Source organism: Aotus nancymaae, unplaced genomic scaffold (assembly GCF_030222135.1).
Source record: "Aotus nancymaae isolate 86718 unplaced genomic scaffold, 86718_ANA_hifiasm-v0.15.2.pri h1tg000003l, whole genome shotgun sequence".
Taxonomy (NCBI): domain Eukaryota; kingdom Metazoa; phylum Chordata; class Mammalia; order Primates; family Aotidae; genus Aotus; species Aotus nancymaae.
This window is the reverse complement of record NW_026988414.1, coordinates 18,665,124-18,809,302: the sequence shown is the minus strand read 5'-3', so window position 1 is coordinate 18,809,302 and position 144,179 is coordinate 18,665,124. Positions and strand designations below refer to the sequence as shown.

General features: G+C 43.4%; 3 protein-coding genes and 3 pseudogenes across 8 annotated transcripts in view; 3 read left to right on the top strand and 3 right to left on the bottom strand.

Annotated features, from left to right (window-relative positions):
* ZFP37 (ZFP37 zinc finger protein) overlaps positions 1-18,534 on the bottom strand; it is a 21,727-nt gene extending 3,193 nt beyond the window's left edge. Inside the window, exons 1-3 of one of the 3 annotated variants that reach the window (XM_064378883.1) lie at positions 18,328-18,534; positions 4,592-4,718; positions 4,165-4,299 (exon numbers count right to left, since the gene is read on the bottom strand). In XM_064378883.1, coding sequence (XP_064234953.1) covers positions 4,165-4,299; positions 4,592-4,718; positions 18,328-18,459 — 394 coding nt within the window. In that variant the 5' untranslated portion in view covers positions 18,460-18,534. Of the gene's footprint in view, positions 1-4,164; positions 4,300-4,591; positions 4,719-4,798; positions 4,855-10,250; positions 11,285-18,327 lie in introns of those variants that run through there. The other 2 variants (XM_012461851.2, XM_012461848.3) reach the window with 2 other exon arrangements.
* An 8,544-nt stretch (positions 18,535-27,078) lies between these two features.
* Positions 27,079-27,737, bottom strand: LOC135275213 (uncharacterized; annotated as a pseudogene).
* Positions 27,738-37,137: 9,400 nt separating this feature from the next.
* On the top strand, positions 37,138-38,247 carry LOC135275210 (uncharacterized; annotated as a pseudogene).
* Positions 38,248-71,247: 33,000 nt separating this feature from the next.
* On the top strand, positions 71,248-85,226 carry SLC31A2 (solute carrier family 31 member 2). Of its 4 annotated transcripts, XM_064378871.1 has the most exons (5): positions 71,248-71,335; positions 79,104-79,170; positions 82,314-82,503; positions 83,848-84,019; positions 84,130-85,226. In XM_064378871.1, exons 1-4 carry the CDS (start codon positions 71,330-71,332, stop codon positions 84,014-84,016), a joined length of 432 nt encoding a protein of 143 aa, XP_064234941.1. In that variant the 5' UTR covers positions 71,248-71,329; the 3' UTR covers positions 84,017-84,019; positions 84,130-85,226. The 4 variants fall into 4 exon arrangements, with proteins under 4 accessions (XP_064234941.1, XP_012317278.2, XP_064234947.1 ...); XM_012461855.2 differs by lacking the exons at positions 71,248-71,335; positions 79,104-79,170 and having other exon boundaries at positions 79,181-82,503; XM_064378877.1 differs by lacking the exons at positions 71,248-71,335; positions 79,104-79,170; positions 83,848-84,019 and having other exon boundaries at positions 79,181-82,503.
* A 1,687-nt stretch (positions 85,227-86,913) lies between these two features.
* On the bottom strand, positions 86,914-143,540 carry FKBP15 (FKBP prolyl isomerase family member 15). Its single transcript, XM_012461853.3, has 28 exons — positions 143,422-143,540; positions 133,864-133,979; positions 127,046-127,130; positions 126,519-126,588; positions 123,050-123,124; positions 122,616-122,714; positions 120,212-120,361; positions 118,948-119,016; positions 118,113-118,259; positions 115,566-115,708; positions 115,030-115,087; positions 112,002-112,109; positions 109,627-109,729; positions 109,034-109,140; positions 107,497-107,611; positions 105,947-106,056; positions 105,239-105,346; positions 104,693-104,787; positions 103,714-103,816; positions 98,944-99,115; positions 96,873-97,009; positions 94,549-94,704; positions 93,576-93,728; positions 92,424-92,546; positions 91,684-91,791; positions 90,398-91,119; positions 89,718-89,814; positions 86,914-87,565 (listed from the first exon to the last, which is right to left on the bottom strand). Exons 1-28 carry the CDS (start codon positions 143,472-143,474, stop codon positions 87,488-87,490), a joined length of 3,660 nt encoding a protein of 1,219 aa, XP_012317276.2. The 5' UTR covers positions 143,475-143,540; the 3' UTR covers positions 86,914-87,487.
* On the top strand, positions 129,880-130,977 carry LOC105731878 (dihydrofolate reductase-like; annotated as a pseudogene).
* Positions 143,541-144,179: the final 639 nt, after the last annotated feature.

Below are 144,179 nucleotides of genomic sequence, written 5' to 3'. Positions count from 1 at the left end.
TCATAGTAATTAGCAAACAAACTTTACTCAGTCTGATTTATAGTGTACATCCAAGCTTGTTTTGTTTTCCAACAGTTTGCTATGGAATATATATTTGTTCTTTTCAGGTCTAAAGCTTATTCCCAGCTCTAAGTGGTTGCTCACATTCTTTCTGCCATACATTATACACTTACACATTTTGAGATATCTTCTTAAACCCTGCTTCCCTCCTCTGAGACCATTATCCACACTAAAAGCTCTGGGCCACTATGTACTACATAATCCAAATTCTGGCTAAAAACAATTGATTAGACAGTGATAAACACTAGTTAGTGCAATAATATTCTTTTGCCTAAGAACCTGAAATTGAAATTTATAGACTTCTGTTAGCTAGCTATGGCTACTACATGTATAAAAACCTATAATTCTAAGAGCTGGGCCACCATTTAGGGATGTCGTTTTTCAGCTACATGCTATATGCATGAAAAAGCTTCAGAGTGAGAATTAAACAGTCTTAGAAGCAGATACAAAAATCCTCATGACTTCAAAAAGAGTCAGAAAGTAAACAGCCACCTTGATGGTAAAGGAACATTACATTGAGAAAGTAAAAACTGGACTCAAACCAAAAAGAGTTACAATATCTGAATGGAGAGACAGGAAATATTATTACTTTTATAAAGGACATTAAAGATACTAATTCCCATGGAGCAGATGATCAGAAAGTGTGTGTGTGTGTGTGTGTGTGTGTGTGTGTGTGTGTATACATATCAGGTAGTTTAGAGAAGTGCAGTTGCTGGCTGCTTTTTCATGTAGGAAATTTTAAGTGATGCAGAGAGTATAACAAACTTTTAGGTACTATGACAAGGCTGTGTCTTTCAACCAATGCCCAAGGATGATGGATAAGATGGAGGAAAATTTCCTTCTGGAAAGAAAGGAATCAAAATGGAAACCTTTCCCCTTGACATGTAATATTATAAGAACCTTTGCAATGATGAATAGGGCTGGCCCCAACTGATATCTGCCAGCAGAAAAAGACATAAGGTACTATAAGAAAATATCTGTTTGTGTCCTCTCTTAAAACAGTGTGGCAATTCCTCAAGGACCTAGAAATAGAAATTCCATTTGACCCAGCAATCCCATTACTGGGCATATATCCAAAGGATTATAAATCGTTCTACTATAAGGACACATGCACACGAATGTTCATAGCAGCACAGTTTACAATAGCAAAGACCTGGAACCAACCCAAATGCCCATCGATGATAGACTGGACAGGAAAAATGTGGCACATATACACCATGGAATATTATGCAGCCATTAAAAACGAGGAGTTCGCATCCTTTGTAGGGACATGGATGAACCTGGAAACCATCATTCTCAGCAAACTGACACAAGAACACAAAATCAAACACCACATGTTCTCACTCATAGGTGGGTGTTGAACAAGGAGAACACATGGACACAGTGAGGGGAGCACTATACATGGGGGTCTGTTGTGGGGGAGTGGGGGGGACAGCGGGGGGGTGGGGAGTTGGAGAGGGATAGCATGGGGAGAAATGCCAGATATGGGTGAAGGGGAGGAAGGCAGCAAATCACACTGCCACGTATGCACCTATGCAACAACCTTGCATGTTTTTCACATGTACCCCAAAACCTAAAATGCAATAAAAAAAAAAAAATTAAAAAAAAAAAAAAGAAAAAAGAAAATATCACCATGAAGGAAAGGAGGAGAATTTGAACAAATAAATTGGTATAGTAATATGGTAATACCAGAGAAGAGTTGGGTCTGGAAGAGCAATTGACTAAGGCTGGAAGGTTTTCTTGAATTTGAGACAGTAACTAAGACATAAATTCTAAGCAAAAACGTTCTAAAAAGTTCTGTAACTTAGAAACAAATATGGAGCTCACTTGGCCCAGCAAATTATTAGAGAGAATAGAACAGCCCTATTTGAAGATTCTCCTAAGTAGTATATAAGAACCTGAACCAAGAAGACAGTCATTGTAGCAATGACAAAGATGTATTAAATGACTCAGGATTGTTTTTCAGCTGTAATTCAAAGTGTCAACAAGAAAAGTAAGGCTAGTCAAAACTGCAGCCATTAATGGATGAATCAGAAACTCCATTGAGTCTCTTCATTTGTCATTTCAAAGAATGGTTCCTCTGGTCTCAGGGAATTCATACAGTCTTGGACAATTCAGGGTCAAAAGAAACTTAAATGACACAGCACATATTCTGTTATTAATAATTTGGGGACTACAGTAACATAAATAATAACTGAATATTTTAATGTTTGGTGGTAATATCTAAGATCAATTAAAGCTGGGCATGGTGGCTCACACCTGTAATCCCAAGACTGGGAAGCTAAAGAGGGAGAACTGCTTGAGACCAGGAGTTCAAGACCAGCCTGGGCAACATAGCAAGACCCTGTCTTTATGAAAAAAAGAGAAAGAATTAGGAAAAAATAGATTTAGCAAATTTACCTAAGAATTGGAAAATTTTAAGTATGAGATAATATGAACCTGATTTGTGTGATGACACTGAAAACTGAGAGAAAAAAACAGAAACTGAAGATAAAATAGTAACTCTGGGAGACAGTCCTATAATCAGAGTACACCCTGATAAAAACAGGGAGGATGAAAAGAACCTCTAATTTAGAAAGAAAGACAAAGCTTCCAATTTCTGACATCCTAAGAAGAAGCTGTTGTGTAAGTAGGTCAAATATGAGTGTAAGACAAAGGAATTGGAGATGTCCATTTGGAAGTCACCAGTGTAGAATAAATAGCTTTTATTTGCACAATGACTAATCAATCACTTTGAAGGAAATATAATTTTAAAATAGAACAGATGGTAGAAGACAAAACCTTAGGGACACCTCAGCAAAATGAGAAGGAAGAGAAGTTAGTGAGTAAATGATAAAAATGCACTTAGAGGATAAGATCTGATTCGAGTTGTACAATTCAAACTGGGTGAGCAAGAACTTCAAGCTAATCAAAACTATTAAAATATGCACTGAAAAGTAAGCAGTGGTGACTTTAAAGTCAGAAATTTAGACAGAGGCATGAATTCTGTGGAATTTGACTGCAGGGGTTAAGGAGAAAATGGAAATGATGATGTGCTACAGATCATGGGTCTAGAGAATTTCATAGTGAAAGGAGGGAAACAGAAAATAACTCAGGGCAGGAGCATCATGCCAAGAGAATTGAAAAGATAGCAGATCTAAAAATGTCCGAATACATAGGAAAAAATTTGATACCCTAGGGTCTTAGAGTATGGGTAGAGAAAAGCTGAGGATATTAGGAAACGGGAGGATGCTTTTTTTAAAAAAGCACTGATTTATATAAGGTAAGCAGGAGTAGAATCGAGAACAGCTAAGAGGGTCATTGCTCCTTCTGAAGATTCAGCAATTGAGCATAGGAATAAGGATACATGGCAATATAGAAGGGTCAGTTAGGCATCTCAGGGGCTGGTATCAAGTTTCAGAGCCCTGGTTTTCACCTTGACAGGTGGCATTATTGTTTTCTGTGGCAAGATTATACCTCCCAGCTCCTCCCAAATGCATAGCCTTTTGAATTACAGCACCTTTCCCAGTGGAAGGATTATACATTCCTACCATGTTGAACTCAGGAGTGGTCAGATGTCCTGCTCTGACCAATAAAATGTGAGCTGAAAGGGATATCTACAATTTCCAAGCAGCGACTTTAACAGTTATGTGGTTCCACTCACCCTTTTTTTCCCTCTGCCATGAGACCAGAATTTGCCAAATGGAGAATGCTCTTTCAGCATAGGTCCCCAAATAAAGATAATATGGAATAGGGCTGCAGCTTAAGCATGAAATAAATTTTTTTTATTGTAAGTAACTAAGATTTCAGGGAGTCATTCCTTCATGTAACAACACTTAGTGGAAACTGACTGATAACAAGTGGTATAACCAAACTCCCGTAGTTAACACTACTAGCTCACTATAGCAAACCTCACATAGAATCTCTCATGTGAACAAGTCCATAAAAGGAAGAGCTATTAGAATCTCTAAGGTTAGAGAATCTTTGTAGTTTGAATTATTCTTCCCCCAGGAAATCCTGATATTTTTCTACTGCTATTTTCTAGTTAGGAAAGAAAGGTCTAGGATCTTTAAGAAGAATTTCAGAATAAATTATTATTTGGAAAATGTCAAAGTTACAACTTACTTCCATTGGTTTCTTTTTGCTTGGATCTTGCTATTTTACTTGGACAACCTTGGCTCAGTCTTTTCCCCTTTCCCAAACATGGTGCTTCTCCTTTTTCCAACTTGGAGATCAGGTCTGGTTTGGGAGCTTGACACCCTGCCCATGAGAAATAGTAGAAACAGTGTTAGAACAACCAGCCCAGAAATGAAGCCCCAGCATTTGTACTTCAGGGCCTAAAGAATACATGGCTTCTGGAGTTTCACAATGTGAATGCCAGGTCAACTGAGTAGACCTTCCATTTTGGAGGCAGGGGCACAAATATCCTGCCTAGTCCCCAGAAGGGAAGAAAACCCTTTGACCTACTAAAACCAAGGCCAAACTTATCAAGGATTCCAGAAAGAAGGTATCACAGTGGACACATTTTGAATTACAAAGGAATTATTCTTACCCATTGAGGCTAGGTTGCTGTAGTTCTCTAGCATCACATCCTTATACAAGTTCCTCTGAGCAGGATCCAGTTGCTCCCATTCCTTCTGGGTAAAGGCCATAGTCACATCTTTGAATGTTACTGAACCCTGTAATAGCATATTCCTGTTCATGCTGATGTTATCCACATTTGGTGAGTGATTTGGACAAGATAATAATTTGTTCTTACCTTGACTACTCGCTGTTGATCATGATGTTATAAAGGATACCTATTCTCTACTCAATCTTTCATTTTTTTGAGAAACAAAAGCCATATTAAGAAATGTCCCTACTGAGCTGGGCACAGTGGCTCATGTCTGTAATCCCACCACTTTGGGAGGCTGAGGCAGGAGGATTGCTTGGGCTCAGGAGTTTGAGACCAGTCTGGGCAACATGGCAACACTCCATCTCTACAAAAAAAATACAAAACTTAGCTGGGCATGGTGGTACATGCCTGTAGTCCCAGCTATTCAGGAGACTGAGGCAGGAGGATCACCTGAGCCCAGGAGGTCAAGGCTGCAGGGAGCTGAGTTCACACCACTGTACTCCAGCCTAGCTGAGAGAGTGAGACCCTATCTCAACAAACAGAAATGTCCCTATTGTGAATTTCTTTATTCAGGAGGACAGAATCACATGAATATCAGAGAAAAAGACAAATAACCAAGGAAAGAAAGAGGAGAGAAAGAAAGAGGAACAGAATCAATCTTTATCTTTTCTTCTATAACGGGGGCCGCTAAAAGGGTACGGAGCAGTATTTATAGTTTAGAGTTCTGAAGTAGAAGAATTGAGACCCTTGATTTTTATAACCAGTCAAAAAAAAATCATTTATGGGCCGGGCACAGTGGCTCATGCCTGTAATCCCAGCAATTTGGGAGGCCAAGGCAGGTGGATCATGTGAGGTCAGGAGTTCAAGACCAGCCTGCCCAACATGGTCTCTACTAAAAATACAAAAATGAGCCGGGCGTGGTGACAGGTGCCTGTAATTCCAGCTACTCAGGAGGCAGAGGCAGGAGAATTGCTTAAACCCAGGAGGCGGGGGTTGCAGCGAGCTCAGATCAAGCCATTGCTCTCCAGCCTGGGCAACAGAGACTCTGTCTCAAAAAAAAAAAGTCATTCATTTATGTTTGGCAGCAAAAGTAAGATATTTTAGGCATGTAAGAATGCAGAAAGTATACTACCAATGTTCTTTAGAAATATAGGAGAAAGTTGGGGAGAAACAGAGGAAGGGGAAAAGGAAGAAAAAGAGGAAAAAAAGGCAGTAAAAGACAATGAATGATTTTTCAAAAGAAGAAAAACTAAATCAGAATAAAGATTTCAAAATTGGGAAAGACTTAATATACAAGAGAGAGCTATGAATAATACAACCAGTAAAATGTCTAGTTAAATCTAAGTAACTTGATAATATGCTTGTGCAACTGTTTAAAGTGTCCTTAAAATCAAGGGGTATGATATAAGAAAAATAAGCAGAACCCTAACTAGGGGGGTGGGAGTAGGGAATAAATTAAAGTACGTTGAAGTCTTCTTATTAGGCAGGTGAAAGGAGGATGGCACAGCTATTGGAGAATTTTGATACTAACAAATATACATTCAAACATGTTTGTCAAACATTTAAAGATAATCCCTTACCCTCACAACCAACCTTTTTGTTTTCCTTTTTTTTTTTTTTTTTTTTTGAGATAGGGTCTTGCCTGTTGCCCAGGCTGAAGTGCAATAGTGCAATCATAGCTCACTGCCACCTTGAATTCCTGGGCTTATGCAATCCTCCCACCTCAGCCTCCAAAGTGGATGGGACTACAGGCATGCACCACCCATGCCTGACTGATTTTTTTTTTTTTTTTTTTTTTTTTTGAGACGGAGTTTCGCTCTTGATACCCAGGCTGGAGCGCAATGGCGCGATCTCGGCTCACCGCAATCTCCGCCTCCTGGGTTCAGGCAATTCTCCTGCCTCAGCCTCCTGAGTAGCTGGGATTACAGGCACGCGCCACCGTGCCCAGCTAATTTTTTGTATTAGTAGAGACGGGGTTTCACCATGTTGACCAAGATGGTCTCGATCTCTTGACCTCGTGATCCACCCGCCTCGGCCTCCCAAAGTGCTGGGATTACAGGCTTGAGCCACCGCGCCCAGCCTGATTTTTAAATTTTTTGTAGAGACAGGTTCTCACTATGTTGCCCAGGCTGGGCTCAAACTCCTGGACTCAAGCAATCCTCCCACCTCAGTCTCCCAAAGTGCTGAGATTACAGATGTCAGCCACTATACCTGGCCAGACCACCAATAAATTACCTCCAAAAGTCATCAATTTAACCCCACAGACCTCCAGTCACTGATTACCAATAATCTCCCATCATTGATTGTCACTGGCCTTCCAATCACTGAGCTGATACAGCTTTGCCTAATTACTGGGCTTATAGTTCCAAAACGACTGGGTAAAGCAAACCTCCCAATCACTAGCAGCAGCAGATCTCCCCAATCACTTGCCCCCACAGACACTCCAATCACATATTCCCACACGTTCCTCAACCAATGAAACCCATAGGACACATGGCAACCTATCTCCCATTACCCTAAATCCCTCATCCTATCAATCGCCAATCACTGACACCAACAGAATTCTCAAGCAGTGGCCTTTAAAGAAACTCTCATTACTGCCAGAAAATTCCACTCCTCCCTCAAACTCTTCAGCCATTCCCTTCATTTGCATGCTGTACCTGAAATCTACCTGTCTCCTGAGGATCCTGCTTCCTTACAGGAGCTTCAGAGGAGTGGAGGCTGTCTTTCCTGCACCCCCTCTCCTCATCATGACCCATGTACCTCAGGGTCTAAAGATGAGGTAAATGATTACTTTCAACCATTTCTCATTCTTCATTCAAAATTCATAGCTTATTTATAGTATCACCAGATTTTCATCCACTAACTCTCCTGGGTCTAGTGATTTGCTAGGAGGACTCCTATGACTCAGTATATAATTGTACTCCTAACTATTATTTATTGTAGTAAAAGTATACAAAGCAAAGTCAGTTAATCAACATGGGATGAAGTCCAGAGGACATCAGGCACCAGCATCCATGAGTCCTCTCCCGGTGAAGTCACAGAACATGCTTAACTCCTCTGGAAGTGAGTTATAATAACATATATGATATGTTGTCTACTAGGGAAGCTCACTGGAGACCAGTACTGCTCAAGGGTTTCACTGGGGATTGATCATGTAGACACTCTCTACCTGCATGTACAAAAATTCCAGACTCCCAAAAGAAAGCAGGTGTTCAGCATAAACCACATTGTTTATATTCTTTAAGCACTGGGAACTACTCTTAACCAGTTCTGGGAATGGTGGGCTCCTTCCTGAAATCTAATTTCCCACATGCCAGCAAAAAGCAAACCTTGCAAGCAGGACTGTCTAAGGATAGCAGTTTTTGACCTCTATGTTAACTCTGTTCTGCAGTCATCTCACCCCCTTCACTGAAAACTTTAGCACCAGCTAAATTCCTGCCATCATTCTGCACCATCTCTGTATCAATGTGAAAGAGCCATTCAACACCCTTGCCTCTTTTCTTTCATGAGGCCAACAGTCTTTACTCCCACTCAAATTTGGCCACCTATTCATCACTCATCTGCACTACACCTTGCCATCACTATACCACCTCTAAAAATCTCTAAGACTTTCCACTCTCTGTCACTTTCTCTAGTATTTTCACTCCAATAATTCTCCAAACTCATTGAGCCCTCTGAACCTAACCACTTTTTCACCATCTTCCACCTTTACCTAGCCTTTCTTTCTTGTTTAGATTCCTTGTTCTAGCACTATACACATTCAATTGAAGACTATGAAGCTTTAACTTCCTTGCTGCTCTTCTCCTCCACTGTACTCACCAATCAAAGCCTCAACCTTGGTTAATCCAACTCTCTTCTTAATATCTGCCTGCAACCTTGCAACTGAACATTGCAAGAGAAAAATCAAACTTTGCTGAGTGGACTGACTTCAAATTTATAACACATATGCCAAATGGGCATCTAATACTGTCAGCAGTCCTACTACCTAACCCTAGAAAATACACTTTACCTTTTCCTAGACGATTATTTTGAACCTTTTCCTTTTTAACTCTGAAATGTCCAACATCTACTCCTTCCCATTCTCAGCTGATGAATTTGCCTTATGCTTTCAAGAGAAAATAAATGCAAATGGACAAGAATTACCTTGCCTTGTTACCACTAATTCCACCAATCTGTTTCCAAATTCATATATAATATACCTTCTCTTCTGTTAAAATGGAAAGTCTTTCTTCCTTCTCTCAACTAAGGTCAGTTTCTCCATTTATACTCTCAATCCCATCCCCAATTGCCTTCCCAAAGACTTCACTCCTGCAAGTACCTCTTTCTCTTTCGTTATATCTTTTTCTCCCTTTTATCTGGATAATTCCCACTGACACACAGAGTTGCCTTAATATCATTCATCTGAAGAACACCTTCTCTTGATTTCATATCCTATACAATGTCTATTTCCCTTCTCCCTTTACCAGCAAAACTCCTTGTAACTGTTGCCCATACTTGCTGTTTCTACTTCATTACCTCACATTCTTTCAACTCACTCTAACAGGATATTATCCCCTTAACTCCACTAAAGGAGCTCTAATCAATCAAAATAACCATTAAGCTACATATTGACAAAATCAAATGATCTCTAGTCATGCTTTGGGACTCACAAGACTATATGACAATTGATTACTCCTATTGTCTTGAAAGGCTTTCTTCTCTATGCTACTTTGACACCCACTTGCACACTTTTCCTCTTACTTCAATGGGCACCCCTCATTCTCCTTGTTATTTTTGTCCTCTATTAGACTTTTAAATGCCAGAGTGACCCAGGCCTCTCTCCCTGGCCCTCCTCTCTTCCCTATCTGTCTTCTCTTCCTAGGTGACCCCAGTCAATCTTAAGGCTTTAAATACCATCTTTGTTGTGATACATTTCAAATATGGTTCCCTAACTCACACCTTTCCTAAGTTCCAGATTCATATATATAATGGCTACCCAATATCTCTAGGTAGATGTGTAATGAGCATTTTGACATGGCTAAAATAGAGCCACTGACATCCACCCCAGATCCCATTTCCATCCACCAAATCTGGTCTTTTCCACCATAACCCTTTCCATTCAGAAAATGGAATCATCATCCATCCACTTCCTCAGGCTAAAAGTCTAGATGTAAATCTCAATTCTTCTCTTCCCTCATACTCCATTTCAATACAATAGTAAGTCCTAATGACTTATCTCCAGATGTATTCTGAATTTGATTTCAGTTTACTGCTATAACTCTATTCTAAATCACCATAATCTTTTGTCTTTGACTATTGCAAAAAGTTGTTAAGTAACCTCCCTGTATCTACTTATTCTTGCCCCTCTGAAGTCCACGAGGTAGCCATGGTGATCTTTTCAAGGTATCAATCAGATCAGATCAATCCCCTGCTTAAACTCAGTGGCTTCTCACTGTATCTAGAATAAAATCCAAATCCTTATACTAGCCAGTAAAATCCTATATTATCTGATACCTTCCACCACTATGACTTCACATCTTTCTGTTTTCCCTCTTACTGTGCTCCAACAGCACTAATTCCTTCTCTTTTTTAAGCACATCAAGTTCACTCCTACCTCAGATCCTTTGCAGTTGATCTTTTTTCTTCCTGGAACACTCTTTCTTCAGATCTCTGCATGGCTGCCTCCTTGTGATGACTGATGCCTCAACCCAACTGTCATTTCCTAAGGAAAGCTTTCCATGTCTAACCTGGCTAAAGTCATGCACTCCTACCCTCAACCACTCTTTGCCACATCATCCTCTTTTACTTCCTTCATAGCACTTATTAGTGTCTGGAATGATTTTATTTATTTATGTGTTATTGTATCTTTCATATTTCTAGAATGTAAAGTCACTAAGGGAGAAATTCTGGCTCAGTTTCCTGGTGTCTCTCCAGCATTTAAAACATTCCCTGGTTCTGAGGACAAAGCAGGGACTTTAAAACAACAACAAACAAAACCAAATACACTCCGTGGCATAAAATTGATGCTCACCTTACAGTCTGTCTGTTTCTATAAGTTTTCAATCACTGACGCCCAAATGCTCCCCAGTCACTAACTTTCAGAAACTTCTCCCAATTATGGAACTCTACAAGTTCCCAACTATCACTATCCACAGAACAATAATTAACCTCCACAGACCTCCAATCACTGACCGCTAAAGAACCCTCAATCAGATTGTTGGCAAGATGGCTGAATAGGAACAGCTCTGGTGCACAGCTCCCAGAGAGACTGACGCAGAAGGTGGGTGATTTCCTCATTTTCAACTGAGGTATCTGGTTCATTGCACTGGGACTGATTAGACAGTGGGTATAGCCCGAGGAGTGTGAACGGAAGCAGGGTGGGGTGTTGCCTCATCTGGTAAGTGCAAGAGACCGTGGAACTCCCTCTCCTAGCCAAGGGAAGCCATTAGGGACTGTCCCTTGCACTCTGGCCCAGGTACTGCACTTTTCCCACTGTCTTCACAACCCACAGACCAGGATATTTCTTCCAGTGCCTGCAACACCAGGGCCCTGGGTTTCCAGCACAAAACTGGGCAGCCATTTAGGAAGACACTGAGCTAGCCACAGCAGTTTTTTTCTTTCATACCCCAGTGGCGCCTGGAATACCAGTGAGACAGAACCCTTCACTCCCCTAGAAAGGGGGCTGAAGCCAGGGAGCCAAGTGATCTGGCTTGGTGGGTCCCAGTCTCATGAACACCAGCAAGCTAAGGTTCACTGGCTTGAAATCCTGGCAGCCAGCACACCAGTCTGAGCTCTACCTGGGATGTTTGAGCTCGGTGGGGGAGGGGCATCTACCATTGCTGAGGCTCCAGTAGGTGGTTTTAACATCACTGTGTAAACAAAGTCACTGGGAAGTTCAAACGGGGGGGTGGGGAGGGTGGCCCATGGCAGTTCAGCAAGGCCTCTGCAGGCTGACTGTGTCACTAGACTCCCTCCTCGCTGGGCAGGGCATCTCTGGAAAAAGACAGTAGCCTGTCAGGGACTTATAAATAAAGCCCCCACCTTCATGGGACAGAGCACCTGGGAAAAGGGGCAGTTGTGGGTACAGCTTCAGCAGACTTAAATGTCCCTTCCTGGCAGCTCTGAAGAGAGCAGTGTCTCCCAGCACAGCATTTGTGCTACGATAAGGGACAGACTGCCCCCTCAAGTGGTTCCCTCACCTCCATGTAGCCTGAGACACCTCCCAGTAGGGGCCAACAGACGCCTCATATAGGAGACCTCTGGCTGGCATCTGGTGGGTACCCTTCTGGGACGAAGCTACCAGAGAAAGGAACAGGCAGCAATCTTTGCTGTTCTGCAGTCCCTGCTGGTGATTCCCAGGCAAGCAGGGTCTGGAGTGGACCTCCAGCAAACTCCAGCAGACTTGCAGCAGATGGGCCTGTTAGAAGGAAAACTAACAAACAGAAATAAAGGGTTTCAACATCAACAGAAAGGACGTCCACTCAGAGACCCCATCCAAAGGTCACTGATTTCAAAGGCCAAAGGTAGATAAATCCACAAAAATGGGAAGAAACCAGTGCAAAAAGGCTGAAAATTCCAAAAACCAGAACACCTCTTCTCCTCCAAGGGATCACAACTCCTCGCCAGCAAGGGAACAAAACTGGATGGAGAATGAGTTTGACAATTGACAGAAGCAGGCTTCAGAAGGTGGATAATAACAAATTTCTCCAAGCTAAAGGAGGATGTTCTAACCCAATACAAGAAAGCTAAGAATCTTGTAAAAAAGTTTAGATGAAATGCTAACTAGAATAACCAGTTTAGAGAAGAACATAAACGACCTGATGGAGCTGAAAAACACAGCATGAGAACTTCATGAAGCATACACAAGTTTCAATAACTGAATCAATCAAGTGGAAGAAACGATATCAGAGACTGAAGATCAACTCAATGAAACAAAGCGAGAAGACAAGATTAGAGAAAAAAGAGTGAAGATAAATGAACAAAGCCTCCAAGAAATATGGGATTACATGAAAAGACCAAATCTACGTTTGGTTGGTGTACCTGAAAGTGACAGGGACAATGAAACAAAGGTGAAAAACACTCTTTGGGATATTATCCAGGAGAACTTCCCCAACCTAGCAAGACAGGCCAACATTCAAATTCAGGAAATACAGAGAAGACCACAAAGATACTCCTCAAGAAGAGCAACCTCAAGACACATAATCATCAGATTCACCAGGGTTGAAATGAAGAAAAAAAACGCTAAGAGTAGCCAGAGAGAAAGGTCAGGTTACCCACAAAGGGAAGTCCATGGGACTCAAAGTGGATCCCTTGGCAGAAACCCTACAAGCCAGAAGAGAGTGGGGGCCAATTTTCTTTCTTTCTTCTTTCTTCCTTCCTTCCTTCCTTCCCTCCCTCCCTCCTTTCTTTCTTTCTTTCTTTTTTTTTGAGATAGAGTCTTGCTTTGTCACCAGGCACCAGGCTGGAGTAGAGTGGTGCAATCTCAGCTCACTGCAACCTCCACCTCCTGGATTCAAGCAATTCTCCTGCCTCAGCCTCCCGAGTAGCTGGGACTACAGGCATGCACCACCATGTGGGGCCAATTTTCAACATTCTTAAAGAAAAAGTTTTCAACCCAGAATTTCATATCCAGCCAAACTAAGCTTCATAAGCGAAGGAGAAATAAAATCCTTTACAGACAAGCAACTGCTGAGAGATTTTTGTCACCAACAGACCTTCCTTACAAGAGCTCCTGAAGGAAGCACTAAACATGGAAAGGAACAACTGGTACCAGCCACTGCAAAAACATACTAAATTGTTGAGACCATGAACACTATGAAGAAAAGGCATCAATTAATGGGCAAAACAACTAGCATCATAATGGCAGGATCAAATTCACACATAACAATATTAACCTTAAATGTAAATGGGGGCTAAATGCTCCAATTAGAAGACACAGGCTGGCAAATTGGATAAAGACTCAAGACCCGTCAGTGTGCTGTACTCAGGAGACCCATCTCATGTGCAAAGACACACATATGCTCAAAATAAAGGCATGGAAGAATATTTACCAAGCAAATGTAAAGCAAAAAAAAGCAGGGGTTACAATCCTAGTCTCTGATAAAACAGACTTTAAACCAACAAGAATCAAAAGAGACAAAGAAGGGTATTACATAATGGTAAAGAGATGAATGCAACAAGAAGAGCTAACTATCCTAAATATATATGCACCCAATACAGGGGCACCTGGATTCATAAAGCAAGTTCTTAGAGACCTACAAAGAGACTTAGATGTCCACACAATAATAGTGGGAGACTTTAACACCCCACTGTCAATTTTAGGCAGATCAATGAGACAGAAAATTAACAACGATATCCAGGATTTGAACTCAGATCTGGACCAAGCGGACCTAATAGACATCTACAGAACTTTCTACCCCAAATCAACAGAATATACATTTTCTCAGCACCACACTGCACTTATTCTAAAATTGACTGCATAATTGGAAGTAAAACGCACCTCAGCAAATGCAAAAGAACGGAAATCATGACAAATAGTCAATCAAATCAGAACTCAGGATTAAGAAACTCACTCCAAACCACACAACTACATGGAAACTGAACAACCTGCTCCTGAATGACTACTAGATAAATAATGAAATAAAGGCAGAAATCAAGATGTTCTTTGAAACCAACGGAATGAAGACAAAACATACCAGAATCTCTAGGACACATTTTAAGCAGCGTGAAGAGGGAAATTTATAGCACTAAATAAATTTATAGCACTAAATCTCCACAAGAGAAAGGAGGAAAGATCTAAAATTAACACCCTAATGTCACAATTAAAAGAACTGGAGGAGTAAGAACAAACAAACTCAAAAGCTAGCAGAAGACAAGAAATAATGAAGATGAGAGCAGAACTAAAGGAGATAGAGACACGAAAAACCTTTCAAAAAATCAATGAATCCAGGAGTCGGTTTTTTGAAAAGACCAACAAAATAGACCACTAGCCAGACTAATCAAGAAGAAAAAAGAATCAAATAGATGCAATTAAAAAACAGTAAGGGGGATATCACCACTGATCCCACAGAAATACAAACTACCATCAGAGAATACTACAAACAAACTATGCAAATAAACTAGAAAATAAACTAGAAAAATAAACTAGAAAATGCAAATAAACTAGAAAATCTAGAAGACATGGATAAATTCCTGGACACTTAGACCCTCCCAAGACTAAACCAGGAAGAAGTTCGAATCCCTGAATAGACCAATAACAAGGTCTGAAATTGAGGCAGTAATTAATAGTCTACCAACCAAAAAACTCCAGGACCAGATGGGTTCACAGCCAAATTCTACCAGAGGTACAAAGAGGAGCTGCTACCATCCCTTCTGAAACTATTCCAAACAATGGAAAAAGAGGGAATCCTCCCATCATCCTGATACCAAATCTAGCAGAGACACAACTAAAAAAGAAAATGTCAGGCCAATATCCCTGATGAACATCGATGCAAAAATCCTCAATAAAATACTGGCAAACCAAATCCAACAGCACATCAAAAAGCTTATCCATCACAATCAAGTCGGCTTCATCCCTGGGATACAAGGCTGGTTCAACATATAAAAATTGATATACGTGATCCATTACATAAACAGAACCAAAGATAAAAACCATGTGATTATCTCAATAGAGGCAGAGAAGGCCTTTGACAAAATTCAACAGCCCTTTATGCTAAAAATTATCAATAAACTAGGTATTGATGGAACATATCTCAAAATAATAAGAGCTATTTATGACAAACCCACAGCCAATATCATATCGAATGGGCAAAACTAGAAGCATTCCCTTTGAAAACTGGCACAAGACAAGGATGCCCTCTCTCACTACTCCTATTCAACATAGTATTGGAAGGTACTGGCCAGGGTAATTAGGCAAGGAAAATAGATAAAGTGTATTCAATTAGGAAAAGAGGAAGTTAAATTGTCTCTATTTGCAAATGACATGATTTTATATTTAGAAGCCCCCATTGTCTCAGCCCAAAGTCTCCTTAAGCTGATAAGCAACTTCAGCAAAGTCTCAGGATACAAAATCAATGTGCAAAAATCATAAGCATTTCTATACACCAATAACAGATAAACAGCCAAATCATGAGTGAACTCCCATTCATAATTGATACAAAGAGAATAAAATACCCAGAAAAACAACTAACAAGGGATGTGAAGGACATCTTCAAGGAGAACTACAAACCACTGCTCAAGGAAATAAGAGAGGACACAAACAAATGGGAAAACATTCCATGCTCATGGTTAGGAAGAATCAATATCATGAAAATGGTCATACTGCCCAAAGTAATTTATAGATTCAATGCTATACTTATCAAGACACCATTGACTTTTTTCACAAAATTGGAAAAAAACACCTTAAATTTCATATGGAACCAAAAAAGAGCCTGCACAGCCAAGACAATCCTAAGAAAAAAAAAAAAAGATGGAGGCATCAGGCTACCTGTCTTCAAATTATACTACAAGGCTACAGTAATCAAAACAGCATGGTACTAGTACAAAAACAGAGATGTAGACCAATGGAACGGAACAGAGCCCTCAGAAATAACACCACACATCTGCAACCATCTGGTCTTCAACAAACCTGACAAAAACAAGTAATGGGGAAAGGATTCCCTATTTAATAAATGGTGTTGGAAAAACTGGCTAGCCATATGCAGAAAGTGAAAACTGGATCCCTTCCTTACACCTTATACAAAAATTAACTCCAGATGGATTAAAGATTTAAACATAAGACCTAACACTATAAAACCCTAGAAGAAAACCTAGGCAATACCATTCAGGACATAGGCATGGGCAAGGACTTCATGACTAAAACACCAAAAGCAATGGCAACAAAAGCCAAAATAGAGAAATGGGATCTAATTAAACTAAAGAGCTTCTGCACAGCAAAAGAAACTATCATTAGAGTTAACAGGTAACCTTCAGAATGGGAGAAAATTTTTGCAATCTACCCATCTGACAGAGGGCTAATATCCAGAATCTACAAAGAACTTAAACAAATTTACAAGAAAAAAACAAACCCATCAAAAAGTTGGCAAAGGATATGAACAGACACTTCTCAAAAGGAGACTTTTATGCAGCCAACAAACATATGAAAAACAGCTCATTGTCACCGGTCATTAGAGAAATGCAAATCAAAACCACAATGATATACCATCTCATGCCAGTTAGAAGGGCAATCATTAAAAAATCAGAAGACAACAGATGCTGGAGAGGATGTGGAGAAATAAGAACACTTTTCACTGTTGGTGTGAATGTAAATTAGTTCAAGCATTGTGGAAGACAGTGTGGCAATTCCTCAAGGAACTAGAAGTAGAAATACCATTTGACCCACTAATCCCATTACTGGGTATATACCCAAAGGATTATAAATTATTCTGCTGTAAAGACACATGCATATTTATGTTTATTTTGGTACTGTTCACAATAGCAAAGACTTGGAACCAACCCAAATGCCTATCAATGATAGACTGGATAAAGAAAATGCGGCACATATATACCATGGAATACTATGCAGCCATAAAAAAAAGGATGAGTTCATGTCCTTTGCAGGGACATGGATAAAGCTGGAAGCCATCATTCTCAGCAAACTAACACAAGAACAGAAAACCAAACACTGCATGTTCTCACTCATAACAGAGTTTAACAATGAGAACACATGGACACAGGGAAGGGAACATCACACACCAGGACCTGTTGCGGGGTGGGGGGCTAAGGGAGGGATAGCATTAGGAGAAATACCTAATGTAAATGACAGGGTGATGGATGCAGCAAACCACCATGGCATGTGTCTAACTATGTAACAAACCTGCATGATCTGCACATCCAGAACTTAAAGTATAAAGAAAAAGAACCCTCAATCATTAAACCCAGCAATTCCCTCAAACTCCTGACCCCCTTAGGTTTCTAGTCACAGAATCATAGAGGATCTTCAATCATTACTTCCTACTAATCACCTTATTACTCAAAGCACAGTTATTACTGCTAGAGACCACCTAATCATTGACCTGCATACATCCCCAATTACCTTTTCTCCCCAGATGACATACAAATCACCTACCATCCCCAGAGACACCTCAACATTCACTTCCCAAACTCCAACAGTCATATTCCCCCCTTCACTGATCCCCAGATTCCTCCATTACCCACTGACTCTCAAAGATACTGGTAATCGAACTTCTACAAACATCACTGTCACTGACTCCCAAGTCCCAATCTCTGATGTTCCCAGATGCTCCCAATCACTGAATTTCTCAAATCCCAACGCTGACCCTCTTTAATTATCCGAATCACCACAGCCACCCATAATAGCTGGCTCCCACAAACATCCCAAACCGCCAACCCCCACGGTCCTTCCCTATCTCTGACACACCACAAAGCCCCCACTTCTGATCCCCTTCCAAACCCTGACTTTCAGTGACTGCCACAGATGCCTCCTCATCGTCGTCTCTGCAGATCCCTCGAAACATTGCTATCCTAAAACCAAATCACTAACCCCACAGATAACTCAGAAACTAGACCCTCTAGCATCGATTGCACCAATTTCCAAATCACCTATCGTCACAGACGACCATAAACCTCCAATTACTGCCCCTCAATTAGACCATCTTGACCGCCAAACCGCCCTCCCTCATCACAGCCCTCACCGCGGCGCTGGCCTCGGGCTCGGACACAGCCATCTCTAGTGGTCGCCTGGTCTCTTTGGTCGTTCCCGTACTTATCCTACGGTCCACAGTCTGTGGCTTTGTCAGAATCTGGTCGCCGCTGGAGACCGACATAGCAGCTACTCGGAGCGCCGCCTCAGCGGGTCCGGCAGCTGCGATGGCGGCGTCCTTCGTAATAGCCCACGGGCGCGTCCATCTTCACAAAGGCCCAGCCGTACAGCGGAAGTGCGGGGGCTTCTGGGACAACCGGATCGAGAGACCAACACGCATGCGGACGCGAGAGGGCGTTACTTGGTGGGTGCAGGAGTGATGCGATCAGAGGGAGCCGGAACGCACTGCAGGAGAAAGATGGGCCTGACAACCCCTTGCTGGGGTCCGAAGGTCGCTTCGCCTCTGGAAGATTGTTTACAGAATTTGGAATTGCTTCTCCGAATACATGTCAGTGCAGCCAGCGGCTAGAAGTCCGGGAATCACAATGCTTAGTGCGGACTTCAGAAAGCTGGTATGCTAGAAATTGGAGGTAGAACGGAGAAAAGCCTGATCGAGCAGATAACATTGTTTTATAGGAAGAAGACGTTAATCTTTGAGATATACGATAAATCTTTTCCTATACAGTTTAAGAACTATGAGGAAAAAAATGAAACAGCAAGTTAAGAGAACACACCACTCCTCCGTGAGAGCCGGCGTTTGGTGGAGATATTTCAGCAGAATAATCAAAGCATTTGGAGCAGAAATAATTCCACAATGCGCTATTTCACGCATTAATTGCATTCATGGAATATGAGCAGGTTAGGTGCTGTGCTATGCGAGGTACTGGCAAAAGAGTGGAGAGAGGTAGGGATGATGTAAGTCAGTCCAGAGTCCAAAGGCCAGAAAACCAGGGGGCTCCCATGTTAAGGGGCAGAAGATGAATGTCCCAGCTCAAGAAAAAGGAGAAGGTGGGAGGGAAGTGGGGATGGTTAACGGGTCCTTTGATAGCACTACAGGTGAATATAGTCAATAATAATTTAGTTGTACATTTAAAAATAAAAGTTGCCGGGCGTGGTGGCTCACGCCTGTAATGCCAGCACTTTGGAGGGCTGAGGCGGGCAGATCACGAGGTTAAGGGATCGGACCATCCTGGCCAACATGGTGAAATCCTGTGTCTACTAAAAATACAAATATTAGCTGGGCGTGGTGGCGCGCGCCTGTAGTCCCAGCTACTCGGAAAGCTGAGGCAGGAGAATCGCTTGAACCCGAGAGGTGGAGGTTGCAGTGAGCCAAGATGGCGCCACTGCACTCCAGCCTGGCGACCGAGTGAGACTATGTCTTAGGAAAAAACAAACAAAATATAATTGGATTGTAGCACACACAAAAAAATGCTTGAGGGATGGATACACTTTGCATACCTGTATCAAACTATTTCATGTACCCCATAAATATATATACTTACTATGTACCCACAAAAGTTAAACATTAAAAAAAAAGAAAAGAGAATTCATCCTTCCTCTGCCTTTTTGTCCTATTAGACCCCCAGTGGATTAAATGATGGCTACCCACGTGGGGTAGGTGGCTTCTTTACTCAGTTTGCTAACTCAAATGCTATCTTTTCCCAGAAAGACATTTACCCATAAATAATGTTTTACCAGTTTTCTGGGCAGCCTTTAGCTCAGTCAAGTTGACACATAAAGTTAACCATCACACCAGCCATGCCATACACAGACTTCCAGTTTACAGAAACTGTGAGATAATAGGTTTGTGATGCTTTAATCCACTAAAGCTGGTGATAATTTGTTATCTAGCAATAGTAAACTAAGGACTCAGAGAAGATTGAAAAATAATTGATGGGTCGAATAATAAACACAAGGCAGGGGGCTGTGTCCTAAGTAGGTGAACCTTAGGACACAGCCCCCTGCTCTGTTTCTGACAAGAGTATTCTTTGAGCCTCACCTTTCCAGGTGTGGTTAATTGCTTTGTTTCCTCCTCAGATATGGTCCTGACTTAAATTTTTCCTGATAATACAATCCTAATCAGGTTCAAAATTTAAAAACAACAACAAAAAAAACTCTCAGTTCCTTACTTCCTCGCAGATCAGAGAAGCAGGTCATTTTCTCCAGGATTTTCTTAACACAAGTATTTCTCACACATCCAAACAAATTCCAACATATTCAGAAAGAAAATACTGTTTTAAATCTTAAGATTTCCAAGCTACCTTGATTCTAGTAATTGACCAGTCATTTGCAGACGGGCTTTGGAGTGGTTAGGGCATCGAGAGAGAAGGTATCAAAAAAAAGGACTGAGTGGAAACCTTAGGAGAGATAGAGTAAGGATTTCTGCCCTGAAGAGGAGGAAGAGAAGCAAGGAAGAAGGAAGTAGAAAAAGGAGGCTGGTGAGAACAGAACATGGGATAATGACCAAAAACTTTTCAATTTACCAGCAGTTCTATCACTTCTTCATAAGGCAGCCAGTTGCCTAGTTCAGGATAAATAGGAAAACAGAAACTTTTGTATTTGAATCTATCTTGTTAAAAAAAAAAAAAAAAAAAACTACAGGCTCACACCTGTAATCCTAGCACTTTGGGAGGCCAAGGCAGGAGAATGGCTTGAACTCAGGAGGCAGAGATTGCAGTGAGCTGAGATCATACCACTGCACTCCAGCCTGGGTGACAGAGCAAGTCTCATCTCAAAAAAGAAAAACTACTGATTAGTGTGTGTGTTATATATTTATTAAAATATGTAAGTTTTATTTTAAGACATTTTCAAGTGAATAAAGAAATTACATTTAATAAAGAATATTAAAGAAGCCCCTGGAAAATCATCTCCACTTTTAATAAACTCTGTTATCTTGCCTGGAGTCAGCTGACTATGACATATAGAATTCTAGGAATCTGAGTTTCCAACTTCATCCTCCAAATTATCTTGTATTTTGGCTCTTGACTATGGGGGACTTTTTACAATAATCTCTAGGAAGTGTCCCACAAACTGATTTTGTGTAAGGTTCCACCAGAAAAGGGGAGAAGGCTGTGTGATTCCATATATTAGTGCTTTCTCATTTATTCATTCATTCAGTAACTCATTACACAATCAATAAGTATCTATTAAACATCTACTATGTGCCAGGAACTATGTTAGGCATTATGGATACAATGAGCAAAAAACTAAAACATGATCCCTTACATGGAGGTTGAGATCAGGGAGAAGTCAGGCATTATTCAAATGAACACAAGGTTAATAGAAAATTATTATGAGAAGTGCTTTGAAGAAAAGATACATAGTGCTATGATAGCTTGCAATATAATCTAAGAAACTTGGGAACATTTCCTAAAGAAAGATATTTCAATTAACATCTGAAACATGAATGAAAGAAAGTTAGCTAAGCATTCAGAGAGAAGGAACTGCAAAGGCTAGTGCCACCTTCCAGCCTTAATCCCCACCCCACTCCCAAATAATCTGGTACCTTACCTAGTCTCCTTTTAGAGCTCACCCAGGTCTTGACCAATTCATTCTTTCTCCATCCTTAATTGGGTCCTCACTATTCTCCACATTTTCAAAGGACAGCTTTCCCTTGAATAAAATGCCTTCATATTCCTTGTGTAAAGGACCTTGTCTCTGAGGTCTCTGAGTTCACATGGCCAGTGCACCTTCCAATTTATCCATGACTATAACCCTACTAATAAAAGATAGTAATGAAGTAAATTGAAAAGGAGTGTTATACAGTGCAAGAAGAACATGTTCTGAGTAGGCACAAATTGAGAAAATGAGATATAAATCTCAATGTAACCATCAAAAAAATTCCTTTAAAGAAGAGGCATGTGGTCAATACTTTGTTAGAGAAGTGTAATAATGATTGCTAAGTGACATGATACAAATTTCTATGTCTTAATTGGTGTGCTGGATACATGGCTGTGTACGTTAGTCCATTCTCATACTGCTATAAGGACATACCTGAAACTGTGTAATTTATAAAGGAAAGAGGTTTAATTGACTCACAGTTCCACAAGGCTGAGGAGGCCTCAGGAAACTTACAATCATGGTAGAAATGGAAGCAAACATATCCGTCTTCACAAGGGGCAGGAGAGAAAAGAATGAGAGTCAAACAAAAAGGGAAGCCCCTTATGAAACCATCAGATCTCCTGAGAACTTACTATCACCAGAATAGCATAGAAGAACCTCCCCCACCACATGATTCCATTACATCCCACCAGGTCCTACCACGTGATTCAATTACATCCCAATGGGGTCCCGCCCACCACAAGTAGAGATTATGCAAACTACAATTCAAGATCAGATTTGGGTAGAGCCAAACCAAATCAGTGTGTATACATTTGTAAATATTAGTATTGATGCATAAAATACTGTCATTAGAAATATACATATTTATAACTTAACTTTAAAAATACCAAGGGCATTACACATTGGTGGATTAAACTTGTACTAACAAAGGAAAACTATTTTAGAAAACAGTGTTGAAACAATGCAAAAGAACCAGTAAAAACAGGATAAATTAAAATTAAAAAATAGATAAAGTTACACAAATTTAAACTCTTGAAAAACTTTTGATTCATATAAAAAAATCTACTGGACTATGCATAAGGAAGCAGGTGATTTTAATTTAAACAAGGAAAATAGTATTTCCCAAAATGATGATCTGCTCTCCTCAACAAATTTAAAGTCCTGACTGAAAAAAGCTTTAAGATGTTCAAAGGAAGAAACCCAAATGCAGGTAAAATGCAAAAAACTGAAATATAAAAAAAGGAAATTCGAACATATATTAGTATACATTGACATATGTATATGTAAAAATTAATATATATTACTTCTATATTTACCTATTTTATTATTCCATTGTGAGAACATAATTTGTCAAATGAAACCCTAATTCTTCCACAGTTAAAAACACAAAATCAATTGAGGTCCTAGAACATGTAATATTTTCTACAATCCCATGCAAAAAAAAAAAAGAAAAAAAGAAAACTTCCTTACAATGACTATAGACATATATTACATTCAGGAGACACTAAACAATTCTCATGACTGAGAAAATACTCGGAAAAGAAACTACACAATACTGATCCATTGCAGCAACATGTAGATTTCTACTCAAAGGGCAGAACTCAATGTCAAATAGAGTTAGAATTCTCCCTAAATGGAGAGAATCCTCTCTCTAGACAGAATAAGCCAAGGTAAAGGCAGGAAGCTCCAGATTGCAGACCCTCACCTCACCTTCTTTCAAAAGCCTTGCCGCCTTGCTGGTCTCCATCATCCCCTGCTTTCCACAGGAAGTGCTGTCTTCTCCTTTCTCTTCAAAGGAAAGATTCCCATCAAGGACAAACATCTCTGTTCCCTGCGGGGAGGCTCTACCCTCGGGCAACATGAAGAGCACAAAGAGGAAAATGAACTACTGAGCAGAGCCCGTGGGTTCCTAAAAGGCGCCAGACACCCAACTGGGTTTTCCCAGGAGTGTTTGCTGGGCCACGCCCACAGCTGCAGGCTCCCTGGATTAGGTTAGGCGCCTTAAAGAGATTAAACTTTCTCCCTGAGTCCCTGCCACTCTTTTTCTAGCAACTGAAGAGCAATTTGGCAGAGTGGCAGAACAGAGACAAAATTAGCTCTGGGTTTCCCGGTAATTTCAAAGGAAGTGCTTTACTTCATTGCCCATTTCGAAGTCCTCTCTACCTCTGCGTTTCACAATTTCTCCACTTCCTGGTGTGGGCCTGTGTGTGTGTGTGTGTGTGTGCATGTGTGTGTGTGCATGTGTGTGTGCATACACACAGAGGGGCCAGAGGAGGAAAACAGCAAAGCCCAGAGGACGGAAGGGTCTCGAGGCCCGAAAGGCTGGTGCATTGCTCTTGGCTGATGACAGCAGAGAGGCCTGAGGTTCATGGGTCATTTGTGGCCCTCTTCATGCTTATGGACCCTTTATGACTATCCACAGCTCTGAGATGGGGGCCTTCAGAGCCAGAACCAAGCATGCGCTCGGCCCGTCCCTGAGGCAGCACTTGGGACTGTGGGGTGCGGACAGCTGCCAGGCTCGCCTGTCCCCGGGACACTCAGGTTGCACTTCGGGCCTCCTGTCTCCTGCAGGCACCTGCACAAGCCTCCTTTTGAAGGTAATTGCAGGAGTTGTTACAGTAACATCTGTGCGCTAAGGCAGGTGACAGGACTATCTCAGAAGTGACACTCTTTGAAGGGAGGGGAGAGGGGAGACTCCTCTAGTTTTGCTTCCTGGGCCCCCAGGGAGTTTCCACTCACGGTGGGTTCCACCCGCCCCCAAACCCCGCATGTTCCCTGTCATCCTCCAACAGCCACTGCCACCGTGCCCAGGGCCACACTCGCAGCTGAGTCCTACACAGACCAGCGACCATCGGCCACCCCATCACTTTCAGTTTCCTTCTGTCTGGTCCACATCCAGATTCTGGGAGGTTTTCCACAGGCACACCTCACTACATCTTTGATGTGCTATGGCCTGAATGTCAGTGTCCCCTAAATTTATATGTTGAAGCCTAAATCCCAATGGGGTAGAATGAACAGCTGGGGCCTTTGGAATTGCCCTAAAGCCAGACCAGCATTCTCAACAATCCTCTGCTGGAGAAGTTAGTGCTCTCATCAAAGAGGCTCCAGAAACCTCCCCTGGCCCCTTCAGCCACATGAGGACAGAGCTAGAGGCACTGCCCTAAGGAACCGGCCCTCACCAGGCTCTGAATCCTCAGGCATCTTGATCCAGGACTTCTCGGCCTTCAGAACTTTGACGATACATTTCTGGGGCTTATAACTCCCAGGCTAATGCACTTTGTTGGAGCAGCCCATTGGACAAGGACACGCCCTCCCTTCTCACCTGATGTCCCAAACGCCCAGGATGCGCCCCTCATGATCATTTCCCCATTGCGGGAATTCCATGGGTGAAGGGGCCAGGAGGGGCCCCTCTAAACTGCTCACAGGCTCTCAGAGGTCCCTCAGAATGGAGAGGACAGCAAGCAGGATGGGAATCTATCAACGACGCATGACACACAGGACCCAAGCAGACCCTTACAGGAAACGATCAAAGAGGGCAGGCGGGAGGCAGGAGACGGGAGGCGGAGGTGGGACCCCCCACCTGAGGGTGAGAGCCTCCTGCCCAGAACAGGGCAGTGCCAGAGGACGCAGGGAAAAGAGCCAACGAGACCAAACCGCAGGATGCATCTCACAGAGCCCAGAGTGGCGCCTGCTGTGTGCAGAGTCCAGGAGCACCAGAAATCAGAGCTGTGTCAAGAGGGATATTGACACCCTGAAGAATGCGTCAGTCATTGACCACATCCTACATCATGAAACAGCATTCTCTAGAGTGAAGGCAAGGAGAGAAACCCACCAGGGAGGTGGGGAGCAAGTGTCCAAGGCTCCCGGGACTGCCAGGCCCCCTCTTATCTCACAGAGGAAGAAGATGAGGCCGCATTCTGCAGGCTCCAGCAGGCTCCCAAGTTAAGGGATGTGATCAAGAATAGGAAGGTCACACTCAGGGCTGGAAAGGCTCAGAAAGCTAGGAAGTCCCCGGGGCAGCCACTGTGCTCCAGGCCAGCCCCATCCACACACCACACTGCCTCCTGCCCCAGGGAGAAGAGTCTCTGGGCCCAGGATCTGCAAGCTTCTGCAAAGTCCACAGAGCCCAGGCTTGGCAAGCTTCATCCAAGGGTAAAATACAAACCAGGATGAGGCATTTGATTCAGGGTCCTCCCGCACTGAGAAGAGGGAAGGACGAGGAGACTGACAGCCAAAGCATGGAGAGTCAAGAGGTGGGCAGAGGCCGAGCTGCGGGCAGAGCCACCCCGTGGCCCTAACCCGGGGATGCCAGGTTCCTCCCGCCACCCCTCCCCTTACTCCCCAGCTGGCTTGGGAGGAAGCTTTCCATCACTGTCCCAAAATTCTGCTCCAACACTACCCACATGGAACTTCTGACTCTCTGGAAGCAACGGTGTCTGCATAGACCGAGACAACGCGAATGACCCCCACGGAGCGTGGCTCTTTAGTGACACCCTCTGGCAACAGCTGGGCTTCCAACCAACAGCGTTTCTTCTATCAGCGATGCTAGCTGGTGTCCGGGCAGTGCTTGGGTTGAAGGGATCCCAGGACTTTGTGCTCAGAGCATGCGAGCCTCCACCTCGCCCTTCCTGAGCGCCTGCCAGGGATACCCACACACTACTGTGCTGGGGAGGGCAGAGGTGCCACACCCACCCACATCTACCGCCTTCTCTAGACCTTTCACAGGCTGGTAACTCCAAAATGCCACCCTTTCTTCATACATTTCCAAAGGAAGAAATGTATGAAAATACAGCAGCATGTTCAGAAACCTATCTTCTGGAGGAAACACAGAACTCTGGCCAAGGACATACATAAATCAAATTTCTGTCATGCTCCCAGACAGTCCCTCACTTTCTGCAGCCGAGTGCAGGGTGGGCATGGGCCACGCCACTGCGGCTCCTATGACAGGGAACCTCTCATTCAGCTTCCAGGATGAGTAAGAGCCACGGAGCCTCCCATTTCACCAAATGCAGAAGGGACGTTTGGGGGTGGCAGACCCTGCATTTACAGGGCAAAGAAGAAACAGAACCCACTGCTGGGACCGGTGGCCGGGGCCCCCAGGAGTCCCTGGGCATCAGATGGAGGCGGCGCCCCCTGCACTGCCACCCACAGGCCAGCAGCCCCACTTTTCCCTGCTGTCCATCGGGACCCAAGGAACCAGGCGCCTGGGGTGTAAAGAGCACACGGGGGGTCTGGCTCTTCCTCACCCGATTCCACAGAAACGTGTCTGACTCAAGGCACATTTAAAGGTCTTGACTTTCTTTCTTCTCCCAACTCCAGAGAGGGCACAGATGCCCAGAGTGAGGGAACAGTTACTTGATCACCAGGCGTGGAGTGGCCCTGGCCAGCTTCGGGGATCCCTGCAGAGCGAGGGTGGGCTGGTGCAGGGGGAAAGTGACATCCTCTCCTCCTCTCTCCTGCCAAAAGTGGGACAAGGAGAGGGGGGCCAGGGAGTGGTCCACTAGCAAAACCGAGTGGAGAGGAGGGGTGACGTCACGTTTTCTACACAGAATCCCTGCATGTCACAATAGATGTCCCTGCTCCTCTTCAGGGCACCTACTTCCATGCTGGGAACACAGTATTAGACCTTGGCATGGGCCACATGTCCCTCCCACCCCACGCCCAGAAGGGAATCAGGACCAGGAAGGAGTTTCCATGCCATGGACAAGCGCTGGGTGAGCACAGGGTGGGGGATCCTGCGCCGACCGGAGCGGGGCGGAGAAGCAGGCGAGGTGCTGTGCAGTCTGCAGGCTAACTCTGAACTTGAGAATGAGGACTCCCCGCTGGGCGCATTCCTGGAGGAAGGGAAGCACCTTTCCCCGGAGTCTGTCCCCGTTGCCTGACGATGGCATTCGTGCCCATCCAAAGGACCAGCTGCCACCACTGCTGGCTGCAAGTGTCCTTTCAGGCAAACACGGCACCTTGAGAAAACGAGGCAGAGTGAGGGAGGGGTTGGGTCGGAAGGTCACCTGGTGCTGACAAGGACGCTGAGGGAACAGCGGTTCCACCTGAGCAGAGCTGTGTGCTGGGCCTTCTCCTGGAGCATAAAGCAGTGCTGCAGGGGTGGCTTCTGGCCTGGACACTGCCTTTTTGGAAAGTGACCTGTGGCTCCGTGTAGCTGTTCTGGTGTGACGGTGCTGAATCTTATCCTTGGTGCACCCTCTTGTGCTCAGGGATGAGGAGACCTCTGTGACCTGACTGGACCAGGTAGTGCCACGGAGATCCCCTTCAGGGACGCAGGTGCTCATGCGCACAGGCCTGCCCGCCATCTGCAGGAAGCATGCGGTGCTCCCGGCTCTCCCGGACACTCTCATCCGCTGAAGTCAACTCGCCAGCATCCAGGGCAGGCTTCTTCCTGTGCCTCCGGGTCCTGTGGTCAAGGCCAATGCAGGGCCCGGGAGTGACCGCTGGAAAAGAAGAGCCCAGGTGAAACATACTCACCTACCTGTGGCCTGGGAGTCCCCAGGAAGTAAGCCTAGGAAGAAACCATCAGAGCCACCGATGGCCCCTGGATCCCCAGTGGGGTGAGAAAGGGCTGCATGCCTCATCTTCGTGGAGCGATGGCTGCGGTGCTGCGATTTCATCACTTCTATTTTCATTAGTTACTATTCCCATGAGAAAGTAAGCTATTCATGCAACATTTTATTTTTATTTTTGAGATGGAGTCTCTGTCGCCCAGGCTGGAGTGCAGTGACGTGATCTCGGCTCACTGCAACCTCCGTCTCCCGGGTTCAAAAGATTTTCCTGCCTCAGCCTCTCGAGTAGCTGGGAGTACAGGTGCCTGCCACCACCCCTGGATAATTTTTGTATTTTCAGTAGAGATGGGGTTTCCCCATGTTGGCCAGGCTGGTCTCCAACCCCTGACCTCAGGTGATCTGCCCGCTTTGACCTCCCAAAGTGCTAGGATTGCAGGAGTGAGCGCCACTGCACCCAGCCTTAATGCAACATTTTAAAAATCAAAATTCATGCTAAACCTTTCACCGTGAGCAAAACATCCACGTTTTAAAGCAAGCCATGGTCAGACCCTGTAACAGCAACACTCTGAGGGCTATACGAGTGTTGGGCACGGTGGGAAACTAAGTTTTGGCACGTTCCATTCAACCTACAAAATTGTCACCAAAGAAAAGGGAAAGGACTCACTTGCAGAATGTTCCACGCAGCTCCCAGGTGCACGGCACTGCCACAGAGCAGGAGTCTGCTCCCCGAGGACTGGGGCTTTAACCACGAAGACCATTTCCCACTTTCGTCTAAAGGGACAGAAAGACTAGGTGAAGTGTCCGGCTTTTTCCTAAGGGAAGGAGGTGCCTACAGCGTTGCTGTCACTGCTGCTGGCCACAGGAAGATGCAAAATACTGCCCACCTTACTATAGTGTTCTCTCTTCTTTTTTTTCTTTTAGAGATGGAGTTTTGCTCTGTCGCCAGACAGGAGTGCAGTGGCACAATCTTGGCTCACTGCCATCTCCGAGTACCTGGTTCAAGCAATTCTCCTGTCTCAGCCCCCAGAGTAGCTGATATTACAGGCATGCGCCACCACACCCAGCTAATTTTTGAATTTTTAGTAGAGATGCGGCTTCACCATGTTGGCCAGCATAGTCTCGATCTCCCGACCTTGTGATCCGCCCGCCTCGGCCTCCGAAAGTGCTGGGATTACAGGCGTGAGCCAAAGTGGGCAACTTAACTGGGGATGCAACTGCAGAAAAGAGCTGATGGGATTGGGGAGCGGATCCCAGGAGTCTCCAGAGCGGCTCGGGCGCCGCGGGAGCTCCGAGTCATCAAAGGCCGGCTCCAGGGAGCCTGGAAGAGGAAGGGCCCGCTCCGAAACGAATTCATTAATTTTATGGAACTGAGGCTATTTCAGGACTTTTTACTCACTCTTGGCGCCGCTCCAGCGGCTTCCAGGCCCCGGACCCGCCGCAAACATAGCTGGGCTTGGACCCAAACCTCTGTCCCGTCCCGCCCGGTCCTGTCCTGTCCGGTTGGAGGCGGTGGTTGGGCTCAGCGCCAGGCGCGCGCCCTCTGCTGGCCGTTGGGGCGCAGCGAGAGGAGAGGTGAGCTTGCGGCCGAGCGGTAGTCGCTCGCCCCTTGGCGGCCTCTCGCGGAATCGGTGACATTCTCCGTCCCTTGCTCTTGGCTCCTGGCTGGGGGATGCTCTGCTTCAGCCTTGCCTGCTCCCTTTACTGGGGCACGCCTTGGAGCCACGGCTTAAAAGTACGGAAATCTTCATGCCTTTGACAAGACTGAATAGGATCCCCTCTCATTCGGGTCTGAATGCAAAACCTGCTCCAAGTTGTCTTGGGAAACAGGACATAGCTTCAAAATCCGGAAGATGCAAGACACCTCCTGTTTTATAACCACATTCTCCAGGCTTCAACCATCTGGACACGGAGGGCCACGGTGGTGCTTGAGATAAGATCTCCTGGAGAAACTACCCTCCAGCCTTGATCACAGACTGGATGATGAAAGCAGAAATTCTTCTAGTGTATCTGTTTGGGAATCGTTGTCTACAGATTCTTCTAAGAAATCACCACCTGAAGACAAAGATGGGGAGGTGGTCAGGGGTGAAACTGAAGGGTGCTTTCCCCTCATTTGACCTTCCCCACAGGAAAACCATAGAGGAAGTTACACCCGTGACTTTCTGATCAGTTATACAGATTACTGTTTGCTCAGCTAAAAAAGAAATCCATTCTCTTCTGTCCCAGCTATTAATAGTCTTAAAATAATGAAAATGACACTTTCTCCTTGTTATTCCCATCCACTCTAGTCAACATATGGAATAGTGGGCTCTATTCCCATTCGAACTTCCAAAATTAGGACATGTAGTTCTGGACACCATTTCAGTTGAAAACCAAAACAGATAGGCACGTGAGTGCCGTGTGCACTCTGTTGCGTGCCAGCATGTTCGCCCTTCTTTATCCACGAAGCATGGCTGTGTTCTCTCTTTTCACTGCCAGGCGTATTGTCTTTGATGGCCTGATCTCTTTTTAGAATGACTCTCCAGGGGGCCCAAATATGTCTGTTGGTGGAGAGTGTACATCACCTGGTTTCCCTGGTACCCAGCCTAGAGCCTACCATTTCAGGAACTCTTGTCAGTATACTCGAAGTTAATAATGATGGCCATAGTAACAGAAAAACACACGTACCAGTTATAGGTGATTTGAGAGGATGATAGTTGATCCAAAGACACATTTTAAAGGATCCATGGCTCTAACTAGGGAAGTTACAAATGAAAAATGTATGAGATATTTAAAATATAATCATTTCATTATATTTTCTTTTTTTTTTTTTTTTTTAAAGAGAAAGAGAGAGAGAGAATAGGAAGGAGGAAAAAGGAAGAGAAAGAGAGAGAGAGAATGGGGAGGAGGGAGAAGGAAAAGAAAGAGGGAGAGAGAATGGGAGTATTGCTTTCTTGCCCAGGCTAGAATGCAATTTAGTAATGGGTATTGAAAACCTCTTTTATACTGATAATTATACTTAATGATGTAGTCAGGAAGGAATAAGGGAAGAAGATAACAAACAAACAGCCAACCAATATTTAATTTAAACCTATGAAATGCTATGCGATTACTGAGGAGTGATTTACTTCCAATTATATAGTCACCTTTGGAATAGGTGTGAGGTGGTAATGTATGTTTTGTGTATTTGAAGTGGAGAGTTCTATAAATGTTTATTAAGTTTACTTGTTCCGGGTCTGAGTTCAAGTTCTGAATATCCTTGTTAATTTTCTATCTCGCTGATCTATAGAATCGTTAGCTCTTCTTGCTGCATTGATCCTTTTGCCATTATGTAATGTCATTCCTCGCCTCTTTTGATCTTTGTTGCTTTAAAGTCTACTTTATCAGAGGCGAGAATTGCATCTCCTGCTTTTTGTTTATTAGTTTATTTTTACTCTCTGTTTGATTGGTAAATCTTCCTCCTTCTCTCTGAGTCTTTGTGTATTGTTGCATGTAAGATGGGCCCGGATGCAGCATACCGATGGGTTTTGGCTTTTTATCCAATTAAAATATATATAAGTTTAATACCGGCGTTTGATGCTAGCTGGCTGTTTTGCCCATTAGTTGATGTAAATTTTTTATTGTGTTAAAGTTCTTTGCTTTTTGATATATTTTTGGAAAGGCTGATATTGGTTGTTCCTTTATATGTATAGTGCTTCTTTCAGAAGCTCTTGTAAAGCAGGCCTGGTGGTGGTGAACTCTCTAAGTACTTGCTTGTTCGCAAAAGATTTAATTTTTCCTTCGCTCATAAAGCTTAGTTTGGCTGGATAGGAAATTCTGGGTTGAAAGTTCTTTTCTTTAAGGATGTTAAATATTGGTCCCCACTCTTTTCTGGCTTGTAGGGTTTCTGCTGAGAGATCTGCTGTAAGTCTGATAGGTTTCCCTTTATGGGTAACCTGACCTTTCTCTCTGGCTGCCCTTAGTATTTTCTCCTTCATTTCAACCCTAATAAATCTGGCGATTATGTGCCTTGGGGTTGGTCTTCTTGAAGAATATCTTTGTGGTGTTCTCTGTATTACCTGGAGTTGAGTATTACCCTGCCTTGCCAGGTTGGGAAAATTTTCCTGAATGATATCCTGAAGAGTATTTTCCAACTTGGATTCATTCTCTTCATCACATTCAGGTACACCTATCAAACGTAAATTAGGTCTTTTCACGTAGTCCCATATTTCCTGGAGACTTTGCTCATTCCTTTTCATCCTTTTTTCTGCATTCTTGTCTTCTCGTTTCATTTCACTGAGCTGGTCCTCGACTTCTGATATCCTTCCTTCTGCTTGATCAATTCGACTGTTTAAACTTGTGCATGCTTCGCGAAGTTCTCGTGTTGTGTTTTTCAGCTCCATCAATTCACTTATATTCTTCTCTAAATTGTCCATTCTCGTTAACATTTAGTCAAACCTTTTTTCAAGGTTCTTAGTTTCTTTGCATTGGGTTAGAACAAGTTCTTTTAATTCACAGAAGTTTCTTATCACCCATGTTTTGAAACCTGCTTCTGTTATTGGAACACACGTGTAATCTATTAAGCCTTGTTCCGTTACTGATGAGGAATTGCAATCCTCTGTAGAAGGAGAGGCATTCTGATTTTGAGTATTCTCTACCTTTTTACGCTGGTTTCTTCCCTTCATTATATATTTGTCCGTCTGTCGTCTTTATAATTACCGACTTTCTAACTGGGTCTCTGACGTCCAACTTGTTGATTCCCTGTGCCGAAATCTGAGCAATCCACTGAGCCGGCCAAAACAGCGGTGTTAAGACTGATGGTGCTTTTCTGCCCGGGAATCTCCGGACTCCGCACCAAGATCTGGCGTGCTAAGGCACCAGCAAAACCGCCACACCAGCCACAAGAGTCGCCCTGGCGACCCGTGGAGCTCCTCCACTGGGAATCTCCTGGTCCGTGAGCAACTAATATTCGTCTGAAAGTGTGGCGTCCTCTCGTTCTTTGCGCTTTCACTGGGAGGTACGTGCCCGAGCTGCTAATCATCAGCCATCTTGGATCTCTCTCCTCATTATATTTTCTTAAAGATTGGATTTGCCCAACTTGGAGCATCAGGATAAGAAAGGAGGGTGTAGCTGTTACTGGAGGCCCCGGTCTCCACTGTCCTGCCAGCCCTCTTCGGGATCCTGAATAACTGCACGGATCTCCCCAGGCATGCTTAGTCTTCCTCCAGCAATATAGAAACAACTGAATCTAATAACGTATTCAAAGACCTTGGAAAACCAGTCATTCTCCAATTCTAGTCTCTGCCATTGGGAAAAAAACCATGAATTTCTCTTTTGAAGGACCAAAAATGCTGAACTTTACTGAGTTCCATCCATGCCCTCTTCCTTGAGTTGTTTCCCTGAGTTCAATTTTTAAAATCAGGTTTCAGGTTATATCTTTGAGTATAAAAAATGTGCAAACAAGGAAATTGGTTTGTTGTGTTTTTAAAGAGTCTTATTACACACAGTATAAAAATGAACAGGAGACTTATATGCCAAACACGTACCCTCTCTCCCACTACTCACTAAATGAGACACTCTTTCCAGCATCGTAGGCATTATCTGTGGCCAAGTAAAAGAACCCTGGTCCTCTATGTGTGCCTGGAAGGGATAGGTACTGTGCACAGATCTGGCCTGTGAAATCATATGCACCACTATAGTTTCGTATTGGTATATTTTCACGCTGCTGATAAACACATACCTGAGACTGGGCAATTTACAAAAGAAAGAGGTTTAATTGGACTTACAGTTCCAGGTGGCTGGGGAAGCCTCATAATCACGGCAGAAGGCAAGGAGGAGCAAGTCCTGTCTTACAAGAATGGCAGCAGGCAAGGAGCAAGAGAGTTTGTGCAGGGAAACTCCCATTTTTAAAACCATCATCTCTTCTGAGACTCATTCACTATCATGAGAACAGTACAGGAAATACCCGCCCCCATAATTCAATCACCTCCTAACAGGTACCTCCCACCAGGCTCCTCACACATGGCAATTGTGGGAGTCATAATTCAAGATGAGATTTGGGTAGTGACACAGCCAAACCATATCAGCTTTCGTCCCTTTACAGGGATTAGAATAACCTAAGCACCACAATTACACAGTCATACATTAATGATATCAAAGCCTCAAAACACCAAGTAACTCATGTTCTGAATCACTCTTTGGAAGACAGCCAAACAGGTGAGTCCCTGATGAGAAATACCTGCACCAGCCTTTTATATGAAAGAAAGATAAATTGGCAGTAGAATCAAGCTACCGATCACTGTTATCTTTATAATACCTACCAGTCTTAACAAAATACTCCTCTGAAGAAAGTGTCACAAGTTAAGTTCAAATATAAGAACAGCAAATGCTATTTTATATCATTATAATAGATGAAAGAATGTTAAAAATAATAAAGTTATTCAAAGAATACAGATTTTCTTCTCTCTAAATGTAACTCAGAATGTACAAGATATTGTCAAAATAATTCCATGATTTTGGTAATAATAGTTGCCAGTAGGAGCTGGGTAAACAATCTGTATAATTGATTAGAAAGAGCCACAAGTATAACTTCCCTTACAGTTTTCCTGTGGGTAATGTCAAATGAAGGGAAACAAACCTTCACATTTTCATTTAATGTAATTTTTTTTTAAGATGGGGTCTTGTTTTGTTGCCCAGCTGGTCTCGAACTTTGGCCTCAAGGGATCCTTCTCCCTCAGCCTCTCATCTCTCTCACCTTCTGCCTCTCAAATTCCAGGATTATAGGTGTGACACGCTGCACCTGGGGAAGAAAGCACTTCAATTTCACCCCTAAAAATCTTCTAGGCAAAGACTGAATTTCTTTCTCTTTAGATGGGGGCGAATTTTTAGAAGAACCTTTAGACAATGATTCCCAAACAAGGACAAAGTAGATTTTCTGCTTTCATCTTCCTAATTGTGATCAAGGCTGGAGGGTGGTTTCTCCAGGAGTTCTTATCCCAAGCACCACCGTGGCCCTCCGTGTCGATGGCTGAAGCCTGGAGAATATGGTTGTGAAAACAGGTGTCTTGTGTCTTCTGGATTTTGAGGCTATGTCCTGTTTCCCAAGACAACTTGGAGCAGGTCTTTGCATTCAGGCCTGACCGAGAGGGGATCCTATTCAGACATGTCAAAGTCATGAAGATTTCCTTACTTTTAAGCAGTGGCTCCAAGGTGTGCCCCAGGAAAGGGAGCAGGCAAGGCTGAAGCAGAGCATCCCCCAGCCAGGAGCCGAGAGCAAGGGACGGAGAATGTCAGCGATTCCGCAAGAGGCCGCAAGGGAGCGAGCGACCACCGCTCGGCCGCGAGCTCACCTCTCCCCTCGCTGCGCCCCAACGGCCAGCAGAGGGCGCGCGCCTGCGCTGAGCCCAACCGCCGCCTCCAACCGGACAGGACAGGACCCGGCAGGACAGATGGAGGTTTGGGTCCAAGCCCAGCTGTGTTTGCAGCGCGTACGGGGGCATGGAAGCCGCTGGAGCGGCGCGAAGAGTAAGTAAAAAGTCCTGAAACAGCCTGAGTTTCAAAAAATATATATTAGTCACTTTGTTTCTTGCCCCTAACTCATGGGCCCTCCTGGGACACCCAGGAGCAGCGGCCCTTCCTCTTCCAGCTCCCTGGGCCCGGCCTTTGATGACCGCGGCCCCCGAGCCGCTCTGGAGACTCCCGGGAGCAGCTCTCCGATCCCATCAGCTCTTTTCTGCAGTTGCATCCTCAGTTAAGTGGCCCACTTTGAAAACACGATCTTCGGGCGGGACGGTTTGTTTGCATCTTCCTGTGACCAGCAGCAGTGACAGCAACGCTGTAGGCACCTCCTTCCCTTAGGAAAAAGCCGGACACTTCACCAAGTCTTTCTGTCCCTTTAGACGAAAGTGTGAAATGGTCTTCGTGGTTAAAGCCCCAGTCCTCAGGGAGCAGACCCCTGCTCTGTGGCAGTGCCGTGCACCTGGGAGCTGCGTGGAACATTCTGCAAGTGAGTCCTTTCCCTTTACTTTGATGACAATTTTGTAGGTTGAATGAAACGTGCCAAAACTTAGTTTCCCACCGTGCCCAACACTTGTACAACCCTCAGAGTGTTGCTGTTACAGGGTCTGACCATAGCTTGCTTTAAAACGTGGATGTTTTGCTCACGGTGAAAGGTTTAGCATGAATTTTGATTTTTAAAATGTTGCATTAAGGCTGGGTGCAGTGGCGCTCACTCCTGCAATCCTAGCACTTTGGGAGGTCAAGGCGGGCAGATCACCTGAGGTCAGGGGTTGGAGACCAGCCTGGCCAACATGGGGAAACCCCATCTCTACTGAAAATACAAAAATTATCCAGGGGTGGTGGCAGGCACCTGTACTCCCAGCTACTTGAGAGGCTGAGGCAGGAAAATCTTTTGAACCCGGGAGACGGAGGTTGCAGTGAGCCGAGATCACGTCACTGCACTCCAGCCTGGGCGACAGAGACTCCATCTCAAAAATAAAAATAAAATGTTGCATGAATAGCTTACTTTCTCATGGGAATAGTAACTAATGAAAATAGAAGTGATGAAATCGCAGCACCGCAGCCATCGCTCCACGAAGATGAGGCATGCAGCCCTTTCTCACCCCACTGGGGATCCAGGGGCCATCGGTGGCTCTGATGGTTTCTTCCTAGGCTTACTTCCTGGGGACTCCCAGGCCACAGGTAGGTGAGTGTGTTTCACCTGGGCTCTTCTTTTCCAGCGGTCACTCCCGGGCCCTGCATTGGCCTTGACCACAGGACCCGGAGGCACAGGGAGAAGCCTCCCCTGGATGCTGGCGAGTTGACTTCAGCGGATGAGAGTGTCCGGGAGAGCCGGGAGCACCGCATGCTTCCTGCAGATGGCGGGCAGGCCTGTGCGCATGAGCACCTGCGTCCCTGAAGGGGATCTCCGTGGCACTACCTGGTCCAGTCAGGTCACAGAGGGCTCCTCAGCCCTGAGCGCAAGAGGGTGCACCAAGGATAAGATTCAGCACCGTCACACCAGAACAGCTACACGGAGCCACAGGTCACTTTCCAAAAAGGCAGTGTCCAGGCCAGAAGCCACCCCTGCAGCACTGCTTTATGCTCCAGGAGAAGGCCCAGCACACAGCTCTGCTCAGGTGGAACCGCTGTTCCCTCAGCGTCCTTGTCAGCACCAGGTGACCTTCCGACCCAACCCCTCCCTCACTCTGCCTCGTTTTCTCAAGGTGCCGTGTTTGCCTGAAAGGACACTTGCAGCCAGCAGTGGTGGCGGCTGGTCCTTTGGATGGGCACGAATGCCATCGTCAGGCAACGGGGACAGACTCCGGGGAAAGGTGCTTCCCTTCCTCCAGGAATGCGCCCAGCGGGGAGTCCTCATTCTCAAGTTCAGAGTTAGCCTGCAGACTGCACAGCACCTCGCCTGCTTCTCCGCCCCGCTCCGGTCGGCGCAGGATCCCCCACCCTGTGCTCACCCAGCGCTTGTCCATGGCATGGAAACTCCTTCCTGGTCCTGATTCCCTTCTGGGCATGGGGTGGGAGGGACATGTGGCCCATGCCAAGGTCTAATACTGTGTTCCCAGCATGGAAGTAGGTGCCCTGAAGAGGAGCAGGGACACCTATTGTGACATGCAGGGATTCTGCGTAGAAAACGTGACGTCACCCCTCCTCTCCACTCGGTTTTGCTAGTGACCACTCCCTGGCCCCCCTCTCCTTGTCCCACTTTTGGCAGGAGAGAGGAGGAGAGGATGTCACTTTCCCCCTGCACCAGCCCACCCTCGCTCTGCAGGGATCCCCGAAGCTGGCCAGGGCCACTCCACACCTGGTGATCAAGTAACTGTTCCCTCACTCTGGGCATCTGTGCCCTCTCTGGAGTTGGGAGAAGAAAGAAAGTCAAGACCTTTAAATGTGCCTTGAGTCAGACACGTTTCTGTGGAATCGGGTGAGGAAGAGCCAGACCCCCGTGTGCTCTTTACACCCCAGGCGCCTGGTTCCTTGGGTCCCGATGGACAGCAGGGAAAAGTGGGGCTGCTGGCCTGTGGGTGGCAGTGCAGGGGGCGCCGCCTCCATCTGATGCCCAGGGACTCCTGGGGGCCCCGGCCACCGGTCCCAGCAGTGGGTTCTGTTTCTTCTTTGCCCTGTAAATGCAGGGTCTGCCACCCCCAAACGTCCCTTCTGCATTTGGTGAAATGGGAGGCTCCGTGGCTCTTACTCATCCTGGAAGCTGAATGAGAGGTTCCCTGTCATAGGAGCCGCAGTGGCGTGGCCCATGCCCACCCTGCACTCGGCTGCAGAAAGTGAGGGACTGTCTGGGAGCATGACAGAAATTTGATTTATGTATGTCCTTGGCCAGAGTTCTGTGTTTCCTCCAGAAGATAGGTTTCTGAACATGCTGCTGTATTTTCATACATTTCTTCCTTTGGAAATGTATGAAGAAAGGGTGGCATTTTGGAGTTACCAGCCTGTGAAAGGTCTAGAGAAGGCGGTAGATGTGGGTGGGTGTGGCACCTCTGCCCTCCCCAGCACAGTAGTGTGTGGGTATCCCTGGCAGGCGCTCAGGAAGGGCGAGGTGGAGGCTCGCATGCTCTGAGCACAAAGTCCTGGGATCCCTTCAACCCAAGCACTGCCCGGACACCAGCTAGCATCGCTGATAGAAGAAACGCTGTTGGTTGGAAGCCCAGCTGTTGCCAGAGGGTGTCACTAAAGAGCCACGCTCCGTGGGGGTCATTCGCGTTGTCTCGGTCTATGCAGACACCGTTGCTTCCAGAGAGTCAGAAGTTCCATGTGGGTAGTGTTGGAGCAGAATTTTGGGACAGTGATGGAAAGCTTCCTCCCAAGCCAGCTGGGGAGTAAGGGGAGGGGTGGCTGGAGGAACCTGGCATCCCTGGGTTAGGGCCACAGGGGTGGCTCTGCCCGCAGCTCGGCCTCTGCCCACCTCTTGACTCTCCATGCTTTGGCTGTCAGTCTCCTCGTCCTTCCCTCTTCTCAGTGCGGGAGGACCCTGAATCAAATGCCTCATCCTGGTTTGTATTTTACCCTTGGATGAAGCTTGCCAAGCCTGGGCTCTGTGGACTTTGCAGAAGCTTGCAGATCCTGGTCCCAGAGACTCTTCTCCCTGGGGCAGGAGGCAGTGTGGTGTGTGGACAGGACTGGCCTGGAGCACAGTGGCTGCCCCGGGGACTTCCTAGCTTTCTGAGCCTTTCCAGCCCTGAGTGCGACCTTCCTATTCTTGATCACATCCCTTAACTTGGGAGCCTGCTGGAGCCTGCAGAATGTGGCCTCATCCTCTTCCTCTGTGAAATAAGAGGGGGCCTGGCAGTCCCGGGAGTCTTGGACACTTGCTCCCCACCTCCCTGGTGGGTTTCTCTCCTTGCCTTCACTCTAGAGAATGCTGTTTCATGATGTAGGATGTGGTCAATGACTGACGCATTCTTCAGGGTGTCAATATCCCTCTTGACACAGCTCTGATTTCTGGTGCTCCTGGACTCTGCACACAGCAGGCGCCACTCTGGGCTCTGTGAGATGCATCCTGCGGTTTGGTCTCGTTGGCTCTTTTCCCTGCGTCCTCTGGCACTGCCCTGTTCTGGGCAGGAGGCTCTCACCCTCAGGTGGGGGGTCCCACCTCCGCCTCCCGTCTCCTGCCTCCCGCCTGCCCTCTTTGATCGTTTCCTGTAAGGGTCTGCTGGGGTCCTGTGTGTCATGTGTTGTTGATAGATTCCCATCCTGCTTGCTGTCCTCTCCATTCTGAGGGACCTCTGAGAGCCTGTGAGCAGTTTAGAGGGGCCTCTCCTGGCCCCTTCACCCATGGAATTCCCGCAATGGGGAAATGATCATGAGGGGCGCATCCTGGGCGTTTGGGACGTCAGGTGAGAAGGGAGGGCCTGTCCTAGTCCAATGGACTGCTCCAACAAAGTGCATTAGCCTGGGAGTTATAAGCCCCAGAAACGTATCGTCAAAGTTCTGAAGGCCGAGAAGTCCTGGATCAAGATGCCTGAGGATTCAGAGCCTGGTGAGGGCCGGTTCCTTAGGGCAGTGCCTCTAGCTCTGTCCTCATGTGGCTGAAGGGGCCAGGGGAGGTTTCTGGAGCCTCTTTGATGAGAGCACTAACTTCTCCAGGAGAGGATTGTTGAGAATGCTGGTCTGGCTTCAGGGCAATTCCAAAGGCCCCAGCTGTTCATTCTACCCCATTGGGAATTAGGCTTCAACATATAAATTTAGGGGACACTGACATTCAGGCCATAGCATGTCAAAGATGTAGTGAGGTGTGCCTGTGGAAAACCTCCCAGAATCTGGATGTGGACCAGACAGAAGGAAACTGAAAGTGATGGGGTGGCCGATGGTCGCTGGTCTGTGTAGGACTCAGCTGCGAGTGTGGCCCTGGGCACGGTGGCAGTGGCTGTTGGAGGATGACAGGGAACATGCGGGGTTTGGGGGCGGGTGGAACCCACCGTGAGTGAAAACTCCCTGGGGGCCCAGGAAGCAAAACTAGAGGAGTCTCCCCTCTCCCCTCCCTTCAAAGAGTGTCACTTCTGAGATAGTCCTGTCACCTGCCTTAGCGCACAGGTGTTGCTGTAACAACTCCTGCAATTACCTTCAAAAGGAGGCTTGTGCAGGTGCCTGCAGGATACAGGAGGCCCGAAGTGCAACCTGAGTGTCCCGGGGACAGGCGAGCCTGGCAGCTGTCCGCACCCCACAGTCCCAAGTGCTGCCTCAGGGACGGGCCGAGCGCGTGCTTGGTTCTGGCTCTCAAGGCCCCCATCTCAGAGCTGTGGATAGTCATAAAGGGTCCATAAGCATGAAGAGGGCCACAAATGACCCATGAACCTCAGGCCTCTCTGCTGCCATCAGCCAAGAGCAATGCACCAGCCTTTCGGGCCTCGAGACCCTTCCGTCCTCTGGGCTTTGCTGTTTTCCTCCTCTGGCCCCTCTGTGTGTATGCACAGACACATGCACACACACACACATGCACACACACACATTCATTGCAATTTCTCTCTGTTTCCCTGTATTCCCCAAAATTCTATGGGTTCCTCTTTACTCCTCAAAGATATAGGCCTGGGCCGCATCTCAGCCTGCGGAGGCCTGAACCTTTCCCAGGACTGTTTCTAATTCTCAGGTCCTGCTTTAAAATAAAACACTGAAGGGCTTTCCAGAAGGAATTATACAGCAACATAAAGCGCGGGTGTCCTAAGCATGTGGTGCGTATGTTGTCTTAAACTGACTACGCTGTGAAACCACCATCCGTGTCAAAACCCAGTGTTTCCCCAGACGTGGAGGTGCTCCCCAGTCACTAATTGTGATCACCTGTCCGGATCACCACTGAGCCCTGAAGGTCACCCTCTCCTGACCTCTTACAGCACTGATTGCTCCTGCCAGGCACAATTTTATACCTTTGCTGTTGAACAATCTAATCATCCCCATAACCCTATGAGATCATCATTCCCATATGACAGAGGAGAAAACTTGGGGACATGGGAGCTGTGTCCTGGATGAGGCCTTGCTGGCAGGAAAAGGCGGAACTGGAGTCCAGCCAGGAGCCCCAGCATGGTCCTGTTCATCCCCCACTAAACTGGGCTGTGTAACGTGTCATGGCAGTCTGGAAAGCAAGTTAGCTCCGTGCCGATGGAGGTGTTGACGGATGCCCACCACTCTCCACTTGGTGGGAGGAAGCCTTCATGTCCCGCTCAGGTCTGCCTCTCTCAGTGACTCAGAGCCTTGAGAAAGTGGGAGGCTCAGAGGGGGAAAGGGACTTACCTGCCCAAGGCCCACAGCTGTTAAGTGGCAGGTTAGGACCATTATTCTCCTGTCCCTTTCACAGAGGACAGGAGGAAAGTGAGGCCAGGTGGGGTACATGAGCTTAACCTCCTTCCTGCGGCAGGCCCGGATCAGCTTTGGACATGGTTGGTGCTGACCTCGAACGCAGCGCTAGAGGGCGCTGTCTCTGTCCTGAGTGTTGAGGTGCAGGCTTCTTCTCCTTTGTTCTGTCCACTGCCAGAACCGTGAACACACCTCCAGTGTGTTTCTGTGGATATTCTTGTGTGCGTAGATAACTACCGTTGTAACATTTTATGCTGATTTAAAATGCTCTAATGTATTGAAACCTTAAAAGGAATTGTGTAATAAAACATTTTAAATTAATATTTGTGTTTTTGTCATTGGATATAATCAAGTTCTCTGTTCAATATTATGATTTAAAAGGTAATATGGACATTCAAAATGTTTCCTCAGCAGGGATGATGGAGAACGCTTCAGTTTTCCTTTAGGGATTAAATTTTTGAATTTCCACCATGGGTAAGATCTTCTTGGGATAAAATGTTTGCACAGTGGAAAGTGGGCTATTTTTTCTAAAACTAGCATGAGTGATTTTAAAATCACACAAAAATGATTTTGTTTTGAATTTAAAAGATAAAACAAGAAGTATGTCCTGCTCTAGGGACCTGTCTTCAGTTGCTTTCACCAGCTGTAAATGAGTCCCTTCCCACCTCCATTTGAGGATCCTTCCTCTGCCTCCTCAAATCTGAGACTGCATCATCAGAACAACCTCGGAAGCTCGTGGAAACACCGATCACATGGCCCTCTCCCCAGGGGTTTCTGAGCAAGTAGTTCTGATGGAGCTGAGTAGTTGCATTTTTTTTTTTTTTTTTTTTTTGAGGTGGTGTCTTACTCGGTAGCACAGGCTGGAGGGCAGTGGCATGATCTCAGCTCACTGCAACCTCCGCCGCCTGGGTTCAAGTGATTCTCCTGCTTCTGCCTCCCAAGTAGCTGGGATTACAGGCATTCACCACCATGCCCAGCTAATTGTTTTTTGGATTTTTAGTAGAGACAGGGTTTCACCATGTTGGCCAGGCTGGTCTCAAACTCCTGACCTCAGGTGATCCGCCTGCCTCAGCCTCTCAAAGTGGAGTAGTTGCGTTTTAACCGATTCCAGGCAATGCTGATGCTGTAGGTCCTGCATCCACACTTGTGAACCGCTCACACACTTGGTAGAACTGGAAAGCCAGGCAGGGCACCATGGCTCATGCCTATAATCCCAACAGTTTCGGAGGCTGAGGCAGGAGGATCCCTTTAGGCCAGACGTTCAAGACCAGCCTGGCCAACATAACAAGACCTCATTTCTTCAAAATTTTTAAAATTAGGCAAGTATGGTGGCGTGTGCTTGTCTATCTACTCAGGCAGAAGGCTGAGGTGGGAGTATCACTTGAGACCAGGAGGTCAAGGCTAAAATGAGCTATGATTTTGCCACTACACTCCAGCCTGAAGGACAGAACAAGAGCCCAAAAAACAAACAAACAAACAAACAAACAAAACTAAAGGCACTATTTCCTTGGGGTTCCTCATCTCATGTGTTCCTTTAAAGACCTGGAAGAAGTAAGCATCTTACATGGGAGATGTTTGCCAAAGACAGTTTGCTGTTGTTTACTCTCTGCACATTGGCACAGATAAGATGGCCTTTTTTCTACCTAGAGAAGCTGTATGTGGAGGCTATTTTAAAACAACGAAACCAGATGCTCCCTTATCAATTTAAAGATCATTTTTAAAGCCTTTTAAGGAAAATAGTCAAAAGATTTTTTTTTCCTAGAAGAGTTTCTGGTGCTCATGCATGTGGTTGAGTGAAATCAACATCAGCCGTAGCAACAGTGATGGGGAATGATATTGTGGACACAAAGTGAACCACAATTCTGAAAGGCAATTTCAGCGTGAATGATGTATAATGATCCAATAATTTTGTGGGAAGTATAGGTGCTTGGCAAAGGGAAAGATGTTATAGGTCATAGTACCTATACAGATGGTCCCCAATTTACCATGGTTCCACTTATGATTTTTTTTTTTTTTGAAATGGAGTCTTGCTCTGCTGCCCAGGATGGAGTGCAGTGGTGTGATCTTAGCTCACTGCAACCTCTTCCTCCTGGGTTCAAGCAATTCTCATCCCTCAGCCTCCCAAGAAGCTAGGATTACAGGCACACACCACCACCATGCCTGGCTATTTTTTTTTTTTTTTTTTTGAGACGGAGTTTCGCTCTTGTTACCCAGGCTGAAGTGCAATGGCGCGATCTCGGCTCACCACAACCTTCGCCTCCTGGGTTCAGGCAATTCTCCTGCCTCAGCCTCCTGAGTAGCTGGGATTACAGGCACACGCCACCATGCCCAGCTAATTTTTTGTATTTTTAGTAGAGATGGGGTTTCACCATGTTGACCAGAATGGTCTCGATCTCTTGACCTCATGATCCACCCGCCTCGGACTCCCAAAGTGCTGGGATTACAGGCGTGAGCCACCGCGCCCGGCCAGCCTGGCTAATTTTTAAAATATTTTTAGTAGAGACAGGTTTTCACCATGTTGGTCAGGCTGGTCTCGAACTCCTGACCTCAGGTGATCCACCCGTCTCAGCCTCCCAAAATGTTGGGATTACAGGAGTGAGCTACCATGCCTGGCCAACTTAATTTTTTGACTTTATGATGGCGCAAAAGCAGTTTGCATTCAGTAGAAACCATACTTCAAGCGCCCATAAGACATTTTGTTTTTCACTTTTGGTACAGTATTTAATAAATTACATGAGACATTCAACACTTTATTATAAAATAGGCTTGTGTCAGATTATTTTAGACCACTGTGGGCTAATGTCAGTGTTCTGGGCATGTTTAGAGTAGGCAAGGCTGAGCTACCGTGTTCAGTAGGTTAGGTGGATTAAATGCATCTTTGACTTAAAATATTTTCAACATGGTGGACTTAACAGGATGTAACCCCGTTGTAAGCCAAGGAACACCTGTACTAAAAGACATTGAACTGTGCACTTTAAAAGGATGAATTGTATGGCATGGTATTGTTAGGGAAACAGGAGAATAGGAGAGCCAGGGTGACACCATTTTAAAATCAACTCCATCTTATTGCTTTTCAGCCTTTTGTCTAAGACCAAATGTAAAATCAGCTCCCTCTTAAAACTAGCAAGCCACATTCCTTGCCGGTCACCACCCATGGTCTTAAGATGTTTATGGCTGAGTAAACAGCTTAATAATACCCGCAAGGACAAACTCCTAGGACAGCAGAATGTCCAGTTCTCCCAACATTGCATAACGGTATATGCTTTGTAGATGATTACAGACATGCTTTGATGTACTTAGCCACTAAAATGCCAAAGATAGTTTTCTTTAAATCAGAAAAATAATAGTGTCACACTGTCAGCCCACCCACATGTAGACATAGCTTAGCTTTTACATAGATAAGACCCCTGTATAAGGAAAACCAGCCAGGCACCATGGCTCACATCTGTAATCCCAACATTTTGGGAGGGCAAGGCAGGCAGATCACTTGAGGTCAGAAGTTTGAGACCAGCCTCGCCAACAGGGTGAAACCCCATCTCTGCTGAAAATACAAAAATTAGCCACACTTGGTGGTGCGCACCTGTAATCTCAGCCACTAGGGAGGCTGAGGCAGGAGAATCACTTGAACTTGTGAGGTGGAGGTTGTAGTGAGTCAATATCACACCACTGTACTCCAGCCTGGGTGACAGAGTGAGACTCTGTCTCTCTCACACACACACACACACACACACACACACACAAAATGGTCATCAACAGAGGCTATGACTGTGCCAGCTATGGGGCAGGACACATTTATTAAGTAATCTTGCTGGCTTAACCAAATGCTGATACTTAGCCCCATGGATGCCTAAGGGAATACTCATAGTTAAATATGAAGGAGAATACAAATATACAGCTGTAACATAGTTTTTAAATGTCATATTGACCCAGTTTTGAGGATCTGTGTAGAGGCCAGTTTCCCTTTCTGAGCAGTCCACATCCCCAGCCACCTCTGTTACAGGGCTGTCACACTCCATGCCTCTATACACCAGCCCTAATTGGCCCAGAGCCAGGTACCAGACAACCACGGACTCCCCTCTATCCCAGCGCCCACTGAAATTATTCCAGCAGACCAGCCCTAAGCCTGCTAACCCTGTATCCCCTCTTCCCTCCCGTGGACACCACAATAAAGGCATTTACCTGATGTCCCATCTCCCTGGCCCAGTGACCCACCCTGGCTTATCCGAGTGGACCTTCAGTGGCCAGTGATTTCCCCAGGGAATTGTCAGCAACAAAACTAAAACTTTTTCTGGTTTCTCTCTGTTGATCTGTGTCTGGTCCTACCATGACTACAAATGAAATATCCAGAATAGGCAAATCCATAAAGACAGTAGATGAACGGTTGTCAGGAGAGGGGGAGGGGGAGTAGGGAGTGACTGAACATCAGTAAGGATTTTTTTATGATGAAAATAATTTGGAATTAGTGTTGATAGTTACATCACATTGTGAATGTACCAGAAACCACTGAATTATACACTTTAAAATGATTAACATGACGAATTTTGTTATGTGAATTTTGTCACAATAAAAAAAAACTACCAAAAGAAAAAGGAATGACTCCAAGTTGTTTTGCTCTTAGCAACTACAACAATGGAGGTGCCACTTTCTGAGATGAAGAATTATTTGGATGGGGGAATTCAGGGGAAGGGAGTGTTTCTGATAGATGTCTGCTAGACACCCAAGAGGAAATAAACATAAGAGTCCAGAGATCCTGGGGAGAGGCAAAATGGTCGTGCTTTCAGTACGTAGATGGTTTTTGATAGTATTCAAAGCCATGAGTGCATGAGATCACCAAGGAGTGCGTCTACATAGAAGAGTGGTCCCAAGAGTGAGCCCTGTGGTGCTCCAAAAAGAGGTAGGGTCGGCCAGGTGTGGTGGTTCACACCTGTAATCACAGTACTTTGGGAGGCTGAGGCAAGTGGATCACTTGAGGCCGGGAGTTCGAGACCAACTCCTGGCCAACATGGTGAAAATTTTTGTATTTTCTCTACTAAAAATATAAAAATTAGCTGGGTGTGGTGGCACATGCCTATAGTCCCAACTTGAGAGGCTGAGACAGGAGAATCCCTTGAACCCGGGAGGCAGAAGTTGTAGTGAGCGGAGATTGTGCCACTGCACTCCAGCCTGGTGACAGAGCGAGACTCCGTCTCAAAAAAATAAATAAATAAAAATAAGGGGAGCCAGAAGGACATGGAGACAGGCAGGCCACCAAAGAATGTCGTAGTGACAACTCCTGCTTATCCTTCCAAGTTGTAGACCAGTCTTCCTTAGATTGGGGAAATGTCTCCCATTTTTTTTTCCTGTAACCTCAACTACATTTGTTTATGGCACTGTAAAAATTAATGTCCCTTTTTCTAACCTCTTGGAATTCCCTGAGGACAGCATTTCTGTGTCCCAAGCACCTAGCATCTATGAGTGGACAGGCATTTTCTGGGCTCAGGGCCCCTTATTACTCTCTCATCCTTAAGCATTATCCACTGGCTTACTTAAAGAGGAACCATCAGACTGAAGTGGTTGTAATGCCTTGAGTTCCCACAGAAACAAACCTAAGTCAAATGCATGTCTCATAAATGACTGACTGAGAGGAAATGAAACTTAAGCTTCACCAATCCAAAGCCTCCAACTACCCTCTAATTACATAACTAGGGGACTTCCTATCCAGATAATCCAAATAAGGCAACAACATAATTGTAAACAATTATTTTCCCTGTTTGCTTCCTCATTCTCCTTACAAAATCCTTTCCTTCAAGCCCTTCAAGTGGAGCCCCAATCCGAGGTTGGGTGCTACCCACTCCATGGATCTTTGTTTGCTCAAATAAGCTCTTCGAATTGTTAATTGTGCCTGTTTAATTTTTAACACAGTCAACCTTCTTCAGTCTTTCAGTGAGGTAGAAGATATGGAAGAAGAAGTCCAAGGAAGAATTACCTAGGCTCCACACGGAAAGTAAAAGGAAATGAGAATGCACAGAACAGTTCCCTTTGAAGTATTAAGGGAGCTTCCTTAATCCTACTTGGACAGTGAAGATCACTGAGGCCATCAGTGAGGACATCTTCAGACCACCCCATATTATTATTATTTTTTGAGATGAAGTTTGTTGCCAGGAGTGCAGTGGTGCAAAATATCCAGCTTACTGTAACCTCCGCCTCCTGGGTTCAAGTGATTCTCCTGCCTCAGCCTCCCAAGTAGCTGGGACTACAGGCATGCACCACCACACTCAGCTAATTTTTGTATTTTTAGTAGAGACAGGGCTTCGCCGTGTTGGCCAGGATGGTCTCAATCTCTTGACCTCGTGATTAGCCCGCCTCGGCCTCCCAAAGTGCTGGGATTACAGGTGTGAGCCACCGTGCCCAGCCCCCATATCATTTTTATTTTTAAAAAAGTTTTGAGACAGCATCTTGCTCCGTTGCACAGGCTGGAGTGCAGTAATGCAATCATAGCTCACTGCAGCTTCAACTTCCTGGGCTCAAGCAATCCTCCCACCTCAGCCTCCTGAGTAGCTGGGATGACAGGCACACTCCACCATGCTTACCTAATTTATATGTTGTAGATGTTGGGTCTCACTATGTTGCCCAGGCTGGTTACAAACTCCTGGGCTCAAGCAATACTCCCCTCTCAGCCTCCCAAAATGCTGGGATTACAGGTATGAGTCACCATGATCGCCCCTCCCCTCCGTATAGTACTGACATGCCATTTCCTGACACAGATTCTGATTATTCTCTCATTTCTTCAAAAGAGAAACTGTGTTTCCATTATGTCTTCATACATAACTTTTTTCTTTTCAACTTTAGACATGCACAAATCTTTCTGTTGTATCAATTAGGATTAGGTATGAATGCTTACAACAGAAAACCAAATTTATAGTGACTTAGGTTTTATTTTTCTGAGGTAACGAGGAGAATAGAGGCGGGCAGTCTAGGACTGGAATGATGGCTCTGCTGTGCCACCAAAAGTTCTGCTCCTTCTCTTTCTGCCTGCCCAGCCTGACCTTGTGGCTTGAGTCCTCATGCGTACCACCTTCTGGTTACAAGATGCCATGACCTTTCTGGGTACATGACGCCGGCCCCATTTATCTTTCTAAATGTCTGTCCTATTCCTGGCCTGCCTGGACCGACCTCTAGCATAGGATTCCACTTCTAACCTGAAAGGAAAGAGAAGACAAAGGGCAAAAATCTTGCTCTGAGTTAGCCTCCTTGTAAAGAACTTTCCTAGAAGCCCCACCCAACAACTTAGGTTTACATCTCATTGGCCAGAACTGTGTCATGTGGCCAGTTAGGGCGCAGGGTAGGCTGAGAAGATTTAAGTTGGACACGTTGCTATCCTCAATAAAATCAAGGTCTGTCCCTAGGGAAGAGGAAAGAGTAAATATTGTGTCGACAATCAGCAGTATCTGCCGTAACTGTCCAAAAAAGAAAATTTGGGTCGGTATTAGATTGGCATAATCTTCCTGGAAAATAGTTTGGCATTATGCACAAGGGCCTTAAAAATAGCTCCACTCTCACCTAGCAATTACATTTCTAGAAGCCTGTCCTAAGGAAAGAGTCAGAAATACAAATCGAGAATTCTGTGCATAATTTTTGTCTTTAAATTTTAACTAAAATAAATTCTAACTTTTTGAAGAGGTCATACATTTACATGCTTCAGAATTCAAAAGGTACAAAAGACTTCAAAGAATAACCTCCCCTAATTTAGTTTCCCTCTTCTGGAAGTAAGCAGGGTTATCACTTTCTTAGTCTATTTCTGAAAGTACTCTTTACATATACAGCAAATACGTGAGTGTGCATTTATGAGATACACACGCATTCTTTTCTGTTTCACACAAATGCTGACATGCTATTCATGTGACTATGTGTCTTGGTTTCTTTCACTTAGCAAGGTATTTTGGAGATAATTTCAGTTAGAGTTTCCTTGTACTTATGAAAATATGGACCGTAATTTATTTAATCAGATTCTTATAATCAAACATTTAGATCGTTTGTAACAGCAAAACTATACTGCAGTATACAATCCTGTATATAATGCCACTTTGTAAATGTGCCAGTTTTATCTACAGGATAAATTCCTAGAAGTAAGATTGTTGGGCCAAAGGACATGTGCATTCACAGCATTATTTATAGTGGGGAAATATGGAAAGTAAATTAATTGTCCTACTTAAGGGAGCAAATTATGTTATATTACATTCATATGGTACAATATTACACAGTCTGGGAAGATGCTTATGAAATATGTTAGGGAATTGTGAGGCACACGCACACAGACACTTGTGCGTACATATCCATAAAGCTCTAACTATAACTGAAAGAACATATCACTGCTAATTGTGGTTTATTTGGTAACAACTGTAGGATTACAAAGGTATGAAAATCCCATATTTTGTCCCATACTGGTATGTTATTAAAATAATAAAGGAGTTTGTGGATTAGCCAAGTGTATTGTCTTCTCGGGTATCTAGATTCAATATCATCCCCCACTACTTTCAAGACTAGAATCTGCAAGAAGTCTTTAGAGAAAAGAGGGATGCTTTTTTGACATTCCATGTATTTTCTAAGCTTGAGCAATTCACCTCTTGTATGTCTACCTTGCATTTATAGTTACAAATAGGAACAGGCAGGTCACAGAAAAAAACTTAACGTTCAAGCTCAATAATAAAGAAATATCGGCCAGGCATAGTGGCTCATGCCTGTAATCCTAGCACCTTGGGAGGCCAAAGCAGGCAGATCATTTGAGGCCAATAGTTCAAGACCAGCCTGGCCAACATGGTGAAATCCCGTTTCTCCCAAAAAATACAAAAATTAGCTGGGTGTGGTAGCACATGCCTGTAGTCCCAGCTACTTGGGAGGCTGGGACACAAAATCGCTTGAACCTGGGAGGAGGAGGTTGCAGTGAGCCAAGGTCACACCACTGCACGCCAGCCTGGGTGACAAAGAGAGACTCTGTCTAAAAAATAAATAAATAAAAAGGGGGAAAAAGTAATACAAATTAAGGGAATAAGATTCATTCACCTATCAGATTGGCAAAGTAAGTTATGGTATATCTATATAATAAGATGTGGACATGCAATACAAGGCAAGTCTTTAAAGATACTTTAATCACTATTAATGGGCTTGGAAACTGGACCACAGTGTGTTAAATGGAGAAAGCAAAAATTGCTGTTCAATAAGTATGATATGTTCCCATTTTCTATAAATACATTTTGTCTCTGTGGCTATAAAGAAAAGATTCCTGAAGACCATGCATTGGACGTTAATAGTCGTTTCATCTAGGGAATGGGATGAAGGGTGATAGTCTAAACTTTTTACTTTTCTTTTGCATTACTTGATTTTTTTTCTACAGTTTTACAGCAAGCATGTATTACTTTTGAATTAAAAACAAAAATGTAAAATCTTATTTTACATGATGAGGTTGTTTTCTAGTCTCTGCCTGGAGCACGTTTCCTTCTCAAAATGCTTTTAAAATGCTTTGTGCACATTGCCATAACTGTTTACTTTTTTAACTTTCCAGCCTGACTGTAATCATCCTGAGGGGATGCTGTCTGTTTGGTCTCTGCTGATTCCCTAACACCTGGCACTGATCCTGACATTAATAGGGGCCAGTTAATATTTGCTGAAAAAACACATCATCTCTCCTTAATATTTCTGGACTCTCTCCTGTTCTACCTGTACTCCCTGTTGTAGTCCCAGCTACTTGGGAGGCTGAGGCATGAGAATCATTTGTGCCTGGGAGGCAGAGGTTGCAGTGAGCCAAGATTGAGCCACTGCATTCCAGCCTGGGTGACAGGAAAGGTGACGGGCTGTCCAAGACTACAGAGTGAACAGGGCTCCTTAGATTGCCTTTCTGTAGCTTAAAAATAGGTACTTCCTTGGGACAGACTTGGCTTGTGTGAGTGGCACACCTGAGCACCGCCTTACACAGGGACTAAGGATCTGACATAAGTGAGATCAGCTGCCCTATAAACCAAGCGAGCCTGTTCTCCTTCCACTGATGCTTGCCATGCCTTGAAGAGCAGCATCCAACTCCAAAGATCAACCAAACCCTCTCCAAAGCTTGACCTTCCTGTCTTAAAGACACACTCAGGGACTAATTCTGCCCTACATTGTTTTTTATCTCCTTAAGGATTTTCTTTTCTAACCTTAAAAATCGGAAATTCAATAACCTAAATCTGTCACATTGTTCGGTAGCTTTCACTTTTTCATTTTGTCATTATGACAGTGGTGTGAACAACCCAGAAAATCACACTAGGAGTCAGTAATCTTTGTTTTCCACATTTGCCAAAATCATGCCTTGGTGTGCTTTTTTAAGACTGTAAGAAAAGGGGTCAATATCAGAAATGAGAGAACTCTTCTTGCTGACCTGCCTATAAAGGATTTGATCATGGAAGCCTGTCTGTATTATTGATTCAGTAGCTCCTCCAAATCTATTTACTCACAACGTTTATTATGTCCCTCATGTGTGTCACACACCATGTTAGTAACTGGGGACACGTGACCTAACTTTAGGGAAGCCTACAGTTTAGCAGAGGAAGGTGTAGAAACAAGTGCAATAAAGGATTATAGATGTTGTGGTGGTGTGAAGTGTGTGTGTTTATGGTGTGGGACAGAGGAGAGAGTGGTCAGTTCTATCAGGGATGAGGAATTGCCAGAAGTTCTCTTTTTTTTTTTTTTTTTGAGATGGAGTTTCGCTCTTGTTACCCAGGCTGGAGTGCAATGGCGCAATCTCAGCTCACCACAACCTCTACCTCCTGGGTTCAGGCAATTCTCCTGCCTCAGCCTCCTGAGTAGCTGGGATTACTGGCACACGCCACCATGCCCAGCTAATTTTTTGTATTTTTAGTAGAGACGGGGATTCACCATGTTGACCGGGATGGTCTCGATCTCTTGACCTCGTGATCCACCCGCCTTGGCCTCCCAAAGTGCTGGGATTACAGGCGTGAGCCACCGCGCCCGGCCAGAAGTTCTTAATAGAGGATATGATGCTTAAACTTTGTCTAGCAGAGGCATTGGGGAAAGAGCAGACTTTGAAGCCAATATTCTTTTCCAACCTTGAAGCCCAGAATTTTCTAGCTGTGTGATACTGGGCTGGGGAACCTTTGAGCCTGCTTCCAGATATGTAACATTAGAATAATAATCGTAATCTCATGCTGTAGGGATGAAGCTTACTTTGTTTGGTTAGCTCTGAAAGTGCATCATCAACATGAAACTGCCATTTCTGAAAGCAACCACTTTCTGGTTCTCAAAAAAGAGCCTCTTGTAGGCGGAGGTTGCAGTGAGCCAAGATCACTCCACTGCACTCCAGTCTGGGTGACACAGCGAGACTCCGTTTCTAAAAAAAAAAAAAAAAGCCTCTTGTAAGGGGCAAATGGGGAAGATTCATACTGGCTGCCTCAGACGGGGATCTCCACACGGAAACATTAAGAGCAGACAATTCCTGGCGGGGCAGGTGAGTAGGGGAAAAGATATTCAAATCCACACTACCTGTGCTTAAAAGAACTCTAGTTCAAAGTGTCTGAAAAGCCAGCGTCCTTGGAGCTGTCCTTGGTCCTGATCTCGCCAAGGCTTAACTCTTGTTATCTTTGCAAAGCCTGCTTGGCTCTCTGCCATGTCACTTTGCAGGGGTCTGAACTGTTGCCTCCATCCAGCAGTAACTTGGTGGATTTTTCCATGTTCTCCAGCTGCCTGATAGGAGTGCCAGGCTCGCATTCTAAACTTCTGCCATGGAAACACATCACTCCCACAAATGCATAGGAAATATTTAGCTCTTGCTAGAGAAGTGGTTCTCAACCTCAATAAGGGCCAATTCCACCCCTCCCCACCCCCCAGGGAACACTTGGCAATGTCTGGAGATATTTTTAGTTTTCACAACTCAGAGCTAGGGGACATTTGCTAGTGGCTCCTAGAAGACAGAGGCCAGGGATGCTGCTAAACATTCTACAATACACAGGACCGTTCCCCTGTCAAAGAATTCCCCAGACAAAGAATTATCTGACAAATTTAACCCAATACATCAGTGGTACCAAGACAGAAACCCTCCAAAGGAGCTGAGGCAGTTGGTGTGGCGATTAGAACTTTGCTGGACAAAAGTCTGGCTCAATAATCTGGATTTGCCAGCTAAGACCTTGGATACGTCACTGAACTGTTCTAAACCTTATTTTCTATGTGTGAATGTTTAGGCTCCTGAACTAGATGACCTCAAAGCCCCCGTCTGTTCTAACTCACCATGTCTTCAGTCCATAAATACTGAGTGACTAGCATGCTCCTAGCAACTAACATTCTGTGAGACTATGAATATAAAATGTATTGGAATGCATAGGACATTAAAAAGAAATGAACAGAATGGGTAAAAGTTGTAAGAGCTGAAATGATAAAAGGTTACTACTCAAATATACAACAAATTTATACAAATATGAATGTTAGACAAAACACAGGTTGTAGATCTTCAAGTGGTGAGAAGAATGACACCTTCACCAGCAGTTAAAGAAATATAAAATAAAATATGCCACTTTTCCTAATATTCTAAAAGGACCAACTCAGTGGCATTGGGATCGTGAGGAAGAAAATGCACTTAGATGTTCTTCTGTCTCTGAACAAACTCACAATCTGGCACCATGAAATAGTAGCAACGAATGTGGTTCTTCAGCTCAATCAAATTATTCCATTATAAAAAGTATACTTGAAGTTCATCTTTACATCTATAAAATTCATGGGAACCTAACATTTTAAAGTAAAGACATACTAGATTACCCCCTCCAACACACACACACACACACACTTTATCCACTAAACTGGATATCCTGACTTCAGGAGAAAGTCATTGGATTTAGAGAGTTAGTTTTCAGAATTAGGAATAATCCTTTGTATTATGTCTTCCTCTTAAATATCTTAAATATCAGCTTTAGAGTTCATGGGGGCCAGGGAGGCACACAGGTTCTAGAAGGACAGGAGCCATCCTGGATTGTGGGTCTGGTCTTCAGGAGAGGAAGGTGAGAAGCTCCTGGTGCAACTTTCCATGGGGAGACCCCTGTCTGAGGCAGCCAGTGTGGATCTTCCTCATTGTCCCCTCACAAGAGGCTCTTTTATAAGAAGAGTCAGATAGAGGTGCTTCCAGAAATGGCAGTTTCAAGTTGGTGATGCACTTTAAATATAGAGACCCCTACCACGCTGGTTCCAAGTAACTTGGCAAGGACATGCCAACCTATTTGTGCCAAGGAGAAAGCACACATCTCAGGAACTTCTTTTAAATCCATCTTTTCATGGCCTTCATTGCATCTCCCTTGAGTTTAAGGAAACGACATCTTTATCCTTCCTATAGATCAGGGATGGAGAAGTAGCTGCCACCACCACCACCACCAGCACCACACAGGAAAAGGTACAACTGTAGGAGTGAATCTAGGAAGTATTCCTCTTCTCCCTGAAGTTTTGCTTGACCCTACAGCATTTTCAAAGGATCTTCAAAAGAGAATTCAAAGACAGTCAGATGTAAGCAGTGACTGAAACAAAGGCAATGAGATGAGAGGTGGGAAGGAGAACAAATATAAAAGAGAGCAGAAACTTGAGTGGACCTGTGGCACAGAGCAAGACCAAAGGACAGCAGCTGTCCCCACCCTGGGCACAAGAGGTTGGTCGCATGACTATATGGTAGTGGACCAATGCTGTATATTGCAAACACTGCAGGTATGCACATGGTCAATTGCATTTGCCTGTTTACATATGCATTAAGATGTCTTTATGAACACAAATGCATATGTGTAATAAATGCATGTGTGTATATGAACATGTAGACAAAAGGATGCACATATATCCATATCTACAGTGTCACATACTGAATGTTATATGGAGAATATTTTGGTAATTTTAGGCAGCCTAGCATCCAAGGGACAATGTGCTCCTCAAAGCAAACCCATTGGTGTGTGAGGGGAACCTGTTCATATCTTTGGTCATAAGCAACTGGCTATTGGTTGGATGATCCCTGGAAAATCCTCAAGAGAGTTGTTCCCTGATTGATGTGGAGAAGGAGATGGCTGCCTGGGGTGGAGGCCATCACTCCCTCTATTAATCCAGGGACCAGCAGCATCAGTGCCCAGCAATCTAGGCAGGGCACTTGGCATACACAGTTACCAGGCCCCTAGGTTGTGCCAGAGTGTTACAAGCTACAGCAGTGGTCTTTCCCTTTTGTAAGACCTCCATGACTTTGATCTAGAAGTTTTCCTTCCTGGAATGTCTGCTCAATGTTTGGGGCCTGGCTCCAGCGACACTGTGGCATTCAGGAAGCCTTCCCTTGTCTCCACCTCCTCTTCTCCCAAGTTGAATGTATCACTACATTCCCAATGCACAGTTTTCATCTTGTTGCATTGTAATGTAGTCACGTGAATACCTGCCTCTCACGTGTATGAGAAACAAGATCTGTCTATCTTTGCATTTGCACCATCTGGTATAGTACAAAACATTTAATACTCAGTGTACTCAGTGTACTGTTGATCTGAAATGGCTCCTCAGCCTTGGGCATTCACGCCCCTGTATTTGGGGTTTGATGAGTACACACATCCTTCCTCTGATTAAGGCAAGTAACATTTAGTCACTGCTGGGGTCTCATAGTGTAGGGAAGAATACAGAAATTTAAAACATCATTTTAATGAAGTGGTGACAGGGTACAGGCGCAGAAGTTGCACGTATTTGGGCCTCAGAGTGACAGTGCAGGCGCAGTTGCTCACTATGCAGTCCTTTAGCTGGCGCGTGAGTCAGGGAATGGCCTGGCAACTGGGAAAGGACAGAGAAGCCTTGCCAGCCAGCAAGGCCAAGTGGCTTCCCCATGAGCTGCTGAAACATGCCAGGGCTTGGAGCTTCATTCCTTTGCCAGGATAAAGCACCCAGATAGGGACACAATCATTCTCATGGGAACCAGGTAGGTCATTCATGTTCCCGGCCCAGCTCCAGCACCCAGCCCAGTGCCTAAGGGAGGAAATGCCCTTCCTAACCAAACCTGGTTTCAGCTTCCAACCATGATGGGAATTGTGTTCTCTGGCCTTGCAAATACGTAACGGAGACAATCTGGAGTTTTTTGACTCCATCTGCCTCAGCCTGACCAGAGGAACCAATACAGGGATGACCCACCTTTGAAGGATGCCCGTCTTTACCAGCAACCTTGTGACCTTGGACCAGCCATTTCTCCTCTGGGGTTTCTTCTCAAGGCTGTGAACCCACAAAGACAGGGACTGTAAATGCCTCATTCACCACTGAATTCCAATCACTTCGTACTGTGCTTGGCATGTAGGTATGCTCCATGGATATTTTTAAAGGATGTGAATATATCTCATCTGCTCTAGAATACTGTTTTAGAAATAAAGGACACTTTTACTCATAAAACTAAGTGGGTTCAGCTAAAATCATGATCTTATTTTGTCTTTTTTCTCCATTGGGGATATTCTCACACCTCAGAGTTTACTCACACATTCCTCAAATTACACGGAAAGTAGAGGGGTGACATGAAAATTGAGATCAAGGGCCATTCTTCCAACTGTTGGGCTTACTCAAGTAGTTTAGGGAAGACACTCCAGAAGGGTAGTTTGGTGGGAAGGGAAACTCTGTGGTCTGGGAGCCAGGAAACTTGTTGTTTCCAGGTGGCACCAGTAGCTGTGTGAACTGAGATAGGCACAGGACACAGGCTCTGTGGCCCTTCTCACCTCTCCCTTTCCAGGTGCCCATCCAGAGCATGCATACGAAAACATCTCTGTATCAGGGCCACATGCAGTCCCTCTCCATGTGCATGGGAGATAACTGCTTAATATTAATGAAAAACTGCCACTGCCATGCTGGGCACTCAGGCTGAGTGTCTCTTTTAACTCAGGAGTGTTCCAGACACCTCAATAGCAAACCCTGCCAGAGGTCAGTCCCTCCTTGGATATCTCTTATGTAAGAGAAGAGTTGCTTCAGCTTCACAATCAGACAGGAGGGCCAGCTGCAGCCCAGCGCAGGAGGATGAGCCCAGGTCTCAGAGTTGGAGTCAAAAGATTGTTAACAGTAGCAGGAGATCAGGAAATTGGTCGTTAGAAATTGTGCAACCTAGAAAAGCCATTTAGCCTCTCTGGACTATCATTTTTGGGAAAGTCAGTGAGACAATGCAGTTGAAAAGTAGATTCCTAAACTGGGCAGAGTAATGCGTGTTGTAATCCCAGCTATTCAGGAGACTGAGGCAGGGGGATCGTTTGAGCCCAGGAGTTCGAGACCAAGCTAGGCAACATAGCGAGACCCTGTTTTTTAAATAAGCATGTTTTTTTACTAAACAGCTGTTGAAATTTAAATACTTACACCCTGCCTTTCACAAAGCCCATTTTTCTGAGAAAAGGAAACTAGTAGAACGTCATTCTTCTTTGAAGAATTGTCAAGATGATCTTTCTACAACCCTCTGAGATCATTTCTCTCCTTTCCTCAGAGACCCTTAATGCAGAAATTATTGCCATTTTCTTTTTTGTGAATCTGATTAAAACTATGGATCCTCTGGAGAGATAAATCCCCCTGCATGTAAAGTTTTGCGTATAACTCCTGTGGCTGTTTTACACCGGGAAGTCTATGAATCCGGGTTGTACAAATCCAGAAAAGGAGTGTTTGAACTCTGAAGCATCTCAGAAGCCAGGATTATGATCCTTTACTGGCCAAGCCAGTCTAGACAGTGCCAGTAGCCTGCCCTGTCTCTCAACTTCTGGATCATCTCCAGGGAATGTTCAGTTCAGACCCTCCAAAGTTGACAATCCAGGCAAAAGTCTGCCTTTGAATAGCTCTTCCCTCACCCTCCGTGCTCCTCAGACACTCAGCTGCCCTCAATTCATGGCACTGGTATGGGAATAGGTATGACGGTGAAGCAGTCAGAGGCAGGTGGAGGTTTTTTGATGATGAATCGGGGCTGGTTTCCAGCTCTGCTCTGCTACCAGTGCTGCTGGGTCCTTGATCCCAGGCCAACGCTCCTCCCTCCCTCTGCTGCACCACTGCCCTGGGCTCATCTGCAGAGCCATGCCTGGAACGTCACACTTGAGGAAACAGGCTGCCTCCTAGGAGAGATCACAGCTTGAATATAGGCTCCCACAAATCCAAGAAACTCAGAGAGGGGCAACAGGGCAGATGTGGAGCTCACACTGTGCTTTCTCTCACAGAGCATAGCAGATGTTCTGTACTGTCCCTAAAAGGGGACAGGAATGGAAAATCACCCCTGTCAGTCTTCCAAAAGTTTGGAGTCAAGGTATTGTCCCCACTATGGTGATTTAGTTAGAGATTTAGATCTCACACTGGGTCAGTGTCTGGAGGGTAAGAAGCTTCAGCTGGACACAATAGCCCACACCTGTAATACCAGCACTTTGGGAAGCCAAGGTAGGAAGATTGCTTGAGCCCAGGAGTTTGAAGTTATAGTGAGGTATGATCATACTGTCATACTCCAGCCTGAGTGACATAGGGAGACTCCGTCTGGAAGACAGTAGAAGGAGGAGGAGGAGAAGAAGGAGGAGAAGGAGAAGGAGGAGGAGGAGAAGGAGGAGGAGGAGAATGAGGAGGAGAAGGAGAAGGAGGAGGAGGAGGAGAAGGAGGAGGAGGAGAAGGAGGAGGAGGAGGAGAAAGAGGAGGAGGAGAAGGAGGAGGAGAAGGAGGAGAACGAGAAGGAGGAGAAGGAGAAGGAGGAGGAGGAGAAGGAGGAGGAGGAGAAGGAGGAGGAGGAGAAGGAGGAAGAAGAAGGAGAAGGAGAAGGAGAAATAAGGAGAAATACCTGAAGTCAATGATCCAGGGCTGTAGCTCCAGCTCCTCCTTTGCCCTCTAAGTGGATCCTCTTGAGAGAGAAATGACCCTTGATGTAAATAAAGTTTTGTATGTAACTTTGGTGGCTGTTTTACACCCGGAAGTCTATGAATCCAGGTTGTACAAATCCAGAAAAGGAATGTTTGAACTCTGAAGCATCTCAGAAGCCAGGATTATGATCCTTGATTACACTGGCCAAGGGAAGGCACTGTCTTTTCTGGCATCGTTTTTCTTTACTATCAAATGGAAAGTATTTAACATGCTGATCCCCAAGGCTTTCTCATAGCAAAATGTCTCATAATCTCTGTTATTTCTTCACTCCTGACCAAGCAAAGGGGGAAACTTCTAAGGGAGTGCCTGATTTCTGCTTATCACAGGTACCCTTCATTTTTTATGGGCTCAGGTCCCTTGGAGAGAAAACAGATACACTTAGCATCTCAGCACAATTCCCTCCTTACTGAGCACTGTCACAATGGCACTTTGGGACAGAGCAGCCAGGTGGTGATGGTTCTCCCATTTGACAGATGAGGAAAGGGTTTCAGAGAGGCTGTATGACTCACCCAAAGTCAGACATGGACTCACAGGATACCGGTGCTAGAAAAGATGTCAGAGATTAAAAGAAGATAATCCCCACTGTCATTTTAATGATAAGAAAACTGAGGCCAGGGTAGTGAAAATGGTTCTAAGATGCCTAGTCCCAAGTTCTTCCCATAAAACTGCTTCCATTTCATCATCCATAAGCTGAGGCTAGTCATAGAGCCCAGCTCATAGGGTAGTTGTGAGCCCTGAGTACTTAGAGGTAAACTCTCAATCAGTAACAGCTGTTACATGATGCTGCCTGCACTATCTTCTATATCCACTTAAGATTTATCCATCTTTGGCTAGAACTACCCCAAACAGACTTTTCATAAAATACTCAACTTTTTGTCACCTGCTGTGGGGACTGAGAATGGGTGGGGTAAATAAAGATGAATGAGGGCTGCAAGAGTTAAGGGCCTATAGTTTAGAAGGTGGGAAGGTATCTATGCTATCGGGAAAGATTCTCCTACAGATGTAGAAGAATCCAGAGCCCAACAGTCCCCCACTGCAGAGATGACTGCAATGGAGAGGGACATCCGGGCCCAGCTGGCAACTCACAAAGAGTTATTGTCACTGTGTCTGACCTTGTTCAAAGTTCCTGAAACAAGGGCAGCTGAGTTCTTGTGACAATCAGTGCCAGTCATCAGAGCACAAAACAAGCTCTGTGTGAGTTCCTGCCTCTCTTCACATGATGTTATCTCACTTTGCACAGCACTTAACAGTTTATCTCGGGTGAGATTTAGGCAGACTTTATCTTACCTCATCCCCACAGAATCCCTGTGCAGGAAAAAGAGAATATCTGTCATCATCTCACAAGATTTCCATCTCCATTTTACAAGCTAGAAACTGAGATTCAGAGACAGTTGAACAACTTTATATAAGGTTATACAGCTAGGACACAGCTTAGCCAAGACCCAAACTATTGACTTTGATTCCTTATTTAGTTCTGTCCAAGTCTTCTCTCCAAAGGACTATATTGACCAAGTGATTTTAGTGTCTTCCATTGCTTGACTCAAACCATAAATACCCTGAGAAGCTTCATACAGTTCTGTGTGAAGGTCACATTCTTTCTTTGTTCTCTGTTTTTCTGTGCCTACTCTGAGCTATTATGAAACTACAACAGAGCCCTGAATATACTGCCTCATGTGCCGGGATGGAGCCCTTCAATATAATTAAAGGATCATAAGCATTTGTGCTCCAGGAAATCTCCAGGCCTTATGGTGATGACTTGCCATTTTGAGTAATCATGTTTTTTAATAAAGTAGTATTTCTAAGAATTACAAATAACCTCTGGGTTTCAGAGAAAATAGCCTAACACAGCAATTCCACTCCTAGGTATTTACTGAATAAAAATGAAAGCGTATGTCCACAGAATCACTTGTACATGAGAGTTTATTGTTGTTGGAAACAACCCAAATATACATTGACAGGAAAAATATATCCACACAGTGGAACCCTATTCAGCAATAAAAAAGAGTGAATCTCATAGCTCAGTCTAATCTCAGAGACACTGGGTTTACCAAAAGAAGCCAAACACAAATGAGCACATACTGTATGATTCTATCTACATGACCTTCCAGAACAGACAAAACTAAACTGTAGTGATAAAAATCAGAACAATGGTTATAGAGGGCAGGAGGGGTGATGGGAGGTATTGACTAGAAAGAGACACAAGGTAATTTTCTAAGGTGATGGAAAAGTTTGCATCTTTTTTGAGGTGATAGTTTTATAGATGTATACATTTGTCAATGCTCACCAAAGTGTACATCATAACTTGTTTAGTAAATTAATTATATCTCATTAAATTAAACCTCATTTTAAAAAGTCCAAATTGAGGGAAGAGCAAGAGTTACTTTAGGAAAATGTGTTTTCTTTATAACTCTATTCACTCACACATTTTGTTCTGCATATAGTTCCATAGGTTAGTGATATTTATTAGTTAGATATATATAAATATATATATTTAGTTTACAGCTCAATTCTATCATATATAAGACATTTTACAGTATTGTAAATACTGTATAAGTACATTATACTTTATAATATATAAGACATTATATAATTGTGTATAAATAAACTCATATATTTAGTTTACATCTCCATTTTACAAGCTGGAAACTGAGATGCAAAGATGGTTAAAAAACTTTATTCAAGACAAGACAGTTGAGTTTTGTTGGTTCTGGAAGGTCATCCAGATAGAATCATACAGCATGTATTCAATGTCTCTGAAATTAGACTGAGCTATGAGATTTGGTCTTTTTTATTGCTGAGTATGGTTCCACTGTGTGGATATAGTTTTCCTGTCAATGTATATTTGGGTTGTTTCCAGCAACAATAAACTCATATACAAGTGATTCTGTGAACATATGCTTTCGTTTTATACACATATATATCTAACTAATATATATCACTAACCTATGGAACCACATGCAGAACAACCCATAATATATATCTCTAACAAATATTATATATATAATGTGGCCACTTTGAGGAAGACTTTCAGAAATGATCCTTGGCTTTTGATATTTAGTCAACCTAACATGTTTTTTCTTTTTCCTTTGTTTAATTTTAGTGGCTGGGTCTTTCTCTGTCATGCAGGCTTCATTGCAGTGATACAATCATTGCTTGCTGCAACCTGTGTCTCCTAGGATCAAGTGATCCTCCCACCTCAGCCTCCTGAATAGCGAAGGCTACAGCCATGTACCACTATGCCCAGCTAATATTTTAGTTTTCTGTAGAGATGGGAGTGTCTATGTTGCCCAGGCTGGTCTTGAACTCTGGCCTCAAGTGATCCTCCCACTTTGGACTGCCAAAGCACTGGGATTACAGGTGTGAGCCACCATGACCATTCTGGAATAGCCCATAAAGACATATAGAAAGTCAGGATCACTAAGGTAAGAATGAGAAAAAAGCACCATAAAGATGTTCATAAAAATTATCCACAAGACAGTACAGTGCCCTACTGAGAGTGAGGGAAACTGAGCCTTGAAATGGGATTCACAGACAGGGGGTCGGGGGGACAGGCAAATGCAGGGAACACCACAACATTTAATCCTCTTTTGAGAACCTTGATATGCCTCCTAAGAAAGGTCATTTTGCTCATCCCTAGAAAAGAGCCTCCAGAATCAGAGTGCTTGGGTTCTGCCCTTCACGAGCTATGTACCCTACAGCAAACTACTTGGCCTCTCTAACAAGACAGGGATCATGATGGCACCTATGTCATTGGTTATCATGCTGATTAGAAAAAATAATGCACATGAAGTAGGTAGCATAGAATTAGATACACAGCAATTGTACAATAACTGTTAGAGAACAATTATTGTTATTGTTGTCCCTAATATACGTAGAAAACTCAAGCAGGCCCTGGAAATTCAGAAGAAAACTCCATATTCTGGTAGCAGAGACAGACAAGTTGATAGCCCATTACAGTAACATGTGCTAACAACTTGGACAAATGAGATTTAGCCATTCTATGCTATAGGTTATGTTTATTCCTACAGTCTGGAGTCAGGCCTCCTGAGTCTCAGCCCAGGGAGACATCTGCTACAGTTTATCCCTTTGAAGGAAAAGGCTCTTTTGAATTCTCTAGAGCTCTGTTTATCACTCTCTGGAAACAGCTATCTGTCAGTTACTGGAGAGACAGGTTAGGTGACCTCTTTACATGGTCCTTGTGCTCAGTCTATTTATACAGAAGCAACTCTAGGCTGCTTTCTGGAAGCTGACAGCCCTACCTTCCCCTCTGCAAAGTAGGCAGGGGCCTTACAGATAGAGATAATCTATAAAGGAAGTGACTTCAGGCATGTAGAAATGGGAACAGACTATTCAAGAGCTCATACGAGAGTAGGAACCCAGACAGACTGGCTCCAGATCTAAACAGACACATCCAGGCTCTGGCTGCAAGCAGCACTAGTCCTGGAGTTTGCCAAATAAGGGACTAGGGATGTGGATTGCCTGGATATGTAGCTTTCACACCCCAAATTCTCCTCTTAGAGGCTTTCTCATGGCCAGCAGTGAGCATCCACCCATTTCTCCTTCCCATCCCGCTTTTTTTTCTTTCTTTTTTTTTTGTAGAAATGAGGTCTTATCATGTTGCCCAGGCTGGTCTTGAACTCCTGGGCTCAAGCAATTCTCCTGTCTCGGACTCCCAAAGTGCTGGGATGACAGACGTGAACCACCACGCCTGGCCTTTTCTTCTTTATTTGAAGTGCCACACTCTCAGACCCTCAGGTTCATTCACACATCATTCCAGCACTTACCCACATTCTCAGCTCATACATCTCCTCATATAAACTGAGGTTTAGCACTCACTCTGACTCCCAGGCATGGAATCATAAATCCAGCACACACACGTACACACACTCCCATGCAGTCACATGCACACTCATTCTCATATACTGTAACATCTGCACACACACTCTGAACACACATTCATATCTCCATACATACACAGGTGGCACCTCACCCACAATGCTTTGCTGACCCCTCTTCACCAATCACTTATGATATCTCTAAAGGGGCCATTTAGGCATGTTTGGGAGAGATGCCTAGACCCCAAAAAAGACTCCCTGACCTGTCAACTTCCAGGTGGTTGGTTCTCTGTCCTGCAAAACGTGGACACCAAACCGTGCAAGATGTTTGTTGAGTGAACGAAGTATCAACTGCTTATCATCCTATTCTTCAGATTTGCCTCTGAGTCACCGTCATAGTAGTGTGACATCTATGTGTCAACAACTTACTGCCAATTTACACATCTTCTTTGTTTGGCTAAATTAATATTCCCTAATACCAATTGCATAAAAAAGAAGAGCTTATATATGGGGAGTCTCAACCAAAAAGAAAAAGATAGAAATGGCACTAATAATCCAGCCCTTCTACACCAATCGCTGATTGGTGGCTGCAGAGTTGAGATCTGGGAATATTGCCTCTTAGAATGGAGGTTGCTCAAAACAGACATGATACAAATGAGTTCCCCCCGGCCACTGATTAGCTATTGGAGTCCCATTCTCCCTATCCAGAGAGAACCGAAGGGACAGGGCTGTGTCTCAAAGTTATTGTCCTGGTAGGTGCACATAATACCAACCACCAGCCTCAGACTGTAGCTAAGATTCATTCAAGTGCCTTCCTGACCCCTCCCATGTTACCAGCAGAAAAACACCTTTTGTTATCAGAGCAGAACCAGCTTTTCCCTACCTATCTCCCCCAGGGCAATGTGTCAGAGCCAGGTGGTTTGTGTTTTCTAGGCATTCTTCCTCCTCAGACTCAGTCACAGGGGGTGGGAAGTCTACCTACAGTGGCCTCAGCTATTGGCTGAACTATGTATTAACTTGCCATTTTTTTTTCAGGTTAAAAATGGTCAAATGTCAGCCATTTCATCTGGTCAAATGAATACTTTATCCTACTCCAAGTATAAGTAAGGATGTTTTTCCAGTTGGGTCCTTCCTCCAGCACCAGATGATCATTTGATTTATGATACATTGAGAGCCAAAATATACATAGTAGATCAACAAGTGGCTATCAACAAGATGCCCCTGTTTGACCTGTTTTAGGGTTCCTAGGGGTGAAATTCCATTTATTTCTCCAAGAGGAGGAAAACCTGCTGTAGAGGAAATTTACCATACACAAGCTGAAACCTGCTTTGCCAAATCTTTCCCCAAGATTAGGAAATGGCATACAGTCTGGATCAGGTAGAGATTTTCAGGGATACGTTTAGAACTCTGAATGCAGCAGGGAGCCTACACAGGGACAGAGAGAGGGGGTCCATTCCTATCTTCTTTTCATGAGACTGAAAAGAAGTACAGGGCCAAGCTTCTGGATAAGCACTCACTTTTTAAAACATTGTGTTTACAGATCCATGTTCACTGCAGCATTATTTACAATAGCCAAAAGGTGAAAGCAACCCAAGTGTCCATCAATGGGTGAATGAATAAACAAAATATGATATATACTTACAATGAAAGGTTATTCAGCCTTAAAAAGGAAGAAAATTCTGATACACACCACAGTATGGGTGAACTTTAAGGACATTAAGTTAAATGAAATAAGTCAGTCACAGAAGGACAAATACTATGTAATTCGACTTAAGGAGTATCGAGAGACATCAAAATCATAGAGATAGAAAGCAGACATTCTCTCTCTCTCTTTCTCTTCCTCTTTCCTCCTTCCTATTCTCTCTCTTTCTCTTTAAAAAAAAAAAAAAAAAAAAGAGTTCTGGCTTGCATTTTTTTTTTTTTTTTTTTTTGAGATGAAGTCTTGCTTTGTCGCCCGAACTGAAGTGCAGAGGCATGATCTTTGCTCACTGCAACCTCCGCCTCCTGAGTTCAAGTGATTCTCCTGCCTTAGCTTCCTGAGTAGCTGGGATTACAAGTGTGCACCACCACGCCTGGCTAATTTTTGTATTTTCAGTAGAGACGAGGTTTTACCAGTTGGCCAGGCTGGTCTCCAACTCCTGACCTGAGGTGATTCACCTACCTTGGCCTCCCAAAGTGCTGGGATTGCAGGCGTGAGCCACCACACCTGGCTTGGCTTGCATCTTCATGGGCCACTCATGTAATAGGCAACAGGCAATAACTTTACCAACAAATACATTAAAAGGCTTCCTACTGTGTGTGTAGAGCAGTATTCACAAGTCTGAACTACGCTTGAGCCCATGCCACGGTGTACCTTGCAGAAGCCATTTTTTCCAGAGGCACTCTGCTGTACGGGCTTAGATCTTCTTATACCAGTCCTAGAGCTCCAGGAAAGCATTTGCTTTCAACTATGTTGCAGAAGACACACCAAAAAAAAAAAAAAAAAAAAAAAAAAAAGCAGAATGGTGGTCGTCAGGGGGCAGGGGAGAAGAGGGAGCTGTTTAATGTGTATAGAGTTTCAGTTTTACAAGATGAAAAGCACCTTGGATATGGGTTACACAACGTATAATTAATGAATATAATTAACATTACTGAACTGTACACTTAAAAATGGTTAAGACAGCAAATTTGGCCAGGCATGGTGGCTCACGACTGTAATCCCAGCACTTTGGGAGGCCGAGGAGGGTGATTCATGAGGTCAGGAGATCAAGACTATCCTCGCTAACACAGTGAAACCTGTCTCTACTAAAAATACAAAAAAATTAGCTAGGAGTGGTGGCATGCACCTGTAATCCCAGCTACTTGGGAGGCTGAGGCAGGAGAATCACTTGAACCCGGGAGGCAGAGATTGCAGTGAGCCGAGATGGCACCACCGCATTCCAGCCTGGCAACAAAGCGAGACTCTGTCTCAAAAAAAAAAAAAAAAAGCAAATTTTATGGTGTGTGTGTATTTTTTTTGGTTTGTTTTTTGAGATGGAGTCTCTCTCTGTTGCTCAGGCTGGAGTGCAGTGGTGCAATCTCAGCTCACTGCAGCCTCTGCCTCCCAGGTTCAAGAAATTCTCCTGCCTCAGCCTCCCAAGTAGCTGGGATTACAAGCACCCATTACCACACCCAGTTAATTTCTGTATTTTTAGTAGAGACGGAGTTTCACTGTGTTAGCCAGGCTGGTCTCGAACTCCTGACCTCAAGTGATCTGCCTCAGTCTCCCAAAGTGCTGGGATTAGAGGCGTGAGCCAACGTGTCCTGCCTGTTATGTGTATTTTGCCTCAAGTTTGCTTAAAAAATATTTGTAAATCTGCCATCATTAGCTGGCTGGGACATGGACAGCTGTTTTTCAAACCTGTTTACCCTGCAAATGTGGAGCAGGCTGAGCACTAGCCTTCCGAGCTCAGTGCAGCGTTGTTGGGGACACTGAGGCCCCTCAGTCTTCCTGCAGGAGGTAGGTATGCAGGAGCTGGGGGTCCCGGGCAACTGGAATGGACAACCTCGCAGCAGCTGTGAAAGGAGCCTGTCAAGACAACTGAGGCAAAGAAACTATACCTGTGAATTCTCAGAAGTGTTTCCCTCCTCAGCTCTGGCTTCGACAAAGAAGGGACCCACACCACACTTAACTTCCCTGTGAAACTAAAACAAACCGTTGCTTTCGTTCTCTGCTGTTTGCTCTGGTTTGGCTCAATGCCTTTCAGAGAGGCAGGAAAGTGATAAATGTGGATACTCCCTACAATAGGCTGAATAATGACCCTAAAGATTATCCAGGTCCTGATGCCCAGAACCTGTGAATGTTATCTGGCAAAAGAGACTTTGCACATGTGATTAAATTAAGGATCCTGAAATGGGGAGACAACCTTGGATTATCTGGTGGGTCCTAGCTGTAATCATAAGAATTCTTAAAAGAGGGAGGTGGGCAGGTATGTTGGCTCACACCTGTAATCCCAGCACTTTGGGAGGCCCAGGCGGGTGGATCACAAGGCCAGGAGTTCGAGATCAGTCTGGCTAATATGGTGAAACCACATCTCTACTAAAATTACAAAATTTAGCCAAATGTGGTGGTGGGTGCCTGTAATCCCAGCTGTTCGGGAGGTTGAGGCAGGAGAATCGCTTGAACTGGGAGGCAGAGGTTGCAGTGAGCCGAGATGGTGCCACTGCGACTGCAGCCTGTGCGATAGCATAAGACTCTGTCTCAAAAAAAAAAAAAAAAAAAACCCAAGGAGGTGGAAGGAGACTGGACACAGAAGAGACAAGGCAATGTGAAATTTGAAGCTGCTGCACTGCTGCTGACTTTGAAGATGGAGGAATCCCCTCCCACCTCAGCCAAGGAATGCATCTCTAGAAGCTGGAAAGGACAAGGACAGAAAATTAGCTCTCTCATAGAGTGTCTGGAGGGAGTGCAGCCCTGCTGATACCTTGATTTCACCCTAGTGAAACTGACTTCATCCCTCTGATCCCCAGAATTGAAAGAGAATAAATATGTGTTGTGTTAAGCCACTACACTTATGATCATTGGTCATAGCAGCCATGAGAAACTAATAGACCCCTACTTCCTACCCAGGTGGGCTGGCTGGTCCATGTCCTCCCACGCCCCAACAGGCTTCAGAACCATAAGAGGAGGATGGATGGGGAGTCCAGACTACCAGGCAGAGGCACTTGGATGTTCCCTGTCTTCCTCAGGACTCTCTGCTGGAATTTAGATGCAGTGAGAACTTCCCCAGCAGGGAAAAGGAGCACCAGCCTAGTCCTGGCTCCCTGGAAATGAGGAATCATGCAACAGGAACTGGGGGGAGTACCCTCCCTGTTCTCAGCCACCCAGGATGAGCAGGGTCATGTTCAGCCTGGGCTGTCAAAACACAGATTCCGGAAACAATCTCTTGCCCTGGACCCAGGCTTGGGCGGCTGTGTTGTGATCTTATGATCTAAGATCGCATGGTTTGCAATAAGCTCTCTGCTTGGGGGACAGGGGAGGGGTGTCTCTGGTGGCACAGAAAGAAATCGGGCATTTTAGGACTTCTGGGCTAAGTGTCGTAACCAAAACATCCATGAGGAAGTTAGAAGTAAGTGTAAAGGTTATCAGATTGTGACAAAGCCAACAGAAACAGTCAAATGAATAAAGCTGTGCTGCAGATTCTTCAATGCAGGTGGGGGGAGTGGGGTGCAGCAGAGCCCACTTAATGTGAAGGCCAGATCGTCTTACTCTTGCTTCCCATGTAAGGCCCAGAGAGGTGAAAAGCTACACCCAAAGCCCTCCCAGCTCTTGGAACCCAGATGCTTCAGAGATACCCTTAGCCCTTCTCCCCAGTGCTTCCCCACGGCCCAGTAAACCGCGACAGCAGCAACTCTCCCTCCGCAGCCCCATCACAGCGCCTTGGACCATGTTCTCTCCCTGAAGCTGCTCCAGTCCCTCACTGCTCCCAACCCCATTAGCTTTCAGACTGAGGATCTTAAAAGCTGTGTGACCTTGAGGAATCTACCATTTACTGAGCCAGTTCCCACTGCCAGGTTACATGCTGAGAATTTAACATGTATGTTTTCATTTAATCCTTACAATACCCCTATGACATAGGTTTTATTATTATTTTCATTTTACTGACCAGAAAACTGAGGTTCAGAGTATTTGCCTGCGGTCCCAAAGCCAATAGTTGATGGCTATGGATGTGAACTGAGGTCAGCTCCAGGCTCAGGGTTTCTGCTAATACTGTCCTTAGTAAGGTTTCTCTGAGGAGCCTCTTTTCTCATAGTCTGATTGGCAAAGAGTTTCTAAATATGCTTAAGAATCAACCATTAAAATCCCTCATGCTACAAGAAACTCCCCAACAAAAAACTGCATCAGTGAAATGAACAGGCAATACACAGAAATGGAAGTAGCAGTAAGAAACATAGTTTACCACACTAGTAATCAAAGAAAAACAAAATTACATGTGTGTATTCCTTTTGGCTTATCAGATTGGAAATTTTTTTTTAAAAGAAAAATATAATTATCTTATAATGACTACATTAAAAATCTGGAGCATAATTAACTTAATTTACTCCAAATTTGTTACTATTATGTCCATAGCACGGACTTTTCCATTTTCAACTCAACATATGTTACCCTTGGGGTAGTTTATTACCGTGAGCAATAAACATTCTCATAATCGCCAAGACAAAGAGCCAGGGCCAAGACAGAAGGCAGCAGGTGGCCCTGCTCGCTTGCGACTCCAGGAACGCCAAGCCTCAGCCCTCGGGAACCTGGGGCGCGGCGCGTGGGTCCCGGCGCGTGGGTCCCGGCCAGGGGGCGCGCCCGAGGCCGCCAGGGTGGGGCACGCGTGGGGACCACAACTCCCAGGCGCCCGCGCGCCGCCTCTCCCGGACCATGTGATCCGCGCGGCCCGGGTCGCGATCGCGGTGGCGGCGGCTGCAGCTGCAGCAGCTGAGGCAGCTGAACTGATTCGGAGCGAGAGACCCGAGGAAGCGGACGCGGCCCTGGCGCCGGCCCCGCGCGCTCACCATGGCGGTAAGTGCCAGGCGCTGCGGAGAGGAGGGGACGCGGGTGGGCGGCTGGGACGGGGTCTTCTGGAGCTGCCACCTGGGCACCCCGAATCCTCGCGGCCGCTGGCCCGGGGCTGGTGAGGGGTGTATTGGCAGTATTGCCAACAGCCGGAACAGGGTTGGGGGGAGTGCGGCAGGTACAGCTTGCCCGGCCTTGGGGGTTTTCCTCCTTATTTGTCCCTCCTGCTGGGAGCCAGTCCGGCTAGGCTAGCAGTTACCGAGCGCCCGTGGTGGCGCGGCTTGAGAATGGGGGCGCGGTGGCTGAAGGCAGACGGATAAGGCTTCCACGAAGGGGAAAGCCCCAGCGCAGCTCAGCCCAGAGCCCCGCGCGCACACCCCCGGCCCCGGCCCTGTCCTTGTCAAGTTAGCAGCCTGATTCTTTAGGGAATAAAACAGATCCAGCTACTTTCCAGCTTCCCTACACTTTGAGTCAGAAAATAGTGTTTCGGACAAGCTGTTTTTCTTGGTAGGGTTCACCTGGGCTGCAGAGAATGACAGCTTATAAGACTCTTTCGTCTTTGAAAAAGTCGTATCATTTTCTTCATCCCATGAAGAATGTCATAGAATTTAAGGTCCAGGAAGCCCAGCCTGGGCAATGTTGCTAGACCCTGTCTCTACAAAAATCAGCCACAAGTGGTGGCAGGTGCTTGTAATCCTAGCTACTCGGGAGACTGAGGCGGGAGGATGAGGAGGATTGCTTGAGCCTAGAAGCTCCAGGCTGCAGTGAGCCATGCACTTGAGCCTGGGCAACAGAGTAAGACGCTGTCTCAAACAAACAAAACAAAAAACAAAAAAGATGCCGGGGCAGTGGCTCACTCCTGTAATCCCAGCACTTAGGGAGGCCAAGGCTGGAGGATCACCTGAGGTCAGGAGTTCCAGACCAGCCTGACCAATATGGTGAAACCCCCATCTCTACTAAAAATACAAAAAATTAGCTGGTCGTGGTGGTGTGCACCTGTAGGCTCAGCTACTTGGGCGGAGAATCGCTTGAACACCTGAGGTGGAGGTTGCAGTGAGCCGAGATCACACCCGCACTCCAGCCTAGGTGACAGAACGAGACGCCATCTCAAAAAAAAAGAAAAAAGAAAAAAAAGAAGTCTATATAGGCTGTTTAGTCAAATAATCAGCCGTCCTCTAAAAAGGGAAATAGATGGGGAGCACTTGCAAAATTCCCCCAGCCAGTCAGCCTAGCACTGGGACCTTCATCTCCTTCTGAATCCTTGTTTACAAATAAGCTTTTCTCAAAGTGTAATAACCCCAGATGAAAAAATGAAGAAGAAAACAAGTTGCAGGGATTGCTCCCTCCTTCACCACAGCCCCACCCTGAAAAAAAGCACAAATCAGCGAAACTGTCAGAGGCCAAGATTCATCCCAAGTAGGAAAACAAGACTGGGGCCCTGCCCCTTGCGTATCTGACCAAAGCCCTGTAATCAAAAACCGTAGCTGGGTGGCTTCTCTCAAGTCAGTGTGTGCTGATTTCAATCTTTTCCTCTAGCAAGAAGGCAAGAGTAGAGAGTTGAGTGACAGGTGAGTCTTGGTCCCTCTGGGGCTTCAGACTCTGTGGGTATTTCCGGCTCTGAACACACCATACAGTTCATCTTCCCAGCTGCCTCCTCCTCTGGCTTCAGAGAAGGAGTTTTACAGTATTGTTCTTACATCTTGCCAGGGCAGATGTCTCTAAGGTGGCTTGGTCCCCAGCACCCCCAGGAGGCCTCTACTGTGCCTCCCTTTCTCTGACCTACACCCTGTTGTAATGATCTGCTCACTTATCTGTCTCCTCTTATAGACAGGTAGCCCCCTAAGGGCCAAAGACTTGTCCCATTCATCTCTGTATCTCCAGAGTCTACACAGACTTAGCACAACAAAAGTAAGCCTTTCGAATTATTCTACTGTTCTGTGGGTCTTCAGGTCTATGGCAAAACATGTCTGGGCTGTTTTGGGCTCCTAAGATAACTGGCGCAGGCCCAAGGATTATAGAAGGAAACCAGTTATGGAAATTCCCTGACTGATTAATTAGCTACTAGAGACATTCCATTCATGCCATCTGCTTTACCAAATGGACTCACAGAAGGGATGATGGGCACCACTCCTACCTCCACCTGGAAGAGATGGTGTTGGAGGCTTCTGCTGAGGATGAATGAGGGCATCTCTAGTGTAAATGGAGTTTTACAGTATTGTTCTTACCTGTTTGGTTTCGTATATCAATCTTGTGTGAAAATTTTGCTATGTCAACAAATGTTGTTTTTGAAAGCCTAACAGGAGAGATCCAGCCGGGCCCGGTGGCTCACACCTGTAATCCTAGCACTTTGGGAGGCCAAGGCGGGCATATCACGAGGTCAGGAGTTCAAGACCAACCAGGGCAACATGGTGAAATCCCGTCTCTACTAAAAATACAATAATTAGCTGGGCATGGTGGCTCATGCCTGTAGCTACTCAGGAGGCTGAGGCAGGAGAATCGCTTGAACCCAGGAGGCGGAGGTTGCGGTGAGGCGAGATCACACTATTGCACTCCAGCCTGGGCAACAAGAGCAAAACTCTGTCTCAAACAAAACAAAACAAAACAAAAACCAGGAGAGATCTTTGAATAGTAGGACTCAAAATGACTTTTTATTTTCTTTTTGGTACTGTGTCAGCTTTTTTGGGGGGTGTGAAGCTATTCTTATTTTTAAACTCTTCAACATGATTTTTATCATGTTGTGATGTGACTGCCTAGATTTCCATTTTGAGGCTGTCATATAATTTACTTGACCAGTCCCCACTGGTTGACAGGAGACCATCACGGTTCCTATGATTTCTCAAGGTGTGACCCCTACAAACACCTATCCCCGAAACACTCAGAGTACTTGTTGTACATTAAGGTTTGAGAACCAGCACAGGCTTTCCAGAAAGATCTCTGGCTCTGGGTACCTGATTGCTGAGTGACCGTGGGGAGATAAGTGGGCCTTTCTGTGTCTTCCATGTTAATTGAAAGGGGTTAGTAATAGCAGACACTTGCAGAGACATCATGGGAGTGATGCATAATAAATGGAAGGTGAACACGGTGCAGGCACATGCAGGCCCCAGAAGACATGGAGCTGCGTGGCTGTTCTTTCCAATAAGATGCTTTCACATTTCGTTCTCTGTCCACGGTCTCCAGTGAGCTCAGTCCCTTGGTAGGCGCAAGCAGGGGTTGGTGACACAAGTCAGACCCCTTTTGGCACTGAAAGGCATGTTGGCTGAGTGCAGGGAGTAGAACAGCCAGGTTATTCCCAGGCCTCTACCAAACCCAAAGCTGCAGTGTCCAAGTCTGAGAGGAGATGCATAGATGGAGTGCCCTATCCAACCCGGAAACACAGGCACACTCAGTTTGTTTGTTTTTGTTTTTGAGACAGTCTTTCTCTATTACCCAGGCTGAAGTGCAGCAGCATGATCTCGGTTCACTGCAACCTCCACGTCCTGGACTCAAGTGATCCTCCCACCTCAGCACCTCCCAAGTAGCTGGGACTACAGACATATGCCACCACACCTGGCTAATTTTTGCATTTTTTGTAGAGACAGGGTTTTGCCATGCTGCCCAGGCTACCACTTTTTTCTTTTACAAGGTTTCAGGAAAAGAGTAGATAGAGCTCAGGTTGGCAGCTTGTGTGCCCCCAAGTTAACAGGAGCCTGAGAAAGTGAGGCCAAACCAAGGGAAAGGGTTACTAGAGGCCTATCCTCATTTTACAGATCAGGAGACTGAGGTCCATGGGGGCTTTCTGTGTGTCAGCAGCTTAAGGCCACACAGCTGGTTCCTGGCGGAGCTGGGAGGCAGATCCAGGCAGTGCGTCCCTACCCACTAGCCTTGCTGACTCTGTTCAAGCTGTAACAAAGTGCACTGAGCCTCAGAATCTCCTAAAGGGTGCTGGTTAAAATCTATGTCTTCCCTGCCTCCTGTGGCTCTGCCCCTGGACTCTAATTTAGGGGCCTGAGGAGGCCCAGGAATCTGCACTTTTAATAAGGCCCTGGAGTCTAAGCAGCTGCTGCTGTCCCTCCACACTAAGCCACTTGCCAGTGTGGAGCTCATGACTGGCCTGAGGTTTCCCAGTGACTCACCTGGGGCTGACTCTGCCTCTGCGGATTCGGCAACAACAGCATCATCATCCACACCTGTGATCTGCTCCAGTGTCTTCCCTCCCACCCCTTCCTCTTTGCCTTTTCATCCTGTTATCCCACTGTCGTTCCTGGGCTCTAGCCTTACTCTCCCATCCCCAGACTGGTCCTTGTTTGTTTCCTTTACTTCATGTGCACTGTTTGTCCTTCTCAGGAAATATGGGCCAGCTACTGCCTGAACATCCTTGGAGGGGCTAAGCATGATTATCAGAATTGCACAGAGGCTTTTTCTCATACATTCCTTCCTCTCCCCAATTTCTTCCCATATTTTGTCCCAAATGGGCCATATTTGCTGCTTCTACTGTTTGCATATCTTCCTGAAATGTTAAAACAACCGAAAGACAGCGCAGCCCTCATCTCTGTCTAGTATTACACAAGAAAGTGGGCTCTTCTTTGCGTTGTAGCATCTGTTTTCCTCTTGCCAAATGAGGGCCTGGTAAGAAGACCCAGGATCCAGTCGTGATGCTGCCACCAACTGACAGTGTGACCCTGGGCATGTCACAACTGCCCTTGGACTTCCTGTGCTGCCCTGAGAGGCTGCATTGAGAGCAGTTAGGAGCACAGAATCTGAAGCCAGCCCACCCAGGCAAAATTCTAGCTAGCAACTTGGCAAGTTACTTAAATTCTCTCTGCCTTGTAGTCTCATCTATGAAATGGAGCTAAGAATAATCCCCCCTTGAAATTAAGTGTGTTAAGACATGTAATATTGTTAGAAGAGTGCCTGGCACAGAATAATCAGTAAGTGTCATTTCCCTCCCAAGTATAAGAAAAGAGGGTTGCTCTAGATTAGCACTTCCTAGAGGAGAGTCTATGAGATTCTCTCCCAAGGGGCACTCAGCAAGAAAAAAAGGGGAGAAGAGAGTTCTAGGTACAGGCTTCTGGCAGTGCAGAAAGCTGTTGAATCTTATTTTGAGCAATTCCAGTCTCTCCCAAACTCCCTTGACCATAGAATCCATTTTTCCCAGTACCTCCTAGCATTCTGTGCTTCTCCCATGGAACACTTCTGAGAAGCACCCCTCCAGCTTTAACATGTATCAGGGAAAGGCACTGGGGTTATTGAGCCCTTTCTGTGTGTCACTGTGTATGGATACCTTTGCAGGGTTTTCTCCCAGCTCCCCTCGGAGGAAACTGAGGCCAGAGAGAGGCCCTGGTTAACAAATCTGTTTTGTTCCAAATCCTAGACTCAGTCTACTATTCTTTACCATCTCCTTTGGTCCTAAATATTGAGAAGGGGAGGACTGGAGGCGGTGAGAACGTGCAAGACCTGCGGTTTAGGGCTGTCAGCTGCAAGCAGAAGTTTGTGGCTCTGGTTTCCGGGAGGCCACGGGACACCCACATGGCACAGCTTCCTGACAAAATGGCAGCTAATCAAATCTGCCCATCCTTCCACCCCCCACTGATATTTGCCTCCGTCTGAACTCCTTTTCTCTGAGAACTGATGGCCCCTACAGCCTTCATGAGAACCCACAGTCTCCTTATCTTCCTCCCTTGAACACAAACTGAGAGCAACCATGATTTTTTTTTTTTTTTTTCTGAGACAGAGTCTCTCTCTCTCTCACTCCGGCTGGAGGGCAGTGGTACAATCTCTGCTCACTGCAACCTCTGCCTCCCAGGTTCAAGTGATTCTCCTGCCTCAACCTCCCAAGTAGCTGGGATTACCAGTAGCTAGGATTACCACGCCCAGCTAAGTTTTGTATTTTTAGTAGAGGCAGGGTTTCACCATGTTGGCTATGCTGGTCTTGAACTCCTGTCCTCAAATAATCTGCTAACCTCAGCCTCCCAAAGTGCTGGGATTACAGGCATGAGCCACCTCGCCCAGCCAGTAACCACGCTTCTAAGGAAGTCAGGCAAATCACTCTCCTTCTTCGTACTCATTTTCCTCATCTGGAAATGAGAGGGGGTGGAAAGGGACTGAAGTTGGGCCAGATCAGCATTTTTCAAACTGAGTTTCAGCAGAGCTCAGATTTCTCTCCCATCTTCACCTAGCGCCCCGTGTTTTATATAATAGAATTACAAGAAAGATTTAAATTGGCTAGTGTTCCCTGGTGAAAAGTTGAAAGCCATGGGACTAAAAACTCTGAGGATACCTCTAGTGCTGACATTCAAGGATCCTAATATTTGGCTATTGTCTTAGAAGGCAAAGGCTTCCGCTAGCTGATTACAACTCAGCCAGGCTCTCCTTAGCTGGTAAGCACTGACAGTGTTTGCAGAACTGCTTGTGCTGGCTAAGGAGGGCTTACCTGGGGACCAGAGGGGGCCTTCCATTCCCTGAGAGGGTGAACTGACTGATAGATCTGTTGGGCCCTCGTCTTTCCAAACAGTCATTAAGCCTGGTGTGGGTGCTTAAACTCGCCATCCGGCTCCCATCATACCCTCCCCTCTTGGAGACTGGGAGGAAGCACAGTGTCCTGGAATGTCCAGGGCTTTAGAATCCAGCTAGACTCAGGTTTGAATCCTAGCTCTGCCAACTTACTAGCTTTGTGACCACCAGCAAATTACTTCTCTAAGGCTAGTTTCCATAGTTTTCCTTCCTGTCAAATGGACCTAATTGCCCCTGTCACACAGAGGACTGTTGTGACATTGAAATGAGATGATGTAGAAAAAGGCCATGATGCCATTCTGAACATGGGGTGGAGCAAGCACCCTTTGAAAAGGCATCTGACGGGCACTGCACGGCCACTGCTTTACCTGCAGTCTTTCCTGTAAGGCTGTGAACTCACCAAGGTCAGAGACATTAACATACCTCCATAATGCTGGGCACATGAACAGGGAACGGGGCAAACGTTTAGTGAATGAGTGGACAGATGTGGAGTACAGATTGAAGACAGCTGCCTCTGGGCCCCTCCACGATAAACACCATGGGATCTATCTGGACTCAGCAGGACAAAGAGGATTCCAGGCTCCCATCACATGGGAGCCAGAGCAGAATGGCTAGGACCCTGGGGAGTAAGAAGAGGCAGCTGCTCTTGGAATGCATGGAGGGGACATTCTCACATAGTCTAAGGACACTGTCACATCCCAAGCCAGTGCCCAGTGAGGATGGGCACTCCCACACCTCTATTTTCTTTTCTTTTCTTTTTTTTTTTTTTAAGATAGAGTCTTGCTCTGTTACTCAGGCTAGAGTGCAGTGGTGTGATCTTGGCTCGCTGCAACCTCTGCCTCCCAGTTTCAAGCGATTCTCCTGTCTCAGCCTCCCAAGTAGCTGGGATTATAGGTGCACACCGTCACGCCCGGCTAATTTTTGTATTTTAGTAGAGATGAGGTTTCACCATGTTGCCCAGGCTGGTCTCGAACTCCTAACTTCAGACAATCCACCCACCTCGGCCTCCCAAAGTGCTGCGATTATAGGCCTGAGCCACTGTGCCTGGCCCACACCTCTGCTTTCATGTGGAGCAGGCCCAGCTCAATTACAGCTCTGCTGCTGACCCTCCTGGGCAAGTCTCAGCTCCTTATGGCCTCAGTTGGTCCTGATGACTTCTGATGACCCTCCAGCACTTCCAGTGACTCCATTTTTCTGTGCTCCCAGAGAAGGCTGCTGGAGAGCATTAGAGACCGTGACTTCCCCTGTCCCAAACCCCTATGATGCAGATTTCCTTCTTTTTCAGATGCATTTCATCTTCTCAGATACAGTGGTGCTTCTGTTTGATTTCTGGAGTGTCCACAGTCCTGCTGGTAAGAATTGGGGAGCTCTGTAGCACTAGGCAATGGAGAATCTGGGTTCTCTTGATTCTCTGTGGGCAGTTAAGTGAGGCCGACTCCTCTGGCATAAACACTGAGCAGGAACTTTGCTTTTATAATTCCATTTGCAACGACTCCCCTTCAGGTCACGAAGGGCTCCATTATCCTACTGATCCTCACAAAGGCCGAGAGAGGCAGGGAGGCAGCTTTTCCCTCTGTTACAGGGGAAGAAACTAAAGCCCAGAGACAGGAAGAGACTCATGCAGGGTCACACAGTAAGTATGCTTCAGAGCCACAATTAGATCAAGGCCTCCTGGTGCTACCTGCCACCTCTCGAATCCTGCGTTCATTTTTCTGCACCACTTCAGAAGCCCACAGCAGATGCTGGAGATGAAACACCAGTTTGAAAGGGACAAATATTCCTTTGACTTGAAAAGGCAGAGTCTGGCACTAATTCATGAAGAAGTTATTTTTCAACTTAAATAACTGCATCTTAAAAACAGACTGGAAATAGCCCAAATGCTCATTATTGCAGGTGCAGATTAAATAAATTATGGTCATCCTTACAATGGGTTACTCTTTCTTGTTATCTATTGCTGATAAACAGTGGCTTGAAACAAGTCATTTTATCATTCTCTCTCAAGGTTCTGTGAGTTGCCTGGACCCAGCTGAGTGGTGCTCACTGAAGGTCTCTCATGCAGTATAGTCAGACAGCGGCTGGAAGTAGGGTCATTTTGAAGAGTTCCTCACACGTGGGGTGGGGTATATTGGAGTGGCTGTCTTTGGAAAATATAATCTATCACAGATATGATGAAGCCACTGGGGAAGTGAACTGAGGTACAACTGGATGATGAAGTCAAATGCAGAAGAGTCTGCGTAGATAGGACGCTGTCATTTGGACAAACAGAAGCTGATATATATATTGAGTAAAAGAGGTTGCTCTGAGGAAGAGAATTGGGGTGTAGGGAGACTGGGGTGGGAAGAAAACTGATTTTTCTTTTTCTATTTTTTTTTTTTTTTGAGATGGAGTCTCTGTCACTCAGGCTGGAGTGCAGTGGCACGATCTTGGCTCACTGCAATCTCCACCTCCCAGGTTCAAGCAATCCTCTTGCTTCAGTCTCCCGAGTAGCTGGGATTACACGCGTGCACCACAACGCCCAGCTAATTTCTGTTTTTCCTTCTCTTACATTCAACACACTTCTGTGACCAGATGTGTAGGCTTTCCCCAGTGACCAATTTTCTAATACCCAGCTAGGTGTCCTACAACTCAATTCAAATCTGACCAGAGTTAGTGCAGATCCCACAGGTTAAGGGCACAGTCCCACAAGACTGCCCCCTACTTCAGGCACCAATCGCAAGTCCCAGGTTTTCTCCCGTACTTCTGGGCATCAGAGAACTCTGTACATCAGAGTTCCCATAACACCTTCGTTGGGGTCAATTATTTGCTAGAATGGTTCATAAAACTCAGGGAAACACTTTACTTGTGTTTACCCATTTGTTAAAAAGAGTAAAAATGGGCCAGGTGTGGTGGCTCACACCTGTAATCCCAGCACTTTGGGAGGCCGAGGCAAGTGGATCACCTGAGGTTAGGAGTTCAAGACCAGCCTGACCAACATGGTAAAACCCCTGTCTCTACTAAAATTACAAAACAAAATTAGGCAGGTGTGGTGGTAGGTGCCTGTAATCCCAGCTACTTGGGAGGCTGAGGCAAGAGAATCACTTGAACCCAGGAGGCAGGGGTTGCGGTGAGCAGAGATCGTGCTTCTGCACTCCAGCCTGGGCAACAGAGCGAGACTCCATCTCAAAAAAATAAAAAAGTACAATGAATAGCAGGGTGGAAAAGATACATGGGGCAAGGTATGTAGGAAGGAGTTCAGAGCCTTCAGGCCCTCTCTGGGCTTGCCACCTTCCAGGTACCCTCAGGTGTTCAGCAACTAGAAGCTTTTCAAATCCTGTCCTTTTAAAGAAATTATTCATATATAATATTTGTACATGTTTTGGGGGTACATGTGATATTTTGATACCTATTTATAATGTATAATGATCAAATCAGGGTAACTGGGGTGTCTATCACCTCAAACATTTATCTTTGTGTTGGGAATATTATAATTCTGCTTTGAAATATATAATAAATTACAGTTAATTATAATTTCCCTACTGTATTATTGAATGCAAGAGCTTATTCCTTCTATCTAACTGCATCTTTTTGGGTTTTTATGGAGTCTTCCTCATATAGAGGCATGGTTTTTTACATCATTGGCCACTGGTGATCAATTCAACCTTCAGTCCCTCTCTCCTCCCAGAGGTAGGGAGTGGGGCTGAAAGTGCCAACGTCCAAGCACAAGGTTGGCTCCCCTGGCAACCAGCCCCATCCAGAGCCCATCCAGGAGCCCCAGCCATCAGTCATCTCATTAGTATATAAAAAGACAACACTTCAGAGTTTCCAAGGGTTCTAGAAGTCGTGTGCCTGGAAACCAGGGCAGAAACAGGATATATATTTCTTATTATGTCGTAGAGTCCAATAAAATACTTTAGCTGGACCACTTATTATCCCTCTTAGTGAAATGGAAGTAGTAATTGGCAGTTAATTTTACATAGCAGCTCTAATAAGCACTTGATATTTTCTGCAAAATAACTTACTGGGTTTTTCCCTATTATAAAGGTAATATGTATAAAAGAAACCTTAGAAAGTTAGGCAAGGACATACAAACCACCTTTATCCTACTTTGCTGAGGTAACTATTACTCTTCTGCTATTTATCTTTCCTTCCAGACTTTTTTTGCATACTTACATATAAATAGGACCTTGCAGTACTCAGTCCTTAACAAGAAGTCACGACAGATTTGTGCAGCCTGTAGGGGGAGTGGCTGGGGTGATGGCACGAGGCTTCTTCCCCCTCAGCCCCTGGCTTTTTCAGGCAGCTTCTCTTCCTGATCTCAGAGCCACACTCCAGTAGGCCAATCCTACTAAGAAAGGTCTGGTGAAGATGAAGATAGTGAAATTTGGAGCTCAGCAAGGGTGGGGAAGAAGATGCAGGAGAAAGGTGGATGGAGTGGATTCCATGGTCCGGGTGGAGGTGCTGGAAGGGAAACAGTGCCGGCCTGGCCAGGTCTCCACAACTCTGCCTCCTTTGACAGGCATGGCCCTTTCGGTGTTGGTGGTCCTGCTTCTGGCTGTACTATATGAAGGCATCAAGGTTGGCAAAGCCAAGCTGCTCCACCAGGTGCTGGTGAACCTGCCCACCTCCATCAGCCAGCAGGCTATCGCAGAGACAGATGGGGAGTCTGCAGGCTCAGATTCATCCCCTGTCAGCAGAACCCACCACAGGTATGGGCAGTGGGTATGGGAAAGGGTTAGAGGCCTCACATTCACCCTGAGAGATAGGCTGGCCCAGACAGCATTAGCCCCACTTCAGAGAGAGGACAGTGAGGCCCAGGTAAGGACCACGACTCGCCAAAGGGGCTACACATAGTCAAGTGAACTAGAGCTCGTGTCTCCTGATGCCCAGGTGAAAGCACTCTGTGAACAGCCTCTCAGAGGCTTTCTTTAGGGAACTGTGATCTTCAGATGCGGGCCCCTACCTAGCAACAGGGATGGCCACCCACCTGCCCCCAAATCTCACCAGTTCCATGGGTGGCTAGGCTTCCATATCTGGGAGGGGATCTGCAGCTGTCCTGAAGCAATATATTCCACTTGGTGGGAAGAGGAAAATAAGCTCGCTTCTCCTCCCGTCCCACTCGAATCAGGCAACCATTTAGGGTCCCTGTTCTGCCTCTGTCCAGCCGCAGCCTCGCCTGTGCTTAATAAGCCTGCCTGCTCCATCACTAGCCACGCTACATGAGCACCTCAGATCTTCACAACTGCATTGCAAGGGAGGTATTCTTATTCCTGTTTTACTGATAAGGAATCTTAAGTTCAGAGTAGTTAAGACACTTGTCTAGTCCACTTTCAGTATGTAGCAGAGGTAGGAACTGATATGTCACCTAAGTCCATGCTTTTTCTTCCTTTTTTTTTGAGACAAGAGTCTAGCTCTGTCACCAGGCTGGAGTGCAGTGGCACAATCTCAGCTCACTGTAACCTCTGCCTCCCAGGTTCAAGCGATTCTCCTGCCTCAGCCTCCCAAGTAGCTGGGATTATAGGCACGCACCACCAGGCTCAGCTAATTTTTTTTTTGTACTTTTAGTAGAGGCAAGGTTTCACCATGTTGGCCAGGATGGTCTTGACTTCCTGACTTCATGATCTTCCCACCTCGGCCTCCTCCCAAAGTGCTGGGATTACAGGTGTGAGCCACCGTGCCCAACTGTCCATGCTTTTTCTTTCCATTGTCATATTGCCTCCCAAAGTAAATTCAGGGGGAAAATATGCCTTACTGATGATTATCTCTTGTTCCTTGTCAGGAAGATAGATAGATTATATATCCCATCATTTTCCCCTTCGCCTAGGATGCCAGGAAGCTCAGAACCAAATGTAGTGAAGATATATCTCTTTAAAAAGAAATCTCTTGAGTTCTTTCTGGCGGTGGGGGTTGGGGGCAGAAAGAAATCTCTCCTAGGTTAAGCATACAAGTTATAAATAATCTGGTCACATAACTCAACAGCTTTCTACTCCCTGATATCAACTCCCAGCTTCTAGCTCATTACCAGCATTAACCTGATTCTCCTTTTTATCTAGGTGGTATTTGTGTCACTTTGGCCAGTCTCTAATCCATGTCATCCAGGTGGTCATCGGCTACTTCATCATGCTGGCCGTAATGTCCTACAACACCTGGATTTTCCTTGGTGTGGTCCTGGGCTCTGCTGTGGGCTACTACCTAGCTTACCCACTTCTCAGCATGGCTTAGCTGGTGAGGAATGTGTAGGCACTGAGGCTGGAGGGACATGGGGCTCCCTCTTCCAGACACTGTACTTCCAGTGGCCCTTTCTTCTGATGGCTGTTCCTCCCCCTTGTTCGCAGACCCTGGAAATGTTGAGCTGAAGCCAGCACTTGCTCCCTGGAGTTCGGACGCCATTGCAGCAACCTTCTTCTCAGCCAGTCTGCATAGGGCCCAGGCCTGGTCTTGTGTCTTAAGACGGCTGCTGTGACCAAAGGGAGAATGGCAAGAACAGGGGTGGCAGGGTTGCTGAGCCCAGGACAATGCATTTCTGTGACTCAAACCAGGAATTTCCAAAGATTTCAAGGCAGGGAGAAGGGTTCTTGGCGATGTAGGGCATGGAACCTGGACACCCTCAGCTCTCCTGCTTTGTGCCTTATCTACAGGAGTGTCATCCATTGGACTCCCCAACCTCTTCTGTCTTTGAGGGACAGAGACCAAGCTAGATCCTTTTTCTCACCTTTCTGCCTTTGGAATACATGAAGATCATCTCTTCTGTGGATCATGATGACAGACTAAGATTTTTTATTTTTCCCATTAAACTTCTAGTTGGCAATTTTGCACATTCATATAAAAAATTTTAATGAAATGATTTCATTTTATTCATGATGGATGGCAGCATGCTGAGACCTGTTTCCCTTTCTTGTGGGGAGAATAAGTGACAGCTGATTAAAGGCAGAAACACAGGACTGCTTTCAGGCTCCTGGTTAATTCTCTGATTGATAGACTGAGCTCCTTCTACCAGAAGGCACTGCCTGCAGGAAGAATCATCTGATGGCCTTGGCTGTCTGGAAAACTCTTCATGGCCTTAATGCCCTCCTTTATCCTCATCTTTCTTCTATGCAGAACAAAAAACTGCATTTAATAATGTTCAATACTTAATGTTCTCTATTTATACTTACTGCTTACTCGTAATGATCTGGTGGGGAAACATGATTCATTCACTTAAAATACTGATTAAGCCATGGCAGGGTACTGACTGAAGATGCAATCCAACCAAAGCCATTACAGTTTTCAAGTTAGATGGGACTCTCTGGATAGTTGAACGTCTTCACTTTATAAAAAAGAGAGAAAATCACTGCTGTATACTATACCTCACAGACTAGATGAAAAGATGGTTGTAAGCTTTGGGAATTAAAAACAAATACATTTTAGTAAATATATATGTTTAAATAGTCTATGACTGTTTTTCTGTTCTCTTCATTCCATCAGAAAGCACATGAACCCTTATAACAACTGCAGGAGCCGAGTGGGGCTAAGCTGAGTGGAGCTGGTAGTGCTCTTTATAAGGCTATCTGAGGACAGGGTCCATCCATCTGCTACAAAGACAACTCTGCTCAGGGAAACCCAGCCCTGAAATGCTGCACCCAGGTCGACACCCCAGAATGCCAACTTAGGCAAGTCATTCTTCATTCATAGAACAAGCATTAATTGGGTACCTGCTGTAAGAAAAGTAGCTGTCACATGGACTATAAACACCTATGTTAGCACAATTGTTTAGCGTCTTCTCTCCCTGCAGGCAGAAGAAAATATAATAGCCACTAGTTAATTTACAATAAGAAATAACTGCCCTAGAGAGTAGAGTATGTCACACCCTTAGGATTCATCAGGGTATCCCCCATGTTTGCAGGGAATTGGGAAGCTGCCCGGAATCTCAGTAGGTTGAAGATTTTGTACAGCAGATGTGTTCTCACTGATGGAGCATCAACAGTCCATCTCTTAAATTAATACTCCCTCCCCTGTGGTACTGTGGAGATTGGCATCTCCATGGATGATTGGCAACCTCTTCAGTTTGACAGTCTCTTTAAAAGCAGTTAGACACTTGTGGTTTTTATAGTATAGAGGACTTAATTTTTTTTTAAAAAGATTCTATGCTTTAGAGCCAGGCGTGGTGGCTCATGCCTGTAATCCTGGCACTTTAGGAGGCCAAGGCAGGAGGATCACTTGAGGCCAGGAGTTTGAGACCAGCCTGGCCAACATGATGCCTTTCCCCAAAACAGTGATGGTAAGGCAGGGAACACTGCTGTGCTGGCCAAGAGCACAGGCTCTGGAATCAGATGGCCAGGATTTGAATTCTTGTTCTTAGGCTTCTTAGCTATGTAACTTTGGACAAGTTACTTTACCTCTCTAAGTCTCAGTTTTCTCCTCTGTAAAATGGGGATAACACCGTCTTCTGCAATGGTTGCTGGAGATAAGCCAGTCTGTGTAAAGTGCCACACAGCACTGCCTTTTGTTAAGCAACAAATAAATAATTAGTTCTCATTGCCTCCCAGGCCCACACATAGGAGACATACCCAAAGCCTGCAAGGATGATGCCAGGCCAGATGAAATGGAATTTGAGTCCTAGCTCATAAACATTTAAAATCAAGGAATATTTTTATTAAAATTACTCTGTTTTTTTGAAGACTGGTTGCATGGTCTTTGGAAGATCCTGGAATCGAGAAAATGACCACAAATATTTTCTCACTACTGTTCTCTGCATTAGACCTGGTCCCATGAGTTCTAAGGGAATGGAAGCTGCTCTCATAGTAAAGAATCCCTCAGGTGCCATGAACAATGGAAAGAAGGGACCCTCCCACCTTCTCTGCATGGCTTCCTAGACAGTAGGACTAAGCCTGCGGGAGCAACAGGATGACTGGACTGGTCCTCAGAGAACCATCATGCCCCAGGGATGGACTAGGACTACAGAGTGGTGACTTTCTTTGAAAGGTGAAAAGTTCCAGGGTTAGGTACCAAAGGGAGTAATATGTCATAATGTTCTGTGCCTGTTAACTGACCCAGATCTGTTATGACTCCTACCCTTCGATTCCCATAAAGGAGTAGACAGCCCTTGGAACCAAACTCAATTTCCCTCCAAGGGCTTGAGCCAAGTTTCATTATAGACATTTATTTTAGTTTTATTTTCAAATAGTCTTTGACCTCTTGTATCAGATTTAAGGCAGAGATAAAGATACATGTCCCAGGACTACAGGCCAGACTGTTAACTGCACCAGGATTTAGATGGTATAATCTCCCTTGGTTCTTCTACCAGGGAGACCTCAGCCCAAGTGACTTGTCTTGTTGCTGGGGCAGAGTTGAGCAATGGATTCAGGTACAGGAGGGCTCCCAGGTCAGTCTGAGAGTTAATGAAGAGGTTAAACAGTTTGGCAGAGGACAGGACTCTTGCAGGTGACTGACTGGCTGGAGGGGAACCTACCAGTCCTTCTTCCAACTTGCTGCTGAAAACCCAGTGTTTTTGAAGACAGGGTTATGATCCTCTTCACCAGGCCAGGCAGGGGTGGGGCTCAGAAGGTGGCTAAGTCACCTTCTGAGCCCGAACTATTGTTCCCAGAATGCTCACCTTGACCTCACCCTGTGGCTCGCCTAGACCCAGGGTTGGCTGTGCAAAATCATGCTTAGGGAAGGGTTGCAGAGAAACCATTGCACCAGTTTCCTGGGTCTTCATCCCAGCCAGTCAATGTCATCGTCATCATCATCATCTCCAAAAAGGGGTGTTGGGGGCGGGCGTCCCTTCATGCTCTGATAAAACAGGAAACAGTAGTCAGTCCTCACTTGTCCCTGCACCACTGGACTTTCCACCTGTGAGTGGAAGCAATCCAATTTCTGTTCCCAGCTCTAAGATGGAAAGGAGGTTGTACTGACAGGGCCAACTCTGAGACCAGCAAACCTAGGCTTCCAGATAACTGAGACAAGCAGGCAGAGAAGGGAGGCAATCTTCCAACAGAGACAAAAGACCAACTTTGTTTGGCTAATCTCATCATTTATTTGTGAAGCACATGTATTGATTTGACAGGTTCTCCTCTCATGCAGTAACTTACACATTTTGTGTGGAGAAAGAAGGGTCAAAGAGGAAACACTGGAGTGGGAGAAAGAACCAGAAGCAGAGCAGCCCTGAGAGAGCAAGAGGATGTGGGAAGAAGGGAGGCTGAAAAGAAGACAACCACATATGAGAAAACACTGTTGTTGTGGCCTAAGGTGGCCTGACTGGCTCTGGGTGTGATCCCATCATTTGAAAAAGCGTTTAATTTGGAGGCTTGGCCAAGTGGAGAATCCCAAGAGGTGAAGAACACAGAACCACAGCCTCCCACACCTCTAGCTCCTTCCAGCTAGGTAGTGGGGGGGTGAAAGGGACTGATGGGCCATGAGAGACCCACTTTTTTCACAACTTGAGGTCCTGGACTTTCTTTTCTCCTGGCAAGGGAACAAGACCTACGTGGGTAGCAGGGACTGATGCTAGAGACAGGCACGAACTGAATAGTCTCCACTAAGTCATTCTTTGCTCTAGTGAGCTACTGCCAACCAGGATCCACCTTCACAGGGCCAGGCAAAGCAGCATGGTGTGTACACAGGTCTCTGGGCTAATCCCATGTCACTACCAATTAACCAGACCTCGTACTTCAGACATCAGTGAAGTGATCTCTAACTCTCACAGTATAGACAGTATAGGATTTTCAAGTGTGGCTCACAGCTTCTGTTTTGTCCTGGTTAAAGTTCTGGCCCTACATTTACCGGCTATATAAGCTTAGTTAAATTATTAATCTTCCTGAGCCTCAGCCCTCTGATCTATAAAATGGGATAAAGTATCTACCTCATTGGATTAGTAGAAGATAAAATGAGACCGTTTGTGAAGTCATTTTCAGAGTACCCAAGAAATACATGTTAAGTTGATGGTGTTGGTACTAATACCAAGAATATACTAATTAAAAACTTCCAACAACATTTAGGGCAGTCACTTAGAATATACTCAACTGGTATTTTCCCCTCTTTTTTCCTTTTTTAGGGCAGGATTGGTATTCTGATTCTCAAACGGAAATTTAATTCTTGGGAAGAAAGGCTAATGGAAGGAACTGGTACATTCCCTCAAAGAAACACAGGCAAGAGGGAAGGGCTCTGGTACATACAAGCTGGATCACAGATCCATCACAGCTCTCTGCTGCATTTCAGAGCAGTCAAAATGGTGTAGTGACAGCCAGAACGGTTGTAACCTAGCACAATGGGGAACAGCAGGTGTGAGAACCAGGGTTCTATTTCAGTCCCTGTGGATACCCTCCTTTCCTGGCCTTCACTCTTGTTCTCTGTTTAATGAAGCTATGCTATTAGTACTGAACCCATTTTGTTCCCAGGGATATTGTGATGATAAAACAAGGCAGCAGGAAAGCAGGCTAAGTGGAAAATGCTCAGGAGCAGGTGGTCTTTATAGGAGCCTGGGGGTTAGTCCTAGCTTTGCCGCTAACTCACTCTGTGGCTTCAGGTAAATCATCCTTTTGAGCCTCAGGTTCCTTATCTATGAATAAGGATGCCAGGCAAGATGATCTTCAAAGTCCTTTCCAATTCTAAAATATAAACAACATCCTAGCAGATTTGGGGAAGCCTAAGGCTTCAGCATTCCAATGTAGGACTAGGCAGCCCAACTTTCTTCCTCTCAGGGGAATAATTCCTGCATGGACAGAGACTATGATTCTTTCTCAAAAGTAAAGCAGTATGTGACCGTCCCCACTCTGCTTACAGAGCTGCGCCCTCCCAGCCCAGCCCTAAGCCTGCTCCCACAGGGCCCTGCACACAGAGTCCAGGGAGTGGGCCACCAACAGACTCCATTTCTCTTCTCAGAGCCCGTGGGGAAGAGCCCCCAGGAGGCTGTCTGAGGACTTGGCAGTGCCTGGGATTTCCTTACCACCTCGTCTTCATCCTCCTCCTCAGGCTGTGCTTTGGGCCTCAGAACTTTCAGAGTTGCCCCTTTAAAAAGTTCATCCTCTTCATCCCCAGAGAGACTGAAGGAAAATCAAATCATAGAAAATGTTGTTGTTCCTGCTCCAGGTCACAGTACCCACCACCTATAAGGGCCACAGGCCCTTGGGTAAGAATTCAACAGTGTTGGTGGCTGCTCAGGAATTCCTCCCACCTCCGCTGCCACTATCTCTTCCCACGCCCTACGGTGGCCTCCTAGTGTGGTTGGCCCCCTCCAGAACCTACAGCCAGAGTAATCTTTTCAATTTTACCTTCTCAGAATCCATCCCTAGCCACCCTATCAAAAGTGGAACAACTCCTTTAGAATAACACCCTGTTTCTTTTTTAAAAGCACTTACCATATTTTTACAATATATAAGTATTTGTTTTCTCCACCTGACTGTCAGCTCCTTAAACTCAAGAACCAAACCTGCCTTGCCTACCACACTATCCAGTGCCCACCACAGAGCCTTGTACATGGTAGGTGTTGTTGAATTAATACATCAATGAATGAATGAATACATGAGTAAATTAGTCTCTGAGGGATGAACAGAGACTCTGGAAAAAACAGAGACACTCACCACAGATAGTCACCCTGTCCCTGAAGCAGTGCTCAGAGGAACATACCTGGAACGCTGGGAATGATGGCTGGGTCTGAGGGCTGCTCCTGCAACTGTGGAACCTGCCTCTGTGCTCGACAGCTCCTCAGGGGGACCGGCGGAGCTAGTGACATCATCATCTTTCTTGAGCTCTGGAGGCTGAGGCTCTCCTAGGCTTTCAGGCCCTAAGGCCAGTGGGTCCCCCTTCTTGGGGTCTGAAGTCAAGGACAGTCTTGTGGAGCTTTCTTGCAGTGGGCCCTCTGGTGCTACTTCCCTGACACAGACCTTTCCTGATGGGCTGTCGGGCTTGGCTGCCATCGGGCTGGCAGCAAGTGTCTCCTCACACTCAAAGTCCATGGTAACAGGGCCTGGGGGCTCAGGTGGAATTGAGGCTGGGGGCCCCGGAACTCTGTGGGATGGGATGCAAGGCTGTTCGGGTGGAAGGGAACCATCTTTTATCTCTGAGAGTGCCTCTGCTTCTGAGTCCCCTTTCCTTCTGTGTACATCATCCTGGGAAGTGGTGAGGGCCTGAGGAGGCAACGGGACAGCTTCCTCGACCACCTGCTCTAAAGGCACCATGGGGGACTCTGGCCTCTCCCTGTTCAGGGGTGCTCCAGGCTGCCTAGAACTGGCTGAGGCTGACTGCTGCTGGGAAGGTCTCCGTGGCTGCTCTTCTGCTTTTTCTTCTTCTTCACTGCTGCTCTCTTCCTTCTCTCGCTCCTGTTGGTTTAACAGCTGAAGAGTCACCATCTGTTCAAAAGTCAAAGAGGAGATGGTCACTAAAAGGAACACAGTAGCCACTCCTAATTCTTTTAACACTACTGGCCATCTAGTTTAAATGACTTTGCTTCTTTCCTGTTAAAAGAGGCTGACCATATCTGTCAAGTCACTCCAGGCATCCTAATTACTGAAGAACGGTCCTGAATAATTTTTTTTTGCCTTTGGAGACAGGGTCTCGCTCCGGGCTGGAGGGCAGTGGGGGGCAATCATGGCTCACTGCAGTCTTGAACTCATGGGTTCAAGTGATCCTCCTGCCTCAGCCTCCTAAGTGAGCTGGGACTGCAAGCACATGCCAACCCAGCTAATTTTTTAATTTTTATTTTTAGTAGAGACAAAGTCTCATTATGTTGCTCAAGCTGGTCTTGAACTCCTGGTCTCAAGCAGTCCTCCCACCTTGGCCTCCCAAAGTGCTGGGATTACAAGCATGAGCCACCGTGCCATCCTTGAACAATTTTTTATTAATGATCCCTTAGAAGGCACTTAAGCAACATAATGCCCATTCTGATGAAACCACTGACAGCTGGCTGGCTGTACCTTGATAGTATTCATGATGGTTCCCAGAATGGTCCTGCCATTGTAAGATTCCTCCAGCTCAAACTCTGTCCGTAAGGACTGGAACACCTGGTTCATGATCTTCTTGACCTGTGTGAGCATCAAAACACATGCTGCCAAAATCAAGTCACTAAAGGATGCATTAAATTCCAGAGAAGGCCAAAATGAAGCCATCTTAGATCTCTACACTAGGATACCACTGGTCATAAGCAGAGACACTGATGGTTGTCACTGTGGAGAGGATGACATTAAATAATGAGCAGCAATTTGACAGAAGCCTAGCCATAAGAGTTACCTATCAACGGTAGGCAAGCTGTGGTCTGTGTGCCCAAGACTGCTTAAAGACCATTTCTTGAAGTCCCCCTCCCACTGTGAGCACCACTAGGAGCTGCCATAGGCTCTAAGGGTCAGAGGCCAGTGAATGCTGGGCACACTCCCCAGGCCCCGTTCCTCTCCTGTGGTTTGGAGGCCCTTTCTATACCTGCCAAAACCTCCGAAAGATAGGTTCTTTTGGATTTGCCACTTAATATATAACACATAAGTATCTGTTTTCCCCACTAAGCTCTTAAACTCAAGAAGCAAATCTGGTTCATTTTAAAGTCATCAGACAAGTAAAACATCACTAAAGTTAGAAAAAGAGCTTCTAACACAACACACTGGCCACATTCTTTCTGAATGCTTGCTATGGTATGGCTTGCTTCTCCTTTGAAATACCAGCTCACCTTCTCTGAGGGGTCAGATGTAGCAGCTTCAACCCCAGGCATCTGTGACTTGTTCTCTAGTTTCTTGATGTGCTGTTCATTTTGCTCAGTAAGAGCTGTGATTTGGGCCTGGAGGGCTAAACACTGCAAAACAAACAGACTGTGGCTGTGGCCTCAGGAACCTGGATTACCAGGTGAAGATCAGAAAACCCAAGGGGAGGAGAAGCACCCTAAGCATCAAGTCTTAACTTCACCTAGGGCTGCTGGTGTCCACTTCCTCAGCGCCCCCACCTAAGACTCTCTGCCTCAGAGAATTCTAACTCCTTATCACTCGATTTCAACTGAAAACTTCACTTTCTCTTTCCCAAGAAGGTCGCTTGCCTTGTTCCTAATCGGGTCAAAAATATAATGTAAAAAGGGCAGGAGGGTAGGTAATAACTCCAGTCATTTAGACATAAACATTCAGCATTAACAGTAACACATTCATCTGCAAGATTGGCTCCAAGATCTCTGAGCCAGAAGTTTTCAATTGGATGCTTTGAGGAAAGAAACTGAACTCAAATATGGGACTTTCATACCATGACCCTAAGCCATGTCGCATCTTTCTTTTTTAGGCCTGATGATCCCACCATACCCCAGCCTCCAACTTATCTCAGGGCCTTTGCCCAGGATGTTCTGCCTCCTTTGCTGCCTTACCAAAGCCATTTGTCCTTCTTGGCTCTGCTTAAATGTCACCTCCTTTGGGAAACCTTCCCAGCTCTCCTGGGTACTTCCTCTTCTGGACCCCACAGCACTTAATGCCTATCTTTGTTTGTCTCCCTTCCTTAACTGTGAGATATGTGAGGGAAGAGTTCCCTGTATGCACTTTAACACAGTGGATGGAATACAACTGACACTCAACCAGTATTTGCTTAACAAATGAAGGATCCAATAATAATGGGAAACGTGTTCCAGAACACTAGTGCTGTTTCTTCTCTTTTTCCAGTCACCGACCTATCACCACAAATAAGTATGAGAAAGATAACTGACAAACTAAACAAGTGCAATAAGTGTGGTTTTGTCTTCCAGCCATTAATAACTTTCAGGCTCAGAAGGATCGGCAGGACTCCAACAGCCTGCTTGCCTCAAATTCACTGGGCTGCCTAAACTGTCTGGCTCAGGAAAAACATGTACCTTTTCCTGAAGTTGTACCAGCTTCTGCTGCTGGGCGTCTCTCTGCGCGCACACCTCCTGGTACTGCTGCAGGTGCTCATCCTTGGCAGAGGCCAACAAAAGTTCACATTTTGCTTCCCACTGTGTCTGTAGCTCAGCCTGTACTAAAGACAGCTGCCAAGAGAAAGTACTGACCATATCATCTTTGGGCGCAGGGGAGTGGTATTCCATTGGCACCTAAGGAAGCCCATCTTTCAAAAAGCAAAAGAATAAGCTAACAGCCCAGAGTTAACTGGGAAACTGTTTAAAAGACTCTCACGACTTTTAAAGTAAATGCACTTCTTAAGATGTCATTGGTTGTCAGGACTCCAAAAGGTACTCCCAGCAGACAAAGGTGTGCCTATCTAGATAGGTCCCTGGAGGGCAAGGCCATGTGATCATCGCTTTCAGGGTCTGAACCCTAAATCTTACAGGTTCAGAAACTTTTTTCACCAAAATTCCCAGAGGTGGTCAAATTGAAGGCACCAATGCACTCTAATTAAACAAATGTATACAGATAAATTTTAAACTTATAATGAGCAAGGTTGCTGTTGCACAGACTAGAGATCCAGCTATGTCCTGCCATTATCCCTGGTTCCCTTCCTGATGACCTAAATAAATCCCTTCTTTTCAAGGATGATAATGTGCCTGAAGGATGGTGTCTGACGGCTGATGGCTTTGGCCTTATCCTGTTTGGAATTTTTTATAAGGAAACTATTTTTCATTTTTACTTAAGTAATTAAATATTAACTAAGCTTTTAAAAAAAGGAAAGAAGATTCTCCATTTGATTCCTGGCTTTCCTGCATATATCTAATTACTTTTTCTACCTTTCTCCAAAGTGAGAGTATCAACTATGAAAACTGTCATCGTAAGAGTAAGGAAGAACTAGAAGCTTTTCTCTCTGAGTTCTTCATACCTTCCCTCTATTTCCAAAGTGCTTCAGTTTCCCATTACCTGCTCTGCAGCTGCTTGGTCTGTGGACACTCGAGTCTTTTTCAAGAGTTGTCGAAGTTTGTCCAATTCCTCCTGGTATGACTTGCGAATCTCATCTATCTCCTCCTCAGCCTGACAACGTTCTTGAGCTGACTTCTTTTTCCTTTCTGAGAGGTTCTTAGGAACAAGAGAACCATCGTCAGCTCTAGCTTGTTAACAGAGAATAAAAAGGGATGATGGCAGTGGCATTTTACCTTGTGGGATCCTTACTCCATTTCTGGAAACTTCATTTTTTAGTTTAATTTTTCCCTAAATATTTAACATTCTTGGCTACTAGATTAGGAAAATGGTGACAGGAGAAGGAAAACAAGAAGAACTTTATCTACCCCTCTATTAAGAGCCAGGCGCGGTGGCTCATGCCTGTAATCGCAGCACTTTGTGAGGCTGACATGGATGGATCACGAGGTCAAGAGATGGAGACCATCCTGGCCAACATGGTGAAACCCCATCTCTACTAAAAAATACAAAAATTAGCTGGGTGTGGTGGCGCGTGCCTGTAGTCCCAGCTACTCAGGAGGCCGAGGCAGAAGAATTGCTTGAACCCAGGAGGCGGAGCAGTGAGCCAAGATTGTGCCACTGCACTCCAGACTGGCACCTGGCAACAAAGCAAAACTCTGTCTCAAAAAAAAAAGAGATAGGGAACATCCTAACTTTAATGAGGGTACAGGAAATCAGACATTCTCATACCCTGATAGTAAAAAAATAAATGGATACACCCTCTTTGGATAGTAATCCCATGAAAAACCTTTAAAAACATACATATTCAAAAATCCCACAAATTGTAATTAAGGATTCAATAAGTCATAGTCATAAAGAATATGTTACAAGAATAGTCACTGTAGTAGTATCTATAATAATGAAAAACTGAAAACAGCCAAGAGGTTAGAAGAAATTGGTTAAAAATAAATAAACAGGTCAGGCACAGTGGCTCACGTCTGTAATCCCAGCATTTTGGGAGGCCGAGGTGGGTGGATCACCTGAGATCAGGAGTTCAAGACCAGCCTGGTCAACATGGTGAAACCCCACCTATACTAAAAATTAAAAAAATTTAAAAATAAATAAAAATTTAAAAAATGAAAACTATTAAATAAATAAAGTAGAAAAAAATCCTAGGGAAAAAAATGTAATTGTAGACCAAGATTTACCCTCTTAAAAGGCACTTGGCCGAAACAGCTTTACTAATGAAATTTATTGAAGGCTCAGGAGCAGTTTATTCTTTTCACATTTAAACTATTCTAAAACATACGAAAAGACAGAAATGTTCTCACTTTGTTCACTTAGTATTTCCTGATACCAAAATTTTAACCAACAAAAGATACTACAAATAAAGTTAAAAGAGAGCAAACTAGAAAAATATTTGCAACATCTATAACTGACAAAGGACTGATGGCCTCAATAGGGTTTACAAATCAAACTAATTAATAATAGGAAAGAGGATAAATGACACTAAAAAGAGATTTACATAAGAAATACAAATAGGTATTAAATATATGAAAGCTTTACTACTCATAAAAATACATGTTAAAACAAAATAACATATTTCACCTGTCAGACTAATAAAGATCAGAAAAAGTGATGTATGCAGAGTGAGGAAGAATGTGACAAATGGGCTCACTCACATAGTGCTGAAAGTGTAAGCGCTATTCTTTGAGGATAATCTGGTAATATTTACAAAAATTATCTTTGAGGATAATCTGATAATATTTATAAAAATTCAAACGTGTAGCCTTCCCTCTGATCCCATGATCATGCAATCCATCATATAGGAATGCTCAAACAAATTTGAGCATTTGAGGATTATATAATATGAGGATGTCTATAGCTGCAATGCTTGAAATAATGAAAAATTAAAAACATAAATATCCATTGATAGGTGAATAATTAAATTGATTATGGTACAGCCTCACATCATAGTAGCCTATTATGCAGCAGTTAAATATGAGTGAGAAAGATCTTCCTATGTAGTATGAGTCCACAATATTTTTCTAAAAAGCATTAAATGTGATGCCATTATTATAAAAAAATGTTGTCGGTATACATACATGTATGTGTGAATGAGTGTGAATGTATGTTTTAAACATACAGAAAACAGTCTGGAAGGATCATATACTTCATAATTGTCATCTCCAATGTATGAGATTAAAGAGGCGAAAATCTTTTAATTTTACACTTTTCTATATTATTTATAGTTGTTACAATAAGCACATACTTACTGTAATTTTTAAAAGGAAAATAAAAATGTTTATTAAACAGCTAATTCTGGCCAACTGGGTTGTAGAACTTACCTTTTCCAAGGACTCCTTCTCAGCTCGAAGGTCGGTCAGTTCCTCCTCCAGGGATGTCACCTTGAATTCCAGTTGTTTCCGGCTCTGCTTTTCACTTCTGAATTTGGACTGTGCTTGCTCAGAGGTTTCTTGGAGCTCTGGGATACAGGAGCAGAGACTTGGCTACAGAATCAGAGCTGTAGTGGGCTATGTGTTATCCCAGCAGTTCTTTTTTAAAATTATTTTTTAGAGACGGAGTCTTGCTCCATTACAGGCTGGAGTGCAGTGGTATGATCACAGCTCACTATAGCCTCCACCTCCTTGGCTCAAGCAGTCCTCCTGCCTCAGCGTCCCAGAGTGCTAGGATTATAGGCGTGAGTCCCTACGCCTGGACTCACTGGCTCTTTCAAAGCTGCACACTTTGACTTCCCAATCCTACCACACAAGTAGCCTCTACCCACTTCTTTCAACATCACCTCACTAACCAGCAATAAGGTTTATCAAGTTGTCAGCTGACTCCCCCATCAACCCATATTTATCGCATAGAAAATAACCTCTGTGTGTACATGTCACCTTCTCCACATACAAAATTGAAAAGAAATGTTCCCAGCAGTCAGAAATGACCTTTGAAACAGAACACTCCCACAATTCCTTTTTGGCCACTGTCTTAACACTCTGGACTGATCGTTGCTTAGTGATAGTCCAGGTTCTTTCCCACTGTTTTGAGTAAGATACTCTCAACTTTCTTGGTAGCTGGGACATTCTACCAAGAATTTGCTTTCAAAACATCTCTTCTTAAATAAATCTCTTTGAAATAAATACACTTTATTTGTTTGAGAAATTTTTGAGACTCTCACAGCTCTTGAGGTAATTGTCATAAGGTACCACAAAAGCAGAAATCAGACATCTGTACAACATTCAAATCTAAGACTGTCTAACATGTTTGCCTCATGTGGGACCAGTCATGCTCTAAAAGGGAAGGGATGGGCTGGGAGCAGTGGCTCATGCCTGTAATCCCGACACTTTGGGATGAGGGAGGGAGAATGGTTTGAGATCAAGAGTTCACGACCAGCCTGGTCAATATAGTGAGACTCCTGTCTCTAAAAAATATAAATTTTTTTTTAAAAAATAAAAGGGAAGGGATGTATCTTCAAGATAGCACCTTACCAACTGATAACGTTTTTTAGTTCTCTATTAGGCAAATGAACTTTGCTTCCACCCAACTCTGCTGCTGCTCCAGCTACCCCTTGCCCACTGATCCCATCTCTGCCCTCCATATTTGTTTCTATACATCAACGTATGGTCTTCACAAATCTTCTATCCAATCACCATGTCTTGCCAGGCCCTGAACTAACACTAATATGGAGGAGAGGACTTTACGAAGATGAGCAAAACACCATGCTTATCAAACAGTGATAAGGGTTATAACAATGCACTAAGAGATAAAGGATTTTTTAAAAAGAGATAAAATGTTCTAGAGAAAACTAAGAAAGCTTCTGAAAGAAGCAGATTTTGAAGAGGATTGAAGGCAAATATTGGTAATGGTGGACGTGTCAAATCCAGAGAATAGCATGGATAAGAAGCAAGACAAGAACTACAGGATGAGCTGAAGAGCAGCCAGCAGGCTTGCTGGTATGGTCAGGGCCAAGATGAACTGGACAATATAATGGGAGACAAGCCAAGTAGGAGGAGCCTTGAGTGCCAGGCTGAAGAGTTGCAATCCATCCTCTAGGAAAGAAGAAACCACACTAGGAAGCATCTCTTTTTTAAACTTCCACTGAGTCATGAGTTAGAACAACACATTAACTCTTCGGGCATTTGAAGCCAATCATAAGTACCAAAGATTTTGAAGCCAATACCTCCCCAGACAGAAGGGAACTGTGGCACTGATCAATTCCAAATAATTAGTCGGTTCTTTTGTTGTCCCTTCTGTAAAACAATCATGTAGGTTTTATACTAGTCTCCTTTAATTTTTGGCTCAGTCCTTCAAAAACTTCATGAGCATTGTGCCAAAAAGATCGAGAGGAAGAAAACAGCTTAATTCCTTGAGTTTAAATGGCAACAATCCCAGCATCCCCCACCTAGCACATACCTGAAAGCTTTGCCTGCACTTTGGTGAGCTGGCTCCTGAGAAGATCCGTTTCCTTCAAGTTTTCCGTCAGCTGCATCTGCAGCTCTGTTTCCTTTTTTTGGTGAGCAGTCATTTTCAGCTGCAGATGAGAGACCTGTGCGGTGGCCGCTGCTAACTCCTCTGTCACCTTGGCCTGAATAATAACAAGGTATGATGTCACTTTAAACATAGGTGTTCTCCATGCGAGTGATGAACCAACCTCACATAACTCTATGCAGACTGAACTAGTAAACAGGGAGTTATGGCTGCCTTCAACCTGCATTAAACCAAATTCAAATTATAGGAGTAGGCCATCTCTCTTATACTATTAAATTGCTACTACTATTACAACTCCTATGCTATTACACCTATACTAGTATACTTAAATTTTTTTTTTCTTTTTTTAGAGATGGGGTCTCGCTCAGTCATCTAGGCTGGATGACTCATAGCTCACTACAGCCTTGAACTCCTGGGCTCAAGTAATGCTCCCACCCCAGCCTCTGGAGTAGCTGGGACTACAGGTGCAAGCTACTATGCCCGGCTCTATTATACTTTACATACATTTTTACAGTTGTCTATTTCCTTATTATCATTTGTCTCTTCTTGTGTTCACTGTGCCCACTTGTTTTAAATATACTTATTCCTTGCCTTATTCCAAAGTCTTTATTCATTTTATAGATTGCATTTAAAATCTTCTCCTAAAGAAGAAAATAAAGGCTGGGCATGGTGGCTCACCCCTGTAATCCCAGCACTTTGGGAGGCTGAGGCAGGCAGATCACAAGGTCAGGAGTTCGATACCAGCCTGGCCAACATGGTGAAACCCCTTCTCTACTAAAAATACAAAAATTAGCTAGGTGTGGTGGCAGGCACCTGTAATCCCAGCTACTCGGGAGGCTGAGGCAGGCAAATCACTTGAACCCAGGAGGCAGAGATTGCACTGAGCCAAGAGTGCACCACTGCACTCTGCTTGGGCAACAGAGCAAGACTCCATCTCAAAAGAAGAAAAATAAAAGAAGAAAATAAATTTATATATAAAATAAAAATAACATGCTGCTGCTCTGCCTCTTGAGTAGCCATTGTTTTATTCCTTTACTTAATTAAAGCTTGCTTTCACTTTAAAAAATAAATAAAAATAAATAGGCTATAAATGAGTATCTGAAAGTATATGTGTTCTTTAGTCTAAGCTTTTTTTTTTTTTCCAGAGGGAGTCTCACTCTGTCACCCAGGCTAGAGTGCAATGGCGCAATCTCGGTTCACTGCAACCTCCACCTCCCAGGATCAAGCTTCTCCTGCCTCAGCATCCCGAATAGCTGGGATTACAGGCACACACCACCATGCCCAGCTAATTTTTGTATTTTTAGTAGAGACGAGGTTTCATCATGTTAGCCAGAATGGTCTCGATCTCTTGACCTTGTGATCTGCCTGCCTCACCCTTCCAAAGTGCTGGGATTACAGGGGTGAGCCACCTCGCCCGGCCTAGACTAAGCTTTAAGATATTTATTTTTGCTATTCAGTAGCCTTAGGTTTTCACCTGTTAAACACAGATGACAATGAAATCTAGAACTTTCAGATATAGGAGTGGCTTTCATCTACTCATTGTCCTGCTTCAAATGTCCTAATGAAAACAAAACTAACTGAGAGCTCAGAGAGCTTTGCTTCTATTTGTAGCTCAGAGAGTTCACTAATACCAGAACAAGCACCTCTCTCAGAAGAACTTGCAGCAGCTAAAACACTGGAAGGGACAAATTCCAAAGGTGTGCCAAAGAAATGGAGGGTCACTCTCTTGCTAAAGGTTAAGCAGAGTAGAAAATCACCCAAAAGCTCTTTTTATTTAGGTCCTCAGCTAGAAAGGCCTGTCAGAAGCATAAAAATTAATGCTGTCACCCAAATGCACATGTACGCAGAAAACAATAAGAATGAATAAGACATTAACAATCATTATTTTTGAGTGGAAGGATTTATATTTTATGTTTGCTTATCTATATTTCTAAATTTTCCAGAATGAACAGATACAACTTCTGTGATCAGAAAGAAAAAGTATATATATATGTGTGTGTGTGTGTGTGTGTGTGTGTGTGTGTGTATGTATATATATATAGGTGTATTTATATTTATAATTTTTTTAAAGATCATGGTATAGTCAAATGAGAAGGGAAAACACAAAAAAAAATCTACACAGTAGATGGGATGGCTTCCTGATTCCTACCCTGGATCAAATTCTACTGCTGACATGGAGAGTGAGAAAAAGAAAGCAATGATAGGAAGAACCAAGAGTTCAGAACACCAGTGAAAAAAGGATGCAAGGTAAAAGCAAGAAAATACTACTCAAGAGAGATGGTAATTTTACATAGGAAAAGGAATATAGCTGAATGAAAGTGGGGGTCCTAGGGAGGTCTTTTACCCTTTCATTCTCTGACCTTCACTTTGTCCCTGTAAAATAAAAACGTTAAACTAAAAAGGTGACCTCTAATAGATCTTCCCATTTTAGCCATTATTCCATGATTTTTTGTGGTACTATTATATTATAGAGAAAAACAATTTCAGTTACCAAATATTCATTGAACAGTTAACCATACCCTTCTGAGCTGTGTCTAAAGGCAGAAAATTGCTTCCAGGGATGAAAGGACCTTGCCCATCTCCCTTTAAAAGGAGAGGTCACCAGGAAAACTGTTACGTGAGAAATTGATCAAAAAGAAAAGAAAAAGAAGGGAGAGTCAAGGCTCAAAAAGTTTCAGTGAAATAAAGATGATCAGTGAAGCATGTGGTACTTGGTATCCCAGTCATATGCATCAAGAGATTCCCTCAAAAATTTGTGTGAAGCATGGTATCTATAACACAGTGGATTGTGGCAGATATTAGCTGTGATTACTACTGTTGTTATTATTACTTCTGTTTTTGCTATTATAAATAGAGCATCTACTGGGCTCAATGCATGGCATTAGACATCTCTAGGGTTTATCAACATGAAAGCATTTGGGTAGATTAATGAGCTAATTCAGGGGCTGGCAAACTATGACCTATAAGCCAAACTGACCTATTATTTTTGCAAATAAAGTTTTATTGGAACACATACACACATAAAACAGTGCTTCTCAACATGAGAATCACATGCTGAATATCTTAAAAATGCTGCCACTGGCCGAGGCAGACAGATCACGAGGTCAGGAGTTCAAGACCAGCCGGACCAATGTGGTGAAACCCTGTCTCTACTAAAAATACAAAAATTAGCCGGGCATAGTGGCATGCACCTGTAATCCCAGCTACTCGGGAGGTTGAGGCAGGAGAATTGCCTGAACCTGGGAGGCAGAGGTTGCAGTGAGCTGAGATTGCCCCATTGCACTTCAGTGTCGGCAACAGACCAAGACTCCATCTCAAAAAACAAATTTAACATTTAAAATTTAAAAAAAAAAAAAAATGCTGCCACCTCCAGAGATTATGACAAAAGAAATCCCTGACAAGAGCAGTAATTCCTATATCTGGAATCTATAGGATCTTTTTAAAAGTTCAGATTCAGGCCCCAGCTAGATATACTAAATTAGAATCTCTGGAGATCCAGGATTTAAGAATATCTAGTTTTAATCAAGTTCCCCAAGTGAGTCTGAGGCAGCCAGTATTTGGGGACCACTGATCTAGAACAAGTTACAGTAATCATTTTAGCCTTGAATAGTAACAGTGAGGCTAAATAATCTATTTAGAAGCCCCTTATAGGCCTAAAGAAAAAACAAACAAACAAAAGGAATACAGGAAAGGAAGAGAAAAAATAAAAGTAGAAATAGTAAAAAGTACATTTAGTGGGTGGGGGGTGGTGAAGTGACTTCAGTACTTGTCATTGACCGAATGAGAACAACGTCACAGACTGCTGATCTTGATGTAGGCATTAGAAGTCAGTTGCATCAACAAGAGATGTATAAAGTAATGGGAACAGAACACGGTCAGGATTGGAAAGGGCTGTGCAGGACAAGGCATCTGAGGATAAGAGGTCAAACATTACTTGCTTGGATTCTATGACTAAGAGAAGACAAAGATTAGCAAAAGACATAGCAAGGAATCCTCATGACCAGAATATGAGAATGTGAGTAAATGCCACAAATTATAAAGTGTATTTAACTTTTCATGTTTTCAAGAAAACACAAATACAAAATGTAAACGATTTCTAAACCTCTGAGAAGAGGTTTAGAAAGACAGCAGATGAAAAGGTCAGGATCTCCTAGCTGAGGAGTGGTAGCCCTAACAAGAAGGAATCCATTTGGGATAAACAGCATCACTGGAACAAGGGGAGGAGAAGCGAGCTTCAGAATCAGCAGATCCCACCAAGACCCACTAGAGTCTTCCTTACTGCTACTGCAGGAACGGGTCAAAATTCCTAATTTTGAAAGGACTGAGGTCAAACAGTAGTACTTTAAAATGCTTTGGCAGACACAGATGAAGGAGCAAACTAAACAATCTTAAATTCCACTAAAAAGAACCTACGTATCTGTTACCTGACATAATGGAAATTTTCTGTTAATTTTGTCAACAGAATAAATTTCATTTCTAATAAGCTGTGTAATTTTTACCCAATCAAATTACTGAGATCAGTGATTATTTTGAGTCACCCTACTGTGAAGCATATTATAAAACAGAAATGTAGATGATGGATACGTGAAAACTTGTTGAGAGATTTCTAGTTCTTTTTGCAGTGATGGCAAAAATTCTGCTCTACCTTAGCTCTACCCATCCTGACCTGGGCTTTTCTCTCCCCAGTTGCTTTACCTTCTCTTGTTCAGCATGCAATACTCTTGCCTGTGTGTTTTCTGTGGCTGTCTGAAGTGAGTTGTTCCTCTTCTCCATCATCAGGTTACTCTGCTCAACATACCTGTGAAAGAAATAGGGAAGAAGAAAACATTTATCAAGCACAGAGTATATGGCAGGCACAACCTGATGCCCATTCTGTCCTCACAACATTGCTACTCTATACCTTCATCAAAAACAATCTGAAAGCATTTTCTTTTCCTTAGATCTGAAGTAGTGAGATCTAAGGAAATTGGGCTGGAAGCAGGAACCTGGGCCAGCGGTGAACTGCCCTAAATAATGGAGAGGACGGGAATATGAAGGGTGTGTGATAATGAGAATGAGGAGGAAAGAGACAAGAGTAAGGAGGCTGTAAGAAAGAGGGAAGAAGAGAAAGCCACTCCCCCACCTCTGCCGCGTGGGAGACAAGAGACAGTGGAGAAGAGAAATATGGGAGAATGATCTTTTAAGTGCAATGCTGTGTTGTGATGTGTTCCACTCACCCTCCCTGCTCACCCCACCAAATCTTCAGAAGTATCTACAAAAAGTACAAAATGCTTAGGTTTTATATGGGAATCAGTGAAGTTTTGGCTGAGTTCTTGTGGATAAAATAGAGTTAGCTCACACAGAAGAGAGAAGAGTTGACACTAGAGTTCTGTACGTAATAATACCAGTTTTAAAGATAAAGAAACTAGGGCCAGCAGGAATAAAATACTCAGAGTCACAAAATGAATGAGGGACAGAGCAGGTATCAAACACAGGTCTGCCCTACATCACAGCCTACTGAGCTCCTTTTGCTACAATGCCTCTCAGAAGACAGGCAATAATTCACACGACAGGCAGGAAACAGAAATGGCAGAAATACATACATACTGCCCTAAACAAATACGTGTACTTAAGCTGGGTATACACACAATAAACCCTTTGGCCCATCCTAGCCAGGCCCCGTACCTGTCATTACCTCTGATTTCGTTCAATTAATTCACTAATCTTGTCATTCTGTTCTTCTATCCGATTGCTCTTTTCAAGGAGCTCTTGCTTCAATCTTTCATTTTCCTAAATTCAAAATATATGATGTACAATTTAAGTGTCTTGAGAGAAAAGCAACAGATAGAAGAGAATCAACTTGAACTGACAGGTGACAATGTTAACATATTTTGAGACAAAACACTAGAATTTATGTCTACATGTATTTTAAAATAACATATTGGATTATACCTACTGGATACAAATCACTAGGTCCAATGGACTGAGTGTATAAATAGCTATAAAATGAAGTGAAATTCTGAGGTATGGTCAAAAAAGCAAAGTTTCCTTCAGAATGTATAGTGATAAGTCACTTGGACAGAATTAAGCCATAATGGATTTTCCAGAACTGTGTAACCCAAGCGTAGCATTTATCACAGGCTCTCTATTTCTGGGGTGGAGGTGTTAAAGGGCAGTACCTCTGGGAAGAGAACATGGCTAAGACCTTCAGCCTGAGTGGTCTGTTCTCAATCACTCTCACCTGAATGATTCGCTGGATGTTGCTCATAATCATGCTTGTTTCCATTGTAACTGACATGCTAGGAATAAGCATGGAATTGCCAGCACTATGTTTCTGTAACTCTTCAACCTATAAAAGGGATACCGGAAAGACCTTGTGAGAAATTACAAAATGAAGAAATACTGGCCGGGCGCGGTGGCTCAAGCCTGTAATCCCAGCACTTTGGGAGGCCGAGGCGGGTGGATCACGAGGTCAAGAGATCGAGACCATCCTGGTCAACATGGTGAAACCCCGTCTCTACTAATACAAAAAATTAGCTGGGCACGGTGGCGTGTGTCTGTAATCCCAGCTACTCAGGAGGCTGAGGCAGGAGAATTGCCTGAACCCAGGAGGCGGAGGTTGCGGTGAGCCGAGATCGCGCCATTGCACTCCAGCCTGGGTATCAAGAGCGAAACTACGTCTCAAAAAAAAAAAAAAAAAAAGAAATACTATTTACCCAAGATTTGACCCCTTTGTTAAGGGGATTAATGAGTTCCTGGGATAATCTCTAACTGTAAGCTAGAGTTCTCTCCTACTAACTGGATCCCAAAATAATTATAACTAACCTTGTAGGGTAATAACCTCTAACTACTACCAATACAGGAAACCAAAGAAGAGTTTGCCTATAGCTCTGGCTGCTCCCTGTTTACATCCCCACTTTCAACATGGCCCCAACCCTGACTCAGTCACCTTAGTCATGAGATGATCCATTTTATCAGCCACTTTGCTGACTGCCATTCGAATTTCAGTGTTATGTTGCCGGGCTTCAGTCATGAGAAATGAAGCCATATCACCTGATCCTAAACAGACATAAGCCAAAAAGAAACTTATGAAACTGGAGCAGAGGAAACTGTATGAAGAAAAGCCAGTAGCTCTTCCAGTAAAGAAAGAAATTAATATTCTATACACAGGAAATGCTATAGGTGACTTCACCCTGTCAGGAGAAGATGTATGGGGGAGACTAGAGGCAAAAGGGCTTCAAATTAAACAACTAAGCTGTGTTCCTGCAAAATGCATCAAGGGCTACATCTGGTCCAAGGGCACAAGTATGTCCGTTTTGCACTGACTGACAGCATGCGCAGCTCAGACTGCTTTCCCGTTCATCCAGCTGCATGCCAGGCATTGTACCAGGTACCAGGTACCAGGAATACAGCAGTAAATAAAACACGGCTTCTGCCCTTGGTGAGCTCTCAGTCTGGTTGGGAGACTGACATGTAAACAAATCATTACAAGAGAGTGTATTAAGTGCAAAAACATGGACCATATGCTAGGTATAAAAGTAGCACAGAGAAAAACGTGATTAACTCTTTGGTGACACACATACACAGTTGTATTTGTGGGAAGAGAGGAAAGAGGGACAGAGAATAGTCAGGGAAGGCTTCACAGAGGGAGATGATAGTTTTGATGGATGAAAAAGCATTTCCCAGATGGAGAAGGACAGAGAGACAAAGCCTGCAACCAGAAAATCCTGACCAGTCCAAAACCACAAATTATGTTGCAGGACATACTGGCTTCTTCCTACCACTGTCCTAATACCAAAGCTGACTACTAAGCAGAAGACAAACATCAGAACAAGGCAGGATTCCATCAGAGCAGTTTATACTTTATCTTGGTTTGGTTTTCTACATTAGACACTCACACTTGTACACACATACAAAGTATCTGAAAAGTTACCAAAGTAACTGTTAAGAACAGTTTCCCGAGGTCAGGGTGTTTAATGAATGGGAAAGACAGTAACTTTTCACTTTACACCTTTTTGTACTGCTTGACATTTTTATAAAAGTCTCTTGTTTTTGTAATTTAAAAATTGTAACAAAGTAGCTTTCATTAGAGATATTAAACACCTATAATGTTCAACTTTCTCACAATTTCCTCCAATGATTTGCTCTTTTGCTATTTTCTCTAAACTCTAGCTACCCTAACAGAGGAATTAAAAGGGCCAGGGGAGAATATCCAAGGAACAAAACACAGAATGTGGACACAAGGAAATATTGGGGGACGATGGAAATGCTCTAAAATAGGATTGTAAGGATAAATGCACCACTCTGCAAATTTACTAAAAAACTTTTGAATTGTACATTTAAAATGAATGAATGTATGGAACACATATTATATCTCAACAAAGCTGTTAAAAAAGAGAAGAAACAATGAGAGCTGTTGGAGTGAAAACGAAAGAGGAGCAAGAAGAGGGAAAGCACAGCAAGAGTGGGAGATGAGAAACTGAGGGAATCACTCCCTACCTTGGAAATGGGGAGGCTGAGAGAGCGGTGCTGGGTACAAAGGCCGAACTGGCTGCAGCTGGGAGGTGACGGCAGATGCCTGTGGATATGCGTAGGCTTGCATACCTGCATAGGGCTGAGAAACGAATTACCACTGGTTGATAAAACATTCATGTCTTTCTTTTTTGCTCACATTTTTCTTTGGTGGAATAAAGTGGATGAGCTGGGAGGAGACTCAAACTTACTGAAGTCAGAGATGGATGAGACCGGGGTTTGGCAGTGGGTAAGGACTGCAGCAGGAGAGTTATCTATGTAACCCAGTAGAAACTGGCCACTAAGATCCTACCCAGAAACCAAAGAAAGTATATCTTGGGTCACTACCCAGTCATCTGGCGAGATGATTTAATTAAGTGGGGATTCATTCCCCACTATCAGGTCTATTGCCTAAGAAGTTTTTAGATTAATAAAACTCTGCTTAGTATCCACTGAGTTCAAAGAAGTGCTCACTGAGATTCCAAAAAAAATCTGCCAATTTCCAAGGATGCCTCTCCCCTGCTAGATTCCGACGCTAATCCACGAGACCAAGAGCTCTCATGTTCCTCTGAGCCTCAGTCACATCAACTGTAAGAAGAAGATAATAATAATAGGGCTGTTGTGTGGACCAAATGAAGTGAGATAGGTAAAGTTCTGAAAAGCTGATAAGTTACATGCCTGAGAGATGGTAAGCGCTCAATAAACAGCAGCTTTTATTTTAATGAGGATGGTTACTCTTCCTTGAAATAAGGAAGTCTAGCTCATTTCCAGGTATAGATATAACTACTTATCCATTTAAAAAAAAATCTTAGTCTATAGGATAGTAATTCTCCATGGAGGAGAGGAGGGGTGGGTAAAAAGAGGGCAACAGTGGGACTTTTTCCAGCTTTGAGACTCTCCATCTTAATGAGGCATGGCCTATCTACCATCACTCCCACACCTCCATTAAGCATCACCAAGAAGTGAGCCCCTGCTATCAGTGACAATATGTCTTATCCACCAAGTCTGCTTAGGCAGAAGAAAGAGTCTACTACCCCTGGCAAACAGGCTGCTGCCATTGTCTTCTGTGGTAACAGGAAAAAAGCCTTCTTTAAGAAAAGTTTACTAGATAGCAGAGTCCAGCTACATTTTCCATATGGTTCCACTTTTAAACCATACCATTCTGCTGAATATATTCTGCAGAATGTTAGCCTGCCAACTTTTGGTAGAAAAGAATACAGAGGAATGTGAATATACAGCCTTCAACTAGATATGTGTGAAAAGAAAAGGCAACAAACATTGATTGGACCTTTACTACGTTGTACTAGAAGTTCTACTTGTTCTTGCATTTAATCTTTATGACATTCTAACGTAGGTAATCCTTTGCCTGTTTAGAAATGAGAAAGTGGTGACGAAGGAAGGGAAAAAAATTACAAACTCTGATTTTGGGAACTGCTACTGTATGAATTGTACAGGAAGAAGAAAAGAGACTGACTAGAACCACAGTAAATTATAGGATATAATTAATATGGTTATAAAACGTTACCTGAAAGGATTGGGCATTTCCAGATACAGCTGAGTGGGAATCGAGAGATGCAACTTGCATTAAGGCAGCAGAAGGTGCCTGGAGTCCAGAAACAGATGGCTGAGGTGCTAAGATAAAGGGAGACATTTTCACTGTTATCCACCCATGCTTCTTGGTGCGAGTCTGGACTAGCACCTTTCACACCACCATGCTTCAGACTCCACTATTTTCCTTGCCTAGTCTCCCTACACTCAGCTTTACTGGAATCTCAAGAATGAGCTAGTAGAAGGAAACTGGGTGCTCTCATGTGCTTCTGACTCAGCCCTAGGATCCCATCTGCTGACAGGAAGTGCAGAACACACCCAGGGAAACGTCTCAATAGCTGAGTGCAGACTTCCAACACTGACAATGCAACACAGCAGAAATCACAACAAAGCAGCCAAGTCCATCTCTGGGTCTGAAAATGCCCTACCCAGGGACAAACTGACAAGTGTTACACTCTTACATTTGCACTTTAGTCCTCAGTACTGAAACAATGCAGCCTAACATTTTAAGGATGATAATTTTCGTGCTGACCCAGTTCAAGGCCACAGAGCCTCAGAGAGGTTCCTTACCCTGTGAGGTCATCTGTGGTAATGCTGGATGGGCTGGCTGAAGAGAGGGCTGGACGGACGGAGTCACCACGGGCTGCCCACCTCCTCGCAGAGCATTCACATCCTGAAATAGGAACGAGCACTTGGGTTACTCTCTATTGAAGACCGAGGCTGACTGTCTGCCCTAAACCTGCTTCCAACATAGGATTTCTAGGCAAAGAAGAGGAAGGAAAGGTAAGCAGAAGGCTAAGAGTTGAGGGTATGAGTTGTGGAGAAAAAGCACTCTGCTAAGCAGTAAAGTAAGAATCCTTCTCCCTGTAAATAATATTGAATAAGTAAATATAGTTAATTTCCACAAATATTCTAAGAGGTTGATGTTCTACTGTCTGAAGCAGCTAAACTAACCACTCTTCAGAATATATCATTTTCCAAACCAGTAGCTACCTTAAGACAAATCTAATCTATTCCCACGAAAAAAAAAAAAAGTGGTCTTCTGCAAGGAATAATCCAGCCTCTTCACTTCTGACAAATCATCTCCATAGACCTCAAGGTACTCAATGAAAATCAGATAACACAGGATTCATTGCACCTCATTAACATGTTGTTTTGGGATAACATAGCTTTAGAATGTTTTTCCAACATTCTTTTCATAAAACCAAAGCTTTTCATAAAATCAAAGCTATAACTCCAAACAAAGTTATTCTATATCTTTTTGCTTCATATAAGAAACAGAAAATCTTGAGGTACGATATATAGTGACTGTAATTTGCTATGCTATAGTTCAAGGACTGAAGTTTCAGACATTCTTTTTTTTTTGGAGATGGAGTTTCGCTCTTGTTACCCAGGCTGGAGTGCAATGGCGCTATCTCGGCTCACCGCAACCTCCACCTCCTGGGTTCAGGCAATTCTCCTGCCTCAGCCTCCTGAGTAGCTGGGATTACAGGCATACGCCACCATGCCCAGCTAATTTTTTGTATTTTTAGTAGAGACGGGGTTTCACCATGTTGACCAGGATGGTCTCAATCAATCTCTTGACCTCGTGATCCACCCGCCTCGGCCTCCCAAAGTGCTGGGATTACAGGCATGAGCCACCGTGCCAGGCCCTCAGGCATTCTTTTATTTTAGAACTTCCCCTTGTCCCCTGATAGTCTCTTCTAGAAAAACATCCCAATTTTAGAGTTCTACAGCTCTTAACCAACTAAATGTCTAACAAGAGAGGGAAAGGAATTATAATAAAATGACAGAACACTGGGTTTCCTTTAAACCGCTTTATTTACTTAAATCATTTATATTAACGTAAATGTTTATGATCTAACATTAAGTTTAAAAATCAGGTTATAAAGCAATATATAAAGATTAATGCCCTTTTTTGTTCAATATTTATTTCCTATAATTATAAATTATTCTCATATGAACAAGTAGCAAATGAAATTTTTAATAAAAACATTCTTATTTGAACTGCATTTCTAGACCATATAAAAATTAATCCTGTAAGAATAGGCCCCAGAAACCCTATTGTCCTTTAAGATGTTAAATCTACGTAGAGTTTTTCCAAGAAGAAATAAAACAAAAATGTAAAATATAAAGTATAATCCAGAAAAAATTTTTGAAGACCATCACCCTTTCCTTATTTTCTATCAAAGTAAAAGAACAGTAAAAATCAATCAAAGTTATGTATTTCACTTCAATTGAGAAAGGACGATTTTATTCAATAAAGAACCATTGGAAAAGACTTAAGTTAAAATTAAGCTACTTCATAGCATATACCAAATTCCAAATGGATTAAAAATTTAGATCTAAGTATAAAGTATTGATAAATATCTTTAAAAATACATGTGATATTTATAATCTGAAAGTGGGGAGGCTTTGTAAGCATAGTGTCAAAAGCAAATAACAAGGGGAGAAAACTTACAGATTTGATTTCAATAAAATTCTTGAACTTCTAAATAGAAAACAAACACAAAAATACCACATACAAGGTCAAAAGACATATTAGTTTGATCTTTAGTGGTAGGCACTATCAGTGAGAAGACCAACATTTCCCAAAAGAATCTAAACATTCGATCAATAAGTATGAACTGAGCACCTGCTAAGGACTGGGCATCATTCAGCCCAGAGGTGATCTTTAGTAATAACAGAGATTCTAGTAAAGAAGGCCAAATCAACTACTGAAAACTGGTTCTTGTAAAAGATCCACAAAATTGCTTCCATCTCTCAGGGGAAGTACTAATCACCGTAGAAACACATGTACCAATACCAATCTGTATCATTTTGCATATTTGCCCTCTAAATAATGATTCTGCCTTAAAGGCAGAAAGAAATCATTTCAACCAAATGAAAAGAAAGATGATGGTGACATCTGTACTATTTATTCTAATAGAGCCAGGGGGACATACTTCGAATTCTGAATCATTGGAATCCAGCTGTGGTGGAAGGATGGGCAGCATGGGCTGGCCCATTTTAGCCATCCGAGAGATCAACTTGGCCTTGACTGCATCAGGACTCTAAAAAGAGAGGAAAGTCATAAAAATCACCGTGATGAAGGCTCATCACCATCAGGCAGCTCTATCTCTTTGGCTCTTGTATCAATTCCTTCAACAAATCCCCCTATCATATCTATTTAAAAACATTTCCTCTAGAAAATGAGAATCAAAGATTTCTTGCATAGAAGCATACATGGATCACAATTAATAGCAGTAAAAATAATTCCCTGTGTCTTCGGAATGGACAAAGTGGTTTCACATGTATTACCTCATTTCAATCAAGTCTCCCCAGCAGGCATAATTAGTCTCATTTTACAGATGAAAAACTAAGGTAGAGATGTTAAGAGAGGGAGGAATTTTAGATGACAGTACCCTCACTCAAAAGCCTGAAGCAATTCAGTGGATAGATATTCAGAAGAGATCTGTGGAGAAAAGGAAACAGGAGCTCTTTGTTTTAACTTCAGGTTCATTAAAATATGACTTGGCATTAACTACACACTAGACTCTGTGCTAGAAGCTTCCATTAACTGGTCCAAAATTTCAGAATGGCAAGAAGTACAAAGGTGCACAAGATGATCTATTGGGTGTAGAAGGAAATGACCATAACCTCCATTTTTATTATTATTACTATCTTTCTTTTTTTTTTTTTTTTTTTGAGATGGGGTCTCTATCACACCCAGGTTGGAATACAGTGGCATGATCTCAGGAGCTCACTGCAACTTTCATTTCCCAGATTTAAGCGATCCTCCCACCCCAGCCTCCCAAGTAGCTGGGACCACAGGAGCTAATTTTTTGTATTTTTGGTCGAGACAGGGTTTCGCCATGCTGCCCAGCCTGCATTTTTATTATTTTTCAGCTACAAACATAAGACACTGAGTTTGCTTACAGAGATTGGTGATACTTTATGTACATAATTTGTCAATAAACATACTAGGAGTGTATGCTTATTTTCTCTTAACTGATGAACTTTTTTTGGATACATCTCTTGTATCCGGATCTATCTAAAAAAAGTTGGATACATCAGGAAAGGACTAGTTATATAGATCATATGCACACATTGGAATATCATGATCTACAGATTAAAATGAGGAAGCTCTCTATACACCAACATGAAAAGATTCTGCATTTTATATACATATAGTTATCTGGAAGAGTCAAGGTGCATTATACACAGAGTATGATACTTTGTGTGTGTGAAAGGAGGGAGAAATAAAATACACATTCCTATTTGTGTGCACCTGCATAAAGAAACACTGAAAGAATATGTAAGAACCTAATGAAAGCAGTTACCTAAGGGGTGTGAGATGGAATAGGGTAGATGGGGACAGGAATAGGAGTGAGTCCTCACAATGTAGATCTTGTTATATTGTTTTGATAACTGTATATAAATATAATTACCTATTCAAAATAAAAGATAAAAACTTAAATGGAAAAGAGAAAGAAAGGTTGTTAATTTCATGTTATGTGAATTTTGTCTCCATTAAAAAAAAACAAATTTGTTTTTAAAAAAAGAAAAAGAAAAATAGTTGGAGACCATTAGTCTGTTAGAAGTTACTATAGCTTAGAAATAGGTAACAAGAGTTATGACTACAGAGTACAATGGAACCAATAGTGGACTGTTTTTGTGGCTGGTCAAAGATCTGAGATAATAATTACTCTTCAATTTTCTTCTAATTCTTTGATTTAAGTTCTGGGTTTAGGAGATCACTTCAAAACAATTATTTGCTTAATAATTCATGTTGGATTGAATATAAACAAGTAAACTAGGATTGGAGAGCTATTAGCACCAATTTCACTGCATGCACCTATTCTGTTTCCCAGTGCAGTAGGTAAAGGACACAAGGCTTTAGAACCTGAAATGCCCCAGCCACTGTCTGGTCCTCAGGCAGCAAACTAAGAAGCCTTCACAGACCAGGCAGGCCAGCAGCAAACTACTACATGTATCCTTCCTAAAGGCATTCAAATCCAGATTTTACTAAAACAGCATGCTGGCACTCTCATCTTACAATTTGCGAAACACAAAGGCTCAGTGACCTGCTCAAAGTCAATCAGTTGGTGAATTAGTACAGAACTCCTCTGTGAGAATGAAAGTATAAAGATATGTAATGTTAGCAATATTTATGATAATAACAAGAGCTAATATTTATTGAGCTCTTACAATATGCCAGACACAATACTAAAAACTCCATAGGCATTATTTTATTAAAAAGTCATAAAAATCTCTTTGAGATAGACAATATCTCCATTTTACAGATGAAGAAATAAACATGAAGCTAAATTGCTCAAGGTCACAGAAAGCAAGTAGAAGAGGGTGCCTAGGATTAACCACTAACATAATCCTCTGGATAAACAATACTTCTAAAGTTGAAGTGCACTTTGAGAGAGGCTCCTCCCCCAAATGAACACCAGTCTCCTAATAATAATCACAGTGACCACTTATTAAAGACACACTAAACGAAGGCTCTGAGCTCAGCACCTTACAAATTATCTCTAATCCTCACAAAAACTGCAAAAAGGGGCTAAGAGACTGAGTTCCTTTTTATAAATGAAGAAGCTGAGGATCATAGAAGTTAGATAACTTTCTCAAGGTCACATGCTTATAAGAATCAAGATTTGAATCCCTATGCAGAAGCTGAGGCTAACTAACACTGACTCCCAAGTAAGGGGAAATGAACAAAGTAACCCTTGATTTCTAGGCTAAATCAATGGTTCTTAACTATTTTTTTCTCTAATCTACCATATTCTAAGCACTTAAAACCTCAGCACACTAGAGGTAAGGGAGAAAAACTCTTTTTTGTTTGTTTTTTTTTTTTAAGGTCTCACTATGTTGCCTAGGCTGGTCTTAAACTCCTGTGCTGAAGCAATCCTCCTGCCTCAGCTTTGCAAAGTCTTAGGATTACAGGCACAAACCACCATGCATGGCCAAGACTCTTATACTTACTGTGTTTATTGTAAGTTGTTCACTGAGGGAGTTAGATTTGGTACGAAGAGCTGGCTCCCTAAAAGCAAATAAACCATATTCCAAGACTGAAAACAAAATCCAGAATCACAAGTCCAAATTATACTGGATAAATAAATTGTTGTTTTAAATGTGTGTCAATTTAATGGCTGTAAAAAATAATTTTAACTCTTCTTTAATTTGCATAATCTTTGAATGCTATTAAAGATGAACAACTTTCCATCCAAATGCTTATTATTTACATTTTTTCCATGAGTATATAATTTTGTATTTATGCCCTTTGCTTAGTTTTCTTCCAGAATTTTGTAAGTATTCTTCTGAGTTAGTGCTTTTGTAGCCTAGGAATATTAAACCTTTGTCAGAAAAATCTGACGCAAGTATTTTCCCCATCTCCCTGATCCCATTTTTTCCAGTTATTTAGAATTATTTTAGTTTTTAACTATATCTCTATTTCTGAACCCCTTTAAGAATCATTTTTATGAGCCATAAAAGAACTTGATACAACTGCAGTATCTTACCCTGGTTTGAAAGGCATCGACGCGGGTGGTGACACAACAGGATCAGCAGAGAGGTTATCAGCACCAGGGATCGGGGAAGGAGCTGCAGAATCCCGGGAACTAACACTGTGCCCATCAGAGCCAGAATCTCTGGCAAACTTCACCTAGGGAAAGAAGCAGGTGGAATAGCTTACAGATAACCTTCCCCCTCCACCCTCCTTTCATTTTACTTATCCTTCATTACACAAGCCATTACCTGTTTATTGTAGGCAAATCTGAAAATGTAGCTCAGCCAAAAAGACAAAGATGATAATCACCTGCAATCCAACTACCATTATATTATCTGTGTCTGCATATACCTTTTACAAAAATGGGCCATGCTGTTTTGTAACCTGTTTTGCTCACTCACTGACATATTAAGGTATTTCCATATCACTAAATATTAATTTGCAACTTTATTTTTAACTACTGAAGAGTATATTCAATTTGAAGGGTCAGCATTTCACTGCTATGAGCTATAGGAAAAAGTCTCCAGATTACTTTACGAACTGAAGTCATAAATATCTATGCTATTACAAAGAATATTTCACCAATTCCTCATTGTTAGACAGCTTATTTCCATCATAAACAATGCTTCCATGAATAACTTTGTATCTGTATTTTTGTACATAATCTTAAATATATCTAAACTATAAATTCCCAGAGGTTAAATTTGTTAGATAAAAGGGATGCTCATTTTGAATGCTTTAAACCCATTTATGCCTAGTGTTCCATTCTTGGAATGCTAAGCTTGTGGGAGTTATTTATATCCTACTGCTCAAGATCATTCCAAGGTCTGATTTATCACAAAAAAATTTGCAACCTCCAGCATAAATGGGTTAATATATACCATTAAATTTCCCACCAGAAAGAGTGAACTAGTTTATTTACCACAGTAGTGTAGAAACCTTTCTGAACACTCTTGCCACACTGGGTATCATCATTCTCTACCAGCCTTGTGAATTTCATATGCATATCAATTTGTCATTCTTCAATTATTGGTAAAACAGAAATTTTTTTATGCTTCATGTGCCAGTCATGATAAACTCAAACTGGTTTGTTATCTATCATCAGCCATGATTTCTTCAAACTCAAAGGAAAATTGAAAGAGCATATAAAAGATGTAAAAAAGAAAAGGCAGCAGGGCACATGTCACTGAAAGAGGGCTGGAGTGGGCCAGCATGATGACAGTGTCCAGTTAGGAACAGTTAGGAAAGTGTCACTGAGAAGAAAAGCATATCCTTTCTCCGTGGCAGGCGTAACAGCCACAATGAAGATGACCATAATATTCCCTATTTGTATTGTATGTTATAGTTTATAGTAACAAACCCTATCACATTTGAACCTAACAAACAGTATAAAGCAAAAAGGATCATTTTGGACAGGGAACAGGTAGTATTAAGTTAACTAAGCACAATTTGTTGCAATTATAGAAACTATATATATTCATGTTAAATTTTGTACATGGTACAAAGGTACAGTGACAAAAAGTCAAACTTTCTGAACTCCATTCTACAGAAAAAAAATCACTTTTAATGATTTCTTTTAAAGTTTCCAGAAACTTTCTATGAATATATGAGCATACGTTTTACATGTGTCCATACACATATATATACATATGACTGTATATATGGATATAGATACGTGTATACACACACACACGTACGAGACCATACTAACCACAATGTTCTGTAACTTGTTTCTCTAGTAATAGATTTTTCATATTCTTTAAGAGCTACCTAAAAGTCTATGAAAAAAACATAATTTAGCCAGTATCTTAATGATGGACATTTAGGTCATTGCCATTTTTTGCTATTACAACGTGGCGGAGATAGGAAAACATACACACAGACATCTGCACACTTATGTAAAGATAGCAATAGAATCAGTTTGTAGCCCTAGAATCACTAAGTAAAAAGTATATACATTGAGCAAGAGTCACTATTTTATAAACAAAATGAAAAGCTTAGTGGGAAGATGTGACTTTTTTTTTTTTTTTGAGATCGTCTTGCTCTGTTGCCCAGGCTGGAGTGCAGTGGTGCGATCTCAGGTCACTGAAACCTCCACCTCCCAGGTTCAAGCGATTCTCCTGCCTCAGCCTCCTGAGTAGCTGGGACTACAGGCACACACCACCACGACCGCCTAATTTTTTGTATTTTTAGTAGAGATGGGGTTTCACCATGTTAGCCAGGATGGTCTCAATCTCCTGACCTCATGATCCACTCGCTTGGCCTCCCAAAGTGCTGGGATTACAGGCGTTAGCCACCATGCCCAGCCAAAGATGTGACTTTCTTAAAGTCACAACCACTTCTAGACTCTGAATAGACAGCCAAGAAGGATATAATACTTTGGTCCTTAGATTTCAAAGCTGTTGGAATCTTTGCTCTTTCTGTCTACTCCATTTCTACTTTTTCAAAGAAATCTATGTCTTCAGAACCTGTTTTTCAAATATCTTCATTTATTTTACTTTAACTAGCAAAGAGACATTCAGAAGACTCATCAAACAAAACACAGTTAAGTTTCACTCACCCGCCTAACCTCCACCTCGAACACCAGGATCGAGTTCGTTGCTTGAGTCCAGCCTGTTACCCCTTCTGAGCCAACAGCACAGGCTGGAGGGACAATAAGCAACCGCTTTCCTCCTTTTTTCATGCCCAGCATTCCATCCTCCCAGCCCTTTAAAAATCAGATGGGAAAAGCTCATTAAACAAGAAGCTCCTGAGAAGACAAAGTGAAATACAGGAGCAACAGGTTTCACTCATCCACACTTTCAGGTTTACTCAAGGCCTCCAGAGGTCAGGACTGACTACTGCCCCACATTAGTATAAGACTATCTAGAATACACCCTCTAAACCTCCTTGTAAAAGCAGGCATATCTGGGGTTGGATGAAATATACTTATGTCAGATGATGAGAGAAAATGAGAGGAATAAAAGAACAGCAATAATAGAGAAAGAAAAGCTATCATTAAAAAGCACATTTTCAGGCCGGGCACAGTGGCTCACACCTGTAATCCCAGTACTTTGGGAGGCCAAAGCAGTCAGATCACCTGAGGTCGCAAGTCTGAGACCAGCATGACCAACATGGAGAAACTCCGTCTCTACTAAAAATATAAAACTTAGCTGGGCGTGGTGGTGGGCACCTGTAATCCCAGCTACTTGGGAAGCTGAGGCAGGAGAATCACTTGAACCCAGGAGGTGGAGGTTGTGGTGAACCGAGATCATGCCACTGCGCTCCAGACTCCAGCCTGGGCACAAGAAGGGTGAAACTTGGTCACACACACACACACAAAAATCCACGAAATTTAATCTAAGTTAAACCCACTGCAACTGATAAAACCATAAAAAACACAGTTAAGCCTTTACCTTGATGACTTTTCCTGATCCTAATTTCAAGCGAAGCAACTTATCTTTGTTAGCAGTGGAGTCGAAAACCTGCAATTTGATCAAAGGAAATGGGGCCAGCCAATTTCAAAAATAATAACTCTTATGATATTCAACTAACTACATACCAGCACAGTACTTCTGGAATAGAGAATGTCAAATATACTGGAAAGATAGTTTCTAAAGGGCCTGAAATATTGGACCACATCATAGCTAAAGGGTGTTATCATAATGATTATCCCTGAAACAATGATTTTCCAGGTTTAGAAAAAAAAAAAACAACACATTCTTACAACTATGTATTTAAGCATTTTTCATCCACAATGCACTTTCAAAAATTATCTCATTTTGATGCTGACACTAACCTTGCTGAGTAAGCAGAGCAAAATCATTAACCTCCGTTCGCAAATGGAAGAAAATAATTCAGAGTATAAATGACTTGATCAAGGTCAAATTAGCATAAAATTGGGTCTTGAATCCAGACTTTTCTAAACTTATAGTCTAAAAGTCTTTGTCTCATATAATATATTGCTTTTAAAAGTTTAATAATTTTAAAACACAATAAGCTTAACATTTACAGTATCTACTATAAGAAAAACTGTAAGGAGGGTCTAAAAAGAAGTTTTAAAACTTAATCCCATAAGAATATATTCAAGTGGGGGCCGGGCGCGGTGGCTCACACCTGTAATCCCAGCACTTTGGGAGGCCGAGGCGGGTGGATCACGAGGTCAAGAGATCGAGACCATCCTGGTCAACATGGTGAAACCCCGTCTCTACTAAAAATACAAAAATTAGCTGGGCACGGTGGCGCGTGCCTGTAATCCCAGCTACTCAGGAGGCTGAGGCAGGAGAATTGCCTGAACCCAGGAGGCGGAGGTTGCGGTGAGCCGAGATCGCGCCATTGCACTCCAGCCTGGGTAACAAGAGCGAAACTCCGTCTCAAAAAAAAAAAGAATATATTCAAGTGTAAAACTGGTATAGGAGGACAAGAGGTACACACAAACAACTAGCAAAAATAATAGTACTTGGGAAATTGGCTTCCACTTTCCCTAAGTAGAAGTGATAGAGTGGCACTGAGGATATTTTACACATCCGCATATGCCCCCAAAGCAGTTAGTGTCTAAACCGGGCCTCCTAATAATTTCTATTTGACAATAGCAGCAATTCACAGTAATAGTATCTTCCCTGGGAATAGCCCTCATGCTATGTAAGTTTACAAAAGAACTTGCAGGGCTCATTTTCTTACCTGGCCCAGCACATGATTCTGAAAGAGCCAGCCGGTATAGGCCACTTCCAAAGAATCACCAACTTCTACAGCAGGGCCTTCTGTCACAATGAGGTCCTGGGAGAGCACTGCATCCAGGGAAGAGGTACTGTTGCACTTAGCAATGCACACCTGCGAGACAAAATCAAGGCAGCATAAATGTAGTTTAAACTCAGTAAGTACTCATTCCTTTATTGCTACTGCTCTTTCTCAAACAGCTTCATCCACTAACAAAACAGATGACACGTTTAGAAGTAAACCAAACCAAAGTCAGTCATCTTGCCAGGAATCAAAGTGCCTAGGAGTATGGCTTTGTAGTCAGAATGTCTGGGTACAGATCCAGACACTGCCACTGATTAACTCTGTGACCTTGGCCAAATAATCTCTATGTACCCAAGAGTCCCCATTTGTAAAATGGAGATAATGCTTCACACATCTCATAGGATGGTTATGAAAATTAAATGAGCTAATGTAAGTAAAATACTTGACAAGGTACCTGGTAAATAATAGTAAGTACTCAATAAACATTAGCTATTGATTATGATACTGATTTACTGTTTCAGTGTTTGGGAACCTAGGAAAGAAAGGGGAGCTTCTAAGACAATGTCAAAAGGCATTTCTAAAGACTGCAGTAGAAAGAAGGCATTTACAAAATCATGTTGCATTCCCAGAATTCACGTCACTTCCACCTACAGATTTGGTCATATTATCTTAGCACAAGTCTGGGACAAAGGAGTCAGAGGCATCTTCGTGAATAATTATTCTATTCTGTTTATGAATATTCTTGGGCTTGTGTTTTAACATCATTATGCCCTTAAAAGCAATATAGTATGAAAGATGTTTAGACTATGAGTTTAGAAAAATGTGGATTCAAGACCCAATTTTATCAATGTTTTAACATAGTATCCATTAGAAACCTGCTGCTCATTTTCTTTTTAAAAATTTCATCATTACAATCAAATAAATGCTAAGTAAAACAATTAGGCATTTTTTTTTTTTTTAACCAAGTGAATAAGACCAAAGGATCATTCTAAATGCTGGCAAGGGTCTGATGAGAATATTGATATGAATGTGAAATAGTATAATCTTTCTGAAAAGCAGCGTTCCAAAGTGTATTCAGAACCTAAAACTATCTGGGCCTTTTGACCCAATCACTCACTCACTGAAATAAAGCCTATGGAAATATGTAGGGGGGAAGAAAGAACAGACTTGTATAAAAAATGCTCACCATGGTATCATTTATTGCACAGACAGAAAGCAATCTAAATGCACAACATAAGATAATGATTACATAAATTAAGGAACAAATGTTATGGACTGAATGTTTGTGTCCCCTCAAAATTCTTACACGGAAATCCTAATTCCCAGTGTGACAGTATCAGGAGGTGGGGCCTCTGGGAGGTAAGTAAGCCAGGAGGGTGAAGCCCTCATAAATGGGATTAGAGCCCTTATTAAAGAGATCCCAGAGAACTCTCTCACCCTCCTTCTACTATATGAGGATACAAGAAGATAGTCTGCAACTCAGAAGAGGGTCTCACTAGAACCCAACTATCCTAGCACCCTAATCTCAGATTTTCAGCCTCCAGAACCATGAGAAATAAATTTCTATTGTTTAACCAGTCTATGGTAATTTGTTACAGTAGCTTGAACTGACAATATGCATATTATGCTGCCTTCAAAAATGTTTCCAAATAGTTTTTCATGAGATAGAAAAAGATGAATTGTACATTTTTAAATACAAAGAAGCAAGATAAAGAACTATTAAAGGACTGTACTGCTTATGTACATTATGCATAGGAAAAAGGAAATACAACGTTAATAGTGGTTACTTTGAGTAGTAACATTATGAGTGTTTTTTTGTAATGCTTTTCTAAATTTTCTACAATGAGTATGTAGTAACTTAACTCTCTCTCTCTCTCTCTCTTTCTTTTCTTGTATGGATGGGGTTTCACTATGTTGCCCAGGCTGGTCTTGAACTCCTGGGCTCAAGTGATCCATGTGCCTCAGTCTCCCAAAATGCTGGGATTACAGGCGTGGTGTGAACCACCACACCTAGCCTAAAAGATCCTTTGAAAACACTATTTTTTAAGATAGTTTTATTTATTCCTTAAGATAATTTATGTAATAGAAAATTTTTTAATATAGTAAGTTTACATTTAGTATTTCCCTGTTAAAAAAGAAATAGGCGAAATTGTCAAACAGTTTCAGTAAGTATTCCTATTATTTTCCTGAAATCATACAATAGGCTGAAGTGGCAAATTTAGTGGGTTTTTTATGTTTGTCACTAACAAAACACAGCAGATTATAGGTTTTCTATGTTTCCCTAAAATTAAGAGAAATCCAAACAATATTCTGGCTTTTCATAGGGAGAATAAGATGTTATCACCTGCTTATTGAACTCCACAGCAGCCTTTTCCGACTCAAACATAATGGACCAGTTCTGTCTCTGGTCGTCATAAAAGGTGCTATAGTTATTGGGACGAACCTGGAGAAAGGAGAAATGTTAAGATAATTCATCCACAAGCAGTATGATACCAGATAAGCATGACTGCCTAAGCTCATAGAGTAGGGTTGTGACTCAGGTGGACCCAAAGAGAAGTATCAGAGATCTTTCTTCTTCCCTCTCACCCTCGACCATTCACCCCTTAGTCCACATTCCCAGAAGGAGCCAAGAGACCTTTCTGAAAGGTTCTGTTAGATACTCACAAGGACACCCAGGGCCGAAGCAGTGGATCTAATTTCTACTAGGTACAATCAGATCAATCTCTCCTGTAAACCTACCCCGAAGGAGCTAAGGATTGCAATATGATGATGTCTTACCGTTAGCTCAAAGTTCACATGAATCCTAGCAACCGTAACTGGCTGTTGCTGACTGATATAAAGAAGAATCCTATACTGTAGTAAAGACAGACAGAAAAAGAAAAAAAGAGAACAGAAGTTAAAAGGCAATACAAAATCAGCAATAAGTATCAGGAGTTGTGCTTCATCCAGCTATTAATCTCAAAATCTGTTCATTCTTAAAGGCTTCAACTTCAAATTTTATCTTCTCACTATCTACATTAATCTCTTCTCATTTTGGCCTGACTGTTTAACTGTAACTGGCAATGTCTTCATTTTGTTGGTGTTTTTATTTATGTAAGGGGTGACTAAGAGAGAGTGGCTGGTTGTGTAAATGAAAACACAAATGGTTTTTAAATTGATGAAAAACATAAAATACATGTGCATTATATATATACATGCCCACAGTGCCATCAACCACATTAAAAAAACAGCACAACACTTCCCACACCACAGAAGCTCCCTCATGCCCTTCCTAGTCAATAATCCCCACCTGACATAGTCAATATTCTGACTTCTATTGCTGATTAATTTTGCTTTTTTTTTTAGTTGGAGTCTCCCTCGGTCACTAGAGTTCGGTGGCACAATCTCAGCTCACTGCAACCTCCACCTCCCCAGGTTCAAGTGATTCTCCTGCCTCAGCCTCCCAAGTAGCTGAGATGACAGGTGCACACTACCACGCCTGGCTAATTTTGTATTTTTAGTAGAGATGGGGTTTCACCATGTTGGCCAGGCTGGTCTTGAACTCCTAACCTCAGGTGATCCACCCACCTCAGCCTCCCAAAGTGCTGGGATTAAAGGTGTGAGCCATCATGCTCAGCCAATTTTGCTGTTCTTAAATGGGATTATACAGTGTATACTCTTTTGTCTTGTTTCTTTCACTCACCATATCTGTAAGAGTAAGCCTTGTTACTTCATGTTCCGGTATTTTGTTCTCTTTTATTGTCATGTAGTATTCTACTATGTAAATATACCATAAACTCTTCATTCATTCTCCTGTTTATGGACATTTGAGTTGTTCCAGCTAGAGGCTATTATGAATGATACTTCTATGAACATTCTTCATGTCTTTTAAAGGACACAGACATTCATTTCATTCAACCTAAAGAATGTCCTTTAATATTCCCTGTAGTGCAAATCTACTGCAATGAATTCTCTCACTTTTGTTTGGCTGAAAATTTATTTTGCCTTCATTTTTGTTGCTATAGAATTGTATAATAGGCAGGGTTTTGTTTTCCTTTCAGCACTTTAAAGATATAATTCTACTATTTTTGGATTCCAATTACATGGATGTTAGACCATGTCCCACATCAATCTTTGCCCTGGTCTCTTTCCATTATTTCTTCTCCCTGTGCTTCAGTCTGGGTATTTTCTATAGAATTGCCTTCTAAGTCACTAATTCTCTCTCCTTCTGTATTCTTATTCTGTTAAACCCATCCAATATGTTCTTTCAGAAATTGTATTTTTCAAATCTAGAATGCCATGTGATTATTCTTATAGATTCTATTTTTTAATTCTCCATCTTTTCATTCCTTTTGTACTTCTCCTCTATTTTCTTTATTATTCCTAGTTGTTTTAAGTGCTTTGTACGTTAACTTCAATATCTAGATTATTTGTGAGTCCACTACTAATTTATCTGTTCCCTTGACTATCAGTTACATTTTTCCACCTCTTCGCATGTCAAGTAATTTTTGACTGTAGGCCCGACTTGTATATAAAACAACATGGGGGATAAAATCATAAAACTCTTAGAAGAAAACACAGAAGTAAATCTTTACGACCTTGGTTTTGGTAATGGATTATCAGATAAAACACCAAAAGCACGTGTAACAAAAGAAAAAAATTGATAATATGAACTTCACCAAAATTAAAAACTTTTGTACATTATCAAGAAAGTGAAAAGATAATCTATAAAATGGGAGAAAATATCTGCAAATAAGGATTTAATGCTCAGAATATATTAAAAGACTACAACAACTCCACAACAAAAAGACAAACAATCCAATTTTTAAAATGAACAAAGGGCTTGAATAGACATCTCTCCAAAAGAAAATATACGAATGGTCAATAAGGAAATGAAAAGATACTCAACGTTAGATGTTGGGTAAAATGCATGTTAAAACCACAATAAAGTACCATTCCACAGCTACAAAAAAGGCAAGAATTAAAAAACAATAATAATAACAAAATGCTGGCAAGGATGTGAAGAAACTGAAACCCTCATACTTTGCTTGTGGGAATGTAAAATGGTACGACTGCTGTGGAAAACAGTTTGGCAGATTCTCAAAAAGCGATACATAAAATTACCATATGAGTCAGCAATTTCTACTCAGTATACGGCCAAAAGAACCAAAAGTAGGAACTTGACCATATACTTTTATGGCAATCTTCATGGTATATATTTTTTTATGTCTATTCACAATAGACAAAAGGTAGAAACAACCCAAGTGTCCATCAATGGATGAATGAATAAACAAAATGTGGTATATGCCTATAATGAAATATTATTCAGTCATGAAAAGGAATGAAGCATGCTAAAACATGGGTGAACCTTCAGGACATTATGCTAAATGAGATATATCAGTCACCAAAGACAAATACTGTTATGATTCCACTTATATGAGGTACCTAGAAAAGGCAAATTCATAAAAACAAGAAGTCGATTAGAGCTTATGGGGAGCTGGGAAAAAGGAAGAGGTAGTTATTGCTTAATGGTTACAGTTTCTGTTTGGGAAACGGATAGTAGTGAGGGTTGCTCAATCAATACTGTGAGTGCAATCAATGCCACTGGATTATGCACTTAAAAATAGTTAAGGCCGGCACAGTGGCTCATGCCTGTAATCCCAGCGCTTTGGGAGGTCAAGGAGAGCAGATCACGAGGTCAGGAGTCCAAGACCAGCCTCGCCAACATGGTGAAACCCCTTCTCTACTAAAAATACAAAAAATTAGACAGGTGTGGTGGCAGGCACCTGTAATCCCAGCTATTTGGGAGGCTGAAGCAGGAGAATCACTTGAACCCAGGAGGCGGAGGTTGCGGTGAGCTGAGACCATACCACAGCACTAGGCAACAGGGCAAGACTCTGTCTCAAAAAAAAAAATGTTAAATGGCAAATTTTATCTTATATATACATATGTATGTATGTGTGTGTGTGTGTGTGTGTACACATGTACCCCACAATTAAACAACAAACAAAAACAAATGCCCAAATTCTTAAGCTAGGATTATATCACAAAGGTCAAATTTAACAATTTTGAATGGTTGGATTTGTTTTCATGCACAATAGTAAGAAAAATGTGATCACTTACTATATACCTGATATTATAAATTAACATTCAATACAAACCGTCATTCTAATCTTCTGATAAAACACTGGGCAAGCCCAGATAAAAGCCAGCTCATTGGTATTATCTGGGACATGTGAATATATGTGAGATGTAGGGACACTCTCACCTCTCTGGCTGTGTGGTTCCCCAGGACTGCAGCACCAAATTTGCCCTGCTTTACATATTGACCATTTGTGCTATAGAAGGAAGAGAAACAACAAGTATTAATACTTCCCTAATCTATGCAGAACCAGCTTTCTTTTCTGCCATAGAGAAGTAGGAACAATAGTCATTCAGCCTCTAGACAGGGACCCAAGTGAGCAGTTTACAATTTAAAGCTCATATACTACTTCTTTACTCTGTAAATATAAATATCTATCATTCATGCTATCTCAGTGGAGTGGCTTTCGTTGAGCATTTGACAGGTTGTCAAGGGTACAAGCACTTCCTAAAACGAGTAGACAAGATAATGGCTCTTCAAGTTTTACCACAGAAATCTCCAATTCAGATTTTAAAAATACTACTGATATTTTGTCTGTGGAAGGGCTGAATAACCGTTTTGCAAAAAACCCAGAGGTTTTATGAGAAAAAGTAGGAGCTTAACTGCACGCCCTTCCACCAAACTTCAGAGAGTATTCCTTCTCAGGTACTTACTATCGATATGCATGGACTGCTGTTGCAACCAGTATTGTGGAAGTGCTTGCAGTGGTTGGTGCTGTTTTTGGTGTTGCCTGATTTCCTGAAGATAAACAAGAAAACAAAGTTGTCATTCGCTTCTTGTCTGAAACTAATTTGTAACCATTGAACTTCAAAATTGTTCTTTATGCTTTACAGTTAGTGGTGTAATGCTTTCATGATCATTATCCTTATTTGATCCACAAAAGCAGCCCTATAACTTAGTCTGGAGATGAAGAAACTGAGGTTCGAAGCACCCGAGTGCCTCACACAATTACACAAGCCTAGGTCTGAAACCCATAACTCCAACTCACAAACCAAACACCCCAAATAAGTCTTTGGCTAGATAAGGAGTACTGTCTAGCAAGTGAGGTCATATTCCATCTACATTATTTTCTCCTGCCAATATTTTGACCACTATAATAAATGAAAATAAAGTTATTTCCCCTTCCCTGACTTCTAGGGTGGGAAATTCAGGAAGATATTTAAATTACACATATTACTTAACTTCACAAAGTACTACAGACTAGGCCAGGCATGGTGGCTCATGCCTGTAATCCCAGCACTTTGGGAGGCTGAGGCAGGTGGATCACAAGGTCAGGAGTTTGAGGCCAGCCTGGCCAATATGATGAAACCCCATCTCTACTAAAAATACAAAAATTAGCTGCACGTGGTAGCGTGTGCCTGTAATCCCAGATATTCGGGAGGCTGAGGCAGAAGAATCACTTCTACCCAGGAGGTGGAGATTGCAGTGAGCCGAGATTATGCCACTGCAATCCAGCCTGGGTGACAGAGTGAGACTCTGCCTCAAAAAATAAAAATAAAAAGAGTAAATCACACATTTATGTTCACTACGTGAATGTGAGTAGTAAGATAATACTGACGTGGACATGACATGCAAGAACTTATTTTTCAAAAGAACTGTTGTTTGATTTTTTTCTCTATTAACATTTTTTCCTGATTATAGAGTACAAATACATTGTAAGAAACTCAGAAAATACAGAAACACATAAATTAAAATGACACATTTTTGTGTGTGCTTCTAGTTATCCTCTTAGAATGAATTCCTTAAAATGGAATTATGGGGTAAAGGAGTACAAAAAAATCTGAGGTTTGGTTAAATCCTGCCCAACTGTTCCTCAGGCCTGACAGGGTGGCTCACGCTGGTAATCCCAGCACTTTGAGAAGCAGAGGTGGGCAGATCACTTGCAGTCAGGAACTCAAGACCAGCCTGGCCAACATGGTGAAACCTCATCTCTACTAAAAATACAAAAATTAGCCAGGCATGGTGGTATGCATCACGAGACCCAGGTACTGGGGAGGCTGAGGCACGAGAATTGCTTGAAACACAGGAGGCCGAGGTTGCAGTGAGCTGAGATCGCACCACTGCACTCCAGCCTGGGTAACAGAGCGAGACTCCCTCCCAAAAAAAAAAAAAAAAAAAAAAAAGCCATACCAGCGTACACTCCTACCAGTAGTATGTGTTGCTCTGTCTGTTTTTATGTTGAGATTTGAAGAGATTCAAGAACTATGCTGTAGCCATCTTCCCCACAAGAACTTCTTATATAAATTTCCCTTGAACAGTAGTCGCAGCTACTCGGGAGGCTGAGGTATGAAAATTGCTTGAACCCAGGAAGCAGAGGTTGCAGTGAGTGGAGACTGCAAACTACACTCCAGCCTGGGCAACAGAGCGAGACTCCATCTCAAATTAAAAAAAAAAATTCCCTTGAACAGAGAGGGCCTTCTGTGTTGCTACTTTATTTATTTGTAAATGCCTAAAGAAAACTGTATAGGCAATTTTGCCTCTAGAGCGCCCTGCTAAAAGCATAACAAACTCATAATTGCTGTGTTCTGATTTAAATAATCAAGTTGGCCAGGTGCAGTGGCCAGGAGTTCAAGACCATAGTGCATCATAGATGGCTCCTGTGAATAGCCACTACATTCCAGCCTGGGCAGCAAAGCCAAGACTCTGTTTCTAAAATTAAGTAAAATAAAAAATCAAAATAAAAATCAAGTACTTTCATTGGGTGGGGACTAAAGTTGTTTCTTTTTCTCCCATTAACTCAACCACTTTAACTCTGAAGCAAAATGCTGATGAAGAGATGTGCCATGGGAAATATAAAAGCATAGCCTAATAGAAGTCTGGCCAGATTGTGGCCTGGAGAACAAGAGGAGCACCTACAGCAAAACTGCCTAAAGTCATAGGTAATATTTAAAGCAGGGGGCAGCAAACATTTTCTGTAAAGGGCCTATAGGCTGTAGTATAATATGAAATATGTTTGCTCTTTGTCCTCAGTTCCTGACACAGCGCTCCCAAATTCTTTGTAATTTCCGGAGTGATAAGAACGGTAGGAACATCTTTTGTATAATCCAATTTTAGCCAGCATGATAAGGAAGGAAGTCCCCTTTGCTTTAACCCATACAAGAAGAGTAACTTCAAAATGACCAATTGCTTTTTGTTCTGTTTCTGCTTTCTTCAGCCCTTTTCTGCCTATAAAGCCAACCTCCTTTGCTCAGCTCATCACAACATTCCATTTTATAGAATGAAGTGTGACCCAATTCTAGAATCTCAAATAAAAGCCAATTAAGATCTTAAAACTACATGTGTTATAACTGTATCTTTTGACAATGCTAATCAGGTGACTTAGGGTGGGGACCTAGGGGGCAGAGCCTCAGGATGGAGCCAGTCACCAGAAAGACCAAGCGATTAAGACTAAAACGTTCAGCCCCATCCACTAATCTCCAGGAAAGTGGGTCGGGGAAGCTGAAGATCCAGCTATATAGAAACACTTGGAGAAAAGTTGGCTGCGCGTCTTGGTGTAGCGAGCGGGCTCAGTGCTCACTGCCGCTGTTACGGTTCAATTGCTAAACTGCATCATCGCTGTGTCCCAGAACATGGGCATCGGCAAGAACGGTGACCTGCCCTGGCCGCCGCTCAGGAATGAATTCAGGTATTTCCAGAGAATGACCACGACCTCTTCAGTAGAAGATAAACAAAATTTGGTGATTATGGGTAGGAAGACCTGGTTCTCCATTCCTGAGAAGAATCGACCTTTAAAGGATAGAATTAATGTAGTTCTCAGCAGGGAACTCAAGAACCTCCACAAGGAGCTCATTTTCTTGCCAGAAGTCTGAATGATGCCTTAAAACTTATTGAACAACCAGAATTAGCAAATAAAGTAGACATGATTTGGATAATTGGTGGCAGTTCCGTTTATAAGGAAGCCATGGATCACCCAGGCCATCTTAAACTGTTTGTGACAAGGATCACTTTGAAAGTGACACATTTTTTTCCAGAAATTGATTTGGAGAAATATAAACTTCTGCCAGAATACCCAGGTGTTCCCTCTGATGCCCAGGAGGAGAAAGGCATTAAGTACAAATTTGAAGTATATGAGAAGAATTATTAATATGAATGTGTTTTCTGGTTTAAGCTGTTCCTCCTCCCTCTGAAAAAAAATTATGTATTTTTACATTAGAAAAAAAGACTTTTTTTCCTTCTACAAGATCTTATGGAAGCTTTTCTCTCTTATCTTTTTCTTTCCCCTTTTTCTGTCTTTCTGCAAAGAAAAAAAAGACATTGACTTTAGATCTGTGGATAATTATTTCTAAGCAATGTGTTTGTATTCTCCACTAATCTTTTTTTTTTTTTTTTTTGCTGTACACCACTATTGACTTTATAAATACTTTACATTTTCCCCACTAATCTTGGCTATATCAGATACCATTTATGAAACATTCTTGCTATAACTAAGTGCCTATCCAAGACCCCAACTGAGTCCCCAGCACCTGCTACACAGTGAGCTGCCATTCCACACCCATCACGTGGCACTCTTGCCAGTCCTTGACATTGTCGAGCTTTTCAAATGTTGGTAGTATTTATTAAAGATGACAATGCATATACCCTTCAAAAAAAAAAAAACACTTGGAAACAAGATTTGATGAGCTTCTGGGCTGCCGAACATGAAGGTGCTGCACCTAGAGAGGCATGGAACCTCCATACTTCCCTCGATTCCTCAGCCTGTCTGTCTCTTCATCTGGCTGCTCATCTGTATTCTTGATAATAAGTCAGCAAATATAAGAAAATGTTTCCCTGAGTTCTGTAAGCCGTCCTAGCAAATTAACTGAACCCAAGAAGGGGGTCGTAGGAACCCCCATCAAAAGTATAACTGGCTGCACTTGCACTTGGTATCTAAAATGGGGTATCTGAAATCTCCAGGTAGACAGCATCAGAATTAAACGGAATTATAGGATACCCAATTGGTGTCCGCTGGAGAATTCCCTTGGTGTGTGGAGAACTACCCTCCCACTCCATCACATTAGGGTGACAGAAGTGTGCTGAGAGTGAGTAGACAGTAGAGAATTAGAGGCTTGGCACAGTGGCTCATGCCTGTAATCCCAACACTTTGGGAAGCTGAGGCAGGTGGATCTCCTGAGGTCAGGAGCCCAAGACCAGCCTGACCAACATGGTGAAACCCTGATCTCTACTAAACACAAAGAATTAGCCCCGGTGTGGTGGTGCTTGCCTGTAATCCAAGCTACTTGGGAGACTGAGGCAGGAGAATAGCTTGAACCCAGGAGGTGGAGGTTGCAGTGAGCCGAGATTGTGCCATTGCACTCCAGCCTGGGCAACAAGAGCAAAAAGTTCATCTCAAAAAAAAAAAAGTAAGTATAGAATTAGAGGGGAAAAATGGTTTGTTTTTCCCTCTTGCTTGGGCCATATGGCATCTGCTGCAACTACTCAACTCTAAATATCCTGACAAATATCCACAGTTCCAGCACTGTGTCTACCATGTAAAAGGCACTCAATACTTTTATCTTCACTCAACAAATATTTAATTTAATATCCCTCACCACCTGTACTGCTCAGGACTATCACTGTCTGTCCCTTGCTTCTCTTCAGGTTCTGACTCAAAGACAGCAAAGTGTAGAGAAAGAAATCAAAGTTTTGGAGTCAGTTCTATCAGGGTTCAAATTTCAACTCTGTCACTTACTACTGTGTGATCTTGATCAAGTCCCTAAACCTCTCTGAGCTCCTAAAATGGTGGTAGTCAGGTATGGTGGCTCACGCCTATAATCCCAGCACTTTAGGAGGCTGAGGCAGGAGAATCACTTGAGGCCATGGGTTCGAGATCAGCCTGGGCAACACAGTAAGACCCTGTCTCTACAAAAAAATTAAAAATTAGCCAGGTATGGTGGCACGTGCCTGTGGTGGGAAGATCGTTTGAGCCTAGGAGTTCAAGTGAACTGTGCTCAAGCCACTGCACTCCAGCCTGGGCAATAGAGTGAGACCCTGTCTATAAAAATAAATCAATAAATAATTTTTTAAAATAAAAATATAAAATGACTGTAGCCTCACCTATTTCACAGAATTGTGAGAATGGACTAAGAAAACCTATGTAAACCACCTGAGACGAGACACACAGCAAGCATTTTAGAAATATTAGCCTCCTTTGGCCAACTGTGGTGGCTCACACCTGTAATCCCAACACTTTGGGAGGCCAAGGCAGGCAAATCACAAGGTCAGGAGATTGAGACCATCCTGGCCAACTCAGTGAAACCCCATCTCTACTAAAAATACAAAAAATTAGCCAGGCATGGTAGTATATGCCTGTAGTCCCAGCTACCAGGGAGGCCAAGGCAGGAGAATCGCCTGAACCTGGGAGGCAGAGGTCGCAGTGAGCTGAGATCATGTCACTGCACTCCAGTCTGGGCAACAGAGCAAAATTCCATCTCAAAAAAAAAAAAAAAAAAAAAAAAAGAAAGAAATATTAGCCCCCCTTTCTCTCCTTTCATTCAACAAATGTTCATTCAATAAATGGCCATCATGTCCATCATGATGAAAGATACAGGGGATACAGCAATGCATGTTACTATCTAGTTGGTAAAAATTCAGTCAGCCTACAGCTAACCTGTCCAGATAAAGGAAGTGAAAAGTAGGTCTTTCTTCTCGCCAAAACACTGGACAGTGCCTACTTAGAGTGCCTTGGGCAGAGTTTGGGGGAGCTGCGTCCACATGGAGCAGAAGACCTTGCTTTCAAACCTCTCCGTGAGTTCCCAACAAAGCGCACACTATCTAGCTGCTAGAAATCAGGATCCCAGGTCTTAGAGAAGCACCCACCACTGGGGGTGAGCTTAGCCAGACTGGTCGAGGATAAACAGCCTGGCACGTCACTTTTGGAAGGTTGCTAACCCTTCCATCTAACCTGTTAAGGCACAATCCCAGTGCCAGTTGTGATGGCTAATACTGTCAACTTGATTGGATTGAAGGATGCAAAGTATTGTTCCTGGGTATGTCTGTGAGGGTGTTGCCTAAGGAGAGTAACATCTGAGTCCATGGACTGGGAGAGGCAGACCCACCCTCAATCTGGGTGGGCACCATCTAATCGACTGCCAGCGTGGCTAGAATAAGGCAGGCAGAACAAGGTAGAAGGCACTGACTTGCCGAGTCTTCTGACTTTCATCTGTCTCCTGTGCGGAATGCTTCCTGCCCTTGAACATCACACTCCAAGTTCTTTGGCTTTTGGACTCTTGGACTTACACTAGTGGTTGGCCAGAGGCTCTGGGGCCTGCAGTCACAGACTGAAGGCTGCACTGTTGGCTTCTCTACTTTTAAGGTTTTAGGACTCAGACTGATCCACTACTGGCTTCCTTGTTCTTCAAATTGCAGATGGCCTATCATGGGACTTTACCTTGTGATCATGTGAGTCAATTCTCCTCAATAAATGCCCTTTCATATATACATATATTGTATTAGTTCTGTCCCTCTAGAGAACCCTAATATACTCTTAACTTACCTGTTGCTCCCGTTCCCTGGCCTTTCTTAGGCTGTTTTGGGGCTGTGTACTGGAAAAATTCATTTCCATGGCCAGCAGCTGCCTGATCCAGTCCAAAAAGGGAGGCCAATCTGGCACTGTTAGTAGAAAATGAAAATGAAATTTCATTGATCTATCCCAAACCTGGAATCATTACAAAAGCTGCTCATCTCCAACCTTGAACAAATACTTCCTTGACTATATCCCACCATTCAATACTAGAAGCACTTCAAGCTAGGAAAGCTGATTAAAAATTTTAAAAAAAGAGAAATAAAAATCCTGGACACAGCGGCTAAGTGTCTTTGAAATCAAGACTGTACATTTGATGTGAACATCATGAGCTGACCCTGCTCATCCCCAGGACTTTGGTCAAGGCACTTCTTTTCTCTGGACCTCAGTTTTTCCACCTGTAAATTGAAGTGATTAGTCCAGGTGCTCTCCATGGTATCTTCAAACTGTAAATTCTTGCTTTTAGTAAATCATAGTTTCTAGTTCCCTCTATTGATTACTCCTCCTCCTGCTTTTTACTAGTTTATTCCATTGAAATGAAACTATGATACAAAATTACCCATCAAACATGGTCCTTGCCATCCTTTCATCTAACAGAACCATTCTTTCATTATCTCTTGCAAGGAATCTTATGCCCCCACCATTCCACTGAAACTAATCTTGCTAAGATCGCCAACAACTTCTTTGTTACTAAACCCAGTTTACCGGTCCTTATCTTATTTGACCTCACACCACCTTTTTATACTGTCAATTAATTTGTTCTTCTTCAAACTCTTGACTTCTGCAGGGGTCATGGAAGGAACAGGTCCAAATAAGATATCAATAAATACTAATATAATCCCTTGCGTGTTTTGCCCCATTTCTCTGGCTTGTCTTTTTCTTTTTCTTCTTCTTCTTCTTCTTCTTTTTTTTCTGTGTGCGTCTCTCTGGCTTGTCTTTAACTGCTTGGATTCTTCTTGCCCAATCTTTAAATGTCCATGTCTCTAGGGTTCCATATTTTCTCTCCCTTGGTAGAGTTTCATACTGTCTCTCTACTTATTTACATTGGTATCAAATGCTATCCAAAAGCTGATGATGATCAAATCTGCATTCCCAGCCCAAAACTTGCTCTTGAGTGCCAGATAACATAGATATCCCTCAGGCAATACAAATGTATCATGTCCAAACCAGAACTTATATCCTCCAATGTCCACTGCCCCAGCAAAACCTGTTCTTCCTCTTGTGCTCCAAGACCACCATCAGGTTCAATGATTCCATAGAATGACTCAATGGTCTCAGCATATAGTGGTAATTATGGCTAAGATCTATTACAAAAGGATATACAGCAAAATCAGCAAAAGTAAAAAGTGCATGGGTGGGCCAGGGATGGTGGCTCATGTCTGTAATCCCAGCACTTTGGGAGGCTGAGACAGGTGGATCACTTGAAGTGAGGAGTTCGAGACAAGTCTGACCAACACAGCAAAACCCTGTCCTACTAAAAATACAAAAATTAGCTGGGTGTGGTGGCACACACCTGTAATCCCAGCTACTCAGGAGGCTGAGGCAGGAGAATCACTTGAATCTGGGAGGTGGAGGTTGCAGTGAGCTGAGATCACCCGACTGCACTCTAGCTTGGCCTACAGAGCAAGAGTCCGTCTCAAAAAAAAAAAAAAAAAAAAAAGTGCATGGCTCAAAATCCAGAGGAAACCAGGCATAAGCTTCTAAGAGTCCTCTCCCAGTAGTGTGACACAGGACATTCTTAATTCCTCCAGCAGTGAGTTACGACACAATATACGTGAAGTGTGCTCTATCAGGGAAGCCAATTACAGACTCAATGCTGAAGGTTTTTAATAGTGCCTGGTCACACAGACACCCTCTGCCAAGCATTTACCAAAACTATAGATACCCAGAAAAAAAGTAGGTGTTCAGTATGAACCACATCATTTTACAAATGACTTAGGCATAGTGAGCCACTTACGATTTAGAAAAAGCTTTGTACCAGGGTGGGGAACTGTTTACCAATCATGTGCCCAAATGCCAGCTTCTATGGTTTATTCAACCCCTCTAAAACTGATGTAGACATATAATCCCCAATGTGGCAGTATCGAGAGGTGGGACCTTCAAGAGGTGATTGGGTCATGATGTCTGTACCCACATAAATGGATTAATCCAATCATAGATGGATTTCTAGGTTAGGCCAGATGCAGTGACTCTTATCTGTAATCCCAGAACTTTGGGAGCCAGGAGGATCACTTGAGGCCAGGAGTTTGAGACTGGCCTGGGCAACACAGAGAGACCCCATCTCTATAATTTTTTTTTTTTAATTATCCAGTCTTGGTGGTAAACGCCTGGAATCCTAGCTACTTGAGAGGCTGAGGCAGAAGGCTCAATTAGCCCAGAAGTTTGAGACTAGAGTGAGCTATGATCATGCCACCACATTATAGCCTAGACAACAGGGCAAGACCCTGTCTCCCCTGCAACAACAAAAAAAAAAAAAAAAAAAAAAAAGGATTACTAGATTATCATAGAATATCATGGGAATGGGACTGGATTGGTGGCTTTATAAGAAGAGAAAGAAAGATCTGAGCTAGTATATCCAGTGTACTTGCCATGTGATGCCCTGTGACATCTCAGGACCCTGCAGAGAGTTCCTATCAACAAGAAGACCCTCACCACATACAGCCCTTCTGAACCTGAGCTTCTCAGTCTCCATAACTGTAAAATAAATTCCTTTTCTTTATTGCACTTTAGGTATTTTGATATAAGCAACAGAAAACAGACTAAGATATCAGCCAAGAGCCAACCTTGTAAGCAGAGCTTTTTAGGAATAATAGTCTCAGGCTTGCTGTGTTAACTCTTTAAAACAATTTTTTTTTTTTTTAATTGCATTTTAGGTTTTGGGGTACATGTGAAAAACATGCAATAGAGACAGGGTCTAAATCTGTCACCCAGGCTAGAGTGCAGTGGGGCATTCATGGCTTACTGCAGCTTTTACCTCCAGGGCTCAACCAGTCCTCCCACTTCAGCCTCCAAAATAGCTGAGGCTACAGGCATGCACCACCATGCTCTATGGATTTTCCCACCTCAGCCTCCTAAGTAGCTGGGCTGGCATGTACCACCAAACCTAGGTAATTTTTGTATTTTTTTTGTAAAGATGGGGTTTTACCATGTTGCCCAGACTGCTCTTGAACTCCTGAGCTCAAGTGATCCACCTACCTTGGCCTCCCAAAGTTCTGGGATTATAGGTGGCCAGTGTGCCCAGCCATGAAATGTATTTCTTAAATGCTAAGACCTCATCTCAGGTACAGAATGGATGTTGTGTTAATGGGCATGAAAACAATATTAATCCCCTTATACATCTTCATCAGAGCTTGTGAGTGGCCAGGTACATTGTCAATGAGCAGTAATAATTCAAAAGAATGCTTTTTTTCTGAGCAGTGGGTCTCAACAGTGCACTTAAAATATTCAGTAAACTATGCTGTAAACAGACGTGTTATCCAGGCTTTGTTGTTCCATTTACAGAGCACAGGCAAAATAAATTTAGCATAATGCCTAAGGGCTCTAGGATTTTTGGAGTGGTAAATGAGCAATGGCTTCAACTTAAAGTCACTAGGTGCATTATACCCTAATAAGAGTAAGCCTGTCCTTTGAAGTTTTGAAGTCAAGCATTGACTTCTCTCTAGTCATAAAAGTCCTATATGGCATCTTCTTCCAATAGAAAGTTGTTTTGTCTACATTGAAAATCCGTTGTTTACTGTAGCCACCATCACCAGTTCTCTTTGCTAGAACTTCTGGATAACTTGTTGCAGTTTGCAACCACTTGCTACATATAGCACTTTTATGCTATGAAGATGACTTCTTTCCCTCAACCTCATGAACCAACCTCTGCTCACTTCCAATTTTTCTTCTGCAGCCTCCTCACCTCTCTCAGCCTTCACAGAATTGAAAAAAGTTAGGGCCTTGCTCTGAATTAGGCTTTGGTAAGGAAATTTGTGACTGGTTTGATGTTCTATCAGATCCCTCAAACTTTCTCCATGTCAGCAATAAAGCTGTTTTGCTTTCTCATCATTTGTATATTCACTGGAGTAGCACTTTTAATTTCCTTTAAGAATGGTTCCTTTGCATTCACAATATGGCTAACTGGTACAAGAGGCCTAGCTTTTGGTCTATCTTTGTTTTTACATACCTTCCTCACAAAGCTTAATCATTTCTACCTTTTTTAAAGTGAGAGATGCATGACTCTTCCTTTCACTTAAACACTTGAGGTAGTTATAGGGTTATTAATTGGCCTAATGCCAATATTGCTGAGTCATGGAGTATATAGAGGAAGGCCCGAGAAGAGGAAAAATCATAGAGAACTGCTAGGCAGCGGAACAATCAGAACATATACAACATTTATCAATTAAGTTCACTATTTTTTGTGGGCGTGGTTTGTGGCAACAACAATTACAATAATAACACCAAAGATCACAGATCACCATAACAGATATAATACTATTGAAAAAGTTTGAAATACGGAGAGGAAAAAAAAATATATATATATATATATATATATTTTTAATAGTGCCTGGTCACTAAAAAAAATATATATATATATTTTTTTGAAACAGAGTCTCACTCTATTGCCCAGGCTGGAGTGCAGTGGCACAATCTTGGCTCACTGCAACCTCTGCCTCCTGGGTCCTGGGTTCAAGCAATTCTCCTGCCTCAGCCTCCCCAGTAGCTACGATTACAGGCGTGCACCACCACACCCTGCTAATTTTTGTATTTTTTAGTAGAGACAGGGTTTCACTATGTTGGCTAGGCTGGTCTTAAACTTCTGGCCTCAAGTGATCCACCTGCCTCAGTCTCCCAAAGTGCTGGGATTATAGGTGTGAGCCACTGCACCTGACCAAGATAATATTTTTGAATACTGAGAGAATTACCAAAATGTGACACAGAGACACGAAGGGACTAATTTTGCTGTTGGCAAAATGATGCCAATAGACTTGCTCAACACAGGGTTGGCCACAACCTTTAATCTGTTTAAAAAAAAAAAAGTCTGTAACGCACAATAAAGCAAACTGCAAAAAAAAAAAAAAAAAAAAAAAAAATGAGGTATGCCCAGGGTCTGGTATGTAATAGGCTCAATAAATGAATTCAAAATCTAGTCTGGCTCTGAGCGCCTCTTCTCCAAAGACATCCTTAGTTTAGGTGAAGTAAACATTGAAACTTCCCAACAAGTTATTTTGGCTTTTCGGTGTTTTTAAAACAAATTTTATTTATAAAGAAATACGTACTAGCATTTTACAAAATAAATTTAGTATAACTTGAAACTGTTGCCTTCCCTTCTCAAAGTAGTCTACTATAAGTTTAAGTTTCCTGTAAATAGGCCAGAAATGCCTACTTTAAAGGACTAAGAGGTTTAAGTGAGATTGTAAATGCAATGCTTGAGTGAGAGTAGGGCTGGCCTAAAAAGACATCAACAAATGCTTACGGAATTTAGAAGAGAGTAAGATTTTTCCTTTCAGGTAGGAAAATTCCCTAAAGGGGAATTTGGGTTTCACTGTCTCTAAACACAGTAAAAATGCACAAAGCTTAGCATCTAGTTAAGATAAAATAGCTTATGCACCAATTACTGATAAGAAAAGAATGGCCTTGTTAGCTTCAGTAAACCATGGGTATTGGGCTTGCTGTTTTAATTTTGCAGATGTAGCCTTTGTGAAAGGAAAGACAAGAGTGTCATAAGTGAACTGTGTTTCCACAGATGTCCTAAAGACCAGCCAGTTGAAGACTACAAAGTCAATCCAAAAGCCAGGTCAACCTAATTAGTTTTCAGATTAATTCCATTTTATATTAATATCTTTAATGGACTCTACATCAACTTGGGAGATAAGTTACTAGTAAATTATTAGCAGGGCATGGTGGCTCACTCTCAGAGGCTGAGACAGGAGGACTGTTTGAGGTCAGGAGTTTAAGACCAGCCAGAACAACATAGCAAGACCCCACCTTTACAAAAAATTAAAAATTAGCCAGGTGTGGTGGTGTGCACCTGTAGTCCCAGCTACTGGGGAGGCTGAGGCAAGTGGATTGCTTGAGCCCAGGAGTTCAAAGCTGCAGTGAGCCATGACTGCACCACTGCACTCCAGCCTGAGCAACAGAGCAAAACCCTGTCTCAAAAAAAACAAAAATAAATAAATTAATTATTAGATTTTTCCACTACTAAGATGCTCTCAAATATACACAATCTCCCTATGTTGGCAAGAATGAGCTTGCTAACTCTGGACTTGAGTCTATATGTTAATAATTCATAGGAAAAGTCATGACAGCATCAACTAAATTTAAAAACTAAATGTTAGACAATGCATTTAGTTGTCAAGGACCTCACCTCACCTCAGTTTAATAATATTTTTCTTTCCCATAAAAAACAAAAACACATGCATTTATACTGTATCAACATATTTTAATAAACAGGGATTCTTCTTGTTGATAAAGTATTAATACTTTTTAAATACACTGATGTCAAACATCTATTTCAATCATAACAATAATAGCACATAGGCAGGTCTGGTAGAATCTGCCTACCTAATTTCAGATCCAGGCTCTATTACTTTCTAGCTGTGTGATCTTGAGCAACTTACCTCTCTGAACCTTTCCCATTTGAAAAATGGATATAATGGATATAATAGTTAATAGTAACCTCATAGAGAGGAGTAAATACAATAATGTATATACACATTTCTCATTTGTAAAATGGGCATAGTAGGTAAAATTACTTCATAGAGTGGAAGGGAGGAATAAATACAATAATGTCTATGTATTCCTTAGTTCAGCGGGTGACATTGAGTAAGCACACAGTATGTATTTATGTACTTGTGAACATATCTTATTATCTCAAAATGTGGCTCAACTCAGATACCCCTGCCAGGGCAGAAGCATGCTGACTGATGTACAAGTTGACCTGCAACCATAAACTGGTATTAGCATTAACATTAAAACTATGGAACTGGGAAAGGTCTCAAAGATTATCTAGGGCAAACCTCATTATTTAATAGGCTGGGGTATGGAGGGACAAGGATGGGAGATGATCTGTACAAAGTCATATTCCTAACTGGGGATAGAACCAAATTAGAATTTAGGCTTTTTCCTATCTTTTACAGAACTTAAAATGCTTTCTGATGATCAGTTAATTTATCGCTTTACCATCTTTACACTAGTGACTTATCATTACTATGCTAATCGGATTTGCCTACACAAACCTTTATAATCTAAAACAAATATATACATGACTGGCCCCTTAAAAATGCTTTGTGATTATTCTTTCTGGATTGATTTTATTTTACTACTAAAATAAAAGTTTCTTAGGGACAGAAACTGTGACTTATTCCTCTCTGGATTAGCTGAAGCCAAGTACTATTACTTCGTTACTATTACTTCCCACAATGGTGAGGAATGGGCTAAAACAAACTAACATACAAAATTTTGTTAGTTTTGCCTCCTGATTACTACTTCTAGATTAATAGTAAACTCTAAGAGGCCTAGAAACTCAGAAGGGATATTATCAGATGCTCTCACTTCTATTTGGCTCGAATATATCCTTAACGGAATCAAGCAAGTCATGTGTTTAAATCAAGAGACTTGAAACTAAAGCAAGTACACTTACAGTGATATATGGCTATAAAAAAGGAAGTGAAAAGCAACTGCTGTATTCACTGTCACATGTTCTACTTCCTTAGAGAAAACCAAAAAAGGAATAGCTAAATCAGAGAATGTTGGTGAAACTTTCTCAATTCTCAGTGTTAAATTTGATTTGGTTTTCCTGATTACCATGGGGAATAAAAATAAACTATAACTTTCCTCAATAAGTCTTTTATCATCAAATTAGCTGTTGTCTATGTCCAGGAGCACATTTACATGCCTAGAATTCAAGTGTCTCAGATCTTTGAGAAGCCTGCTCAGGAAAAAGGAATAATTGAGCCACCAAGAGTTTATCTCTGGCCAGGAATCTGGAAAAGAGCACATGACTGTCATTACCTATCTTAACATTTTCAGACAGCTTGGACTGATTGCTGCATGAAAGTTGGGAGCCTTAACATTACAGACTTCTCTCAAATACTTTCACATAGTGAAGAATGTGAATTTAAAGTATACCTTCGAAATTTTCAAGCAGTCTAATATACAGCTATACACAAAACGGTTTTATTGGAAGGAACATTAATTCAAAAGGCTGGCTACAAACAGGAGTCAACAGCAGCAAGGAGGTTGGAATGTGTGGAGATTCATTAATGTTTTGGGTGGAATAGGGAAAAAAAAGGAAGCAAAGCACAGCTTAACTCTAAACTGAGAAAACGAAAGAACTCAAAGTGGAACTAAGTGAATGCAGGCCATCTAAAGAGGCGGTAGTTGTGGAACAGCGGCAGGAGTGAAAAGACTTCAGGATAGGTAATACAGAGCTAGTCAGTGTAAATCAAAGGATCCTATTTAAGGACAAAAAAAGGCCAGTGTCGTTTTATGATCTTTAATGTATTGACCTCTCCAACAAATCGGGAAGCAACTTAACGGCAGGCACAGCAGCTTAACCATTTTTGTAACCTCTTAGCATTTAGCAGAATAAGGAGCATATGTGGTGTATTTGTCATTTTTCCAGTACATTCTTCAGCGTGCACAAAATTTGTTAAGCAGACGTTCAAAGCTTGCAATGATTACAGCTTGGTAGCTCTCACGAGTTTGGAGGAAGTCAAGCTGTCCACTGGCACAACACAATAGAAAAGGCTAAACTGACTACTAAAAGAGACAAAACCCTGCCTCTCTTTAAAGATTTCTATCCTGGGCTGGTATATATTAATAAAATGCTTGGAAAACTGGAGAATGACGAAGTCTGTTACGTTGGTTTTAAGCTTTAAAATTTACATAGTGCAATTTCGCAGCTATCATTCATTCAACAGGCACTTCTTGAGCACTCGCTATGTGCCAGGTACCATGCTGAGTGCTAGACAGAGATGAACAACATAAGCAGTCCCTGTCCTGCGAGGAATCATAATCTAATAGTTTCGGGATGCAAGAATAGAGGCAAACACACCTAGCTGTAGGAATAAGGAAGGGAAAGCAATTTATTCTGCCTGAGGCTGCAGAAGGAAAAGCACCCAAAGCGTGACATCCGAGCTGGGCCTTGAAGAATGCTAGAGCTGATCCACCAGGGCCTGGTTCTAAAGTGTCATCGCCTTTTCCACCGAGAAGAGAAAGTCTCATGTCAGTCCCAGCTAACTCCTACAAAAACTCTGAGGCAGGAAGTCTCATCAGCAATCATTCCCATCTCACCAGAGAAATTGTGATCTAGAAAGCAAAAGGCAAACTCCAGGGTTATCTTCGCGCCAAGAGAGATGCCGGGTCCCGAACCTCAGATCGGCAGAGTCAGCACAGTTGCAAGCTCTGCCCAGATTCTGAGAGGTGTAGAGCACCGGAATGTGGCAAAGGTCTGCACCCGGAAGTCGGGAAAAAGAGATAGAACCCCCTCCAACAATCTGCTGGTATCTCTCAGCCACGCCCTCCAGCGCATACTTCTCAGACACTCACCCGCCGCTGGGCGAGAGGAAATCGGTGTCGTCCTCGTCCCCCGAACCGAACATTGCGTAGTATTTCACCGAATAGCAGGGAGGAAGCTGCGTGTTCCCAGCATCCCAGGGCCTGTCACCGCCGACGTTGTAAAATGCCGCGGTAGCGTGCTGCTTTCCGGCAGGATGAACTCCCGCACGGTCTCTGGGCCGAAAGCCGACTAGGCTCCGGAGAAGGTGGGGCAAAAAGGCAAATGAGAGGCTCGCGCGGGCACGCGCGCCGCGTGACGTCAGGCCTGTCCAGCCCGCAGAGGGGCGGAGCTTCATAGCCCCGTGGAGGGATTGGTCGGTAAGGTAAAGGGGCGGGGCGGGGGCGGGAATCCTCGGCCTCGGTGGCGGTCGTGGACACGTCGAGCCGGGCAGAAGTGGAGGGGCCGGTCGAGCAGTCGCGAGGGGGTGACGGGTTAAGATTCGGAGAGAGAGGCGCTAGTGGCTGGACTCGACTTGGAAAGGTAAGGCTTCTCTCGGTCCCTCTCTCGCACCCCTGTGCATGGGTACCCTCCTTTCCCCAGCGGGACAAGGACCCTTCTCGCCACTCTCCTCAACTCGGCGGAAGGAGAAAGAGCTCGGATCTGGAGGGCTGAAGACCTGGGCTTCGGCCCGGCCCCTGCAGTGGCATAGCTAGAGTGACCTTGGTCCAGGGTGCTCGGTGCCTCAGTTTCCCTGTCTATGCAACTGGCCATTTGTCGAGTGCTTCCATGTGCCTGCTGGCCCAGAAGC

Bases quoted from the DNA above. Each gene is read 5' to 3' on its own strand.
- SLC31A2 (XM_012461855.2), top strand. From the start codon at position 82,163: ATGAAGATAGTGAAATTTGGAGCTCAGCAAGGGTGGGGAAGAAGATGC. The intron at 82,504-83,847 runs GTATGGGCAGTG...CTTTTTATCTAG, and splicing joins GTCAGCAGAACCCACCACAG to GTGGTATTTGTGTCACTTTG.
- FKBP15 (XM_012461853.3), bottom strand. From the start codon at position 143,474: ATGTTCGGTTCGGGGGACGAGGACGACACCGATTTCCTCTCGCCCAGC. The intron at 127,131-133,863 runs GTAAGTTAAGAG...GTTTATCTTCAG, and splicing joins CCAGGGAACGGGAGCAACAG to GAAATCAGGCAACACCAAAA. The intron at 109,730-112,001 runs GTATGTCCCCCT...TTCCTATTTCAG, and splicing joins CCAATGATTCAGAATTCGAA to GATGTGAATGCTCTGCGAGG.